The sequence below is a fragment of the Rhopalosiphum padi genome, chromosome 4, assembly GCF_020882245.1.
Source record: "Rhopalosiphum padi isolate XX-2018 chromosome 4, ASM2088224v1, whole genome shotgun sequence".
NCBI lineage: Eukaryota > Metazoa > Arthropoda > Insecta > Hemiptera > Aphididae > Rhopalosiphum > Rhopalosiphum padi.
Genome location: NC_083600.1, coordinates 44789933 through 44929314, shown reverse-complemented (window position 1 = coordinate 44929314; position 139382 = coordinate 44789933). Strand labels below are relative to the sequence as shown.

General features: G+C 27.9%; 1 protein-coding gene across 1 annotated transcript; it reads right to left on the bottom strand.

Moving 5' to 3' along the window:
- Positions 1 to 47926: 47926 nt before the first annotated feature.
- LOC132930089 (lachesin-like) lies at positions 47927 to 133350 on the bottom strand. The gene is made up of 9 exons (XM_060995758.1): positions 133220 to 133350; positions 111297 to 111395; positions 89110 to 89219; positions 81818 to 82003; positions 80708 to 80900; positions 68169 to 68297; positions 57800 to 57919; positions 51985 to 52155; positions 47927 to 49689 (listed from the first exon to the last, which is right to left on the bottom strand). The coding sequence occupies exons 2-9, from the start codon at positions 111334 to 111336 to the stop codon at positions 49421 to 49423; spliced, it is 1218 nt and encodes a 405-aa protein (XP_060851741.1). The 5' UTR covers positions 111337 to 111395; positions 133220 to 133350; the 3' UTR covers positions 47927 to 49420.
- Between the last annotated feature and the right edge of the window lie 6032 nt (positions 133351 to 139382).

Below are 139382 nucleotides of genomic sequence, written 5' to 3'. Positions count from 1 at the left end.
TATATATATATATATATATATATATATATATTAAGGGGCTATTATAATATTATATGAAATTGTTTTGATTTATTAAATTGTATAGCTCGCGAAAGTCGAACCGTCCCGGCTGAGGGGTGTGAGTGGTCGGAGATGGCACACGCGCGTACCGTATAATAATATATATAGAGAGAGTTTTGAAGATGATGAATCGTGTGCGCGCAGTGGGCACGACTACGCTAATAACGGCGGCGGCGGTGGTGGCGGACAAAAACCCACGAAACTTTGACACCTTAAGACCGAAACCAGCAAGACGTTCCGACGTGGGGTCGACCGGCGGGATGTGAGTGTAAGTGTACGGCGGCAATAAAACACGACTACGCCAATAATTAATTATATATTTCGTATTATGTTATATAAATATTAATATAACTTCGGCGAACGGGAGTTTGACGGACGGATTATAAGCGCGGGAAAACAACTGGTCGCGGTGATATTATGGTCGCGCGAACAACCGCAGCTGCGCCATCGTTTCTCGTCGGATTACCAAATAATAATAATAATAATTACTATTATTTTTTTATTTAACGACTAATATTTGCGAATGCGTGTGGTGTGACACCACCATCACACATCATCCTACGCGGCGTGGATTCGGTCGTGTAAACGATAGGCGATGGCAGGTGAGGCGTATTCGTAGAAATCGTACACTGCTCGTTTTCGAGATGTTCGAAAAGGTAACACGAAAAGTGGGTACGTGTTCCGCGTGTGTACGAGCCGTGTGATTATTTTTGCGATAAATAATGGTAATAATTTATCATTATACAGCCGTACGAGTTAAACGCGTTAATCTAGTAAGTATACGCATAATATTATGTATATGCACGTCACGTTTACCATAAAAACATAGCATATAATAATAATAGTATGCACTTTTTGTCGACTATACCGGTCGATCTATTTATCTCCTAGAAACCGACATTTTAAATTGGTTATTATAGTTTTACTCGATATTTCTATTTATTATTATTTCTATTATATTATTAGTTTTTGATCATAAAAGTGAGTTGTTGTTATTTTTAATTATATATGCCATTACAATACAAGTTAGGGGATGTTCAACGCTAAGAGTTGACATCGGGTAAAATACATCAGAAAATAAGATCTGTTTGCAGGTAGTTTTTCAAATCTTATTAGTTTGGTCAGTATATACGATGAGTAGAAGATTGATATTTTTTGGTACAAGATACCTATAATGTCCGTTTAAACTCCTTTATTAGATGTTTTTTATACCCGCTGTACTGTTAATATGACTTGCGTACAATAATTGCGTGCTATATAGGCGTTCAAATACAGTATGAGTCGTAGTATGGCAATATATATTATTATACAATATATTCATATAAATGTTTGAAAACTTTTCTCCCTTCTCTTCAGCCGATATGAGAAAATTGTATTATGAACATTGTTGTACGCGAAGTCGAATTCAAAGACTCAATGTTTGATTATTGTTAATATGATTAATTACTTATATGTAATTATTGATTATAAGGGGACGTGTTAAAATGTATTTGTGAATAAAAAAGAATATTAAAACGACTCACCTGACAATATACTAAAATATAAATACATAGAAAATCTTAAGTTTAATAAAGGGTGAATGAAAACGTTAAATGGATTAGGTAATATTGTTAGTTAATAATTACAAATTGAATACGTATTTTGTATAATATGATCTTTCAATGTAGGTATCTCTATCGATGTTTCCATTTTTTTTTTGTTCGTAAATAAAGAAATTAGTAACAAAAGTCAAATACATTTTCGTACTATAGACACTATTATTATTTGTATTAGTGTACCTGGAAATGTGTCCTCATAAATCAGTATTCAAAAAAGCATATTGCTAATGATCGTTAATTTATGTGAAAAATGAAAATGACTTGTCTTTTAGGTAAACGTACGCAAAGTAGTTATAACCTCAATATATCATATTCGTAAACTATCCAAAGCTCTATGCTCTATAATATTTTATGTATGATGGTTAGCTAGCTTAAATTCCCAATAGAGTTTTATTGGAAACACCGACTGCAACAATTTAACAGACAGCACGCAATTATGTAATGGTATGGTTAATTCTATTATTGAAATAATTTGATTTAGTTAAACGTGCATAATATTATGTTATAGACAAAGTAGGTATGAAAACAACTGGAGAATCATATATTTACACTATCCGGTGGGAGTAGAAACACACTATATTTATTGTTTGTAAGGAACAGATTAGTTTAGTATTCGTGTCTTGTGAAAAAAAAAATAAGAAATATAAAAGAGTACCTAACTACTATTAAGCAGTAAGTCAACATTGCTTTATTCATTATATTTTATGAATTTTCGATATTCTATTATGTAAAAATATAATTAAATTTTCATCGCTTCGAGTTTATTTGTATAATATTTTTTAATTATGACTTATTTCAAATTATTCAGTTGACTTTTTATCTGCTATATTCTTATCGTTTTATTTTTGTCGTTTTTATTCGCGACGAATTCTCGGGTATTTATGTGGACGCTCTACTTTAGCGTTATTCGTCGATCGATCGATATTTCGCTATAAACACTACGGCAAAACAAATCGCACCATCGCCGCCACTGCTCACCACACAAGCAAACACTATATTTTCGATAAGACGTTTTCAAGCATAGGTTTGGTGGTGTATACTAGCTAATATCATTCCGTATGAAATATTTATTTAGCTTTAAGTGATTTATGTAACGTCTACTGGTATTTTTACAACTAAAACTATACAGTGTATCGCTTAATGCGTTCCTGCGAACATGTGGTACCTATGTCGTGGAACTGTCATAATTTATACAGTTTGAAAATATCGAGTGCGTGTAATTTTATATACAGTGGAACCTCGGTATCTCAAGGGGACAAAAAAAAAATTCGACGTATCGATACTTCGAGTTACCGAGGGAGTTAAAAACATAAATAAAATTTGAAATATAAATTTATATTTTTAGAGGAAATTTATATCTATAATACAAAATGTATTTATTGTACATTGTATAACGTATAGTGTATACATATTATTTGTGTTTGTCATTTATAATAGGCACGCATTGTTTTCTATGAAAGTAGAAAATCTGTCCTTTTTTTATTTATTGCTAGAAGTACCTATACTTTCAAGAATCCTACCTAAAAATAATAAGGAACAGAAAAAATTTAGTCAGAAACTCATGACTGTTGGGAGATGTATATTTTCGGAGTTCGTGAATATAATTTTCAGCTTGTGCACCGCGTATAAAAGGTTCAACTGCAGCAATTTATTCCTTGCCAGTTACTTATCGTCGGCAAAAGCTGTCTCTCGCCGATTGAGAATATTAGATTTGTTGAGGATTTAAGTTAAACTTTTTGATGTACTCGAATTAAAATCAATATCTAAAAATATAATATTCTCGTCCGGGCATTGTATACTGCATCTAATCTGTCATAAATTCGAGTTGGTGAATCGCAATATAGGCGGTGGGTAGGTATTACCGGATTATGACTTCGACTTGTAAAAAAATTTGACATATGGAAATTCGATATACCGAAATAAATTATTAACACGTAGGTCCAATACTGAATGAAAGAGACAGAAAAAAAAATCGAAATACCGGAGTTCGCGAGATAGCGCGGTGCCATTGTAGATAGAGTTTCAAAAAAAAAAAACAAAATAATGACGCGTCATAATGAATAATTGTGGTTTGAAACGAAAAATCAGTAAAGAATAAATTATATTTCTATACGTAACTCGTTTGTTGAAAAGTACGTGTTTTTTTCTACGTCGCAAATTACTTTCATACGATATAACTGACGCAAACGAATCTCAATCAGTTAACATTATAATTATCGAGAAACGTATAGGTATGTCTGACAGCTATTTGTTTTATGATTTTTCACGACCGACGATAATGACATTATATTCGATAAGTCTAATCCGATTATCTGCTTATGAATTAAATCGAACGGGTTTTCAATATGATCGAACGCGATTTTTTTTTTCAAACATATACTTTTAAACCGTCAACTCTCGCCGTAAAATCCGAGCGTTACAATATAGTTACATGGTATATTTTTGTGATTAACGAAATATGTAAATCTTAGCGAATGGCGTTCGCCCGAAATAATTATTATGAGTATTACGCGTCAATAATAATGAGAACGCAGGTGAAAACAAAGCAGAATGTGGACATAAAAATCGAATACGCGTGTATTTCAGCATATCATCGTATAATAATATGGTAATTTATTCGATGATAATAACCAGATGAGTGTATATAGAGTATCGAATTTATCGATTAATCATAAAAAAAGTGCGAGGCAATTTATTTTTGAACACCGCAAATTATTTTATTTTTTACGGGCAATCTTATACGATCTATATAATATTCCTAATGGGCTGCAAAATAAGACGTAGGTATATCGAGTAAAGGTTGTTTAATAACATATACCATTATACCATGTTATGGAAATGACTTAGTTTTTAGTCTAACAACCGTCCATTGGCGACACTCTCGGACGACGAATTCTTAAAATGTTTAAGCGGTGTTACTCGAGTCGTACATGCATAATATTTTTTGTTATTTAAATTAATATGATGAAGATTACTATTTACTGGGCCTCACTTTGATAGTTTGATATACTTACTATTGTTAAAACCAAATATATGTAAATCGAAATACCACTATCGGCACCTGCGTCATATGTCTATTATAAAATGACGTAATAATGTTTATCATAAATAAAAGGGAATTTTCTAGGCGATTTGTAGCTTTTGTTTTATACGTCATATAATTGTAATCATATATGTATATTTATTATGTATTTATGTTAAACAATCATTTTTCGTAAAAACAACTAAAATTCTTTTAAAAGAAAAAAATTTCAAATTCTTTGTTAATATACTATAGATCAGGGGCAACCAAACTTTTTTTAGCCGCGATCTACTAAAAATATATTTCACCTTTGAGGATCGACTTCCATAAAAAAGTTTTTATAGATAAAATTTATCAACAATGTTGTTAACTACCACCATGTTTAATTTTCGTGTGCGTAGCCTAAAAATAAATTCAAACACGATCGACTTTGAAATCGTTTGCGATCGACTGTTTGGCCGCCCCTGCTATAGATTTTGTTTTTTATTTGAGAATTCACATGTTTTGTTTAAAATAATATATAAATAAATATTCCCCTTAAAAGGTTGACATATCCACACACATTGTGTATCTAATTAGATTTAGACAAATTATTAGTACTCGTAATATTAGGGAAACAATTTTATGCTTGTTTTAGGGTAGAGGGGAGTTCAGTAAAAGATTCAAAATGAAAAAATAATAAAGTGTATACACTCTATTGCAATATTATTTATTCATAAAATTTAGTTTTGTAATTTCTGACTTTTCAAAATTACAAATCAAAAGTATTATTTTATTATTGGCATTTGTTCGATCAAATACAAAAAAGTGCTATACAGCATTTTTAAGTAGGTGCTCTAATATAACATTATACATAGGTATACGACTTAATGGATTATTAAGCAATTTTGAAATATTAATAATATTTTATATCATTCTTACTGAGATGTTCATATTTAATGAAAATTAAAGCAGCTTGGTGATTCTGGACAGTTTAACTAGCCATTGCCCATGGACTATCTTATTTAAGAACTTCAAGACATTAATATTTCTCTTAGAAGGCAGTCTACTCATATCTAATGCGTCTAATAGCGGCTTAAATGTTTGGATGAAGCCGACGTGGAATAACACATTTGTAGTACGATATAACCTCATAGATTTGTAAACGAATATTGTGACATAAGGCGACCATGGGCCATGAATAAATTATTTATTCATATTATTCTATTTAATTTCGTCGTATTTGAATTTTAATTTGAAATAACTACCGATTTTAAATTAAAACACCCAACTGGACTGACGAAAAAAAATAAAAATTGTACGTACGTCTGATAGATGGTTTACATAGGACTTCATGTTGCAATACTACTAATGAATGATAAACAATTTTCGGGCGTTTGGGATAGGCTACGAGCGAATGACATGTTTGATTGCCTACAATTCAGGCGAATAATTGACGGTCGAGCCAATTGAAAAAAAAACTGCAAAACACTAATAACATATTATTATACAGACGTTAGTTTGTTAAGTTTGTTTTAAATAAAGTTCGTTCAAACCGTTTTTAGTATGCGCTTTTTAATAAGTGTTGTGAAAATCAACTCTTACTAAAACCGCATGAAAATAATTATGTTGTTAAATAATATAATATTATCATTACAATACGAAATGCGTACAATAATATGTTATGTTTATGTATAATATAATATATTTTATACTAATGCGTTTTTATGTGTATGTTATACAAATAGCATTCATTCGCATTTCGAAGTTTTGAAAACTTTGTTTCAAACGATCTGAAAAATAAATAAATGGAATTATTTAAAATACATAAAGTCGAAGAGACGCATTAAGATATTTTTCGCTGATAGATTAATTTTTTTACGCTTTATAAAATGTAATCTCTTTTATTTAAGTTTTAATTTTTTGATATTGAACGCCAAGCTTAAGTCTTAACCGCGTAATAGAATTATTACTTATTTTTTTGCTTTCAAAGAAAATAATGGAATAAACCAAAGTCCATTCGTTGACAAATTGTTCAAAGTGACTTTTTTTTTTACATAAACTCGCCAAGTTTTCCCGTCATAATTTTGATCCGAATTATTAAACAGTTTTGAACTTGGAATTATTTTCATAAGATACTTAGACTAATTATTGGTATATTTTTTTTTACTCACTTGAATATAAGAACTGAAAAATGTATATTTGTTGATGGTATTTTATGTGCAATAATTAAATATTTTTCATATAATTTTATGACGTGGTAATGTACCTACAAATATTATATTATATACTAATATAGTAATGTCTAATGCATTTATAATCTACTTATGATCGGTAACAATTCTGAAACAAAAAAAATCAAAATAGGTACCATTAGGTACCAATCATAATATATATATTTTTTTTGTGTTTAGCAACAACATATTTTTTTCAACCAGCGAATTGCATAATATTGGTAAACATTATGCCTATTCCTTCATGAATTAAAAAAGATTAATCGTATTACTTGTATTGCCACAAACGTATACCAATGTATAAAATATTGATATTTACAGTAGTCGGTTAACGACGAGCTTGAACTCGGATCGTGACAGCTAGCGAGCGAACTGCAATGAATAAATGTATTTGTGTACATTTTATATTAATTAATAAAATTATTATTATTCAGCGAGTTACTGAATAAATCTGCTGTTTGTTTTTATGTTTACTCTATACCCTAATACATTCATATACACATTGAATAACATTTTAAATATTTTTTTGATGGCAATTGAATGTTTTTTAGTGGTAAAGTATATTATATGTTTTATGATCCGTTTGAAAATCTAATCTGTCGTCAACACACATTTCGTGTACCTATCTAAATGTCTACTAATTTTATTTCAGATAATGAGTTATTTTTTTTCCCTTGATTTTTTTGTTTATTGCTCATCTACTGTGAGAATAATCAAAATCGTCACCGATGAACGTCCCTGGAGTGCTATACAATATTCAAGTACAGCGTATAACCGCGGCCATTCTATTATATCGCAATTCCAGAAGGGCGAATGAACGCCCCTCCATTCCCCTGGACGATTATCCTAAACTCGAAACTACAAATTTGGTTTTGGACTAACTCAAAAACCATTATCATTACGATTGATCTATAATGTCCGCGTGATGACCGACCTAGGTTTAGACGGAATTTTAAATTTCGAATTCTGATATGTCGACGCAATAATCGGCTTCGAGTAGGGATTTTCACGGGATACTTTGAGAGCATGATGCGACGTAACCACTAACCGCGTAGATATATTTGGAATACTTTATTTCCAATTCTCTGATTTCCGTGTTGTTTTATTTCGTTGGTCGTGATTCATAATATTAATATAATAACATGTTGTTGTTGTCACAATACTGTGTGATATCGTAATAATTGATTTTGTTGTTGTTTTTGCTGTTGCGTTATTTTTATAATAAAATCTACGAATAAGATAGGTAACTATATATTTAAAAAACGAGTTTTATTAAAATATATCCAGTACGTCTTGAACATTCGTTGCACCGCACGGGTTGATGATCACATCGTGTTTAATCATGTTTTTAACAGCTATATTATGTTATTATACGCACTAACTCACTTCAAACCACTTCTTTTTTGGCACCTCCGTTTCTTCCACGACCTCGGTTGCTGTGATTATACAGCTGCTATTTTTCGCTCGTTTGCACTTTGCATACAAGGGTGTGAAGCCAAACGTCTGTCCTAAGACGTCGTACACGTTATACAGTACACCTGCTAAAACGTACCAGAGCTATTAAAAATAATAAAACAACTTATGGTGTTCAGCGCTCGAGTTCAACTCAATTCTAACATTTTACTAAATTTGACGTTAGTTATTATAGATCGTATACGACGCATGTACATCACCTCGTGGCTATAGCCTTAGGGGTTTTTTTTTTTACACAGGCCATCTCAACGCTAAAATAGCGGTTGTAAGCCGCCTCCGCGGCTGTCGACTCGACGTAATAATGTCGTCCCGTGTCGCTGTGATCGCCAAGTACGTATATAATTATCGCACATTTTAAAACAGCCGACGTCGTTCTGGAAATGCGGCATATATTATGATTATTATAATTGTCGAGTTTAATCGTAGAGATACGCAGGTAGACAATACACGACACGTATAATATTATATTAATAATTGGTGTGTGGACAATAATTATTATTATGAATTAAATTGTTTTCATTTCGTTGACACGGCCGCTGGCGGTGAAATAACAATGCGTACGGCTAGTGTCACGATACTTACAACGTGTTATAATTATTAATTATAATAATTAAGGAATTTGTTTGGTTATCTTGTTACGTCCCCACACGTCTACCCCATGCCGCGTCGCTGTGCAGGGCTTATACATGTACTCGAATAGTGACCCTACGTACACAGGGTCATCCTGTTGACGACTTTATGCAGTTATTTGAACGTGTGTGCGCCAACTTTGTGTGTCTTATGAAGATATATCGTTGTCGTAATTGGATAGCGTTTTAACGCGATATTGCATAATAATATAGTCGTGGTTGATTGTTTGAAAGCAGTTCGTACAGTTTCCATGGACTAATATTAAATCTACCTTGTTTGTACAAAATGCCGATTAGTAAATATTTCATATTATATTATTGTAATATATATATATAAACCGGTGGCTATATTGTTATCTGTCGCCGTTCGTAAGTATAATATTATGATTTTTACACGACGAACGCGAACTGCTGTCATATAATTCTCCAAACCAAGGAATGTTTGTGCTATATAAAATCCAATGCACATTTTGAGAAAAGAACATTGCAATTTATTCGATTTTAATTCGATTATGAAACTGTTCTAAACCGTTTTACGTTTACGTTGTCTCATAAATGTCTTAAAATACGATTGAAAGATTAAACGATTATTTGTCCAACATCGTATTAAGAATGATGAAATAATAAATAAAAATAAAACATGTTATGTAACTTTTACGAAAATCGTATCAAAAACTAATTTTCACGTTGGTTAATATGAAACTATTTTTTTACTACAACAATATTAACTTATCTACTAGGAATTAATGATTTATAACAATTATTCAAACATTGATGTTTTATTATGTTAAACCGGTCGTTCTGGTAAATAATAACGTTGGCTCTCTAATCGATATCTGTTTTCGTTCAATATTGAATTTTGCCACGACATCCGGATTTCCTCGAAAACACTAGATTTGTTAGCCTAGTTGTAAGAAACAAACACACTGTGACTTAAATGTTCTCTACCATTGAAAATGGAAGTGATTTTGACCACTCGAAGGATCATCTTCTAAACACAAATAATCGTTCTCAAGATGGATATATGTATATAGATTCTGTGCACCACTAATGCAATGTAATATATTATTTATGCCGCTCAACTGAAATAAGTAGGCACTTAATATTGTATTATACAATAAAGTACTTTCAACAATTGCTCATGAACATTATTATATTATACTAATATAATAGATATACAAATATACGTAGGTACTACGAAACGCATATAAGTATTAAGCCTTCCTACACTACAATACGTATAATGCAAAGGTACAGGAAAATAATAAAATAAATAATTATGCTATGAAATTCATACTTAAAAACCGAGAGAACCGCTCTGCTAAATAGAAGTGTAATAAATTTTGAGTGTAAGTGCACTCAAGATGGAAATATATGTTAACATTTTAAGGAAAGCTAATATTTTTAACATATATCTATAAAAAGTAACGTTATTTTGTATATATTGATATTTTAAATTATTATTTCGAAACAGATAATTATATAGTATAATTGTACGTATTAAATATAGTTACAGATAATTAATATTTATAAGCCTCATTAAATAAATATGTATTTATATGGACTTGGATTATATTTTTTATTTTTATTCTTGTACCGTGTAAAATGTCACAAAAAATGTGTTCACTATCAATATGTTTAACAATCATTTTTCAATATTTATGAAATATAAAAAGTTGTATGGATTTTCAACTATTAAGTTCTCATCTATAGTTGGTACGTATTATTAGTTAAGTAATAATTAACCATCAATATTCAATAGTTAATCAATAAGCATAAAAAAATGATATCAATGAATGATAATAAATTATTGAAAACGAAAAATAATTCCTAGTGGAGATATGAGTCAGATTCTATTCCCAAAGTTATTTTATACCTTATTAATTTAAATTAACTATTAAGTAGGCACCTCTTCTTGATTTACTTAATATTATGTTAGTAATTTATTTTTCTATACATATTAAGGTACTTATGTTAAACCAACTATGTATTACCAAAAATATTGCATTCATTATATTTTTCATCATTATGTACAATATTAAATCATACATTTTACGTTATTACTTATTAAATTAAGCTAATAATTGCATATAATGGTGTGAATTGATTTGAGATATAAACGTATAATTAGCTTCAAATTAGTTGTTGTGAATATAAAATAATAGTATATTAATTATATGTTACTGTAAACTATATTTGTTTTGTAATTATGACTTAATAAATATTATAATAATAATTATAATTATAATTTATCATACATAAATAATTATATTTTAGTGAAGTGTATGAACGTACTTACACCTATACTGAATTATGTTCATCGGAGGAGACTAGTGTACCTTTTAAAATACGATGTGACGAAATTCATATATTTAGGGAGGTAACTGATACGCACCGAAATATGCTGTCATAAAAATTTGGACTCACGAATAACATTTTTATTTACACAACTCTTAAAGTATATTATTTCTGTTGACATTATGTATAATATAATTATAATAATTAATACTTAATGATCGAAAATCTTAATATATAATATTCTGCCGTAAAATAAATAAAATAAAATGATGATAAATGTATGGTAATATTTAATATACCTAAGTATGCAGATTATTCAATATATTTACAAAAACATAATAATCATTGTTAAAATGAAATACATTTCATTTGTGGAACATACTCAATCATTAAAAGTTGATTAGTGCTATAATATTATATCCTGTTAATTGAATTATTTTGTTATTATTTTTATATTTATGCCAAACATATAAAATACTGAGAAACAAGATAAAAGTTTATCAAATTAGTCATAAAATTAAATATTGAATATGTAGAACTACGGATAAATAAATAACAAATAACAAAAAAAAAAATCTAAAATAAAATTGGCTTTTTATAGAAAGCAATGAAAAACGATTTGAAATTATATAAGTTGAGTAATGAAAAAGTTACCATAAAAATGTATAGGTACTCAATCAAATTTAAGCCTTTCTAACTGATTAATTTAATTTTTAATCAAATAAAAATATAATTGGTTATAGAATAAAAATGTATTAGTCATAAAAATATAGTGTGCTTTCTAACCAATATAATTCTCGAGGTGTGATCTCACTCATGTTTTATTTGTTTGCTCTGCTTTGCAGGCCTATCTCCTAACTCGTATACTATTACATTATATTTGTCAAGACGATCGTAGTTAGTATACTATACTGTACTAGTAGTTATTACAGACAAAAAAAATAATAAATAAAAATATTTTTGAGGCATATAAATAATATAATAATATAAAATGAACTTTTTTTTTCTTGATGATATTCATAAATAGTATAATTAAATAATATATTATAAAATATGTTATTAAATACTAAAATTATTTTTCAAAAATGTTTAGAGGAATTATAACACCTTTAGTGGACATTCTAAATCTTTGCAGTATAATCACTGAATACATTAAGTTAATACATTCTGTAGTATAATTATTAAAGGATAAGTACACAAAATAATCCATCAAAATTATAATAATTACGAAATCATTTTAAGCTATTTTTTACTGTGACTTTCGCGTTTAGTGTAGTCCATTGCACATTTATGTAGCGCCGTCGACGTTTACCTACAGTGTAATTAAACATAAAGCATCGTGTTTCTTACCAGAAATACAGAAAAATTCAATCTCCCAACTGTCTTGAAATATTCTGTGTTCATCTTCGATTTTACGTTCTGCCATGATAGAGAATTAACAGCTTACTCACAGAATCCTGTACTCACAATGTTAAAAGCACAGAATTAAATATTGTAAAAATACGTGATCAAATACAAACGGACAATAAGCGATAGTTTATCCGATAAACGATAAACTGTTCACACAAGACTACGCAGTGGAGATGAACAAACTCATAATCGTAGGTACCTACCTACTTATCTGTCTAACTGATAATTCAATACAAGTTTAAAATAGAAAGATAAGATAAATAAAAAAAATAATTAAATAAAATGAACGATTTTGTTCACTGTTTATAGAATTTTGGATTTTAAAATGTACAATTTTATTTTAGTGCGGGCCGCACTAAATTTGTTAAAGGGCCGCATGCGGCCCGCGGGCCGCGTAGTGAGGACCGCTGACCTACACGGTTTTACCGATATTATTCACCGACGCCATTGGCTCGTAATTATTAAGATTTTCTATATTATGTTACTTAACCATTTTTACGCTTGTCGCGTAGGAGTCGTTCAGAACCTAAACTTTAGATCCATCTGCTTGCACTCACTGCGCAGAAAACCAGCTAACACGTATATCCACAGTCAAAACTCCGTAAATTTAAAACGTTTGTATCGCTTCGGTGGAAATCAAATTAATCCGCGGCCTATGTATACGATTGTTTTCATACGGTCCTGATATTATTTATGAACGATTCAATTATGTATAAGTCATGACGTGCTGTCGACTCGCGAGAGGAATAACGAAATAACGTCAAAAAGTTCCAAAAGTCATTATACTTCACTGAGTTGTATTAAGCGCTGTGCAGATAATAATGTACGTGAAATACACGCCTTATACTGATTTTGCTTATCCAACGCGTAACATTATAATGAGTTCGCATTCAAAATTCCTAGAATTATAATTAACGTTATATAGTTTTAAACAAAAAACGCCAATAATTGTAAAAAAACAACAAACTAAATACATATCTGGTGGTGGAAGTTCAGCATTATTTTGTTGACGATTATACCCGTACAAAACACCTACACTTTAAATATATTTTTAATATTATTACCCACGAAACTTACATTGTTGTTATTATAAATATCCTATACACGTTGTAGGCATATAATATATCTACTGATTGATTAGTCATCTCCAAATTTATCGAAATATGAATTACTTTTGTAGGCGACCTTGATTCGACAGTAAATCGATTATTAGTTTTCAAGTCACATATTTTTATTTTATTTTTTAAATAAAACTTTGAACACTTTTCTTCTAGAACACGGGTCGTTCACGTTTACAGTCTTACAGTAAAACAGTGCGGGTACTTTGGTCTGCCTCCACAGGTCGGCGAAAAACATCGTCGTGTTTTAGGGTAGCTATAAAATAGTACATAATTGGTGGGTCATTTAAGACTACACGGAATAGGTGAAAACAATCGCCTCGTTTATCGCAGCGGAATAGGCGCGACGGGAAACGTTTGTCACATAATATTATTATTATGTTAATAATATTTCAACCCTCCCCTCCTCCGAACGACGGTCTGTATGTTTTTTTTCGACAAATATGAAGGCCCGTGGTTGACGACGGGTGCGTCGCAACCGCTACGCTACGCCGATTTACGCCTATATACAGTAAATTGTGAGTCCTACGCAGAATACTAGTATTACACAGGGTGATCCTTTTAACGCAAAACACTCGATGTTTTAAGATCTGTTTGAGTTTTAGAAAATATTGTCTTGTGTATGAATTTAAACAATTACAAAACAACATTAACAAAATATAATATTATATTTATTACCTTTTTTAAATTCTGAACGAAGTGAAGAATGCATTGATTTTACAATGATGTACGTTTTTTTTATTTATTCTTTTTTTGTGTGTGGGGGGTCAAGAGTAAAAAATGTTCAGTAGTTTTCAAAAGCGTCTGGAAAAACCCTAAAAAAGTAACGGAAAACGGGAATTTTTACGCATAATCTGTTTTTGACAAAATCGATTTTTTATTTTTGTGTAACTTAAAAACAAATCATTGTAAATACTTGACATTTGTACCAGATGTTTATACTTGCGTTATCTATTTACGATTAAATTTTCAAAATATTTTGACTTTTTTTTAAGCCATTTGCAGACAATTGAAATTTTCGATTTTTCTACATTTTTTTTCGTTATAATTTATATAGTTATATCGTTTCAGGGTTTTTTCAACACCAATAAACATAATATTTAATTTAATATTCCAAAGCCATAAAGGTATTTTCCCGAGAATTTAAATAATCAAACATCGGATTTCAAACTATTAGTTGTTAACTAGTCGTATAGCTTATAAGTTATAACTTATAAGTAGGTATAATTAAAGTTCCGATATAGTTGACCAACATGTTGCCCGGTCGTTCTCCGCCAATAAACTTCTACCGCGCATCAAAGCTTTAAATACTTGTGAATTTGTAACTATAATTAAATTGCTACTCGATTGAAATTCAATTTTTGTAAAATTACTAAAAAAAAAAAACCGTTCAGTATATTATGGTGCGATATGAAAATTAAAAATATATTTTGTCGTTCAAAAATGTAAATAAATCTTAAAAATTATGAATAGGCACATTATTTTTATTAAATATACTGTTCTTGATTTGCGATAACTACTTAAATCATGACAGTAATATTTTCAAGCCCGTCAATATACTCGGAAATAACTTGTCAAAAGTGCCTCAAGTCGAAGTTCACCCTGTACATTATCATCGTATAACGTATACGAGAAGCCAGATCCAACGATATTGGACGAACGCACGTGCGATATTAAAATGTAGGTATCTGAATGGCGGAGGTGATATTATTAATATTATATACATATGAATTGAAACGACGACGCGGTGAAATAATATTATAGTTCGCGCCGTTCCTGGCCGCATATATACGTATATACACACACACACACACACACACACCCCCTATAATACAAGTACACGTTGTATGTATAATATTAATATATCATACATATACCGCCGTAGTGCGTCGTTAATATTTCGAATTGCATACGCGTCTCTGCGATTTGACGTTTATTATTTATTATAACAGTTGTTTTGCATTCCGGATAAAGCGACGGATACGCCATAAATACTTACATCACAGGCCTCTCGGCGATTTGTTTTTCTCAATAATAATATGGTTTTCGACGGTGGCGATTTCCAGCGATCGCGGCCGTAATTTCATAACGATTTGCTGTTGTATAGTGCCGCAGTAGGTAAAACATTGATGATGATGTTATGATTTTTTCGGTTTACTGAATCCCCGTGACTTGGCGCGTATAATGCGCGTGCTGAGTAACCTCGTCCAGTGCGATTTCCTTTCGGGTTCACGACAATAACGATATAGTGATATTCGATACTATATGCGATATGTGTCGCGTCGAGGTTTATTGCGAATGGATTTCTCGACACATATTTCCCGTGTGAGACGAATAATTTATTTAAGCGTTAAATACTGCATAAAGTCGAAACGGTTTTTGTATTTTCTATTAAAAAATCAACGATTTCGGTTTCTGACATCGTATACGAATATGATCATAACACACATGTTTTATAATAGCAATACGTATAATAATCACTTAAAAATACAATTGCAATATTCAAACGATACTGCCTTATTACAATAGTCGTAATAACAATTTATCATGTAGTTTATGATCGTGAATTCGGATAATATTTGTTTTACTTTCCTCGTGCGGCCTTTGATAACTACCAGAACTCACGTGGACGTTTTCCAATACGGCATTATTTTTCCTTACGCATTTGGATTTTAATCGTACCATTTACGGACGCCGATTAAAAAGTGCGATCAAGTATATTTTTTTAAATTATGATCGGACCATTAAAAAATAAAAATACTAAGGTTAGGCCTCTGTGCGTTTTCGTGACGCGATAAACATATTTTTGAATATTTATTCGGTGAAAGATATTATATATCGTTAAAGGACATCAAACATGACGCTCTCGAAGAACAACAAAAGCCGGGCGTGGTTAATTAATTTTTTTTGTTGTTTCCCTACCACACACGTACACGCACGCACACTCAGATACACTCGTATATTATATATAATAATATGGTCATAAAACTTTATTATTATTATTATTATTTCAATTAACAAGTATTTTTTTATATATGGTTTACGATGTGGGGCGTTTATAGAGAGGCGAGTGTAAGTTGTCGGAATCGATAAAGTAGTATAATAATATACAGCGTCGCGCAAAGTCGTTTATTTATTATTGCGCCGCGTCGTCGATGGGGCAGAGGTTTTGATGTTGTTATTGTTTTTTTTTTTTATGAATAATCGCGTAATGCGTATACATACGTCGTACACGGCGGGTAATAAAAAAGTAAAAAAAAACCGAATAAAGCTGACAAAAAAATCCGAACTTTTTACTCGACACATTCATGTCACGTATTTTTATCAATCGCAGTGTTTCTCTGATTGGTCTCAAAACTAAAACGTTCTGCCACTATATCATCGCAACAACACACGAGATATCTCACTCGCCGAGTGTTTATATACGTTTACGGTTACTCTCGCACAGCCACAACAGCTAATACATAATATATTATATTACATTGAATTGTTTCTCGACCGGAAACAAACAAAATTATTACCCCGCGTGTTTGTTTCACGCACAGATAAACAGTTGAATCGCTAACTGCAGAAAGGTGACAAGTCCATTTTTATCAGTTTTGAATCTATTATCATTTCACATTAAGCACGCGTAAATACATCGATTATTGCAGAAAGAAGTCAAATCAGACACTAAATATAGTGTTTGGAAATTTCAGTTTACTACAGAAAGGGAACATGTATGTCAACATTTAGTTTTTTATCATTCCTGAAAAATTAGAAAAAGTGGACTTGTTGCCTTTCTGCAGTTAGCGATTCAGTTATCTTTACAGTACGGAGTTTACAAAGTTAATATGTACCATGTAGATAATAATCAATATATTTTTAAACCTAATTAACTGAAAATTAAAAAAAAAAAATAAAATATTAAGCATGTTTTTTTAAATGTGTAAATGATGCGAAAGACAATTGAACGTCCGATCTAGAGAAGTTTTAAATTTGAATAAAAACGTTTATACAAATACGCGGTTTTCATTTTAACCGATATAGAATTCTGTTTTCGTTCGAACCGAGTCGTTACAGTATTCGAATATATGCGCATTCCGAATCATCAGATAAATCTAAAACACACAAATGAGGCTCGGGATCAAAGCCGAAAATATTATTATTCGAATGGAGTAAATTAAAGCTGAAAACCGGAAAGACAATTATCGTATTCTCAGATCGTTTTTGGAATTATACCGCCCCCAAAGGCTGTCGGTGGTAAAACATTTGACCGTGTGCGTGTGTTGTGTGTATGGCTGTGCATGTATAATATCCGTATTATTAAGCGCGTTACGCTTTCAATAAACATTTCCCGTAATTTATTTATATTTGGTATAATATTATAATACTCGTAATATATGTTTTATTCTCAAGATTAAAGTCTTCATCGTAGCCGAAAAATAAATCGAAACAGCATATCATTATCATATACGCCGTTTAACAGTGATATGTTCGCCACAGTTCTAAAAACGTGTTATTTTATCGCGAATAAAAGTTTATAGACGTTAGTTTTCTGGCGAATCGAATGGAAAACATGTCGGCTAACGGTATATGATAATAATATACGTCACATGTACGCCCGTTCGGACCATTTACGGAAAACGGACGGACCCGTTCGACCGCCGCTGAAACAGACGTCGTAAACATTGGAAACTTTTCAGCTCGTAAACGCATTTGACCGGCGACGCTCGACGTTATTGCTATTCCGCTGTTATCGCTAAACGACCAAATGCTTATTAAATCGTAGCATAGAATCACGTGACGAAAACAATATTCTCCGGGTGATTTTTAGTATATAAATACATTTAGACATAAATAAAAGGAATCAAGTCTTAATCGATAGATACGATTTCACTGACACACATCGTCGATAGATAATTGAAATAGCGCAACGCAGTTTTGACGAGAATAAATATTATTATGAGCATTGTGTGATGATATTCCAAATACCCTAAAAGGCTAAAACCATAAATCTCAACAACAAATAATTTTCTATTTAAATTAAATTATTAAGTATTTTGAAAGTCGTGCAGAAAACCTTGACGTTAAGGATCCCTTTGATCGGAAAACCAAAGTATTATGTCATTGATGCGTTGACAATAATATTACGGGAAAACCTACAAAGGTTTACTCGCTGTGTAATCAATATTCGGAAATTGCTCGCAAGATCCTATAACTGTAGTATACCTTACCCTGTGCAACTACATCAATCTAGTTTCACACGACTACATCATTACTTTTTTCCTTATTCATCATACTTTTCACGATCTATTATAACTAATATAAGTTTACAATGAGTAAAATTAACGATAATATGGTAAAATTGAATTATTAAAATTAAAACTATAGTATGATTTTGTATAACTGTATGAATCATTTCAATGAAATTTAATTTTACAAATTATAATTTTAATGTCTATCGAGTATTTAGTAGTGAATATAAAAAAAAATTGCACGTTGTGATGGTTTTGTAAATATATATTATAACTCAATGAATATTATCAAAAAAGTTTTTTAAAAATTGTTATGTTATAGCTCTTTCTGTGAAGTGACGTCTGTATTTGATTAGGTATACAATATTATATAAAATGAGTACATAGATTCGAAAGAAAAAAAAAACCCGATCAAAATAAATGATTGTTTATTTTTTTTTTCAAACCATTCAAAACCATAATATTATACTTTATAGCGTTTCAAAAAAAAAAAAAATAATAATAATAATAATTATAATTATAAAAAAAGTTTCTATTTATTATTATTTTTTTTTTTATACGTAAAACAATTGAAAATTGTGATCTAGATTCGAGAGTATTGAATATTCTATTTGAAGGAAAAAACCATATCATACAATGCGTTAAAAACGCATAAAAGTATTTTTACGAAAATAAGTTACTAAGTTGCGATAAGTAAGTTTACGTTTGTTGAAATTTCATTTGAAAACTAAAGCGCTTATGATGATTTATGTTTGAAGATTTTTTTTGTTTTAACTATAATTTTTTCAATTTAGGTTTGCGAAATATCATAATGAAATATAATATTTGTTGAACAATTCTTATTGAGAAAATATATTAATGTTAAGTTCACGGTATTTTCATTTTATAACGATTTAAACTACTGTGACCAACCACAATATTTATAAAAACAAAAGTACACCTTTACAGGTTTACGCAAAACTTTTGTAGATATTGCGTATTATACAATACGAATATTATATAATAATAATATATTATACGTGTTTATTAACTAAAACATGTGTGCACAACACGTAATTATCATTATAGACACAAATCGTGCATGTTAATTACGGGGAAAGGGGCGTGAAGTGATAAAAAAATAACATTTTTAGAAAAATTATCAATGGCGATATGTTATGTAATGATAATAGATAAACATCGTCTGACAAAGGACGGATTGAACACTGAACTTTAGGTACATAATGTCATACCGGCCGCGCGACAAGTGGTGTTGTTTGTATTTACGCTGGTTTAACATAATATACTTACTTTTTACTGCTATACACAACTGTTTTAATATTCATAAGCCATCGAAGTCTGTGCTAGCCAACTTTTGAAATATGGACCATAAAACTCGTGGGTCAAGTCGGTCGCGAATAGAATTTTACTGACCATATCGGTGCGTTCTTAAAAGCAGTAATTGTGAAATATTAAACGAACAAATCCAAAAATACATTGTAATCGATCAATTTCGATAAAAAAAAAATATATAAATATTGTCTATTTTTGTTGTGGAAAGTATTTATTACCTATAGCAATTACACTGATCCGAAGTTGAAAGTTAGAAATCGGATTAATGAATAACATCTGCGAGTGTTAAAAGACTATTGCTGTAAAGAAAAAAATCAAAACACCGAATGTGTATGTACGAAAATTTTGAAATGTCGTGAATGGAACAGAATAATGTGAATTTATTTTACATTAATGAAAATATACGTGTTTTTTTTTTTATTGAAGATGATGAATTTTTTCCTGTGTTCACAATGCTCCAATTGCAAAAACTTTTTTCAAACATATAGCATTGTATACAAAAGTGAATGCATCGTGAAAGTTTATTTTTTTAGCCATCGTTCATTGTTGTGATCGAATCATACAGTTTGATAAAAATACTTATCAACGTTCAAATTCTAAAAACGAAATCAAGTAGATTAATGGATTAAAGGATTTATTTTAAATAAATTGTCTAAATGTTATCGATATTCTCAAAGTAGAATGCAATGATATGTACGAAAATCATATTTTGTCTACATGTATCTTACCTCATTTAATCTTTAGGTTATAGTAAATAATTAGTAAAAATTATATTTTTAGTTAATTTCGAGATGTTTATTACGAACATCGAAATAAACATTTTCAGTTTGTGTAATTAACAATATTTCATATTATTTACTGTTTAAATATATTATGTTATTTTACTTTATGACAGTGAAAAAATCAAAAATAAACTATAACTAATCATCAACAAAAAACACAACATTATCATTATTAATTTCATTTTACGTCAAAATAAAATATATTTTATAAAAGCCATTAACTAGTACCACGGCATTATGTATAGGCAAAATAAGTACAATACTATAAAAACATTTCAAAACGTTTAAATGACATATTTTTATAGACATATTGTTAGCAGCTCTTTTTGCATATTAATTTTTTTTTGTTTTACTTTGTGCTCTCGTAAAATCGTGCTCGGGAGATCAAAAGAATAAATTTCAGCAAATCGTTTAGATAATAATGTACGATTGACAATAATACACAACGTCGATGGAAATCGACTGGGGACGGTAACAGCACCGACCGAGGGAGCAGTCTTTGGGAGATGGTGGGGGGGGGTTCTGCTCTACGGGGAAATTGTTTGGGTGACGGCGGAGGCTGTAGAAAAGAACGACCGGGTTTCGCGAATCCCAGACGGCCCCCAACGACGTTGTGATCATAATATACTGATACCGGGAAATTCATATTCCGCTCGATTCATAATAAGTTTATGTGCGTCACACAAAGGTCGTTGGTTAGTGAAACCACCGAAGCCGAATTACACGTGTAATAATTCAATTAAACTGCCTCTGATCCTGTGCTCGTGCATATTTTGGCCTCGTACGGGGACGAGACTCAGCTGGCGCCGTTTGCATTACAATATGTCATATAATATTGTGCGTGTGTGAGCCACCGCCATTGAAGCCGCAGACGTTTAGGTCGACAATACGACAGCATAACCTGGTGAAACCATCGCGTATGTTTAATATTATTATACGTTTATATGATACATACACTTCGATTATGTATTCTGCAGTACGGATCGTTTGTACAAACGACCAGAGGACGATGTCGTGATAAACGATTATTGTGCGTTGAACGTGAATTGACGAAAAAAAAGTAAAAAAAAGTATTGAAGGCACGCGAAATTATCACCTAACAATGGTTTACATTCCAGTCCAGAATACTTGCGTAGATATTATTATATAAAATGGTATTTGATTGCAAAGAACCGTCGTTTGTACTTGGGCGTCTATGAGTAAGTATATCATACATAATAGTATACAATATATACAACAAAAACTACAATTACAATGATTACGTATAGTAAGTTGTATTTAATGAAAAATACAACAAAATATAAATATTTGTTTAAAAGAACATGCAAAATATTACTAGTGTCGTGAATAAATTGACTAAAGCTTTGGTCGATGAATATTTTTTTGTCGGTTGTTTATCTGATGTTTTAACATTATCTGTATCGATTGCAACGACGAGCGAATAAATTCAAATACAATCGATATTAAACTCAGGTTAAATGTTTTTTAACAAGTCAATAAGTGTATATAATACTAACGTAATAATATTATGTATCATTTTTTCAAGTTCATATTTTTGATAAGTGTATTTTTTTCAATTTTATCGTCATGGTAGTCTCATTATCCAAATCGTACGAGTATATATTATACTATAACAGCATAATAATAATATTATACCCTTTAGAATAAGGTCAGAACGGGTAAGCTGAAATATTTATATTTTTTTTTTTTAATCAGAGAGTACCTGGCACAGTCCAATCTTTCATCCCCTTCGCACAAGCCACCGGCGTTCCCATAAAACGTGGTTTCAATCCATTCATTCGGGTGCAGTTTAGGGCGGGCATGTGTACACGTATTATAATGCGCGACCGTAAGAAAAATCCGTACAGCGCGCACGTGTCTTTAGAATTTGACCGGACACCGTTTCCGCAACGCCGGACAGAAACGATCGGTACTCGATATGTGGTGATTGAAATAAAATGTAATGCGTTTATAACAATACAACATAATATCACGTCACACACACATATATATATATATATATATATATATATATACTATTTCGCCGTGTACGTATAGTGTGCAGTCGACCGGTGGTTGCGCCTCGGGAAACGAAGTTTACACGGGTGAAAAAGTACTTAGGCGCACATAATATATACGATAATATAAATATATTATATTTCACGCGTGAAATATCGAATGGTGCTTTTTTTTCCCTTCCGGTTTATTTTTTATTTTATTTCATTGACGACGCGCACCTACAACATACGCGGTCCGAAAAGGTTTGGCGATGCGATTTGTTTTTACCGCGTCGAGACGAAAACAATTATTTTTATTATAACGCGCGTCGGCTCACGTTTTCATATCACCACCGGAAATAATATTACGAATGGACTGTTGTCGATGTTATATACGCGACTGCCACCGCTGCTGCCGACATATCGTTCATATTATATAAATCGATTGACAACGATTTAATTACCATAAACAGCAGCAACCGTCGCCGTCATCGCCGGAACCGAACAAATAATGTTTTTATTGTGATATTATACATATTATAGTATACACTGTTATTATATAATATTATATAGGATGTCCGGTATTTGCACCAAATTATGTTTAGAAAATCCAATTAAATTCGTAAATTTTTTTAAAAATTAATGTTCTATTGTAATTGCAGTATTCAATACCTAATACGAATATTTGTGATTTAACTGTGAAAAATAATACTCGATCACCTATAAGGAGGCGCACCATCGTACGCATGCAATGATTGAATCGTTTTTTTTTGAAGATGGAGAGGGAGCTTTCTGAGCAATTATGTCCTATTTTGGAAGGTATGGATGTTGACGATTTTTTGGTTTCGTGATTCCAACGAAATGGGGGACAACTTAACCGTTAATCAGACGTTTGTGAGCGATGAGTGACCCTCATAGACCGTCGACTTCAACACCACGTCTAAGGAGCTGGCCATTTTATTGCGTTTTCTAATCCGGTACTACATATCGAACATCCTGTACAATACGATCGTCACACATAAAATGACACTATTTGCTACAGTTTCGAATTTATATTTCATACGTGTGTGCGTTATTGCAGCTAACACACACACACACACACATATACATATTAAACTCGAATGCGGCGGGCGAAGGTAGGTATGTTTCGCATAATATATAATATAATACGAGCTTTGATAATAATAATACGACACACAACATATATCGTACGGATATGCCAAAACGTAATAATAACGATGATTAAAATAAAACATCAACAAATAACACATTTATGTACATAATAATAATAATAATAATAATAATAATATATCGTACGTTCATGTACAACAGCTATACGGACGAACGGTGCAGTAATGGATATTACAAAATTACATCGAACCGCGTACCGCGAAAACGACGAGGGGCGACAAAATCAACTCGCCCGTTTCCACGCCGTATAGAGATACCTACAACGGTCGTAATAATATAGTCACGGTATATAATATCGTTATTATCTCCCTCGTCGCAATATCATAGTAACCTCTATCTGCGTCGGCAGTGTATTTTTTAGTGGTGCACCCAGAATTCTCTCCGGGACGTGCCGAGGAGTAGTTGTTCAAAAGTAGCTACGAATAAATCGTGTATTTTATGATGTGACTATGTAAATATGATAATGTATTATGGTACATCTGCGGGTATAGTATATATCGAACAATTTTAAATTGTGTTTTCAAAACGGCTGTTGTGCGATACTCCAAAAACTATAACACTTATCGATATAATACGACGTAGACTAACCTACAGCTATATAATACGTATATAAAAAAAATTTATAAGAATTTAACCGTCTTAAGAAAAAAAATTGAAATATGCAATTGAAATGGTATAATATTCTTTAATATAATATAATGTTTGATGTTTCGATAAAATAATGTTGATACGTACAACGAAAACCAAGTTGATAGGCTGAATGGAAATTCAACGAAGAAAAATAATATCACGACATAATATAATATATTTTATTGTTTTATTTTATGCGATGTAATTTTTATTATTGGCCGTATCGTTTTATTCCGCTTATTTTTTATACTGTTTGACTTAAATGATCATTTGGATTTTTTCTATTATACGACTCGGTGTCTTGCGCGTTTTACGTTCGAAAATATAATATTACGGTTTTCAAACGTTCTGGGAAATATTATATTAAACGTACAATTTTCTATTTAAAAATGTAAAAAAAAAACATCAAGTATAATACAATTATTTGTATACATTTTTCGGACCATTTGATGATGACTGAATAATAAAATTGAAATCTAATTTAATATTAAAACCTTCACAGAGAATCGATAATGGTTAAACGGACATTCAGCGTGTGGAATCACAATTATTGAACATTAAACACTATAATGTAGGCGGCTATTATTGATACATATTTTTTGTGTGTACAGATATTGTTTACGATATTTTAGAGCGGATTTTACCTTCACTTCCTCTCATCGCCAGTGTTCATTTTGCATACTGAAATATGGTCTGCTATTAAATCGGGTTTGTGTCCGCTAAGTGTATTCTTTGAAAATATTTTTCCGACAATTGCGTTAGAGCCGTTACGCTGTAGCGAACAGAAATACTCGTGGATGTAGACGCGTTGAATACGATTATAAAATGTGACACGGCTCGAATCATAAAATATACGTTATAAAACATGTCCGGTAGATTCCTTTTGTGAACCAAACCGTATCCGTTAAAAATAAAACACAATATTTGAAGATCAAAGTTCGTTTTCACTATATAATCGTGTTCGCTTAGTTAAACAAATATTTACACATCGAGTGCATGCAAATACGCGGTGGTCAAAGAGCGGCGCGATTTAGGTATAGATCTATACATACCAAGTACACCTATATTGGTACTGAACATCCGGACCATTTGACGTCTCGCTTCGTTTGGCTCTGTAGGAAATTATAATATATTCCCGCGAGAATCACGATTTGGGTACCGGATCAGCGTTGAATTTTTTTTTCAAATTCCAAAACGATTTATTGCTATATCGAAAAACACTCTCGACCGGAACTCAATATGTCACAAATTTTGATAGGACTTAACATTTTTTTTTCTCCACACAAAAAAGTAAAAATGTCCATTCACAGCTAGCGGTTTTGTTATTATTTATATAACGGTTGCGCGCATTGACTAATTTGTCTTCGTTCAGGTAAAACCACGATTTTAATTTAAATAAATTGTATTAATTATATATAGTTTATGCTGTAACAATAACATAAATATATTTTTACTATATTATTGAAGAATATAAATTATTATTAAATACAAATTAATTTACATGACGTGCATTACTATAATTACATCGATAAAATTACATAAAATTATAACTTATAACTTATATTAAGTATAAATCGAATAAATTGAATTGCATTTTATTCTAATACAACGAGTACCTAATAATTTTAAATTTTATTTTTATTTCTTGCTTAAAGTACAGCTTACTGGTAGTAAGCCCTTGGTCCTACACTCAAGTAATTAATTCCGAAATAACAACGAATCTACTGCAATAGAATTTACAGAATCACAATATACACAAACGCGCGATTATAATGCCCCAAAAAGACCATTTAACTTATATACTATATAGCATACATGCTGATAAGCATGTGAGTGTATTTTTCGATATTTTTATATAATATGTTCACGGCACGTGTGTTTTATTTAACTGATCATTGTTTTGTATAAATAATATATGAAGTATATAAATTGGAATTAAGACCTAACCTACCAATGCGAAGAGTTTATCACATTTTATATAAGTATTTTATTTTACGATAAATGTGACTGATTCCGTGGCAATACAATAAAATGCGTAATACCAATTTTGCGTTTAATAAATAATATTTGTATTAATTAATCGACAATAAAGGTATTGTAGCAATAATAATAATATATCTGATCAGTGACTTACCAGCTAACACCGACGCAATAAATAATTCGGGATAATAAACGAATTTACAATCTGATGATATTTTTTTTTTTATATTATATATCTGGATTTTTAAATTTATTAATAATTTTATGTTTTTTCACAAAAAAAAAAACAATTGATATAAATTTAATTGTAACTATTGCGGATTAATTGTAACAAACATGAATAGGCGTAAATGCCAGATTATAATATTATATTATAAATACTTTAAACGCGATAAATCGACATACATAAACATAAATATAACGTATACTGCCGATTCCCTCATATATTGAATTGGTGTAAAAGATGTGGAATTTTTTCGATTCCGTGTACGATTCCCGCGAAATTCGTAATATCATGGTCACAGATGTCAATCGTGTTTTTTCTTATGGTAAATACTTTTTTTTTAATATACAAAAAGAAAATAATAATAATTTAGATATAAATAAATAAACGTTTATATTACGTATATAATATATAACGTAAAATATGTACGATATGTCATAAAACTAAACTAATATAACAACAGGTTTTTGTTTTTAATTTTAATAAAAAAGAAAAATGCTGATTCGGCAGTAGTAATATAATATATATAATATCGGTGACGGATGAAAGTATTACGATGTACAAACGAAAGGTCGACGATGCTGCGTGCAGCGCATACGATTTCCTCCGACGTAGAGGCGGTGGTTACGAAAAAAAAAACGAAAAAAAAAATAGCACGAACAAAATCGAAAAAATAGTTGGAATTTGAATCGCATATTATAATATTGTCTTATAAATAACTTATGCTAAGCGAGTAGGTATATTTTCCGTATACGCGTGAATAAGATCGCGAAAATATATGACCTTATAATATTACGACGTGCGTAGTTTTGCGGAAAATCGTTCTCGTAGGTATTAATTTACAATACGCCAATACGTTTCGAATCGGAACAAGTTCGTTTAAAATATACGACAGAAGCGAACACGGTCGCGTTCGTCCACAATAATATTATAATCGAAACGTACGCAATAATAATAATAATAATAATAATAATAATAATATTAGTCGCAGAGGTGTATACTTTACAAATAAAATATATTTTACGATACCGTTATTGTGGCGGTGCAGTGTTGCATCGCTAAACGCAATAATGTTATTATTGTGTGTACGTTATAATACGAAATAGCAATGGGGCGAGACGTAGCTTTGCCACGGCCGTTTGGCGCGATGTCATGTCATTATTGCAATATCGATATCGTCATATTTCGCGTATATTACGACCGTAGTTATATTATATTTTGCGCGTTCCTATCGGATTTATACGTCAAACGCGGGCGGAGACACGGAAATACGTTCGGAAATTGCATTGGAAGCGCCTACATTTATTATATAGTTGTAATACACACACACGAGTGTATAATATGTATATAATATATGTGTAACGGCCGATGACCGTCGCGAACCGGCCAAAGCGCTCTGCGAACACACGACGACTCGCGCACGCACAGACGCGTCTGGCCCAGTGTGAATGCAAGCGCGTGACTTACGATCTGATAAACGGTTCACGTTTATACGGTACACGTCACGCGACTATAATATTACGTGTGCGCTTCGGTTCAGAATGAAATTACCGTCGATGAATTGCGCGATATGCTCGTTTGTGCTGCAGTCCAGAGAGATCTACGCGCGGAAAGAGAGAGAGAGATACGTGCACACATAAACTCGAACGACGAGAGACCCACACGAAGGTGTGTGTGTGTGTGGGAAGAATAGACTCACTCGTAAGGGCTGGGGATTTAGACGGAGATCGAGACTGATCGAAGAATGACAAAAAAAGAAACAAACCAAACCTACGCGAGTTATAATATTATAAATATAATGGATTTTATTCGGTCGGCGGATATCGTTAGACCGGTGGCCACCGGATTTTTAAATGACAGACTATATACGTATACTCTTTACTAAAACCTGTACATATATCGCTTGTTTAGTAAAATAATTAGACGTTTGTTTTGCGGAGTAAATGTCTTACATAAAATCTTTCAACACGTAGACTCTCCGAAATAATACTTTAATTGTATAATGACATTTTTACCATAATAGCTAAGGAAATTCGACCGCGAATATACTACCTATATAATAACAATAAACGTGTACTTATTCGTTTGATTTTATGGGAGAACAAATTACGTGGATGAAATAAAAATAAAAAAAGCGTTTACGGTTTTCAAGTTGAAGTCACAATCGCATAATACGAATGAATTAGGATTAAAATTAATTTCCGGTCTGAAAAATAAAAAGATAAGTCGAGCGCGCTTTTGAAATGTTTGGCGTAAAATATACCAGGCTAAGGGATAAGTGACTTTTAACTTTCGAGAGAGTGTTAAATTCGAATGCGAATATAGATGATTTAAGAACTCTAATGGCATCGCAAAATTATTATTCAGATCGAATAACTTTGATCGTTTTATCAAAACAACACCACGTCCACGTAGGTTACCATTCGGTTTCACTGCAGAGGATGACTGATCGAATCGGTAAGAGGTATCTATCACGAGTGACAGAGTAAAAAACTTAAGATCGATAATTAAATAAATTAAATTAAATAAAATAAAACGCCGTGATGGTGGCGAGAACCGGCTGGACGAGGACTCTTCTGTAAGGTCGCAGCGGAAACGTCACAGATCGACGTAAGTACGCGGTAGCCGTCGTGAAATATAATCTTTCGAAACCGTTTACCGGGTAAACTGTATACTCAGCCGCCGCCGTACGGTCGGTTTTGGACGATCTCCAGACGACAATTAACGCGCGCGTATTGTGTGCGACTCGCGAGACGACGTGTCCGGGACACCAGCGATCTTCAGTCCACTGCCGCCGAGTGTCGTCGATGATTTTGTTCCATCGTAGTTAATTTACGAGGCATAATGCGTACACCGTCATTGCTGCTGGTCGAAGAAGTTCGTGAGTATTTTCGAATTGCGGCACGGTCGATTAACGCGTCACGGCGAACGCGATGCTGATAATGATGATGATAATAATAAAATAATAAAACCAGGCGATGTGTGGAAACGGAGGACGGGGCCCGGCGGCGGTGTTGCAGTTATTCATCAATTTGGCTTTGGAACATTTAACGTCGCCGTTTCGCGAGAGACTTTGGCAATGCTGCACACCGTCCGTCCGCGGGGAGAGAGAACGATTCTATGTTCTCGCGGCGGCATTCGTGCGCTGCTTAACGCCTGGCACGGGCCCAAAGGAAATTGAATGAGTCTTGTGGTTTTCCGTACCCGATACAGTCGTTCGGTTGGCCTTTTTTGAATAATAATTCTCGGCCGAGAAAACAGATAAGGCGCACCGCCGCGGCTATATCGACGGGGGCGAACGTGAGTTATTGCGTCGTCCGCGCGACACACAATATGCCGCAGCGGCAGAGAGTTGGGGCGGCTGAGACACGTGGCCGGGCACGTTGGCCCAGCAGAATAAGTCGATTTCGGTTTTATTGTAATATACAGTGTGTATTGTGCTGCTGAAATAACTTCGTCGTCTCGTCGATATCGTACCAACGCGCGAGTGAGATCTGTAGTACGGCGACCTGTTATCTGATCACCGAACGCATTACGCACAACAATATTATGCTCGATAAAATGATTGGTATTAGAGCACAATTAAAATACTCGGGGGGCAGGGGGTATTAATTGATATACCATAACAATAATACTATTGTGATGGGTATGTATTGTAAACTCGTCGGTGAGTATTAAGCACACGGCGCGTCTCGTTTTATTTCGTGTCGGTTGTGTAACACCAACGCATTTGCCACTTTAGCCGTTTCTATAAGTCCCGACTTATTATATTGAATTGTTCGTTTTGCGGTACACAAAGGATCGCGCGTGTAGGTACTTCCAGAAAAAAAAATGAATAAATACCTGGAGATCCAACAGTCACCTCATCGTGTTTGACGTCGTATTATTATTATTATAATTATAATAATATTCGTTGTACGCGATATTGTCGTACCGCGATTTTTCACAATCTCACCGTTTCGATCATTTCATAAAAGCACAAATAGAAACGCGCGTGGGAAGTGTAAGTATGTCTTTATTAGAGTTAAATTCTCTCGGTATAATGATACGTTGTGGGTATTACCTTCGGCCGACATCGTTTCTGTTCGCCGGTTTTGTATTACGTGAAGAACATTTCAAACAGCGACTCGATTTTATTTTCAACTGTATTATTTGATCTGGTTTTGTCTATATCTCTTGTTCCGAGAAAATCTTCGGCTGTACTTTGTCTGAGACCTTTCAATACAATAATAATAATATACTTCGTATCCTCGAATAATTCAATATAATAATCATCCTATATTATTCAAATACCTACGTAAATAATTATTGAATAAACCAAGTTTAATGTAATACTCCTTATGGCTTATATAATCTTAAAACAGTCCATTGAGAATGGTGAAACTTTTTTTACGGCGACTTAGCTTGAATGAAATTTAAATATGTAAAGTAAAATCTATAAAAAAAAAAAATTTAAACAAATTAACCGTTTTGTTTAATACTATATAGATTTATAAATTCAATTTCGGAAATCAATAAATTTTAGATGAAATTAAATAGATCTGCGTCACATCGATAAGTCAAAAATATTTCATATCTACCTATAATACCTATATTGGCTATATGCCTATATTAAATTATAAAGTTTCAACCTCTAACAGTCTAACACAGTTAACATTAAATTACAATAATATATTATAGTTTATCATCCCGTTAGTTGTTAGATATATTAGTACCTATTCTTAAAAGGGTGATTCTTTAAGTATACTAATTTTTTATTAAATAACTCTTTCAAATTCTGATTTTTGGATTTTTTAAGTATTCTTAGATCATATTTTTAAATACCCAGTTTTTTTATACTACTTAAGGAGTGTCCTGTGGCGATAAAAACTTATTTTTTTTTTTCAAATGAAATTCACCCTTTGTCCTGTAAATTATAAAACAAATGACTTTTTTTTTAAAAAATGTTGATATATAAACAAGTCGAATGAATAGTTTCCAAGTTGTTCAATTTTAAGTATTAAAAATAAAGTATAAGATAACATGGTTGAAGATATGATGATTTTAAAATAATAGTAGCTACTCAGTTAGTATTAATTCTCACAATTCTATAATTGAATAAAATGTTCATATTATAATAATAGCTAAACTAAATAGTAATACATATATTTTATATTTTATGTAACATCGTGACCATTATCCTCAGACATTAGACCATAAAATTTAATAACTAACACTATTTATTTGAATTTAAATTTAGACGCCTTAACATTTAAAAAATATCATCCGTTTAAAAATACACAGTAAAAAAACGGAAAGTTTTCATTTAAAAATAAAGTTTTTATTACTACAGAATACTCTTTAAATGGTATAGAAATAATAAAAATATTCGAAAATATGGTTATAAATATAATTAAAAATTCCAAAAATCAAAATTTGAATTAATATATTATTAAATAATAAAAAGGGAGTGAGTATTACTTTAAAAATAATCCTATATATATAAAACCCAAACACAAAAATTAACTTTATTTTACCTAAACATAATAATATATATTATATTATAATAAAGAATGTTTCAATCATATTAAAATTATATTCTTTATTAAAAGTACATCTCGGCTTGTTTTTTTTATAGTTTAATTTTTTAACCCTTTGCTAACCAATGAGACTTTCAAGTCCGCCGTCATATTACACGTATTTAATAATGAATAAAATAAAATATGTTCTACATGACCAATGGGCCGTATAAGTCACGATATTTTCTTTCAATTTTATAGGAAGTGAATTTATGTTACACCAATAGATAACGCTGTATACATAATTTTATAAGAGGAAATATTATTTTTGTTCAAATAATATTTATAATTTTTCTAAAAATAACTACTGCATGAAAAACCATTATTTATCACTATAAGCCGGTATTGTTATTATCGTAAACATCTAATGAACCAATTCGTATCATTGAAACATGGTAAAGTGTACCTTTACTATTTAATTTCAATATATTATTTCAACGGACTTACGAGTCCCATTGGTCTGTTGTGACTTCAAATTAGTTTTTACTATCGTTGACGGGTAACGCGTTCCAACTAACGTCTCGTTACTCGTCGTACTCGTACGTTTTACCATGTATACATTTAAAAAGTAGAGTGATTTTGAAATAGAAACTTTTAGAAATTCCTGGTGACAATCGTGGACTTACGTATATTGAAAATGATAGTGATAATGAATATAATATCATTGATGTAATATGTATATAGCGAAATATTTCATATTGTACGATAAATGTACAATTTATAAGGACATAAAAAAAATCTACCATTTAAATTTTAGATTTGAAAATTTTAAATTAAAATAAAATATGATAACAATTCATTAAAATATTTATGGTTTAATTTGTTATGGTCATTCTTTTTAAATAAATTTAGAAAGTAAAAGAACTACAATTTCTTTACAATCTCCATTAAAAATAAAAAAAATAATTTACTGTAAAAGACCAATGGGACTTATTCGTCACGGTCCTTAAAAATATATAAAAAAACCACCAGTTTATAATTTCATAATTTTAAAATTCATCCAAAAAATAATAAATTGAAATGGTGCAAAAAAAAAAAATCAAATTTCTATCACCTTTTATGGTTGGTCTACTAAGGGTTTTACTTGGTATTATAAAATATGTAATTATTTTCTTATGGAAGTGGATATAAGAAACACGTATAGGTATATATATCTTTTAAAAAATTCGGAATTCTAAATATTTATTTTATATTATATCATCACAGATATATAACAATTAATAAAATAATGTTGTCTTACAATTTAACCTATAATCTAGCTGATTTGGAGGAAAAGGGTAGCTTTGTTATTCGATTGATTTTTATTATTACTGTCAGGTAGATAGAATATAATAATAAATATATTAAAATATAATATGATGATTGCGGAAAATGCACATTACACGTTTCTAAAGACACGAAAGTGTCTACCAAGTTTTTGCCATACCAGCTAGGACCTTGAAAAATAACGTAATTAATGTGGTAGGAGTAGCATATAGAAGTATGCACCTATTCATAAAAAGTCAGCTCAAATTGCGTAGACAAAAAATTAGATTCTGATGACTAGCTAATGATTCCTCTTTTCAATTAAACACCAGAATAATCAAACAAAATTTCAATTTTATTAATTTTTTTATTAGAAACTATAAGAATATTTATAATATACCAAAATATTATTGAAGCTTGCATTTTATATTTCCTTAATTGCGGATATAAAAAAGAAACGGTGGAATGACTACAGGATCTAGACTTTATATTGTAATAACTTAAATTATTAATGAATCATTATTTCTATTACCGTGCCAATCTTACGTCTACATTTATGTATTAGGTATTACTGTTTGTGTTTGTCGATTTTTCTTGTATTATATTTTTTTATATTTTTAGATACATAAACTATGTGTTGTTAAAACTCGTCGTCTGAAATAAAAAAAATATAAATCAGACATACAGAACATACAAGATATCGCTGCCGTTTCTTAAAAACTATCACGAGATATTGGTAAGCGGTAACATACACAAAAAATCAATTCCATAAAAACCGAGAAAATTATTTTTCCAAGAATATAAATATAATACTTTTTTAGTGTTTTCGCAATCGGTAAGCATAATATCATATTATAATATCGGATATACGTGTGTGAAACGGGTACACGTGCGTGGTTTTGTACAGAATTATAGTGTACTTTGTGTATACACAAGACATGCGAATCCAATTAACCACGACGCTTCTATGATATAATGCAAAGTAATATTGTGACGCGACCGTATTTGAGTATAATATACTGATCGGTTTCACCGAACAGCGACGGACATTGAAGTTAATCCGATTGCGGACACCTTCTGTCTTTGAAGACGAGGACGTCAGTCCAGTGCTGTATTTTGGCACCGTTATTAATTGTCCTTATTTTTTCGGACCGGGCAAATCTCGACATTATGGCCGCCTCCCGAACACACATCAAAGACAGAGCCGCACGACGTCGTGGACGCGACCGTTCAACGAACTCGGTTGAATATTCAATTGAACGGACTTCGCGACTTTCCAAAACGACGGCGCCCATTTGGATTATCTCCGTAAACTCTACCACCCAACCCACGGGTAACGAATTCACTTCGCGCGCCGAGAACGGTTCCTTCTCGTATGAAGTGAAACGCAGTGGTCTCGTATATAAGTACTCTCTCGGATGTATGTTAATTGTTTGTTTGTGCGTGTTGATGGAAAGCAATTTCACGTTTTTACCATTAACCTAAGATCGTCGATATAATATAATATATTATTTTTTATTGTTATTAAATTTCAAGTTAATACCGTATTACCGTATATAGCATGAATACTGAATGGGTTCGTGGTATAAAATATAAATCATTAATATTTTAATTAATCAAAACATTTTGAAAATTCCATTGTGTATAGTAAAATACATAAATGTCTTAAGTTCAGCGAACGTTATTCATCGTTTAAATATACAATTTCGCCCACATTTACACTTCAAATGTCTATAAAAATTAAAAATTGTGTTTATATAATTTTTAAGACATAAGACTCGTGTGTTAAATATATATATATATATATATTTGCATACAGGCTTATTAAAATAATTAAATTACAGATTTTTCGTTTAAAATAAAGTTAAAAATATACATAATATATAATATGATTTTCAAAGTTTTTAGTTATGAATTACTTTTGAGGAATCTCATATAAAACTTAAGATATAAAAATAAAATGTATATACATTTTGAACTACAATAACTACATAATAGTTTAGATATTTTTGTGATTTTGACGAATTCGTTTTATAAAAATTCTAACTTCATATGCAATTAAAAAACAAAATGTGTTTATGTTATTTCATTTTTTTTTTATACAGAATGATATAATATTTACTTGTATGGCATTTTATATTAAATTATTTATTTAATTTGACCGAGCGAAACTTATTTACTTTTAAATATTTAAAAATAATTGCTTTAATGTAAAAATATTTTTATTTACATATTTGATACAAAATTAAACTAATCATAAATCACTTTGTTAACTTTGTTTTACTCGTCAGGTTTTCCCTATACGGCATAGTACATAATATTATTTTTTTTTGTAAGTTCAGTGCATATACTATAAATTACAACTGAAAAATTAAAATTTCATAATAAAGTAATACGGGAATAATTTTAGAAAAATATTTTGGAATAGCTATACAATTGTAGTAAATACTTACGACGTATATTATACGCTCATACACTACCTACTGAAAACGTGAATTATCAAGTGTTTGGATACAAGTCTAAACATACTAAACGATATTCATATTTCATAGTACTTAAACACGAGCATTTGTTATTTTCTAAATTTTATTTTTATACATATTTTAATACAAATTATATACATATAACAAAAACTATCTTAGTTAATATATAGAAAGAAAAACTATTTGAATTATTAATCTGCATAATATTTTAAATACTATAAATACGCGTTAAAAACTTTATTTAGTGAATTGCACTGTTGTAGGTCATACACGATTACACGTAAATTACAGTGATCGTTATTATTCTAAAATACATTTAAATTTCTATTCGCCATTTGTCTTTATTTTTTTTTCGATCCTGGTGCCGTCCTGGTATAAAGGTTGACATCCCCTCACATAATTTATACGCCTGTGGTTTCAAGTAATTTTATTCGTCTAATGTTATATTCGCATTTGTACACAATGTATATACTATACATAATGTATATCAAGAGGATCCTATAACTTATATTATATATTATACATTTTGTTATATATTTATATATGATTGTCGTTTCGAAATGCTCATGTTCATAATATAAAAGTTACATATTTCTCACGGTATTTATTCTACCGCGAATATACAGATTTTGTTATATTTTTATTTTATTCTACAGCTTAGAGTTGAGATATTTATTTATATTATTAAAATGTAAAATATTGTCGTAGGCTGTGATTATTCATGCCAAACGGTGTATATCTATTGATCTTGTCGTTATGATAATATAATATCTCCCCGGGGTATAACAAAACTAATAATTGGAACCTGCTTAGATTGTCTGCGATCAATTCGTTCAAAACCATAAACAAAGCAATAATTTTTATGATTCCAACTATATGCCCGTTGACCGCATAACTAACCAAGCGCTTTGATATATTTTGATTATTCGATTTTAAGACTAGGATTCACTCTGCTTAAACGTTCAAAATATATATGTACATAATATATATTCTATACACAATTAAGATAACTAATGTTTTGCCAAAAGTTTTAAATTACAAAAATCTCGTATTAGCTTGTTAAAAAAATTGCACATAATGGACACAACCCCGATTTAATTTAATATGGCATTTTTTTTTTTTTTTTACTTTTTTGATTATTTTAATCGTCTTTAACTATAATTATAATTCGATAATATTGTATTCTAATGTGAGTAATATGCAATTATATTTATTATACATTAAATTATTAATATAAAAAATGAATATTTTTTAGAGAGTAGATGTATAATAGGCACAACTAGAGAATCTACAGGTATACAGTGGGGTATCCGATTTTTATGTTCTCAGAAAACCTTTTAAAACTCTTATAATAATGACTTTCCTAAAATCATAGATGTTCGTGAAAAGTTCATAGTTTCGTTAAGCTATATAATATTATTTCATACAATGTAACTCATTAAATATAGATTTCATTTTAGAAAATAATCATTTTAACTAGGTCTAAATTGATTATTTAATAAATATTATCTGCTATACATTCACGTATATTCTAAATTATAAGGATTTGGTTATTTATAAAATTTAAATAATTTAAAATCAAATATTTTTTTTTTTTTAATGACTAATTATTGTATATTATACTAAAACCACCAAAAATTACGACGTACCAGCGAGAACTGTATTCCCTAAAATTTATAATTTTGTGAATATACGTAATACAAAAAATATTTGTGATTAAAGTATTAAAAATATGATGCAAATAAGTCAGATAGATCACATTATGCAAATTAATCTGTTATAAAAATAAAAATAAAATTGTTACATAATATAAATAAAATCGCCGTAAATTAATAAACATATACATTTTCAATAGTTTATAATTTAAAATGTGATTAAAAATTTTAAAAAAAATATATCAAAATATTCAAAACATCATAAAATAAAACAAAAGTAAAAATAAAATTATCATGACAATTTAAATTTAAATTCAATAGAAATGTATATCACAAAATAATTTTAAGCTTACTCTTCTAGTCGCCTATGTTTTTCTAGAATTTAAAAAAAATATATGTAAATGCCATTAAAGTTGATTCCCTTGTAAGCTTTAATGAATAATACAATGATGTAAACCTTTCAATTCTCCAAATTACAGTAAAAATAGTAATTTTAATGCGTTTGTAATGTTCCTACTACATACCTATTAAGTTTCTGACAGTGATCTCATTGTTTTTGTATTTAATGTTTATTATGTGTGAATATTTAAATTTAAAAAATTGACATAATATGCTATTTTGTTTATGGCATTCGTATTTAAGTTAAAAATAAAATATTTTTTTTCAACAAATATTTTCATTATATCGTTATATAATATGAACAAATGTAATATTACCTATATATTTAAACAGATTAATTTTTATAGACGTGTTAAAAAAAAATGTTTATCTTATTTAAAAGAATTTACAAAAAGCATATAAAGCAAATAAGTATATTATACAAAAAATTCAAGTTTTAATTACTAGTATTATTTTTATTTTTACTTAAAAAATTAATTACTTTAAAGAATGATATTTTTTTACGGCGTACTTTTATTGTTACTGAGATTTTCATTTATTGCTTCATTTTGAAAAAAATCTAATAGCATCGCTGGTTATTTTTAAAATAACTTATCATTTTTACTAAAATTTTAACACTGGAGAAAGTATTTTCTATGTGTTTTTTATACGATTTTATAACCGTAGTTTAGGAATATATCCACGATACAAATTTTTTTCATTCATGTTTACTAAGAAACACCGTGTGATTCACGCATTTCAAAATATTAAAATATTGTATTATATTTATATTACATAAACAAAATACTTTCTTTCATAATATGCAAATAAAATAGTGTACCTATTTCACGATTTGCTTTGTAGAATTTCGGTTTTCTTTTAAAGATTTCTACGTTACAGTGATGTCGCAGGATTCCAAATTCTTGCTGAAATATTTAAATGCGTTTTATATAATATACGTGAGTTACTTATGATAAATAATTTATGTATTACATATTATTATTATTATATGTATTCATTTGCATCATACGTATAATGACGATACTATGCATGCGAACATTTTACAATTGCAATTTCACATGCATAGGTAATAAAACTAATAAACTATATTGTATATTTTTCTCTCTAGACGGGTCACTAGACAAATCAGCTCCAACTGGCTGCAGGTAACAACATTGAATTGTACTTACCTGCCTACGTGGCCCGGAACAGTTATGAAATAATTTCAAATATCAATATCGTATTGCATTTCCGATGTACAGCTTATACTATGTACATATACTTGAATACTTAACCTGCAAAATACGAACGTCACTTCGTACATTGAACGTGTCGACAAACTGAAATCACAAACTAGGTACACCACAATTGTTTTACGAATAACAAATTTGTGGAGGTATGTCGTGACCGGGCCACGATCAATGCTCTCGGTTTCTGAAATGTGCACGAGTGCATTAGTGGCGGCGATATCGCTGCATCGCAAAATATAATGCCGGTGGCGGTGAATATTAGCATACAAATGCGTTTCGTCACCACCGACGTCCGTTTACTTCGACTGTATCTACGTTTATTATTATTATTATTACTATTACACAGTCGGCTGGAGTGGAAGACGAGGGACCATACCTACTCGGACGAGGCCTACACCGTGTGTAAACACTCGTACTTACGCGGTTAAGTACGATCTCGAGTGGGCGGCCGATGGATACCGTGGCTGTATTATAATATTATGAAGGTATAGGATCGCGGTGCGCTCAGAGTCCGCGCGACGTTCGATGGTAATTCATTATTTCAAGTCGCGTTCGCGCAAGGTGGTCGGCTATATACAGAATTGTCGTCGTAGAAAACAAAATAATATTGCGAGTGACGAGACGGACGATTTTAAGACAAATGTACCTACGTTTATTTTTTTAATATTTCTTCATCATTTTCTTTTTTCACACTGAAATAATCGATTTTATCATTATATCATTATTATATGAATACGTAAATGTACAACGAAAAACCATCATATTCGTCCGTTGTTTGCAGTTATTATAATATAAACATAATCTATCATATACAGTAAAACATCTACTTGTATATCGGTCACCACAGCGGGATTAAAGTATGTTTGCCATTGCGCAATTCATTTGCAGTCAGAATTATTGAGAAGTGTCCGTTATTGAGAGGTATCTGTAAACAGTAGTTTTACCCGTATAGCTGGTACCTACATAATATGATGTCTCAATGTTTAATTTTTTTTTTTTATATATTGTTAAGGAGATCAGTAAAAATGTTTACTGTTGCGGATTAAAACTCCCATTCTTATGGTTGTCGTTATTTTCATGAGCTTTAAAATCTTTTTTGCCTTTTATGATACTGTTGAAAATAGTCTTACCTTATAAAATATTATATTGATCTTTCTTCGCAAATACTCGTATAATGTAATGAATAGAATAATAATAATAAAAAACTAAAAAAATGTTAAATAAAAATTATTACACATCATAATATGATAAATAATTTAGTAAACAAAATATAATTATAAATATGCTTATAATTAATATAAAAGGGAATAAAATAAATAAATGTGTTGACATTTTTAAACATACTAACAACTTTTCAAGGAAAACTTTTCTATAGTATTTGTATTGTATTAATAACGCTCTATCTTTTTAATAATTCATTGATTTTACAATTAATATTGTTTCAACAATGATATTCGATGCATAGTGACTCTCGGTGTCCATTTTCATAATACGAGTATATGCAATATTATGAAGTGTATGCGCATACAACCCTTGTAGTTTTGTGAATAGTAAATTATTATTAGTGTGCTTGCCTACTTACCAATTACCATAATGTGCAGTAACTACCACATGCACGTCTAAAATAAATTGATGATATGATCGCGCAGTCGCACTTTAAAACATATTATCTTTCGCTAAATATGTGTATTTAATGTATTTAATGTTTATTATGTCTGTTGATCTATTTATCGGATAAGACTTTTGAAAACAAATTAAAATCGTATTAACATCTTTACCTTACATTAGCTTTTTATTTTATTTTTTAAATGTATTACTTGATGGAGAAATATATTTTTTTAAATTATAATATGAGAAAAAGTGAAAAAAAATTAAAATAGTATTGATTTAAAAAGTATAGTTGATGACAAATTTAAATCCGATTTTAAAATTGGTATCTAACTTTGGATTAAGATGTATTATGTACAATTTTGAGTATTTTGACGTATAAATTTGTAATCGTCAATTAGAACCTCTTTAATCTACTATAAGAATGTAATCAGGAGTCGATATCACACTTTGATTAAACATATTATACAAACATAGTATAATACCTATTATATTTTATTATAATATAATATTATGGATAATTTTTAATTAATTTTATCAGAAAACTGCTTATAAGTTAATATCAAAAATAGCAAGAGCGTTTTTGATGTATATAAATTTAATGAAAACAGAAACATTTTTAAAAATGTGGAAGTTGTATTATTTTATAATCTATCTAAAACAATGTGTTGTTATTCAAAATAAAAGACCCTTTTGGTACATTCCATTTTTTTCTTTCAGTAAATATAAAAATATTTCATTATTATCGGATTTTTTATTAATAACCTCAAAAAAAAAAAAAAAAACTAAAACGATAATAATAATCATGGATTTCTTTTTTGTCGTATATATTAGCCTAACATTTAAACAATAAATTATGTTAATTTGTAATCATATAGTTAAATTAACAGTTGGTGGTATAAAACGTTGATTATTTTTAGTTTTTATAATGTATATGTTTCTTCTTACCCATAAATTAGAAGCAAGCAAACAAAATGCGTTGCCAAAAAATTAATTATCTTCAAAAATCATAATCAAAACAGTTCAACCATTTTCGCTGTATATTAAATATAAATGTAATCGTTGTGTAGAAATCTGTAATAGAAAATATAAAGTGATTTTTCTTTCCCGTAAGGAAAAAAAATATATACCTATATACGTGCATCTCCAAGAGCCGCATACGACTAAATGACTTAATAATATTATATAATATTTACAATAAATGTGTTAAACAATTATTTGTTTCATAATAGAGGATTATAGTACAGTTACGAATTATTATATCGGTTAGAATATGAAGTTAGATGAACACTCATTTATGACCTAACAGTGTACATTACACGTGGCTAAAAATATGGTGAAGTATTTAAATTGTAAAAATATGTTTCAAATAACTTTGATTTGTTGAAAAATTTAAATACATCAACAAGATTATTAAAACCGATATCAATAACAGGTATTCGAGTGCTGCAATTTCTCGTTAAAAACGAAACAGTGAAATACCTATTATAGTGGTTTGGGGGAACGCAAATAAATCACTCAAACGACCAAACATCGAAAATCGATTCTTATTGCCATAGTCTTAAATCAAAAAAAAATATATAAATAAATAATAAAAATTGAAAACGCTATAGATAAATCGTTGCAATAATAAATTGTCGTTTCATCTCGAAACTATATAATTTCTTGGATTTTTTGTTTTTTTTTTATGTATACGGCGTCTCGGCGTCTCCGATAACGTATAACACGCGATATATCACACGGACGCTCTTGTCGCGCGGGGGCTCGTAACGCACCCTGCACGACGTGACGCGCCAATGTATCGTATACCTAACGGATGTCTTATCCATCGTCGTGCGGTGTGAGACCGCGAGTGATGATCGACTCGCCCGAGATCATTTTTTATGTATTCGCGAGCGCGACGACCGTATCCGGTACGACGACAAAACGGTGTAGTTCCGGGAACGGTCGTCGTTAGTTCCTAAGGCAGTATTATGACGTTGCGCGTATACAATATATTGTTATTATATTATTAAGACGCGCCGCGGGTACGACGACGACTCGAACGCGCCGTCGCCGCCACCGCCGTAATATTGGATGACGAGTGGTCTTCGCATTCATTACGGCGCCGGGCGGCGGTTGACAATTATAATTGGATGGCAGACGGTCTAATTGAATTGTCGAATACACCTGTCATGGACGAATCGGCCGACGCATACGCGCGCGTTTCAATTATACACGGCCTACGGTCGGCGGGGGATTTATATTATGCGTTTTCACTGCGTACCGCCGTCTCGTCCGCAGCATCGCCGTTCGGCGGTTGTCCTCTCTGGCTGCATCCGCACGCGCACACTAATATTAATATTATGTATACATCGGTTCGAATAGTCATCATACGCGCAATAATCGATCGCGAAGTAGTCGTCAACAGTGGCGACAATATCTCGAAACACTCACGGGTGACGTATACGTAAACGTCTACAATAATCGTCGTATGCAAAACATTTTTTCTTCTTTTAAACGAGTTTGGTTATAGTTGATTAGAAATATTATATTGATTATACACAGACAATATATTGATAGTAAATATGCAAAATTATGCACTATACATTTTGTATATTTTTTTCGTAGTGTCTGGGAAAATATTTTTAGCTCACTAAGCAATAAATCAAATAGTCCAAAAAAAAAGTAAATGCAACAACTTCCGAGCCCCAGATTCGCTTGTATTATTAATTGGATCCTTATTGGTTATTATTATTATTATACATATTTTTTTTATTTCACATAATAAACCAACTTTTAAAAATGTCCACTTGCAAGTTGACGTGATTATACACTTTAAGATATAACAATTTATATTTATTTTTCATTAAAATTAAATATTTCATGATATTTTAAAACCCTTTATATATGTTTACAACGTGTATCTACACGAATCCCGAGTGACCAAAATACCACGAATTGTTTCGTTTCGATCGGGTTATCGAAGACCGATAGAACTATTAGACTTTTAATTATCAACGGTCACGAATTAACCGGTTAAATTCTAGACACTGAAGTGAGCAATCAACTTATAAATCGTATTTAGTTTTTAATTTGTAAGATAGTCTTTTAAAAATAAATTTAACTTATATTTCAATATTTACATATTTTGAATCATTTCGACATCTTAAAGTTTTAATGTATCGACTTTTGTTTTTTAGTTTCCTTTAAACATCGAAATACTGAAGTTTAACTATACTATGGATACAATATAATATATTATTTAGGTATACCTGATTTTATGTAATGATGCATCAGATAATAATATTATGAGGTGTAGGTACCTTTCTTAGTCGAGGTCGATGTGCGATATAACCGTCCGTATATACGCATTTTCGAGTAGTGCTTTCAGTGTGTGCTTACAACGGTATGGATGCTGGTGATTTGAGACGACGTTTCTTACAAAAAGTTCTTGTTATCATATAATATTCAACAATCAACAGATAATGAAAAACACCTGCAGTTTCGCGGAGTTCTAATGCGCGGCGTGTTGGCGAAATTACGTCGACGTTTACACACGTAGTGTTAACGATGGGTCGATAAAACTAAATGCAGTCCACGAGAGATGTGCGTATATTAAATTTAATAGTTTTCGACAACTTAAAGTTTTTTTGGAAATATCACTTAACGTGTTTGTTCTACTAGCACTGACGATGTTATGGTCAATTTCCATAATTTTATAACGACTTCAAAGACATCCTGGTTACGAGCATTTTGAAAGGAAAATGTGTTGTTACATAATGGAGCTGTAATAATATTAATTCTTATGCGAGCCTTTGATACTTTATAATGGCAGTCTAATTACGTAGCGCACCATTTTAAATATTCAATTAACACATTTTAACTCAACAACTCAGCAACATTCACTCTGCGAACTATTTTTACATCTATGTAAGACATCGGGCAATATGTCGAACACAGCATTTCTTAACGACTGCAGTCTAAGACGTCTTACGTCTAAATAGTATATGAACATGATTTATAAAATAAATGATCACGTTGTGATAATGGAATATTTTTGTACGGAGTATAATGTATAAAATTTATGATACGTTCAATGTACATATATGTATATGCACCATTATATATATATAAGGTGATATCACGATCTACTCGCGTAAATATAAATTGAATACTTTATATTTTAAGGGGTTTGAAGTGTATTTTTATAAAATAATATATAAGAAACAACAACAACCGTCTGCGTATTAGTGGATCGTGCACAGTTTGGCGGAGACGGGCAAAAGTTCGGAGATCAGTATTATTCATTTTAAGTGTGGTGTTTATATGAGAATCACGTTTGTATGTTTTAGAAGATAATATCCCGTACTTAGGCTTTGAATTGAATATGTACTCGCAATCGTATGTGGAAAGCTTTTTCAGACACAACCCAATTGAAAATTCCAATGCTTTCACTCAGTAATCGCTCATTTGGTTTTATGGAAATTCCGAAGTCGTACGTTTTGGAAAAGCTCATTTAACAGTAAGCTCAGATTGTGACTGAATTTACGAGGGTTAAGCGCATTTTATGGAATCCCGATATATTCTTTCATGCGTCGAATTCACACTGATAATAACAACAATAACAAAACAAATAACAATATATACGAACAATAACGAAGAGAACAGTTTTTTGCTATTGTCGTTATTATAAGTTGAATATAATCTAAATCTCCAACTGACGTGTGTTGAGTAGATGATTAAATCTTTCCAATGTAGAATACATGGATATCACGAAAGGTAAAAAAATTAAATTAACTAAAACATATTTCTGTTATTTTGTAAAAATTGAAAAAAATAATAATAAAAATGAAATTTGAATATTTAAAAATAATAATAGTAAACAAATTAACATATTATTTATTACTTACATTTTTTTGTGTTGTAATATTAAATATTATTAAAACGTGAGGCTTCGTGTTTTTTTTTTTTAAATTTAGCTACGATAATATTCATTAAAACAATAATTATCATGTTTCGTAAATTTAAATTTTTCATTTAAATTTTTTGATTTTTTTTATATTCGTTGAATACACTATGTAATTATTTTCATCACAATATCTAAAAAAAATAAAAATTTAAAAATTATACTAATATACCGCACTAATATAATATCTATTTATAACCAAGAGTACAGTACTTCTAAGAAACTAGAATATTTTAAAATTAAATAACGTGATATAATAATGGTCAAATATTAGTTTAAAAAGAGTACTTAATTTTGACAAAAAGTATCTTAAAAATTGCGAAACCCGTAGTGACTTTCATCTGGATACTAATACCCAATGTGATATTGTTATTTCCGTTGGTGAATGCTTGTGTAAATACAATTTATTGAAAAAAAGAATTATTTAAAACGAAAACAGGCGATGGGACGATTTAAAATAAATTGTGAACACAATTAAATCGAAACAAACAAGTCATATAATATGGTCTATAGTAAAGGAGGGGAAAAAAAAAATCAAGATTTCTCAAAGAGAATTACATTGGATGATTTCTATAGGTTCGAAATGGTCTTTTGGGAAAAATTGTTATCTGTAAAAGTCCAATTTAAAAGAAATGCGAAAATGTTAAATGTATCCTTACTACAGTAATGTATTTTTTTTATACAGAGTTAAATTGTACTGTAGATTTGACAGTGAGGGGAAAATAATATTTCTCGCCCTTTTCACTTGATGTATTATATTTTTAAATGAAAAATCAACAATTTATTATGCAACGTGTATTGTTAAGTAAATTTGAACTCCCTAACAATAAAAGAAATGAACCTAATATTATAGAATGAAACTAAGATATAAACATAGCATTATATTGCTTTAATACACTACTATGATAATTATTGAAATAAATAACTAATCAAATATGTATTAATTTTCATAAATGCAAAAATTAATGTCGTATTATACAGCTTAGCACTCGTCCACAGGTAATTATTTTCATGATTTTTATAAAAATAATTTTTTCAATTGTTTTAAATTTCAATTAAAAACCATAATTAATATACCATTTATATTTATGAACCGGAAATAGTATAATATAATATCTTAATTCAAAGTGGTGGATATTACCTGATACTTTTAATTTTAAATTTGGGGGAGGGGTTACGATTTTCAATATATTATTATATGATAAAAATATTTAAAAACCGATGAGGTTTTTTATCGTTCTTCCTGTAAAGTATAAAAAAACACGAGCAAAGTCATAAAACTGGAATATGGTCTTGAACACAGCTATCGTTCACATTTACGCGTTTTGGTATTAGTGGTTTTACAGACGGCTATTATATATAATACAATGAGTAACACTAGTTTTAATGAGTGCAACATTAATGCTTAATGAAAAGCAACCACCATTAGCTGAAATTTTTAATTTTACTATACATTTTATGGATGATCGGGTTGATGATCCGCTTCAAGACCTACTCGTATAATAGCTTTAACGACAGCAGAGTTATCTTGAATACCGGTGATTCGGATCTCATTTCTATACTGGTCAGCCGAAAAGACAAGCACTCCAAAATAATAATATTGTACAATTTATGGAAATGGTGTAATCTTATATTTTCTTTTCAAACAATCTTATATCAATTATTCTTCTTTAAGTATTAATATATTCTATAATGTTATAATATAATACATGTAATAATAATAATAAAAATAATAATAATAGTAGTAATTTTGTTATAATAATTATCGTAATAATGAGTAATCACAACAAATTGTTAAACTTATTACATAATTTTATGTTATGCATACCTGTGAAAGAGGAACACGAAGTCTGGAGACCGGGATAATTGCATTAAGACTCTCAATACATAGGCGCCTAAATTACATTATTGTTGTAGTATTAAAATAATAACACCGGGATGCAGCGCTACGTTTGTCGTTGTTGGATCGGCATATTTAGAGAGTTTCAGAGAATCGCATACAAATTAAAAACATTAAAACATTCTAAATCCACCAGATCGATGATCCCCGACATTGTATTACATACAAGGAGCGCTCAAAAATACCCAGGACAAATTATTATACATTGTTGTTGAAAATTATAATCAATTTGAATGAGTCATCTTCAAAATATTGTCTTTTAACTTTAAATCATTGTTTCTAACGGTCCTTGAATCCTTTGAAAATGCTTTTATGTTTTTGCCAAGTTATAAATTTAATCCATATTATTACATTACGAATTGCGTCATTAACTTTTTTAAATCCCTAGAATTTGAGGGTAGTTTCAGTCTCGGGAATAATAAAAAGTAACGGTGGTATAAGTCTAGCGAATATAGGGGGATTTTATAAAATTTGGGACATGAGAAACTTAAGCTAGGAAAAAGTTAAATATCAACTTAAAGAACTATCTTCAAAAGCTAACTTAATCAATTCAAAAGTTTCATAACATTTTTTTATTGATTTTCAAACAACAATTAATACACACGAGTCGTTCAGTTATTATATTAATTTATATTTCATAAAATAACTGCGAATACTTCTAAAGAATATTTTGAGATATAGATTTGAATTTTATTTCACTATACTGGAAATTATATCTTGTTTATGTTAATATAAATAAATTACTAACTGCGTTATAGGTGTACCAATATAAACAAATTTTATCTGGGTATTTCTTAACACATTGAGCGCATACATTTTCAAACAACCTAGCACATTGACGCATTTTTGTTGGTAATTCACTAGATTTTATACAATAGGAAGTCGGCATGTATTTATAGGTAGATATTATAGGTATAGGTAGTTTGGCGAAAGGTTTAACATGTATTCACGCGTTACGAGATTTGACAAAGGCAGAACATGGGTCTAAAATGATTATTGGTTTTTTAAGTTTGTATTGTTTGTTATTATATATTTTGTTATTATCGCGATTTCGTTAATCCTCGACGGTAACAGAACGCGGTGGTAGAGTGTACTTGTGGCTTAATCGTATCAGTGTCGACGAACGCCAATTAGGAAGAACCACGTGCGCCACGCTTGTCTGGCAGACGCTCATCGCGTGCTTACCAGACGGGAACCACGTGTCAGAGATACTCGATAGTCCGGTAGAAAGGCGGAATCAAACGGGTAGATGCGCTTGGACTGGGCGTGGGTGAATATGAGTCCGTGTGGTGCCTATGCTTGGTTCGATTTCTGTTGTCAGCTACTCCATTTCCACTAACTCCACTACCACCTACACTTCCACTTGCACCACTACCACCTGAAATGTGATGAGTCTCTGTGTACGATTCCGGATAAAGGTCCGACAGGTCACTGATGTCGTCATCTTCGTTGTCATCCAGACCCCGTATCTCTGCAAACGAAAACAATATATGGTGTTTGACGATTTATAACGTAATTAAATACTATCCAAATCGGTTACGCTAACCCAAATGATATTTAAAAGAAACCAATTACTATAAATTTCACAGCACAATGTTGGCTGATAACCGAAGTGTTTTCCCACTCATTTTATTCTCGACACGTAATTAGGTTTTTGAGAATTTCACTCAATAACATAATATAAAATACATCGGTTATGCTCGTACAATTGTATCTATTAACTATCAGAAAAAAATTCTATTTTTTATAATGTTTATATATTCTACACAGACAATCGACAAAGTATAACACCCTGGCTTACTGTTCAAGCTTAAGTTGTTTTGTACTCTTTTTAGTATATTTTCTTCAAATCCTATTTAAACGAACGATCCTTTGAACTTTGTTGTAATTTCAGGTTAAGAACTAGTACTCCGGTATCTTTTTAATATTAGCCGGTTATCCCTGAACTATGTATCTCCAACGCTCTCTAATATTTATTACAATGACCAACCCACGCATCCAAAAACGCATGTAACCAATTACACTGATAAAAAGTGATAGTTCTGCTCTCATGTCAATCTTGATGTTACCACGATCAATCTTAAAAATCATCTTAATATTATATATACATATATGGCACAACTATCGTTGTGTTTAAATTAACAAAAATGTATCTGTTCATAACCACTTAACAAAATTAATTATTCTCCTACTCTACCAGAAGGCTCAGATAATAATAATCTCAAGACTAAATTAATAATAATATAATTCAATTAACAGTTAAATGCTATCACTATATAGTCCTTCCCCCACGTCTTCAAATATTTTTTTAATATAAATGAATAAGTATAATCATTAACCCTATCACTCCCAGAATACATTTTTTTTTAAAAAAAAATTTTTTTTTTGTTTGAATATTATTAAGAAGTGTCTAAGTAATCCCTAAATTTAATTTAAAAATTGTATTATTTTTTTTTACCTAGAATTTGAATATGTCCTTCCACAAGTACAACATGAGTAAACAAAGTCAACATTTAAATTACTTATTTTTCATTATTAATACCAAATATGCAGTGATTGTAACATTTTCGAGATATAAATATAATAATAAATATATAAGTTTAATAGTTGAAAAACTGACTAATATAATTGACCAACATTAGTTATGCATTTAACTGCTATTTAATTATTATTAACAGTTTTTTTATTATATGGGCGTCTCCCTAGTACGTCCCTTTTTCAAAGCTGTAGCTTTTTAATTGTCCAAGTACGTCAGCAGTGTTATTGCTAATATGCTTGATGCGTTCGTCATTTAATTTACTTCCCAGGCTATATATCTATCATGAGAAATGTTAAAATAAATAGAAATTGTTACACAATTTCAATTTGATTATCTTATTAAATACCTAAAAAAATATAGATTGATGAACCAGAAAAAATCATATTTATCGAGGATAATAACAGAAAATTCGAACCAATCAAAAATAAATTGTTGATGTAATTATTAATAAAAAAAATCAAAATATTTTTGACTTTTAAATTAATACAACAATTGAAAATAATATAATATTTTAAAAATCTCCTAACTAGTTTTTAATACAATTCACTTTGCCAACGTTTTGATGCACCTTAGGAAATGCAATTCATTTAAACCTAAGTGCATGTGGATTATGTAATACAAAAATAATTCTTAGTTTGGGTCACATACGAGTCATATGATATGACTCATTCTTCTTTTTTTGGTGTTCCCCAATCATTATCCTAGTACTATTTTAGGCCAAATTCGGAAGATACTTTTTTCTATTACACCCTATATAATCTTGTAATCTAGTCCACTCCCTTAGGATTGCACCATAAGGTCGGATAGTCATGTCTGCAACGAAACGAATATAAATTTCAAAATATTATTAGTCATAGTAAAACTTTTAATAACACTCTGAACACGAAACGCGGCTATATTATAATATCACATCGTGTTATTTGTCTAAAAAACAACACAAAGGACACTTATAATAGATGGTAACTGATATGGTTTTTGATTAAATGGGGTGTCGGACCCAAAAGTTTTCATGCAACAGGACGTAGGTCGTTTATTCATATGGTAACGCAGAAAAATGATTTTTTCATCTCAATGCTAACGGATAAGTTTTCAAGAGTAAACGGTAATATAATATGCTCCTCCTTCAAATCACCTAACAGCTATTAACACGTCATTTATTCATCCTTTTATTTTCTACTATCATTTTTCCCGTGTCGGTGACAAATACTATGATTTTTGGACACTTACCGTATAATCTGATGCTGCTTTCTACTTCGCCAAGAGAATTCTTAGCTATGCACCTGTACGACCCCAAGTCGTACTTCTCTACCGACTTTATGGTCAACACCATTTGGTCCTCGAATATAGATTTGTGCGTGCTGTTTGTCTGATATTTGTCACTTGTTATTACCATATCACCTACAAAAATAAAAATAATCATTAATTTTTCAACGGTGAACTATAATATATAATTATATTTTAATTATTTTAATATATTTAATAACACTAAATATTTAACATTCGTCATTCGATATAGTAAGACAAAAGATAATGACACGATATAATCAATATTGATTTGGTATTATTGTTGATCACACAGATGATAAATTTAAATGTTTAAATAGACCTAGCCACAAATGTCTGACGCACGTAAGAACGATTTTATTTTTATTAATAAAAATTATAAGACAGAGCATCGTATAGGCAATAAATTGACACTACTGCATCAACGTTATAATAATATTATTAATAACAGCGGTATTTTTGTAAAAACGATATTTTTTATTAGAGAGCTCAAGTAAACTTTTATTTTAAAATATGAAAAAAAATATATCGTCATCATAATTCAATCGTTATTGGCTTTTTTAAGAGTGGAAATCTAAGTGGTTACATCAATATAACGACTCATTAATTCTCTTCCCCTCCCATCATCGTACGCGAGTGTTTGCATCAACGCTTTTAAGCGTTTGGTTTTCGAGCTTTTTTAAATAATACCATAATTATTATACCTATATATCGAGTCCGAGCTCGATTGTTACTTTTCTTTTCATTGCAACTAAGAAATTCTCAGTAAAATCGTGGCGGTAACGGCTATACAATGTATATAGTACTATACATGTATAGGTCCCAAGACGATGTATTACAGGAGATGTATACATAATATCACGAAAGCCATGTGGTACATTGTACGTTATTATAAACCGTAAGACTGCAATGAAACCAAACCAGATGCAAAAAGCAAACGCGAAAAACGTCCCGAGGGAGGTTTTATCGTCCGTCGTCGTTCGTCCGCAGTCTCGCTGCACTAAAACTATACCGCGCGTGACGGAGACCTCTATACACCCCCGACGCCACAACGTACACTCCACACTCGTTCGCGTGCACGCGAGATAAGAGTCACAAAATCTACGACCAAGGGTGAAAAACGTCTTTTGTTTTCCGGTCTATGGCGGGTATTGGTGAAAGCATCTCGTTTCGTCCTCCGCCGACGCCGACTCGCGGTAAACATAAAAATATGGTGTCGCACGCGCGTTATAAATTATGATTATAAATTATGCAGGTACGCGTCAAAACGGGAACGATACCTGCGTAGTACCGGGCTGTCTGTACAGATTATGAGTCTTAATCAAAACGAATCGCCTAAGAATTCGGCGTCCGCCTTTAAAACGTTATCGAATCAAATGCTTCCAGACACCCACTGTTGTAATATGCTGTTGTATTCATATAATACAAAACCTCGTGCGATACGCTTCGTTTGATTAAATTTCGTGGCAAACTGTAGAACGTGTTTCGATCGACTACTGCGATTATATCAAAATAAATTGGTACAAAGGTTTTTAAAAAGTACGTCAAATATGTTTGTGTGTGTGTGTGTGTGTGTGCCACGCAATTGTTTGTCATTTTTATTGTACAGATTCGTATTTATGTTTATATACATTTTATATTATTAATATCTGAATGAATGCACAAGAATTTGGAGTGCATTAAAAATATATATGGCTAGGCTACACATATTATATAATAATATAATATTCAGTACAGAATTCGTGAAAAAAAAAACTTTAAATTTTTAAAATTATTAAAATATTTACAATAACGGCGAACTATTTTTAAATATTGTCTGAATACAGAATGTAACTGAGTAAGTGACTATTTGAGACGTACTCGTATTAAAGTAATGGGAAGAAAAATCTAGAAAAACATCTTATAAGACATAATTGATTTTTATGATATGTTATAAATTGTAACATAATTTATTATAATTATAAACAGAGGAGTTACTTATTTATGTATTTTATTTTATTGATTGATAAATTGTATAATTGCAAGTACATTATAATAATAATAACAAATTAAAATAATAGTTACATTAATACAATAGATACATTAATATAATATGATTAATAATAAATAAATAGATTATATTATATAATAATTATTAGGTATTATCGTCAACCGATTGAATTTTTGATTTTTAGTATTGTGCAAAGTTAAATTTTTAGATTTTGATTGCAAACAGCTTTAAAATTTTAAATGACTAAATTGATTATTTATAGTATTTAAAAATTATAAACTAAACAATGCTTTGTTTGTTTTAAATGTTTATAAAATATATATGTTTAAATCTAAAACCTTATTAAATATAATAAATTCAAAATAAATCTGCAATGTTACGTTTATCGTTTATTTAGTTTATTATGATCATTATTTACATACCCACCTTAAATCAACACTGACTAAAAAAAAGTACAGTTACTTGTTAATTTCGTTGCATTGCATTATAGTGAAATAATATAATGTAATAGCTTCAGTTATATCGCGATAATCAACTAAAATTAAGTAATACTATTTTAATGGAAAAAGATCGTGTCACTAATTTATAAGAACAGTAAATGTTAACATATTTAGTACAAAATACAAATCCAAGGGTGAATACGAGTCAACACCTTCTTTTTAGTGTGTAGAATATAAATAATAATATGTTAGATAAGATAATAATATCGCATATAGGTGTACGAAAACGTATCTAAATGGCATACGTGTATTGTATATTGTCTATGGCCAAAAGCCAATTTCTAAAGGTTTCCAATATTGTTTGGGGCTTTATTTTGCACAAAGAATACGCTTGTGGTTCAGCTATTCACAGAAAGCAGGTATATATTCAAGATATAATAGCCAAGAAATAACCGGGTCTGAAATTCGTGCAAATTGTAAATTCCGCCATAATTCTAATAATAAAGTTTCAGCTATATTAAAAAATGCATTCGTATTAGGTACCATAAAAAAAAGAAATCATGAGAGATAATGTCACAGCATGACCATGACCTGAATGGAATCTTCAATAAAATCTAATGCTTGACGGCTACAATAATAAACTAAAATGTATTATCAGATTTCGTGATATCGATGTAATATTGATAATCAAAAAAATGAATAATTGGGTGAACAGTATCGCCAAATATAACATTCAACTTTAAGACTATCAATACCAGATAAAACATTATACTACCTATAATTATTCTCGTTAAGAATTGCAGATATCATACAGTTATAAGGTATAATAGTGTTACATAAAATATGTATAAATACGCACACAGTAGTAGACTGATGGAAAATTCGCAGTCAGATATAATATTGATTTGCCACCGAGGTAATTAGGGTAATACCGGACTTATGATACAATGTGTTGTATGCATAGAGTTGTACACAAATATGTCTATAGACTGAATTATGTATATTACAAATCGACAATCAAAGTGTACTCAGTGACAACAAACCACAGAACGTTTTTTATTAAAACATAATATTGACATTCTAGACTTTTAGAGTATTTTATATTTTTTTTTTTATTTTTACGGTATTGTTATGATGCTACCAAACGAGGGCGAAGACGTAGGGTGGCAAATAAAAAGAATAAACAATGGAGTCGTTGTAGTAACGACGTATTTCTCTCCCTCGCTCACTCTTACTCACGAACTTGACTGAATCTGAAGCGACGAAAATATTAATAAAATATTCTTGGCTTCAATAATTAAACAGGGACAGCCAGGCGGGCGTGAGCTTACTTAATATTCCTACGGTGGTGTGAGGTCGATTAAAAACATGACCGAGGGTATTTTGGCAAAGCCATAAATGATCCCAGGAAGGAGGACTGGTTTTTAGCCAAGAAGCTGTCATCGCCAGTCCCTTAACCACTTTCTCGGCCAAACAAATATATAATAAATATATAAATATAAATATTAAAACAAACTTTCTTTTATTTGCCCAATTTTTTCACGGGATTCACTCTCTTATAATCCACCTCGACCAAGTAAAAACAAATCTGCGAAAAACAGGTAAATCGATAAAAATATATTTACTTGAGTGGCTTATATAAATATATAAATATCAGCCTTTGGCAATGCCAACGGTACCAACAATATTCTGTGTTATTATAATATAGAGATTTTTATTCATTGTAAAACGCATTCATAATTTTAATACGGCAGTGAACTCCCAACGGACGATGTCACGAATTAAAACAATTCAAAATTCCATTTTATTAGCATAGCATTGGAATAAAAACTTTTTTTATGATGTTTAAATGCAGTTAAACTGTTATTAAAAAACACGAAAGAAAAAGTATAATTTATAACTTTTAATTCGTAGTTGAGAAATAAAATCATAACTTTTAATTATTATTCCCGTATTAAATATTTGTAATTTATTGCTTAACACTAATATCACCACAATTTATTATTCTACAATATTTTAGTATGTGATGTTTATTGAATAGGTGTTGTTTATATTTCAACGTAACGGTTTTGACACGATGTAGTTATTAACATTTACGTAAACATGTATTTGTCATTTACTCAAACCACTTAATTATACTTGGATTCTAAAATTCTGATATAATATCTGTATATTAATGTGAATTAAGTTTTCTATTCAAACTGCGAAGTTTAATGTGACAAGTTAGGTAGGTACATATTTGTCATTCAATCATTATTATTAACAGATTCTGGAAAGTTTCAAATGTAAACTGGTTTTATTTTTTGACATGACGTTGTTGTAAATAAATTATTAATTATAAATGTAATTTTAAGTATTAAAAAAAAACTAATATGTTATGGACTATCTACAAGTATGTTGTAAATATTTAACGAAGACTAAGGAAATCTGAGAAAAACTAGTCAATATTTCTAGAATGAAAATTAAATATTTTTTTTTCTTTAGAGCTCATTCGTTAAATACAAGAAATAATACAAAATGGAAACTGTTTACCCAACAAATCATAATGCGGTAATTTCATTAAAAAAACAAACTCTAAAAAGATATCATTTAAATAAAAAAAATCAGATGATTTATTTTACGATTTAAATAATTTTATTGAAAACCATATTTAAAATGAAATACTTACAGTGTTTATATTACAATGTGTATACGTATTTTTTGTAAAATCAATATAAAATAAATATGATTTTTAATGCACAATCATACTCTCATTGATTATACAATATAAATATAAAGCTAGTTAATTGTTTTTATTATTTTTGTAAAAAAAATAATAACATTTGTATTCAATATGCACATACCAAACATATATTTAATATAAATATTCACCAAGGTACAAGTACGCATAGACATTATTTGATATATTTATATGACTTATATGCATTAAATTTACGTTTAATTCAATGTCCATAAGGATTATTTTTAATTTTGAGAATGGAAACATTCACAAAGTTCTTTCGATTTATTTGAAAGCTATTCCCGTCGTTATAATACGAATGGGACAGCGTAGACCTTATAGCTAGAACGTTTTGCGAATCGTGGCCTTTTTGAACCCAGATTAAGACCCTAAGGATTATGCCAAAAACCAATGTAATCAATTAATTTGGCTTTTTCGAGCCGACTCACGAGATGCAATTTGTTTTTCGGTTTCAAATAGCATCGCGCAAAACATTATAGTTTAATGATGTACTATGTGTTCAATATAAACTGACATAACCGTATTAAGTATAATGGAAAAATAATAATAATAAATATCAATACGATTGATACGGTTAAAATTACTTACCACTTTCTCGGACCCAGTAATTTATAGACTTTGGGAATGCTTCGACATTACATTCTAACTTAACTTCAGTGCCCTTCGGAGCACCGACCAACTGACTAGGTGAAGAAATCACTGGATGGACTGCAAAATACAAAATACAATAGGTATTAGTAAGTTCTTTGTGTTCTTTATTTTGAAATTTATACCTAACGAGAAGTGCAATGCATATTAAAATATAATGTTAATTGATTTAGAAGTGAATGGATATAATTTTAAAATATTGATTAAACGATTCGTAAATATATTTCAGTAATTCCTATCAATTCCGGGTGTTAAAATTATGCAAATTAAAAATCATCGACACGTGACTAGAAACATTTTTTTTGCGAATATAATAGTAAAATTAATATTTATATTAATACGCTGCAATGTTTACCGTGAATATTGTTTTAAACCATAACTCCACAAGTACCAGTTATGCAGACACGGTCGTGTATGTATTGTACCGACCATATTATAATATTTTACACAATTTATTCGTAATAATAAATTCCGCGGGATCGAGTGATTCGGAAAAATTAATTATTTAGCCACGGGATAAGTTCCCGTTTAGCGGCGGTGGTGTAAAATAAATCCCATTGCCACCACCATCTCATTTTACCTGTTTCGCCAACGATTGTCAACCGGAAGCGTATAATACGAGTAATATACGCGTGTACACAGTGAAGCGCGAGCGTGTTGTTTGTGTATACGCAGCGATTTAATATAATAATAATATAATATACGACGTGTATACCTATAACAATGCGTAAGCACTCGCGCGTCGTCAACCGCGCCGGCAAAAGATTCATCTTGCTCGTACCCTCTCTAAACTACCCCCAGAGTCGAGCGAGATTACGGGGCGATAAAGTTTTAACGCGCGCGCGGAGCAAATCGCCGCGGTATACGAAACTTTTTGGATTTTCGATTGACTTACTCCCTACCCACACTGTATATTAACCCCGCGAGCGAAACTTTGTTCGGCGGTACCGATTAAACAGTAATGAAGGTCGTCGTCGTCGTCGACGTCGTATCGGTGGCAGAGAATAAATGAGAGCGAACCGGAGGGAGTGGTGATGAAACAACAAAAGCATACTCGTATACGTAAGTATGCACACTACACGTTAACTTAAAAGCAACGAATGAAAAAAAAAAAACATTTACATTATAATATTACCTGCTTTATAATATGCCGTACACCGCGAATTATACAAAGACGAAAAATAATCTCGGTCGTCCGCGAGTCTCGACGACGGGGTTGAGAAAATAAAAACAACACGAATAATTTGAGGATACCATCAGCGAGAAGAAGAATATTTAAATACAATGTATGGTAATGTGTGTGTTTATATATATACATATATATATACATTTTAGCGAAATATTATTTTCTCAAAATTAGTTTTGTGGGCACATGACGGCTGTATATTACCGGCGAAAACGGTGTTTAATTTGAAGTTTTTGTCGATCTAACGAAACTCCAAAAGTTTCCGACAAACAGCATTATAACTTTTATCTCTTTAAGGTTTTAATAGAGCTATTATGGTAAATTTAAAAAGATTTGACAAAGTTTTCCCTTGACGTTTATCCTTTTGTTGTCTACACGCGGTGTCAACTATTTAATCAAAATCAGTTTTACGAATTTTTAATAACTTTAATAATACGAATACAGCCATCTCAAAACGTGTAGGTAAGTTGCGACGGTCCCAGACATTGATATGAACGTTTTTCCCGTGTCTAAAAATACTTGTGCATACCCATTTTACCTCACGACGCTTTGTGGTGTTAATATTTTGTTTTACAATCAAAAACTAGAACGTATCCCATTAACCTTTTTAACAACGAGATTACCATGTTATATTAACATAATAGTATATTACAGAGTTATAAGTGGAATTCATTTTAGTTTCTGAGAATGTATATGTGTTTTTTATCAGAAAAAATAAAAATGATTCAATCTTTAACTTCATGCGTAGGTTTTAGTAGTAAATTATATTTTGTGTTGTACTTTGTTGAGTAAAAAATAATAATTATAACATTCAGGAAAAACTAAAAATAAAAATAACTATAAAACTAAATAAATTAGTATAATTACGCAAAATATTTTTAAAATTAATAATATTGTGGTGAATTGAAATTTGTATAAATATTTATGTTGAAAAATATGTCATTTCTCAAAATATTTTACCTATTTCTGTGTTTTTTTTTTTTTTTTGATAATTGAAACATTTTGAATTTTTCAATGTATGTGTAATACAATGAAAAAAACCTCAAAAACTGAATCCAAAATCGCCTAGCATTTTTCTTATTAAAATTAAAGATAAAAAATGTAAAAACATAGTCATAATTAATATTTATTTTTTTGAAGTAATTAAAATAAAAAATAATATTTCAAGACAATCGATGGGACTTTATGAAGAAGCAAAATCATTGTGCGCTCACTAAGAAGTGAAAGGCTAAAGACATTTAAAACATTATTATAAGAACTTTGGTGGTAAAGTTTATAGGTATTAAATGTATATGAAACAAAACTCAAAACATTATTTTAAACACATTTTACTCATTATAGTATAGTTAATAGTTACAAGTATGACATACATAGTATGTACATAATCTCTAAAAATGTTCAACCTTTACTAGAACTTTCTTTGAATTTATGAAAAAATATATGGATTTGATAAGTAAAGGTTATCATTTATATTGTAACTATATTTGCATTTTATACTGGTGTGGATAAATTTTTAATGGCACGATACGCGTATGTTCAGTTATACAATGGCTAGAATAATATTACACAAGAGACTATAATAATTTTGGCGATGAACACGTTTTGAATTAAATATTCTGGAATGATACGACCAATAAGACGGATGCAATTATTTTATTCACTGCGTATGGTTACAATTTTGACACGAGAAATATAAAAAATATGTTTATCGATATTTTAATAAAGTTATTTTTTCATAAAAAATATAAGAATTTGTATTTTACAAAAATATAAATATCTAAAATTTGTATGAAATATCAACGTTACATGATCATAAGAATATTAACTATTTTTACTTATTCCAACCAAAATGGAATAAATAAACATAGTTCATAATAATTAAATGTTACTGTCTGTTAATATATCTATTAATATTTTAAAAATGCGGATTTGTATGTAAGAAATTGTTTATTTTTTCTGCGCTAAGGAGTTACAGTTTATGACGTATACAACTGCAATGCACTTAGATCACTTTTTACTAGGGAAAATAAAAAGGGGCGTTGGTACTACATTGGGCTGTACTTATCGTTTATTCTACTTACGAAATGAAAATCCAAAAATCCTGTTGGTCATCGTTGACAACATTCTTTATAGTTAGAGTTTACGTTTAATCTTTAAGTAGTCGTACAAATATCGGATATCCCAAAGGACCGCGTGTCGACAAAGAATATTTTTCAATATACTTTTTTTTTTAAATTTAAGAAAAAAAAATTACTTCTATCATTAGTAACTTTTGTACAGCTGATACTTCAACGATAATAATTACTATGAGAACTCATTAAAAAAAAAAATTGTTTCCAAGCTTTTTCTGTTTTTCAATTTCATTGAAATTACAATTAATATTTTTGATAGTTTCACGGAGAAAAATGACATGCTGCAGTAATAAATAGAACGTAACGAGTTCATATCACTACTATCTAGTCATATTCATATTAAAGCGATAATGTTCTTTGAACAGGTCGATGGGTAAATAGAACAAAGCTAATTAAACTTATTATAGTGTATAATAATATGTCGACAACCCGATATGCTGTTATTGTATGATATAAATTACATATCGAAATTGTTTAGCGTAACGGTAAATAAACTGAATTGACAGTATCGGAATATTGTACGCTATAACGTTAACCAGTGTTTTAATATCGACACAGCAGACAGACAATACCGCTAAAACAACAGAGTCAGACCTATTATATTCGTAGCGTATTACATACACGGCTGGCTTACTATACTGTTTTCGATCGGTGAAAAGTTTATTGCTTATATTTTATTTTCGAGCAGTGACATCGATCAAGATTGTGGAGTTATCAATCGATTGGGTATCGGATAGTACTCTGATTACACTTTATCGGGGAAGACATTTTTCGAATTTCCCTCGAAGAGGACTCGCTCTCGGGTTTTTCAGCTTGTGGGGGGAGGGGGGTAAAAGTCATCGGGAAGCATAGACGACTCTATGGAAAACTCTTCCATCACCTCATCGAAGGGTAAACACACTTATTTTTTTATGTTATCTCAATGTGTATAGTATACTGTATACGTGTATATATGATATAATAGTTTTATATATTATTATCTATGCATGGCAGTGGCTTGTTTAATACAGTAATTTGACATAGCGCCGTTTAATTATTAATTTGGTGGTATGGCAATGGACGGGACGAGTCGCGGGGACAACTAAAGTCTTATTCGTCCTCTGTGCCCCTCGCAACCAGACCGAGACCGAAGTGAAAGTGCGCCACGTCTCTAGCGCGTCTCGCCGGCAATTTATCAATTTGCCCCGTTTACAAGACTTGTCCGGCTGCGGCTGTGTGCCGCCACCGCCACAAAGATAATACATATACATTATATACACCACAGTATTACACACACTGTGTACACTAACATTATATATGCGTATGACTGTGATAGTGTTTGCGTGAATAGGAAACATCCGAGTAAGGGGTGGATGAAATATCTGACGTGCGGGCGCCGGCGAAACCGAGACCATTCATAACGGACGTGACGCGTGACCCGCCCCTCACAGCCACCAAAAACGTAATAAAACGACGTCGGAGGTGGTAATAGTCCACCTGACTAGACGCCGCCGCCTCTTATATAATATGTACAAGCTCACTTATGCATACATAGTAATATATATATATATATTATATATATTTACTTGTTTTATGCAAAAACAACTTTATTATGATAATATGGTTAACGGTTTAGAAACGGAACACTAAAACGAAAAAGTATAAAAAACCTCACTAAGCATATCGCGAACAGTAAGCGTTTTTACCGTCACACACTTGTTGTCCGCAACAAAAACTGGCATTTATACATATGTATACAGTAATCGCACTTATCGGCTCGTTTTTGGGACCAGAGTATATTTTAATTTCATTATCTGAACGAGTCAATAAAGCGAAAGAACGTAGAATAAAAATATAAACATATTATGAAAAAAATGTAATTTGTCCGTATAAATATTCATTTTTATGTATTTATTTATATGTTTTAAATGTATATTGATACCAATTTATAAAATCAAAAAAAATATATGATGTTTTATAACGATGAAAATAATATGACCTTGACATAATAACATCGATCTCATTAATCAAGTGTAGCAAATCGAATAGACGATTTCTTTCCTGCTATGTATAAGTGTACAGAATGTAATAAGCAGCGGAATGTTTAAATCCTATTGGCGTGAGAGTACACATGAACCGCGGGTACATTAACACACTCGCACACCACCTGTACGTAAATCGACGTTTAACGAAGACGTCGTGCGGGATTGTGCTGCTTTTATTCGCGTAGGTACGCCAACAAAGTACCAAAGTCGTGCCGAAAAATCGTAACGCGTAATGATTCGGCTGTCCGAATCGAAATATCTATCGACTGGATCGACAAACGATAATAATCACAGTGGTAATATTAAAATGATATTATGTTGTAACTCGTACGGTTAAGTTTCGACGATGAAACGCGCGCTTCTAAACGATCTTCGGAGTTAGTATAGTGTAGATACACGGCATCGGCGGTATAGCATTGTAGGCAGACCGCCCGTGGTCTCCGGGGACGCGTGTGACGGGGGTGAGATTCGCGTTTTGACGACAGAACGGCGGGGGCTAGAGCAGCGGACGAACAGGTTACAGCCGGGAAGAGGTGAGGTGAGCTAATCATATCCACAGCACCACCGTGCCTAGATATACGTCGTACATATACGGGCTATAACAATTAAACAGCGAGCGCCGAACACGGAAATCTTTTTAACGTGCACGACGCGTAAGTGGAATACAGTACCCGGATTTGTGGGGGTATACACATAGTCCGTGAGCGGGCGCAGAGAGTATTCGTCGTCGTCGTCGTCGTCGCACGTGCGCCCGCTTCTCCCCCCGCCGGAGGCGCAACATTTAACGGCATGAAAAAGTTTTCCACTCTGCCGAAGGAACGCCATCAATTGACCCGACTGCGAACGCCCCGCAGGACTAACGTGATTAAGAATTACGATGCACACCCCCGCAAGCACGTATCATTCAAGATCCACACGTGAACCTGATTTAAAAGAGCGAATATCAGTGGCTGTCTGCGTTGTTATGAAAATTATACCCATCTACTCCAAATCTGTGCATGAAAGAATTAGTTTTAAAACATATTATACATTTAGCAAATCATTATAGTTAATTTTGTGAAATAAAGTAATTTATAGTATATTATCACAATTTTTAATTTTTTTTCAAAAATATTTCATTTGTTTTTTTACCACGACTAAGTCCCATACCCTTTAAATTATACTCCTAAATTATCATTCGTAATGAACACATACTTTTTTCTTTTTTTTTAAAAAATGTAATGAAAATATATTTTCATATATTTTCCAATAACAGCATGGATTACTAAGCCGACGGTGCAACCTATTCTCCGGTGTACTGAAATTAACTATATAATGCGCCGTCTAATGAATATAGATATTATGCATCTTAAACATATTTTTCGTATAGGACAAATAAATATAAATTTAATCGTATTACGAATTAAAAATAGTAAATCGCTAAAAACTAATTTAATTTAAATTGACCAATAACCCACATGCATTTTTTTCGAAATTTAAATGGATTGTACAATATTATAGTTTACAGTGTATACTATGTTTATTGTTTATATTTAATTATAAAATCAATTTTATAGAAACAATTATAGTAAATCTTTGATTTATTCATCATTTTTCTCTCGATAATGTGTTACTTACTCCACAATTAAGATATTTTTCTAAATAAACCGAAATTACTACTCTTACTCCATAGCTATGTCTGTAGTAGTCAATCGTTAAGATTTAATTATTAGTTTCATAATATTTCAAATGAAAAAAAGTTCGAAAATAAAGTTATAAAAATTTAACTTATATAAAAGCAAAAATTATTATAAATTGTGATTAAATTACTTATAAGACTAGAATAATTTTTAGAATACGGGTAGAATGGGTAGATATGTATTTAAATTATTAAAAGTGAATTTAAATTTATTTTTAAAACCATAAACAGTTTTTGTAATAATATCAATAACCAAATTCTGGATCATTTAATTGTGATTAAAATTTATAAGTTTTTATAAACATGTTAAAAAAACTTGTAAAATATACGAGTACATATTTAATGTATACATTAAAGATAATGAGTGAATTTCACAGTATTAATACTTATTGACAGTCCTAAGCCTGTACAATTGTAAAGGAATGTTTTATTTTATTGTCTTGCATAAAAAATATTATTTAAAAGTATCATCGTTAACATATTATATAGGCGTAGGCTTGTGTTGTAAAATCAGTGTATAGGACAAGTATAAAAGAAAAATGAAAGATTATAAATACCACCAAAAAATACCTTCAACCAAAACAAAAAAGTTAAGGAAAATATCAACTACCTCAGTCCATTCGTGAATATATATTATGATTATTATGTTTATGTAATCCAATCGATTATTGTCAAAATTTTCGTATTTATGACTTACAAGTAGTAAGACAAATAAAACGTATTGTGGTACATAAAATATTTCAAATTAATATGTGCTGCAAAACGTTTTAATTCTAAGAGAAATTACTATAGTTATAATTTTGTTGTTTATATTTTTAAAGTTCAACCCTAATTTTCAGTACGTTTCTATATGTTCTTTACTCCACTAAAGAATTTTTGTTTCAGATCTGAAAGTTTCTCATGTATCAGCTATATTTTAACATAACTAACTTTGAACAGTCTTGAATTATTGCGTGAATATTATAAATTATTTTAATTATATAAAGCATTGTACGACATTCGTGGAATATTTTTCTTCCGCTTCATAGTCTTATGAGTAGGTAGTTGAAGTGAATATTTATAACTAACGTTTTCAAGCTATTATAACAGTTGTTATATTTAAAAATAGCACAGGGATTTTTATTTGAAAAATAAATTATGTGAACAATTCATAAATTGTTTATAAGAATTGTGCAATTGAGAAATAAATCAAAATTTGGTTCAATACAATTTTAGATTATAATGGCTATTACAACTACTAACCAAAAATTATCATAATATACAAAATTTAAATGAAAAATATAATTGTTTATTTTGTAAATAATGACTAATGTATTACGTATTTACGTATATACTGGTGTGCACGAATTCAATGTATACATACATTAAGTACTTAAAAAGTAACTACATGTAATTTAATTTATTTGCACATTATTTGCACATTATTTTTTATTTTTTGAAGAAAAATTTACAATCTGTATTTTTTTAACAATACACGAATAAAAAGGGATGATAATACAATAACAATAATATATATAACAAAAGTACACGGTGAAGAGTATTCTTCAGTGATAAAGCTCTTCAGATAATTGGTTTATTAATCAATTAATTTAAGAATACATTTTATAAATAATACATAATAATTTAAATCCTGTTTATTGTAATCAAAAATAATATCGATTATGATTGAATGAAAGTCAATTGAAAATATTCTAGAAACCAAATATGTGGCGTCTCTATACACATACTAATTTAATTATAATTTAATAATATTAAGACGTAATTTTATATTTTTCCATTCTTAGCAATTCTTGATTTTTTTTTTTTAACTAATAGATGCAGTTGATTAACATTATGCGTTTAATTAAAATGCACTTTCAGTATTTACTATTTTGTATACATAATTTATTTTAAATCAAATCGTGAGATTTTGAAAACTTTATTAACTTGACACAATCACATTCGACAACCACAAAATAACGTTCAACAGACAACTGACTGTCAGCCTTCGTGTAGAACCACCTCAAGTACAATTGTAATTGGGTACATAATATAAATAAATCAGTAAACAATAATGTCATGTATGATTTACTTACAAAACGTCTCTGATAGCAGCATAATATTTAAGTATTGAAATTAATTCCTTGGGGATTTTAGTACTAAACAACGATTTACAATAATTAATTTTATTAATTCATTAAGTAATTTAGTATTTAAGCGTGACCTAAACCGGCTAAACCCGAAATATACGATAAGCATTTGGAAATACGCGAAAAGATAATAATTTAATTGCAACGTATGTTAATATATTATATTTTGTATTTACTCTCATAATCTATGTCCTCACCACCCTACAGAACCTAGAGCCGTTTATTTTCAGCGACATTACACCAACTACGACGAAGGGTAAAAACCCCAAAACCCATCCGTAACGTGACGAGATGCGCACGCGCGCTATAAGTCTATTTTTCGTAAGTCGTTGACGACGAGGAAATAATAAATCGTCCGAATCCCTCTCGACGGATATTCGTTTTAATTTTGTCCCGCGCTATTATCCGGGCGGCGGTGCGGGTCCATATTATACTTAACGAGATCTCGTATAAACTTCCTAATTGTACCACACAACATCCGACTTCTTATTCTCGATCACTGTTGGGAGGGGAACGGTTTCTTATAATATACGCATTGTACGCGCATCGAAGACTGTGGGCGGGTTGCGTGTGTATGTATACAATAAATAGTGCTTATATATATATAGCGACTTGCGGTAGCCGGTCCGCGTCATTAATTCAACGTCCCCGCGTGGTCTCGCCCACCCATGCCGCCCGCCGCGGACGAAAAGTGCATCGAAAGCCGTACGCCCGCAGCACTTGTATACAACGTCCCGCGAACGGATGTTTATTTTTTTTTCTATTCGCTTTACCCAATTCAATCGTACCATAATATACGCCCGTTTGGTAGTTGGACGGAGCTGAGATCGGTCGTTGTAGTTATTACATAGTTTCCCGCGTTGTCGCCCTTCGAGTAAGGAATGCTTTGAATTATTATAGAGTAATGGAACAACGCGACACCCACTGAACGAACGAGTCGTCGCCGTCGATATCTATTTTCAATCATTTTTATCGCATATAGCCATATTTTAATATAATACCTTATCACAGAATCATAATGTGTTGGTCCTCAACATGAAGACATCACACTTATCCAGCAGACGATATATTTTAATTTCCAGATAATTGATTTACGAAAGTACGTCCAGAGAGCAATGAATAACTTAACAACAACTACCCAGTACCCATATTATACTTACAGTGAACGCTGACTGTGATGCGTTTGCTAACAGACGGTGGCACTCCGTTTGACCCAATGCACAGGTAAGCTCCCATCTCGGATCTACTGACCTTGGTCAACCGCAACATTTCACCCTGGTACGTGGTAACTGAAACGCATTTAAATAATGTACTAGCGGCTACTACTACTGTATACTGTTTAAATATTATATATGTATAGGTACACCGTACATTTATCATGGTTTAAGTAGATAAACCAATAAATTAAACATGCCATAATGGAGGAATGAAAATATTTTGATCCAAGTGGGTAAAAATAGTATTTTTTTTTCAAGTCTTTAAAATAAATGTTTGAAAAAAAAAATTACTGCGTTATTTTACATATTCAAAAACACCATATCTAGTAATTATTTATATACCTAGTACTTAAATAAAACTATTGAAAAAAATCCAAATGTAATCTGAAAAGATAAATTTTATATAATATTGTAGGTCATGTGCACTCGTGGTGATCAACTCGACAAAATTCAAATCAAATTTTCTTAAAATGATTCTAATATTTCTTGTACAATTTGAAAAGGTTTCGTTCAACATCAAAGATTTAACAGTTATAGTTTGGACAAAATTCTAAGTCCACAATTCATTTTCGATAAAAAACCGGTATTGCGTGATAATAGATGAATAAAATCCATTATATTTTCTTTTGATGCGTCAAGTTAAAAAAAAATCCATTTTCTTTAGTTCTATAGTTTTCAGTTTGCCTAAATAAATACGATTTTACTTTCTCTCTTTCTCTCTCAATTTTTATGTGCACTTTGAAGACAAAGGGAATCCGACACCCAACAAGGTAAATTCTTTTTTATTTTTTTCCAAGAAATATCCCAAAAAATGAATCTGCTTTTCGAGAGTGGAAAAACCTGTTACAAAACTGTTAAGCTGCTTACAAATGTTTACAGTAAATCAAATTCAATGGTATTATCAGGTTTGGTCTTTGATTACAAACTGAACAGACCGATATTGATACTCGATTGCCGTAAAAAATAATAACATTATTCTATGTCATCATCTTTTTTGTATCAGTGTGTTTTATTTCTCCAAATTATTACCATACATAGAACAAATCGGTTTTACAAATATTTCCAAATAAATTATTTGGCGCACACTATGAAAATATTGTGAAAATTATATTTAATGTTTGTGACGATTCATTATGAATCATTTGACATTAAATAAATTGATTTTAATTTAATAATAGGCATTATTTGTTTTACAAAGAATTATCAGGAATAAAAATGATTAATTTTGTATGCAACAATGATTTCTCATCCAATAAAATTTAAAACAATAACTATAAGTTTAGGAATAGTTTTTAAACTTTAAATTAATATCATGTATTACAATAATACTAACATTATTTATTATTTTCTAAGTCAATATCAAGGTACATTTTATTATTACAAATACCCACAGTATGTCTTTATTAAAATAATTATTTATGTACGCCATTATCTTGTTTTTCAGTACCTAAAGTATTTTATAAATATTCATTTAGATAATACATTATTTACTTAATATTATCGTTTTGTTGTTATGTTTTAGTATCAGTAAATTTAACTATGAATCTAACACTATTTATACTGTTATAAAGATATATTTGTTAAATAATGATATAAAATTGGATCTATAAAAAATCGTATAGATTTTTACTGTATTTGTCTTAGCGGGGCCTTTCTATTATGAATTATTAACTTATAATAATATGATTTATTCAATTTACATATATTATAGGTGAAATACAGTAGTATACAATTTAAAATAATTTTATCCAAAGTTCAAAAAACAAGATTTATGCAAGATTTTAAAAATGCATGATTAATATTGTTTTGAGATTTTTGATATATTTTGATCAGACTTTAAAGAGGATTTCAAAACAATAATAAATAACGATTGCTTTCTTCGGAAACGGTTTACTTGATATGCATTCGAATGGAAAACATCAAACACAGACGTATATCTTTTTCATTGTATTTCAAATCTAAATCCGTTGTTACATCGAGTTCTATATCAATGACAAAAAGTATTTTATAAAGAGCTAAACAAAAAAGTGCCATAATAACAAGGTAAAAAAAGAACACAGTTCTAGTTTTTACTCGATTTATGCATTATTAACCTATAATATTTATTTATTTGTATGTATGTATGTATGTATGTATGTATGTATGTATTGTATATGTATATGTTTATGTTTATTTTATTATCATCAATCAATTTCAAACAATCTAATATTTTTGTTTAAAATCGATACAAAGTTGAAAACAAATAGACCGCTTAGAAATTATAGTTATACTACTCATACCATTGTTTAGTATAGATTGTTTGTATTGTATTATTTAGGCGTTTTTGGTTATATTGATTAAACACTTTAATTATAAATAACAGACAGTGAAATGTATGAAAACTAATTACTTATTTCAAAAATAATTAATAGTTATGATGTCGACGACAGATACTTAAATTAGTTACTCCAACACATAGATTTTATTCACATGAATGTATGTCAAATTCGACGACGACGATTTAAAGATAATACAATTGAAATTTTCGTGCGACCTATCAAGAATTATAATTCTTTATAGTTCGTACAAATTTACAATAATATAATTGCGAGATATTACCCTCACAAAGCGTCTCATAAACCGGATAACAATATTAAATTATTGGGTTCGATCGAAACGAGTCGTCGACAGAGTTAGGCATGAATAATATATGTACCTACATACAAGCTTATGTATACATATATGTGTGCGTATGTTTGTATGTATTTGCAAGAGAGACTATGGATAACTTTTTGAAAGGAGTTTGGTTAAGATTATTGAACCGTGAAACCCATTAAAATTACCTATACCGCGTCCATAGTTTTTGTTATTTCTCGGGTAGTAGTTTTAATTAAGCTGCTTACATTCCCAAGATACCCGTTCGTTTGCGAATCAACGGCTCTCCTAGCTCCTCTAGTTTCCTTTGCAAGATTTCCAGTTTTCCACTATATTATCTACACCGATGCATATTAATAGTAGTTATTTAGGAGTCTAGTCCTATTCCTAATAATCGACAACATTATAGTAGTTGTAATAGAAGTAGTAATAGCAGTAGTAGTAATAGTTGGAGTAAAAATATATTAGTGATCTTCTGAGGCCATCAAATGTATTTTCATAAAGATTGTATTAAAGTATAAATAGTCTTTTGGTCCCAAAGCTTATAAGTTATACATTAGGTCTTACCAATACCGAACGTTCCTTATATTATACCTATAATTGTCTGTTTTCCTTAACATCTTATCTTGAGTCGTTTATACTATATAGTATATACTCTCAGTAAGTACGTATATGAGAATACGGTATTAAAACGTGCTCCTTGAAATAACTTAATTATAACTCCATCAATTAAAATCTACAAACCTTTAAAAGATGCAAATGGTTCACAATACTTACTAATTTGGTTTCAATGTGGCGTTTACACAAAACGGTTTATTAATTGTTGAATATCGTTAATAAATAATTTTGAAAGATTTGTCTTTTATATCTTATGTTGGATTTTCGAAATCATATTACTACTTAAACCGAATGGTCACTTTATTAAAACGCATTAGAATATTATGCAAAGTTCTTTAAAAAAGAGAAAAGATACATTATGGTCAGAATCTAAAAAATAAATATTTAATAATGTTAATTTATATTTTAATTAACTCGTCGCATAATTATAGAATATTCTTTATCTATAAACGTTATTAGCCATTACAGATATGAAGTCAGATGATACATGATAAAATATTTATAATTAAAAATAGATTAAACAGTTATGAATATGAAAATTGATAAAGATAAAAATAAAATTATATTTTTATAAAGTAGAAAAATAAAAACAAAACAAATTTGTAATAATTAATAAATATTTACCAATTATATAAGTAATATTATATAATATTTATGTTTCAAAAAAAAAATAAAAATATAATTTATAAACTTAAAAGTGCAACTGCACTTAATTGAATCACAGAAACAACTGTCAACTTAGACAACTATATTTTTTAATGTTGTATAATACAATAATTTATGAATTTCAATCAAGTTCATATTTAATATTGATTTTAAACTAACTTTAAAATGAAAGCGGTTAAATTCATTTCCGTTATTTTTATTAATGCAACAAAGCATTTCAACAGATAAAAACTCGTAAGTGTGTTTTATTTTAGTTTTAGTGGTGCAACCCGTGAGAATGTGAGAATCGTGTGGAATTATTAAAATAATCGAACCCGCTTTGTTAAAGTATTTGATCGTAAAATTTATTGTGTATTTGTATTAAAGCCTTTTTCTCAATGGCATAAAAACTATTAACAGATATAAATAATAATTTTATACTGCGCATATATAATTTATGTAAACATACATATATATATATATATATGAATTATAGAAAAATATTTACATATATTAATATAAGTACAAGATTTTTTTCTCTAGTATACATTTTAAAAGTATTTTTCCATTATTAAATAAAATATTGATTATATATTTAGATTCTAAGCACATAATATTATAATACTTTATTTTTACAACAGTCATAATCAAAACAATGTATTGTTTAAAAATCAAAGTTGATTTTACTTGTACAATATATAAATGTTTATAATATTATAAAAATAAAAATTATTGCATGCACTAACATAAACGTTGTAAGTATACTAAAAATAATCTATCCAATTAAAGTTTTATTATGATATGATATTTATGAAATAATCCTATAAACTAATAGTTTAAGCACAAACCGTATCCTTAAACTTTTGGTATAGCTACTGTGTGTGTGTGTGTGTGTATATAAATATATATAGTGAATATAAATATATTATAATTGAATTGACAACCAAAACAAAACTATAAATAATAATTAAAAAAAATACATATATAGTACCTAGTGATTAGCATTAAAAGATTTAATAAATATTAATATTTCAGAAATAAGTATTTTAAACAAAATCTTGGGATGCTGGCAAACAGAGTAAGCAAATGCAAATTCTCCTAGTGTAATATATATTAACTAAATTTAATTACACTTGGTAATAAATACCAAATGCACATTATGTTTCAAGTAAAGTTTTGATATCAAAATAATTATTTAATTAATTACACGAAACATCTTATAAATTACATTAGGATACTGTTATATTATGCACATGATTAGGAAATAGATCGATTGAATTTCATTTGCCATGTTCAATTTAAAAAAAAATGATGGGAATAAAGTAATATTTTCTTATGAAAAGGCAAAGTTTTTCAATGAAAACTTTTTACTAGCCTATACGTCAAATTTTGAAATTTTCATACATAATATAACTTTACGTTAATGCTCCAGTGATATAATATAATGCAGTGAACATCTTAGATCTAAGAAATATGAACGAAATGATGTCTTATGTATTGGCGAACAGTATTTTCTTTTATTTTTGCATAAAAACCTGACTGGAGAATGCAAACAAAGTTATATTGGTAATAATTTTACTTGTTTTCATTCAGTCATTCACCATTGTAAAATACTAAGATAAATGACACCAACTTTTAAACATTAAAGAGCTAACTTCAACCATTAAAGGGGGTTGAAGAATGTTCATTAGGAGTAAAACAATAATTGTAAACCCTGAATAAATTGTTTTTGGTTTCATTACAATTAATTGTAAATAATACCGTTGTTTAACCAACAACCTATTTTCAGATAACACAAAAGCATTGAAATAGTAATGTATACCTACAGTCGAAAATTGAAAATTGAAGTTTTTTAATTGAAAAATAATTGTTACACAAAAAATATTTGTATTTAAGTTGGCTATTCAATGTGTTGAAATATTTATTCGAGCATATTATTTAGTCATATGAGTATTGTACTTAGAGTTAATTCGACATTTAGTTATAATAATAATTGAAGTTCATATTGTTTATTTATAAAATAACGCAAAGAGTCCGAACACTGTTAATTTGTGAATAGATTGCTTTTATATTATCTCCGTTAGAATAACCTACAAATTATAATTATAGTAAAAGGATACCTACAGTACACTTAAATTGTGTTTACGTATTAAGTGTTGACATTAAAGTCTTATAAAAATAATAATAATATCAATTACCACGATCTGTATTAGAAAAATTTAAAACCAAATTTATAACAGCAACCGACTACTGTAGTAGTTCATGAAAACGGATAGAAATAAAAATCGAACACAACAGGTTCTCTTGTATATAACTATAATTTATTTATTTGAACTAACTCAACTTTCATGCATGACATCTAATAAAATATTTACAAAGATCAATATCGTAATATGTAATTATTATCGCGAAAAAATGTTTTAAGTGAATATAAATAGGTAGATTTAAATTAAACAGCCGACTGGATTAATTGTATATTCGATTTTCCTATTCAGATAATAGGATTAGAGTCAACTCGACCAAGTATAAAAATAAACTCATGCCCCCCCCCCTCCCTATTGATATTTATAACAACTAATTAGTAGATAACATAGCACATTTATTTATTTATAAATATTACGGTCAACGTGAATAATTTAGACATAGTAATATATTGCTCGGGTATTGTGTACAATGCCTATTATATTTGGTCAAAGTTGAATATTTTTTTCAATTTAATTACATAGTTCGGACATTACAATACAATAACCGGGTATTTTTTTCAGTACCCACCTATCTGTAGATAATTTAAATTTTAGTTTTTCTTACAAAGTATTAATTGTTAACCGACTACTATTAAGTGATCTTATATTATTATTATTAATATATGTACGGATAATAACGATTATCGATTAAATTAACTACTCTCAGACATCTAAGTATTAATTGTATGGTAATAGCCAATACGGGCTTGATTTCGATATCTATAATATTGTAATGCAAAATAATGTAATAACTTATCACCGCATGACAATTTTATCAAAGGGTATGCCAACCAATATCTAAAACCGAGATATAATACAGAGTTTTAAATCAGTATAATTTATGCCATTTATTTAACAGATTAGTCCATTTTCTAGACGTATTATTATTTTGAATTTTATCGAAATAATAATTTTACATATTATTTGAAATTGGCAATGAATTTTATGAAAAATTTGATATTCTTTTGAGAGAAAAAATACAACGAAATATTACAAAAAGTCAAGCGGTTAAAAAGTGAAGTGGAGCAAAATTAAAACCAAATTATTATAAATTATTAAAGCGATATGATATAATATACTTATAAGTCATTTTGAAAAATTAATTGTACTGGTAACTGAACAAAATACTATTAAATATTATGTTTATGATGAAAAATTAAATAAAATAATTCATGGCGTGCATTTACAAACTGGTCACGGAGATAGAAACCGAATGGAACATGGACTGAATACAAAATATAATTATCAATGAGTTTTATTTTATGAAGATCACTTAACGAAGTATATTTTAGTTAAACCATTAAAACACAAACATGTAAAAAAATTTGCTATATATTACTTAATATTTTTACTAAATTTAACGGTCCGTGTATCTTACAAAGTTGAGAGTAATAACGGTAGAGGATTTGATAACAAGTTTATTGTGTAATACCTATGTGAGATGAACTGAAAATCGCATATGGCAATCCACAATATTCACAAAATCACGGCTCTATGGAGAGGACGACTGACCAAAATGTTGAAAATATACTCTTTAGCTAGTTAATAATTAATAATAATAATAAATGGAGCAAAGGCCTCAAATTTATCTAATATTTATAATAAAACAGAACTTGATATCACGGAGTTGTTCCTATGAGATTAAGTGTGACATACTGACACACGAGCAAAAATAGGTCTCAAAACTACTTCTCTATGAGAAGTATTATACATAAAATTAAATCTGATGTAGATTTAGAAACTACGATGAATTATATACAGATCATCACTATTGAAAAAAATATTGAAAAACAAAAAAAAAATAAAAACTCTTAATACATTTTTTGAAGAAAATAGCGATTGAAACTAAGAATCAGCTGATGTTATACAATCAAGGCTGGAAATAAAAAATTAAAAAATAAATGAATCGGTACATAATATAAAAGTCCAAGCTTCAAAAATAAAAAAAACAATCTGAAAATTGACTGTATAAAAATAAAATTGGGAAAGTGTTAAAATTGAATACCTGGTGATGTTGATAAAGCCAAAAGTGATCTACGATTCATTTTATCAATTATTATGTCTGGTAACAATAATAATGAGTTATATATTTATCAATATAATAAATAAAACCTAATTTTAAGATTTTATTCTGAAAAAAACAATTATTATTAAAATGGTACCACTGAAAGTAAACTTCAAAAACTTCACACTAGAAATCAATTTGAAATATGCAAAGATTTAAACACTACAGAAGCGGCTATAAAATAATAGAAAGATTAACACATCTTGGTGGTCAAGGATGTGTAACTGTATAAGTTATAATATAATACAAATAAATGCTAATGTATGGTTACAGAAAAACTATACATAACTAAATGCCATGATAACGTTAATTACAAAAATAAGTAAAACAATTAGAAACAACTTTTATTTCTATTATTTTAGTGCTACACAAACACAATAGTTTAATTAAAATTTCAATATGTACATTATTATGTTTTAAAATTAATATTAAATTAAATTATTCATTATAAACAAAAACTATTTTATAGGTTTTTTTGTTATAATAATTGTCCACTGTGTTTTAGTCATTCAATGTCCGGAGGCAAAGTGTATAATTTTTCACATTGTTCAATGAAATTAGACGTTGTGCTACAACGCCTGATTATACACTTATACGTAACATAAACATTGTCAAGCAACTTAATCGTGATATGAGAATAGCAAGTAATATTATAATAATATATATTAATTTATAATATAAATTGCAGAAATTGTGAATTAATAAAATACAATGTAACTGCATTAATAATATAATTTATTGTGATACGTAAACCAAATTTTTATATTTTATAGTAATATCACCAGTCGGAATTATATGCCATTAGCGTAACTGGTGTGTTTGTAAAATTGCGCTTATCTATACATAGAAATTATGTACCTAAACAAATCCTTAAAATGTTATTTATGCGTAACTGATTTATATTTATACAGCTCGGGTCCATTATCAGAAGGAATACTTGAACAAGAAAACAATGTTCTATTTGTTTTGTGCAAAACTGCATACATAAAAATGTATTCTATATTCAAATGCAAAAGTTGAAAATAATAATAATGCTACTCATTGTTTATTTTCAAAAAAAACTTTACCATAAATAATACATTATATACGATTAAAAATAAAAATTCATTATTATTGAAACTAATCCACTTAGCGTTACACGGGTGCAATAAAACATAAATTGTATACACACAAAAAATATAAGTTAAATATAATATATATATATTATGTAAATTTGACAAAATGTATGACAATATATATAGGTCCTCGTAATTTATTTTTATCATCGTTCTATTGATAATATTTTAACATCTTATCTTAAGAAAGCATCTTTTTCATTTTAAATACCGCCCAAGAATATGAAATTTGGTGGTTTTTAAAGTGCCTAGTATTATTCCGTCGCGTGTTCTATAAAGATTCTGGATAACAATAGGACGTTGTGTGTTCGATTAAGATCGAGAGGAAGAAAAAAACAAAACAATACATATATATATAATCACAAGAAATGTTAATGATGACATTGAGTTATTTTTTGTTTTTATTTTTCCCACTCCCAGACTCTGGCGAGGGTTGAAAGCGCCATCCGAACCGTCTGATCCATACTTTTACCCTATCTCGGTTGCATCGGACTCCATTGTTTTTGCCAACTGGCGATATATTTTTTTGTTTCTGTGCATTTCAATAAGCCTTTGGAGTGTAAAACGAGGGATGGAAGAAACTTTTATCTGAAGTTTAAAACTGGGATTAAGAGGGATCGATTATTTTCTTCTTATTATTATTTTTTTCGTTCATATTCATTTTCAAACTAGAGTTTCAAAACATAGTTTTTTTTATTATTATTATTTTCTTTTTATTTTAGATGTTCGGAGGAGAGCGAAGCATGTCTGGTGTCTACGAAGTATAATGACAATAGAACTATTGTGGCCGCGTCAAGGAGCAACTGCCATTCGCAAAAACGTACGTTTTTGACAGGAACAACAGAGACGGCTGTGTGGCAGCAGGTAACAACTAGCTTATTAGTCGAAGAGTTTGACATAACAGATTCGACGGAACGCAAAGTTCGTCCATTAGAGCTTAACGAAAAAATCACTATCATAATTAATTTTTGCTCTTAAAAATTATTTCGTATTAAACACATATTTCCGATTATTGAAATTCAAATAGAACAGACGAGACCGCTGAACTCGGAGTATTATGTTCAGTTCACTGGTTGAAATATAATTGACAAACTATAAAACCCATTAATTGAGTTTCATGCGAATCGTATTCATAATCAATAACCTATAATTAATATATGCACGGAAAGTATTAAAAATATTAAATTTTAAAAATAAATTCATGTGAAATAAAATAATGTTAACAAAAATGTTTGCATGTATGGAAAATGCATTTCGTTGACAAGTGATATATACTTAATTCATTAAATTCACCAAACAGCTTTTTTGTTTAAATCAATGACGGTTGTTTGTGAAATGTTAATATAGTTTTCGATTTTCACATACTAACACGATTAACATTATAAATTAAAAATATGATTTGAATTTAAGTACCAGTAACGTTATGAAGTATGTATTGCTTTTTTCTAAATCTAAAATTAAAGATACCTATTACATACGTATACATTTCTTAATATAAATCACGTTATACGTATAAGATTCAAAACAGTGCAAGATATTTAAATTTAAATAATGTAATGCATTAATTGTCAACTTTAAAAATAAAAGTTTTACACAAGCTTAGAAAATACCAGATTATAGAGAGGGTGTAATATTTTAAACATATTATATTACTATACATTCATTTTCATTCGTAATAACTTAAATAATCCATGTCGATATTATGTATTGTACGATTTAACATGAGTTCTTAATGGAATTCAGTAATTCTTTATGGTGACGAGAATATTTATAAAAAATGTTCCGATGATTTGTTTTTAGTAGAAATAGTTTGAAAACAATGAAAGTTGTCTTTGTCATTTAACTTATTATTTCTATTAAGTTTATTTTTAACGATGGGACAACATTACTTGACAAATTTTATTGTAGCGTCAATATAATGACTGTGGATCGGCAATATTGTTATCTTTTAATCGATGATGGTTAATATGGACAGAGAATAAGGTAACGATTCACAGTCGTAAAAATATATGTACTAACTCTTTCAAATTTTTAGTGTTTAAGTGATCCGAAGAGAACTCAACATCTAAGAGTTGTAAAAATATATGCATGAATAGGTAGTAATTTACTGTATATCTTGTTATTCGTTTCTACGGACAAAATGAGTATGGCAGGCTAATAGAAAATGAGCGATAACGGAATTGTGTATACACAATATGCGCACATAACAACTGTTAGCCGAAAATATCGTTTTCTATAATATTTTAATTTTTAATACTTGGCGTATAGATTTATTATGAACACGAAAATCCATTGAATTAAATTATAATATTTAATGATATTGATGGGATTGCATGTATTGCATGAGTCAATTAATTTCCAGCGATAACGCAGAATTTCTAAATTAAATCAACTTCTAGTTTGAAATTGATAAAACTGTCAACAAAATAGGTAAGTACTGCAGTCAAAGAAATAAATTTACAATGGTAATATATAAGTTCATCCCATACATAAACTTAAAAGTGGTTTTGGGAGATTTCACAATGATCAAGAGGGTTTGAATGACAATACACACATAAATTATAATCCTTATAAAGTTTGAATGTCTTCTTATTCACTTCTCTTATACTCTATATGACTATATTTCGGTCTGTTTGCCTCTCTCTCTCTCTCTCTCTCTCTAGAAGCATATAATATACGATTATATATTCTTTAATTAAACGTCGTAATTGTTTTAACCAATATTATTTACTGTTTCTTTACTTTACTTTCCTGAACGTTATAATTCAATTTGAAAGATAAATTGTTTACAAATTTTTAAGAAAAATAAATCTTGGTTACTGTACCTATGTCATTATAGACTAATATAAAAAAAATCGTACCAACGAATACTATTCAATATATATCCACAAAAAAGATTGTATAATACATATGGGTTAACTTTATTTGAAATAATATATTTTAAACTTTTATTTATCAAATGTTTGAGTTTTAAAAAATTTGTTTTTTTTTTCTTATAAAGATATGATTCCATAATATAAATATTGAACAAGTGGTGTTAGTTTGTCACTTATCTAATTCTTTTTACGAACAAAATAAGGGAATGTATAAAGTTATCTTGATAATTTTAAAAAATGTATAGACAATATACTTTTAAAAAACAAAACAAACATATTGACTAACCTTTAGTTTTAGTGCTACTGGCGTCTTTAATAACTATTTCTCGACCGTCTTCTCTTCTCCACAAAACGTGTGGTTTTGGGTAACCTTTGGCTCTGCATGTTAACTTCACAGTTCCTCCTTCGGGTACCATTACATCTCCTGAAGTGTCTTCGTAAATAATATCGGGTGGTATCACTACATCCAAATATCCCATCTAATAAACAAAAATAAATGTTAACGATTTTTATATTATGTTTTTTAATTTTGGAAGAAAAATTGTACTGTCAATCGTGTTAATGGAATCCTATGCATCATAACGTTCCTGTTCATTGGTCTGTAGGGAAATATTTTTCTGGAGCTCTACTTTCATCGAAAATTACATTTTATTTCACAATTTATGATATATTAGTAACTAAGAATGAAAAAAAATAAACCTATCAGAACAGCTAATAATAATATTCTTTTTACCAAATCGTTTTCTCCGTTGGCTATAGTAGTGAATAAACCAAGTGTAAAGATTAGCAGTTTTAATGAAATATTTCAACGCAACAAGAAAATATTATTGTGGAGGTCGAAAATAAGTAAAAATAATGTTAATTTAGTTTGTTTCTATCACCCTACATTGAACTTAAATTATAATAGAATTCAGAAGTTATTATATTTCTTTTATTCAGAAACAAATTATAATCAAAACATTTAAAACTGCTGGAATTAAAAAAATATATACAATCGTATATGTATAAAATTAACCTTAGTCATGTACGACTTACTACATTGAAAAGACGTAATTAAAAATTAAATGTACCACTAGGTATTCATAAAAATATCTAAACCATATTAAAATACTACAATGCCATTGTCCATTATCTATATATTCAAATTAAACTTGTCTTAATTTCGTAATATTTAATTGTTATTAGCATTAAAATAAGCAAATTAGATTAAATGAAACTTAAATATTAAATTATTTAATATGAACATGAAATAAATAAACCTACTTTTTTAATATATTATAAACATGTAGCTAATGAAATCCACGATATTAAATAAGTATGATATATGATAAGATCTTTTAAAATTCTTTATTATAAATTTGTACAAATACTAACTATTACTACTGAAATAGATTACCTGACTTATCATTGGATCAGTATTAATTTGACACATATATTGACCACGGTCTTCTTCTTGTACGTTTTTTATGTGTAAATTCCATGTCGAATCATCTGTATGAGAAACGGACACTCTAGCATTATGCGTAATGACATGGTCATGTATAGCTTGAATGGCTTTTGTATCGGCTTTCACCCAACCAACCTAAAATAATTAAATATACATCTAATAAGTGTATTTTATTATTAATATATAATATATAATATATAATAAAATACTATACAAATCAATAAAAGATAAATCCGTCTATAGAACTACAATATTAGTTTACAGCAATTATAATAATTATGTTAAAAATTAGAAAACCAGACGATTTGACAATATTATATTTTAAATTTCGGGAAAAGTAATCAATTATACACAAGATGTATAGACAAAAACCTAACCAAACCTATCGTATAATGCGTATATATAAATTGAAAAGTGTACCTTGCATCGAGTAGATCACTGTAATGGACATGTTAAATTTAAATTTAAGGATTTGATTTAAATATTGAAATATATATTAATATATTTATATATATTTATAACTATTATTTGGCATAAAAACGAATCATAACTTTGTATAATGTAAATACCTATTTTACTGTTTGATTTAGTTCATAACAAAGTACTGTAGAAAGGTGTGAATCAGTTTGTTGTATAAATAACTTAAAATTAGTTTAAATGTTCTGAAAAAATCATTACGTATGTTAAATTATAATTTAGGTAATAGTGGAATATTTAAAGTTTATAGGATTAATATTTTTGAAATAACGACCAAATTACAAAAATACTTTGAAGAGAGATCATTATTTTGTGTGGGAATACTCAATGTTAACAAAATTTTAACTTCAATCGTTCATACTAAATGCTTATGGCTTTACAATAGACTTTTCTTTTAATTTCCAATGAAAAAATGTCACTGTAATGGATGTGTTAAATTTAAATTCAACGATATATAAAAAAAAATGATTCTGAATTTAGTGGTCTGTTAACCTATTTAACTAAGTAAATTTCATGATTTGTTTTGTGATATTGAAATCAAAGTAATTTATTCTACATTTAGTATAACAGTAGATTGATTTAATATTCACCGAAAATGTATTTAATATATTATTAATATATAATTATTATAATTTATAATAATAAATATAATGTATACCATATAAAATATTTGCTATTAACATTTGAATTAATATCACCTAACCGTAAAACAGTAAAAATAGGTTTATGGTATTTTGTGAATTAGTTCATTCATTTTAATGTCTTAAAAGTCGAAATTAATCTGAATATTTTTTAAATGCCATTTCCTAAAGTAAAATGCATAATATACGTAACATTTAAATCATCATGAATAATATTTTTTAATTATAATAAAAAAACGAACATTGTTATTCATTGTTTAAATATCGTCCAAAATTGAACTTAAAATGTATATAAAAAATATATTGTTTAATTTTTTAATATCAATATGAACTAGGTAGTTATGAAAAATATTGTTCATTTATTTTAATTTTAGGTATACAAAATTAAGAGTAACTTGTAAATATTCATAATTGTTATAATTTTACTTTAAATTTATTTTAAAATCAATAAATATACAAATTAAAAAATTAACCAATTTTCAATTTCAACAGTTTTTTAAATTATTTTAATCTTGATGCATTTCATCAAGTTTAAAATGCTCAAAAGCTTAAATAAAATTATGGTTGTTAATTTGTTAATTAATAGTATTTTTAATTGATATAAGCCTATAAGAAACCTTGTATTAAATTGTGAAGTTTTTTTATGCGCTAACAAAAATGTATCATTCATCAATTGGGAAAAACTTAAAATATTAACATTTTAAAGTTAATTTATAAATAGTGACGACAAAAAAATCAGCAAAAAAAACTAAATAGTAACATAAATATTTTGTAAAAAATTTAAGTCTACATTTGTTTATTTTTGAGTTTCAGTGTAAAAAAAAATTGAGACCATAGAAATCTTTAGTTGCGTAAAAATTCCCATTGTTCTAAATAAAATATTTATAATTTTTGTTTTTCCTAAATATTAAAAAAATAAAAAGTATCTAGAATTTAGTATTAAAATGTTTAGTAGTAAATGATTCGAATCGCTACCAAAAAAAACCTTCAAGTTTAAATATCTACAAATATTTACTAGTTCAAAAATGCATAAACAAAAATAAAATTTTTTTTTTTAAAAACTCATTTATCTATAAAACTAATAAAAGTGCTCAAAATCTAAAACGAATAATATTTACAATTGAAAAGTTTACAATAAAAATAACTAATACAAGGGTCTATATAAAATCTGAAAATACAGAAATACTTTGTCTAGTTACAAAAAAATAAAACAAATTATGATAAATGAATTTATTATTTTAATATCAAATTAAATTTATAACAAATATCAAGCACTGAAATATAGAAACAAAAATCTAAAACATCAGGTTTCAGTCAAACTTATGAAAGTTCCGTAGCTAAAGGTGAAGCCTTTGGTTTTGCCTAACTTTGAGAACAATCGGCACGTCTTTTGTCAAACAGAGCTTTGAACAATCCTTAAAGTTTACCGAATGGTTGACAAAGTAGGAAGGACATTTAAGCAGACTTACACTATCATTTGGATAATGGTTGAAACTGATATGTAATATGCCATAGTAAACATTTGTGGTTGTATTGACCAGTGTCTGTATTTATGTTGACTATTAGCAATTAAATCTGAAATATGTATTTATTGATATTTTTTACTATACGTTTAAAAACTATTTAACTGTGATACGTGACGGAGTGATTGAAAAATATCAATTTAATAATAAAGTAATGTCGTGTTTATTTATTATTGTCTTAAAAAACAATTTTAATGCCAATTTTTATAAATATAATATTCATATTCATGTTTTATATTATTTTATAACATTGATATAGTAATAAGTTTATTATGAGCTTATGAAGTAATCATTCATGAATTAATTCGATTTTGGCTTTTATAAAATTCTAATACATTTTAAAGAAATTCAAATTAAATGCTAAAATTTAAAAATTGTATTGTTCTAGAGGTATAAAATTATTAGAAAAGAATAAAACTATATAAAAAAAAAAAAAACAGGGAATTCGCTTTTTCGTAACAATCTTTTATATAATTACTTGTATTAAATTCTAATTCTTTAATAAATCATTGTTCTAAATCAATTCTAAACAAGATAGATTCTAGATGAGCGTCTATTTCTTAGGGTATTATCTGAAATAAATATTATATTTATTTTTTAAATAAACATTTTAATCTGTATATAACATACCTATATATATATATATTGCGTAATACAAAAAGGTTCATGTCTATATAGTTAATATTTTTTGTACAACAAAATAAAAAAAATCATTTGAAAAATGTTTGTGTGTGTGTTTGAAATATCTATGTTGTTTTTACTTTAACACAAATTTCAAAAGGACTATAACAAAATGTGTGGCTATGTACATTTAATATATTCAAATTGCTTTAAAAATATTTAATGAAAAAATAGTATTTGATTTCAAACTTTAAGAATTGAAATCGAAAATTTTAAACATATTAATAGCAAAATATAATTTGAACATTTTTAACTTAAAAAGAAAATGTTTTCAAAATTTAAATTTTCAAACGCTAGTTAAACATGGAAATATATTCTGGATCTTTTTGCTCTACTATAAAAGTAAAATTATGAGAATCTAAATATGAATCATTATATTCATGTTTTTTGACTGAAATAGAAAAAAAAATCGATTTTGTGTAAAACAGTTATTGCGTAAATATTCTCATTCTCCTCATTTCTCCTCTGTTTTTGATAGTTTTTCCCAATTGTTAAGAATCTTAGGAATTTTTTTAAATTTGATTTCCCAAAGGACCAATAAAAAATAATTGTCTACTAGAAAGTACTTTCAAAATTGAATAGATTAAAACAAATTTTCCACACCAAACTCTAATAATTGACTCGTAAAATTAATACTGTGACCAATTAGAATCTATAATACGCTGTTAGGTTTTAAATGTTTTTAACAACTTACGTAATGTCAAATGTGTATATATTATAATTTATTATATATAATATATTATGTTTGAAACAATGTTTTTTTAAAAAATGTATTTAATTATTTTGACATTTGTAAATAGCATAATAAATGGAAATTTATGCTTTATAATTATTTTTAAATAGTCAGGTTACTGATGTATACACGACAAACACGCAATACGACATAGTTTGGTTACTACTTAGTATATTATCCACTATCAACGGTATCGAAAGAATGAAAAAACTTTTTTCTTGTAAAACCTTTTTTTTTTTGGTAATCTGATCAATCCTTAAATTTAACAAATAGGAAATTAATACTAAAAACTATTTTTTTAATAAGAATATAGCATAAAAACAAAAAAAACTGAATCTAACTTAAGCTTAATAAATAAAAATAAAAATCTATGATGATTAAAATTACAAAATTCAACTTTTACATACAGCAAGTGGATTTGTTTGAGCTTTTAAGGTAACTAAATATATAACTAACAAATAACTAATAGGCCATTTATATTAGTATATATAAACTATTTTTAATACATTTTATTAAATGGTTATGATATTCTATGTATAGCATTTAAATAAATATTCTACGTACAGAGTTCAAATAAGTTTATTATTATATACACACAGATCAATATTCAATACATTCGCATTAATGTAGGATATAGAGGTCAATTTATTATGTTAAATTAAATCAATAAAATGTATAAATTATTGCATTTTAAAAGCGATATTGATCAAAACTAAACTGATATAAATATGCCATCAATATTTTTACGGTAGTAAAAGGGATTGATTTTTTTTTTACCTAGATAAACAATTTTAAACAATACGCCGAAGCTTGAAAAATTACAATTTCAAGTTTATACATAATTTGTTTACTAAACTGTACAACATGAAACTTTTTGAGGATTATTTTTTTACACGAAAACGCATTTTGTAAAAATAGGATACTTTAAATTAAAATAACATTGTAAGACTAGTACAATCCTTCACTCAAAATCTAAAGTAAATTATTTAATTAAATTATAAACCATATACATTATACATGCATTTTCTAAACTTATTCATAGTTAATATAGGTAGTTGGGATTTTTTATTTTGTTAGTCATTCAATTTAAAAAATACTAATTAAATATTACAATATCACTCATAAAATGTATCCAATTTATTATCAAGATAAATTCATTAACTAAAACAAAAAATGCATAATCTATAATCGAGGGTCGATTTAGTTGTCTATTTTGAAGAAAAAAAATAGAATTTTTTTGACGAACAAAAAATATTAAACATGATTTATCAATACGACAAACACATTATTATTTTTTTTTTTTTATTATTATTATTAATTTACTACCGATCAACTCTGGTATTTTTTAATTTAGCGATATCCTCCGAATTATAAAGAGATAATGTACTGTCGATGAACTCACTAGTACTAGACGTCGAGACACGCGATAGTCATAGTGGTACACTACACCACTGTAGACTCTATATCTAATAGTTAATTGGCTTTGCCCCCAGAGCGTTAATCCAATTAAAATTATCTCATTTTAGAGTCAGAACCCTAAAGACATATTGTATTGTCGTGTATATATCTATGATTAAAATCAATAATAATATGCGTTTTGCCGAAGGACTGTAGCTAGCTTATCGATGTTAAAAACAATAAGAGTAATTTTGCGACGGTCTCAAATGTACAACATAGCTAAAAGGTACTCTTGGAAAAGAGTCCCTATTTATTTGAAGACGCCCGAATCTGGCTGTCAACAAACCTTTGAAAAACTTATCCGTTTTATCCGAATCGAGCGCGTCATTTTATATCAATTTAACAAACGTTTGTACAGTCGTTGCCATAAAAGTGTCATAAATCACTCGCGGGTTGCATCCGAATTGCTTTTCCGGTCGTATCCTCGCAATGGGTGTGTACGTTCGAATACACTACCGGCCACCCACCGTCTCCACCACGAACGCACATGTGAGGCTATTTTGGTATTCAAGGAAGCTAGCAGTATACGGAATTTCGTCTCCGGATATTCCAATCGTTTGCCATGCAAAACAGGCCCACCATGAAATAATAATAACTACCTGGTCTCTGCAATAATATCTCCGACCCACCGTTATATTACACGTGTTACTTGTCCCGCTTTATTATTGGTTTAACGTCTCTTTTACCCTCTCCGCTTTTTCTCTTTCTGACTAGCTCGCCGTATTTTCGTCGCACGCGAAATCACTTTTCCACCAATTGTTACCCTACTAAGAGAAAAACTCGGGAAAACATTCTCATACACGCAGCTTGTAATGTACGATAACATTTTCTTTTATAGTATAAATATTTACTCTATCTATGTTCATATTATTATTATATTTACCTTCGCCTTTATTTTGCACGTATCAGGATCGAAAATCGTTCTTATAAATACATTTCAGTCGTGTTTCTATACCGGTAATTTAATGTCAATTCAAGTCAATAATAACATTTCACTATTATTCGACGTAGTTAATTGTTAGATTCTTATCCTCAACAATAAACTAATAAAGTATTGCTAATCATTTTTTATGCGTATATGCTTACATTAAAAACTTGCAAGTTATATATTAAATTATACAATTCAACTTCTAATATTCCCTCAATGATAATCATTTAAATTTTAAAATTGTACAATAATAGTTTAAAACCTATTTATTTGACATTACCACAGGTCGGGTACAGTTAAAAAATATGTTTTAAGTTTTTACAAAAAATAAATTCACCAGTCGTAGACAATCACAATAATCACCAGAAATGATTTGCATATTTTATCATGACAATTATAATTTCAAGCTGTAGAACTAAATAAAGTTCCAGATGATGTTATATTATATAATAAAATTCACTTAATTCATAACACCTAAGAAATAAATATTTTTAGTTAATTCTCAAGGGATTTTGAGAAATAAATGGTCATGTACATTGTACGCTATATAGAAATTTATCGCATAGTATTTTATGGAATTCATTAATTGTGCTTTGAATAACTTGAGAACATTAAAGGAGTATCTAACTAGACGTTTTAATGAATCTAAGAGATAGCTAAGAGTTAGCAACCATATAATATAACGTTATTTGCAGCATTATAATTAATCACGAAAACCTAAAGAATTCTCTAATCTAATAGTATCTAAATATACCTTATGTGATAATATAATATCATATAAATAAAAAAATAATACTCACCCTATAACCACCTAATCCATGCACATAACACGTAAACATAGCTTCTCGACCAACCGGTACAGTAATGTTGCCAATGGGTTCAGTGAACTTGGGTTGATATCCATTACACCCTGTAAAAATTATTTTTTTTTCATTAAAATATGTATCGTTAAAATATAATATTATAAATTTAATAGCCTATAAATTATAAAAAAATAACTATTCATTATAACCATCCAAACGTAAGTGATTAATCTACAAATGTCTTAATTTTATTTATATTAAATAAATACTGATTTGCATAATAAAGTAGTAAAACATTTTTATCACATATTTAAGTATTTAATTATATACAGTATAACGGTCAACAGAATTAACTATTTTAATGTTTTTTATATTTCGTTATTTGTGATTAATTTATATATATATATATATATATATATTTTTAATAAAAATACTTTGAACATATAATTTGTGTCAAATAACTCAAAGCTTTCCAATTCTATTGAACAATTTATTGAACAAAATAAAGACTTTGAAGTTATCTTAAATATTTGTTCTAAGTTTGAAACTTAATTAACATCAGTACATCACTATAAGTCTATAATATTCGATGGTTCAACTATTTAAATAATTTTAAACATGCTATATATCTTAACTACTAAATTACTGTACATAATAACACAGTATTTTTGACAAAATGACACTTTTGTAATCATAGCATTTTGTTGGTTTTATTCTACTCGCTACAATAATGTGATACCTACGCTAGATATTTATTTTATATTATGTAAGAATTAATCGATAAAATTAAATAACGCATAATATTATAAACTTGGGAGCAAATAAATATAAACCTAATTTAATAAAAACTCGGCAAATCTAAACATTTTGTATTACCAATAATTATTTTTCATAAATCAATAAATTATAAAATATAAAATATTACATTAATGTATTATAATTTATAATATTATGATATTATAATATTCACTATTTTCAGCTTAATACAAATTTATATATTTTATACATAAAGTACATATATATATATATTCTCATGGCGATTTCCATGACAAAATCGTATTCAGCTTTTTGAAAAATATTGGCAATGTTTCGAACAATATTACACTTTTGATAACGTTTGATTTATTTTATGACGTTAGATACCATATGATAAAGTTATATAAAAATGCAATTCATTATTTTATAAAATAAGGTAAAAAAAAATATTACTAAAAAAGTACAGTTTGTGGAATGTAATATAATAACAATACTAAAATGCTCCACGGTTAGTTTTTTTTGTCAATATTGATTTAAATTTGCGATTGTTGAAGGAGACAAATTAACACATTTGTGTTTAGTTTAATGGCCCAAATAACTGTATGAATATAACTATTAGATAATTGTACTTATTATTGAAACAATAATTCGCGGTATAATTCTGTCTGTTTATAAGGTGACTGACATTTGAGTTTTAAAAAAAGGTAGGTAAGAGATTACCGTTCTACTGTGCATTAGGTGTCGAGTGGGTCACTATTATGGTTGTGTTAAATTTGAATTAAATGATATTAATGGTATATCATTGTACACAAAAAACAATTCTAAGTGGAGACGGTCAATTATAAAAAAAACTAAAATAATTGAAAATATACCATACATTACATGTAGTAAACAAAAAAATAAAAACAAAATAAGATATATAATAGAGAGTTCAAGTTTTTAAAATTCATTGTAATTAAAAATTGATAATGTAAACATTTGGTGACTATTTCAAGTAATTACGGTTATTTTTTTTTAAGTTACACAATAAAAAACAAAACCACACATTATTATAAAATCAATACATTCATCATTCTACTCAGAATCTAAAAATGTATTATTAAACATACTAAATAACGGATTAAATATTTTCAGGATCCATATCAAAGAAATTAGCCACCCGTATTTTACCGACTAGAGTATTTTGAAATAAAAATAAGGGTATTGCACAACTCTCTTAATTGCTGTTTAAACAAAAGATAAAAGTAAACAAACTAATAGCTTAGATGACATTTTTTATGATCTTCAATTACCTACTTATATGCATTTTATTCGAGTTTTTTTGAGTATAGAGAACTCCTGTTGTTATATAATTTTTTTTGTTTAGTACATATTATCATGATTGGCTTGATTAATAATATACTAAAAAGTAATATAAAATATAAATTAGTATTAATAAGAAAAAACTATATATTTTCAATCAACGGGAAGACGTTTTTATAAGCTATTGGAATAAACAAATAACTATTGAATTATTTTAAACTATTCGATATTTAATATAACGATAGCATTTATATGTTCAGTTAAAACTTTATTTTCAGTTTTTTTTTTTACGTGACCGTCGATTTTGATTGTATTAAAAAAAAAAAACCAAAAACATAATAAGGAACTATTCAAATACAATTAAACATCGAACCCATCCAGGAGTGACATTATCGGTTATAATTCGTTGCTGATGAATAATCTTATACTAATGTTCAATGTCTTAAGAGAATAAACAGTTGTTTGGCTGCTTTTATTTAATCGAAAGTCAAACATACATTTTTCCGGCAGGTGCCTACGCGATTAATATCAACGACGTGAAATCGATCTTACAAAAATGTCTGACAATGGACTGTCGTAAAAGTGGTTATTTCTATTATTTTCGAAAATGATATTGTGATGAATTGGTTTTGAACGAGACGCACAAACGAGAGGATATAGGTATAATATATAACTTGTTTCCGATTGTTGTCGTCGACGGGACAACCGTCGTTGAAATAATTACAAACGGACTTTCCTCAACCCTCGATGTTATTAATGGTGAATTAATGTCATCGGTTTTTTTCCTCAAATATTAATTTCAAAAAAAATGATATAACAAAGGGTTGTTTCATCAATCCTTTATATTATTGCTGTACACCTAAAAAGTAAATATACAGTTTGTGGACCACTTATGTATTCTTCGTTCAATTATGCAAAACAGGCTGTTTTCCACTGACAATACATTTTAATATAACCAATGCGAAGGTCTCCCATTCAAATCGACACTTTTTTTTTATCATCTATAATGGAATTTCTTTTGATTATATATATAAATATATATATAAAGAAATAAAAAAAGTGGTAACAGATTGGCAATTGCTTGCGATTGAATTTCGAAAACTTTTCTCTCTTTGTTATGATAATTTCGTCAAACTGAAGGTTCTCCGTTGACACTGTTGTAGCGTAGCGTAACGGCAGTTAACGAGTCGACCGCAATGCACATCCGGTTTATTTACCATCAAGAATAGTATTTAATTTTTATAATTCATTTCAAAAACTTTCGTTCTTCGAGATTCCTGTTATGGAGGTACAATATAGTTAAACAGCTGTTGTCCGGAAGTGAGCATGGCTATCAAATACGTATGTGCCGTATGCTTAGCCAGCACCTACACACACAACAGCGATATTTTAATACCATATATAGCTGTCTCACGTCTCCTATCGATTTAGCTGAGGAACACAATAAGCTAACATTATGGTTTTTGTCTTGGCGAGATTTATTTGTTCAGGACATTTCCTGCTGAGCTTAAATTAATGGACTTCACCGGACCTTGACCATATAAGAGTGCCGTTTGGACACGGTGCGACGACTTTTGGCCGGAAAATGATGGGCGGAAAGTGGAAGAGGACGAATAGCAACTAATTTCCCGGTTTAAATGGAACCATGTCAACTTGCCCATAACAACATAACAAAATAATCGAACTTTGGTTCTTTATTTATTTCTATTTGAAAAAAAAAAAATATATATATATATATAATATGCCGTATCTTAACATGGTCATTAAACTTATCGCCTGCTTAGGAAAACCGTATTTAATGATGCGCAAGTCTTTTGAAAAAGCTCGAAGTCGATGTTTATAAAAATACTGATCTGTTATTACTTTTGAAAACACATACGTCTTATATAAATTGATCAATTAACGGTTATTATATTTTTTTTTTTGTGTGCGAATTTATGATACAAATTTTAATATATAATATATAAACCTCTAGTCTTAGATGAATTTTTTATTTCGAAATGTTCAATGTGCTATTTATATATTTATGATCATAAGCTACTTATACTGATATTCTCAGTACTATATATTTATGGTACAAAGTAATTCAATGTTCTACCTTGGTTTCGCTTAAATATCAGCCTTCTTTATAAAATAATATACTTTAAGTCTATAACCATACAAAAAAATATCAAACCAACATTTACAAAAAGATTATTTGTCTAAGTAAACATAATATAATACGATGTTTCAATCAGTATATAAATAAATAATTATTTTTTTCCCAAAAAACAAATAATTTAATAATCATGATTAAAAAAACGTTATAATAAATAAATATATAGAAGTGTATACATATTATATCCAACAAAAATTCTTAAATTTACTTTAGTTTGAATACATTATTATTATATTATGCTTGTGCATATGAAAACTCAATTAGATCTATAAATATATATATATATATATATATATTTAATTAATTGAGACCCGTCTTATGTTATTATAATAATTAATAATAAAAAGTTTATATTCTAAGACTAGTATAAAGCTCACATTCGTATGCCACAAATCAAAAATATTGTTTCACCATTACAAACACGAACATTTCAATAATTCTGATAGTTATATTTGCTGTAAATATGTGGTTTTAGTTATAAGAGAATATTTATTTTTATGATAAATATACAAGCATTATATAGTTAAAGATCAAATTTAATTTTAAATTTTTAAGAATTTTCTATTCAGAATTAATTTTAATTAAATAACTTGTAATAAATAAAATGTATTTTAGATTCCCAAATGATTTTTTTTTTACATCGACAATAGAAATTAATAATTACTTCTGAAGTTTTAATACCAAAACTTAAAGTGAAAGCTAATAATTTTTAAAACTATTTTTATGTTCCAAACACATAAATTATTAAAAATTGACATTATAATTTTCGTTAGAGTACATACTTTTGAAAATAAAATGAGTCGTCTTATTTTATAGCACCCTGTGGGTAAAAGGTAGGTAAGTATTACATAATGCTCGTAAATAATGTTTGTTTTAAATAGTAGCAACATTTTGTGAATAACTAAAGGGACTTCAAGAAGAAAATAAATAACTTTTATCTCAGTAAAAATGTGAGTTTGTTTTTATATAAAACCAAAAAAGTTAGGCTACATAAAAATGTCTTTATTTTAAACATAACTTGTTACTAACCTATATTTAAATAAAACATATTAATCATTAACCATTTTTATATTTAATAACAAATTAGTTATAAAATAGTTATATCATTTCATTAAGATATTAAGATTCAAAGCTATTACAATGTGTTACTAAATTTATTTAATAATTAAAATTGTGAATTGTGTAAAAATAGTATACAGAATAACTTTTGAAAAAAATAGTTATTTTCAAATTGCACCAATCGTGGAAATGTTAATTTTTAAATAAAAACAAAAATGAAGAGAATGCCGTGTATTTGGAACTATAAACTAAATTATTTTTTTCTTTTAGTAGTTTATATAGCAAATCCAACACAGTTGTCCGCCTTCTAATCTTCAGCCTTTGCCTCCTAAAGTGCTTTCGAATTATTTATGACACAACAATATCAGTAAACCACACAATTTGTTTTATACGTTAGCTTTACAATTCTTTTTAGTGAGTTAATATCGTTTCATATAAAATAAATCATTTTTAAACTTGTTGTGCTCTATACAAAACAATGATTCCTAAACCAAAAATGTTTTTGGAATAATATTTATTCTTCAATATGTACGAAATTATTACCAGAATTAAATTAAATATTATAGTATTTCAATCAATTTGTAAGTGAAGTAGAAATGACAGAAAAGCAAAAACATGTAATTAAAATACAACATTTTAAAATGGTAACAAGTTATTAAACTGCAATAGGTATAAAAATCGTTTATTATACCTATAGTTTAATAACTGATAATCCTATAAAATTAAAAATAAAACAATTTAATTTAAATATAAATAATATATAATATCTGTATACATTATTTAATCAAATACTGAAATAACTATTATCTAAATAAAAAAAATTTATATATCTTATATAATTTATGTAAGATGTAGGTAATAACCTAATATATTTGTTTAAAATAAGTTAACAGTCAGTACACTTTTAATTTTATATTAAAGGATATAATCTAAAATATACTGAAATTACAAATAGTTCCTTATTATCTTTGTAATAAATCAGAAGAATTTTTTTTTTTTTTGTTATTTCATTTTATTATTATACGACACAATTTCTTGGAAAAAAAATTAAAACTATAAATTTTTTTAGTTGAAAATTATGTGGAAATCAGTTTATAAAGAAAATATTATAAAGTAACCTTATAACTAAAGGTATTTTTTTCTTATCAATAGATATAATTTTAGAATGGTACATTCTAAAAATGTAACCTGCATATAGATCATAATCTTAATAAAATATAAATTATGACATAACTCAATTTTTATAAATATCATTAGTTTTTTATGAAACTATATAAATTATATGAATATTTTAATAAAAATAAATAGAAAAAAGGTAGGTACGTTATTGAGTTACACTGATTTAAGCAATACAAAATAAAAATTGCAAGTAAAAATAAAATACTGCTATTATGTGTATAATTCATATTATTTTACAGTACATTCGTGTTGTGTATACAGTACACACACGCACACACACACACATATACGTATATACATACATACATACATACATACATACATACATACATACATACATATATACATACATACATTCATACATACATACATACATACATACATACATACATACATACATACATACATACATACATACATACATACATTCATACATACATACATACATACATACATACATACATACATACATACATACGAAATAAAATAAATTGTATCGCACTAGTGCATGGCTTACAAAAAAAAGAAAATATTCTTTGTAGATTTTCCTGCACCGGAAAATCATCACTTTTTCCACGAGATGCAGTACTGTTAATTGATAACAAATATATATATCATTACCGTGAAATTATCATGAACAAAAACTATATAAAATTTAAATTCGCAGACCACAAAAATAAGTTACCATCACCTATCTTCGAAACGATATCGGTCACCTGACTAATTAAAAAAATATCTAGTGTTAACTAAAACTATATTATATTATGTATAGTTTAACCCGTTTCAACCTAGCCCAGTTCGTGGACGTACGCTGCAGTGAATATAACAGTAGTTATTCATTTTATGAGGATCTACCCATTTTTGGGGCGACGGCAGTAAAGAGTCAGTTCCAGAATTTTGCACCTGCGCCGCCGCCAGTAATATCCTGACACTCGTGACTGGAATGCACATTTTACACAACGTTCGCGCAACACTGTGACTATGCCACTGCAACCGTCACCGACAGCACAACAGAAATGCGCGTTTTGACGAAAACATAATATATTATTATTATTATTATTACACACAAATAAAGTCACGCCATATCAATGTCACAACCGTTTTATCGAGCGTGCACTATACACGGCATGAGCCCATTAATCACCACTACCACCAAATATTTACGAGGTGGTTCTAAAGCTATTTAATATGAGTACAAAAAGTGACTTCTCAACAGACATTTATACGATATTATTTAGTATCAACTATCATTTTCTAACTTTTGATGACCGCCTAGGTCAAAGTTTACACAACGAAAGGGAAGGTCAATTAAAAAACGATGTTCTAAAACTTAAAACCTAAATAATAATATTTTCTATGAGTCTTATAAGCTAAAAATATGAATTTTAATCACTAAATGGCTTTGGCTCGCAATGAACTACAATTAATTTAATATACTAGGCACAAATAATATTACAAAAACTACGAAACTTTCGCTTAACGTATTGAAACTGTATGGTCATTGGTCAGATTGGGCTTGGTCATAATACATTATTTATATATCAAATAAATAAATTCCACTAGAAATGATTTTTTTTTTTTTTTTAATAAACCATTAAAATAAAAATCTACTAAATAGAACATATTATGATATAATTTAGCCGAAAAGAATTTTTCTATAAATGACAACTTACTGATAATAATAAATAAGTCGTAAAAAAGCAATAATACGAATTCCGAATGAAATGTCGTCACTATACCCCAAGTTTGACACCATAGTGACATAGTGAACATTTCAATTTTTGAGTGTAACGCACTTGTTGTAAAAAACAAAAGAATGTTATAAAAAATCGATAGCAAATAATAAAATACTAAAATACTAAAAAAAAAATTTTAAATGAAAAATGCAATTACGTCGTTAGCTACAAGTGAAGTATAAAAAAAGCCAATTTACTCGTAAATAAAAAATGAAATAAAAATAGTTTTTAAGTCATAATAAAACGAAATAAAATTATATCTGTGCCAAACGCATCAACGAAATCGTTTTTAACTTTTTTTGTTTATATGCATATGCTTATTGTAACCTATAATAACGTTGAACAGATTTCTATACTAATTTAAACAGTTCAAATACAATAAATATATGATATTCTGTCGTAAAATAAGATATGGACGTTTCTACTCCACGCGAGAAGCTTTGACTAATAAGTATAATATACATCTGGGGTCTTATTCGCTGAAAATGTAGGCCGACGCCTAACAACATACTTGTGCGTAATTATAAAATGTATATCTCAAAGTCTTCTGTGATAAATTTTATTTAAAATAAACCGGTATTATAAATTAATTATTTAACTTTATTACTTTTTTAAAATCCATCAGTCACTTGCATTCAATTATCAGCACACGTGGTCAAGTTCAACCAGACGAAATGTGACTGGTAAAGAACGAAACAAATTATAGTCTCAAGAAAACCACTGAAATATTACACGGAATGTTAGAAAAGTCACAATAAATGCAATATAAAATAGCAGACATCAAATCTTACACACAGCTGATACTAAACAAATGCATTTAGTTATTATTTTTTTAATGTTGAAATATATTGCACGGTATAAACTCACACCATGATAAAATAATAATAATAAAGGTTCTCCGTTCGTTGCCGAGTCCATAACAAGGCGTAGTATCTGTTATGCAGACGGACCTTTAACGAGAACGTTATCGTTGGAACAGCGGTTTCCTTCCGAAACACATCGGTAAGAAATGTGTTTTTTTTTTTTTACTTAATGCTCTACGACCAAATTCACAGATAAGATAGTTACATTTTGCACCATATCCCAATCTCCATCTAATTTCAAACGAAACGTACACAATTGTTGTTTTCGTTGGTCGTGAAGGTGAAGTATGAGAAATATATCACGGAATGTAATAACGCACAACACCACACATACGGCACCCAGTTGTTTCTACACTTCTAATTGGACGTATGAGAAACAAGAAAAACTTTCTTTATCATTTTTTTTCCTTGTCGCCGTTCCCCGCAAAACTTCTTTCTATTTCATTTAATCGAACCTCGCACCAAGGTGTGGTATAAAATTTTGCCAGCCGGCGCTGCTCGAGGAATTTCAAAGATGACATACCGGACTTGAAAACGATTTTTTTAAATTGAGAAATTCTCGAGAATCCTTCGGGTGTAGAAATCTTTTGTTTTGGTAAAACGCAAGAAAAGAGGAAGAGGAAAACTTTTGATATAATAATATAATGACCGACTTTTCTTCGAAGACCCGTTGTCGCTCGAAAAAGTTCATTATATAGATTAAAATAGTTGTTTGGCCTAAAAATAAAAAATCAGTCGTAAACATTCAATAAAGAATGTCATCTGGAGTAAACGAAAAATCCTTTCTCGTCGTTAATATTTAAAACAAAACTTGCAATCAGTTTGCCACGTCCGTCAACTTCAAATCGTGTAGAAATTTGTACTGAGAACTCGAGTATTCTCTATCGAGTATTAACATTTCAAGTTACTAAATAATTTCACATTGTCATGAATGACTTCATGACAAGTCCATTCATTCATTTTTAAACTAAAACAAGACGACAGATAATCAAAAACTGTACGTACCTAACTAAATTTATTTTATTAATAATTCTGTATTACTGTAATCATTGTTTACTTATATCAATAAAAAACAGTTTTAATAAGTATTACACTATTACACCCTCAGTCTATTATACACAAATAACTATATTATTATTAAATGGTATTTCTTTACATACTTGTGGTGTGTTCAAACATTCTGAAAAATAATGTAAGTACCCGAGTGGTTTTGGTGAACAGAGAAACGTAACCATGATTTAATTGGAAAAGTTGAACATGTTAAAAACGATACATTTTGATAGAAAACTAAAATGATAAAATAATATACGAGTAACAGCTATTTTTGAATAATTTTAAAAGCTATATTACGTATTATATAAACTTTAATACCGATTATACATATAAATGCAATATTTGTAAAATATAAACCAACGTGAATATAATCTACCTATAATTTACCGTGTAGTTAATAATTGAAAAAAGGTATGTCCATTTATGCACAATTATTAAAATGATAAAACTATTGAATACCTTCAGATCTCAAACTTTACAATCTTTAAAACCATGAATATATTAAAATAAATGGATTATAATTAACTTAAATTAATAAAACAGACGATATTTAATAATATATACATTTTGAAATTAAGCACTGTAATACGAATAAATAAATGATTAATTTCACTGAAAAATGTTTTAATATTTGTCTTATACTAAGTATGTATTATAATATAATTTGAATAATTATTTTTAGGATTTTTAATTCATATTTTACAACCAAGTGAAGTAAAAATAAAATGGCAAAAATTATCAACTAAAAAAAAAAAAAACTGAATTTACTCATATTTGATTTCTATTATAGAATATTGTAAAAATATGAAAACATTTGCCATTTTATACAACAGTATAATAATACTATAGATGAATTGATTATTATCGACCATTTATGAACACACTAAAGTTGACATACATGCCATAAACATGCACACAGACTTCACTGAAAAATCATAATTTATCATGTATATACATAGATATTTGTGATATATAAAAACAAAAAAAAAACTGACATCACTTTACAAAGCGAAGGAGAGGAAGAACGTTTTAATTAATGAACATAAACAACAATATGAGCAACAACAAAAACACCCGAGTTAACCCTACAGGACCCCATAACAGATAGTGAACGGTTTCTGTAAAGTTTTTCCTAGAGCTTCATTATAATTTTCACACGAGTTTTGGTTAACTTACCAAACCAATTACCAGTTAACTGAAAAATCTAATTAGTTTAAAAATTAACATTAATTTAAAATATTATCCAGACGAGTTATAACTAAATAATATTATAATATATTATGACCGTTATCTAAACGAATTAATATAACATTACACGTGAATTTTAACACGAATAAAATTACCAAAATATTACACAAGTCATAAGTTATTATATAAATTACAATATCATTACAAAGACGATAAAATAATCATATGACATCTATTGCTTATTTATGTCAAAAGTATTACTAACTACAGTAAAAAATAAAAATTTGTTAATAATGAATATTTCTACTCCAATAAATGAAATAAGATATTCTATAATACGCAATATACGAATAGAAACAACTTGGGAACTCGCCCTGCTATATATTGGGATTCGGGTATTTTGTCATTGAATAGTTCACTATAATTGAAGTATTAAATCTTAATTCAATGATATATCATTATGTAAGAAAAACGATTTTGACCGGTCAACTGGAGACAAAATACCAGACTCTATTCCTAAATTATTTAATAATCATATTTATTACCATATTACCTAATAATATGGTAGATTTGACTAATTTTTATTCAATACAAATCGCATATATTATATAATAAATATATATTTTCATATCATAATATATTTTACTGTATTACCTCATAAGTCAGTACTGATGTACCATAAAACAGTATGGATAGTTTCGTAGTAAAAAATTAGTTTTAATATTTATTTTAAATTTTTAAATGTTCATTGTGCATAGAAAATAAGAATTTACGTAATAGTGAACATTTTTATAAATTTATAGTAATTAGTTTTTTTAATTATAACGATGAAATAAATAAACACTTTACCAATTTAAATTGAAAAAACATCAACTGAATATGTGGTTTTGATATTCTAAAATTTCTATAAGAAACTTAATATGTTGTATGAGATACCTTACATTACACTTTCAAGCCTTGAGTAATAAAATTAAAAATTGACTGCGACTTAACCATACGTGAGTGCACGTGTGCAACGAATTGTGTTTTTGCTAAAATTTAAATTTTGTTAAGATAGGGCAATAAATATATATTTAAAACACTAACTTGGAATGAATAATTTTGTTTAATATTGATAGAATAAAAAATAATAAAATTATTATCAATACAAAATTATCTAAAATTAGATATATTTAATTAGATCATATTATACACAGCTATAAATTTAACAACTATATAATTGGCTAATTTCAATGATTTTAACAAAATTTATGCTTCAAACATCTATCAAAAAAAAAATTATTGAATACGTCATATATTTTTAATATTTATTAATTAGAATAAACATAATTTTAAGGATTCTTGTGTTATATTTTCAAGCTTGTTGACCGGAATAAAGTGTTATCAATATAGAAAAATAAGGGGAAACTATAAAAGAGATTTTTCTAAAAATATCTTGGTTTTAAATTATCCATAAACCCATTTAAAAGAAAATTAATAAACTGTTTTTTCGGATTTAATGACGCTGTCAGGTGGATGAGATTTTGGAATTATAGAATGACATGGATAAGTAACTAGTCATATTTTAGCATATACTAAAAAAAAAAAAAATATTTAAAACATTGAAACACGTTCAAGGCGAAATTGCTCTTTCGTAAAGAATTATTATTATAATATTATATTAATATTTCATTATTTTTAAAACTGATTCTACTGCATCGTACACTTTTAGGATTCAATATGAATTAATCTATATATCTTTGCAATTATTCAAATAATATTAAAGTATACTATATAGTAAGTAATTTATACTTCTCAATTTAGAATAAAAAAATTGTTAATAATTAATAAATAATACTTTAGTATACCTATAATACCGTGAACATTTAAAATATAAATTTAAAACATGTCTTAAACATTTTGATATATTCATAAAAGTATTTATAATCTATCAATAGCTAATCGATTTATTAAATAATAAATGATCGGTTATAGAACTCAGGGAACAAATTAGTTTTAAGAAAAATAACTTCCGTTTCCTCGAGAAGTAATACGTATTATTAACTAAATTAAGTTGGTTAAAAATAAAAAATAAAACCAATATTAATCTATAGAGATAATTATTGGTTATTAAATAAAACTAGTTAATTTACAAAATAGTAAATTACACTATTGTCTATAAATTAAATGTATTATGATCTACAAAGCATATAATAAAATTAATTTTTAATAACTTATCACCAATAAAAATGTTTTTAAATTCAATAAATAAAATATTTCCCTTTTAATGTTATGTAATATGTACGAAATTTGTTCATAATATAATTCAATATATTCAAGTTTAATAGTAATTTTAACTCAGTTTTTAAAAATATAAAATATAATATATTCTCGAACAATTATTGTACTACTATTATACTATTTAAGAAATGTTTTGTACAACTTGTGATGATATCAACTTCTTTTGTTAAATGAAATCCATAAAATAAGCAATTCCTGAGTTATTTAAATTAAATTACTATAAGAATAATAGTTCAAAGATTATATTTAAAAATTATAGAAATTAATATTCATTTATTATAATTTTATAATTTAAAAACATTTTCTGAGTATAAATAATACTAAACTAAATACTACATCTATTTTAAATTAATTTTGATTAAACTATGATTGAAAACTTTTGACCAATTTCACAAAAATTAAGTAAACTTTAAACTATTTTTTTATATTTTAATTTAGATACACCAATACTTTCAAATGAGTTATTCACTTAACAACCTACATGCATTTTTGGTGAATTTCATTTGAAAAAAAATCAATTATTATCACAGAATCCTTCTCAAATTGAGTAAACACCTTAGTATTTAAAAATATTATCATTCAGTTTATTTAAAACTTCTACAAACTAGAGATAATAAATTCATTATTAAAATATAAAAGGAAAGTGAGCATATTAATATGACTTGAAGTAACGACCGTTTTACGATCAACCTCTTTTTTTTAGTCTATTTATGCGTCAAGGTAATTTATAACGTTTTGATTTTTAATATTCAAAAAAGAGGTATTTACCATCTCCCAATCGTATTTTTTACAAATACATTTTGCATTTAAAAGTCGTTAAGCTAAGCAAGTTTAATAAGTAAGTAAAGAAAACAATATTGTACGTCATCTGAAGAAAAACAAAAAAACGTTTTTATTTCTTTCATAGAAGTTTCATTAATTTATTTTATTTGATGATTTTTATTTAGAAACTTAAAAAAAATGTAGAAATTAAATGAGCCATGATAATCCAAAGTCATTGATTATATACAATAAATTCCTTACAAAAAATAAAGGTTGAGTGATTAGGACAGCATTTTTAATTTAAATTCTGTTTGAAGTTGTGAAAGTTGAATTTATTGTGTCAAAAGGATTTTTGAATCAATTTCCTTCTAATAACGAGTTAATAATAATAGAATAAAATGCAATTTGAATAATTAAAATAGCCAACCAATATATGTACATTAATAATATTAACTATAATAGTATAATACAGAGTTTTTATTTTATTCTATTAACATATTTTTTTACACAATAAATATTCTTATTAAAATTGTAATTATATTTATTTTTAATGCATTACACACTTATTGTATCAGAAATATTTATGAGATACATTTTATAATATAATTAAAATATGAAATTATTAATTTCCATTAAAAAAATAATCAATGTGGAATTTTATGTAGCATTTTAACTTGTTGTTGTTTTGCATTACTTTTTTGTACCTACAAGTTATTTTTTTTTAAGTTTTTTTTAAATAATTTATAGTATCAATAATTTTATAAATGTACGTATCATTCATATTTTAACAAAACAACACACATTTTGAGAAATTTATCTATTGAGGATTGAATAATATAAACCAAGGAAATAAAATAGGTCACCACATTGATATAATACATACCCATTAATACAACTAAAAAAATCGATAGGGAATACTATTCTTACATACAACGAATGAGTTTGAAACGAATTCTAACTCACAAGCCGTTCATCAAAATCTATACGAAGTAGAAGTATCATTACGATTTGTTTTCTGGTGTGTTTAGATTTGTATTTGTCTTTATAAACGAAACGTTCCAACCCATAGGAAAAAGATCGAATAAAAACAAAAAAATATTACATCCCCAACACGCGTCGCTTGGTATAACAAACGGTTAAAAGTTGCAGAGATTTTACCCTTTGGTGAAGAACATCCTTTAGTGTTATCGGACGTCTTATCTCGTTGTCAACTATACCCTCTCACCAGGTCCCTTAACATATCAATTTCTAACGTCACCAAATACCCATGTTTTATTTACTACGTGAACAGATGACAGAATACAGAGAAAAACAGCATGGAACAGTTTTTTTTTTTTTTTTTTAACAGCCCTGTCACATTAAAACCATTATTAATCTTCGTTTTTATTAACTTTTTTCTCGCTGCAAATCAAATGGTTTAAAGGGTATAGATAAATGATATGATTCGCATGTCTAGTTAATAAATAAAAAAACATATAACAAAATATTTAATAACGGATCGGCCCGAGGAGTATTAAGGATCAGATCTCATTCTCAAGAAACTTTACGTATAGTGTCAGCCACCTAGTTCTAAACGACAAAAATACTCCCAAGTTTAATACACGTTTTTTGTTTCGTTTTAACACATTACAATATTACTAAAAACTTTTACTCCTCATATAAGTCGATCCAAAAAGTTACGATGGACAGGCGGATTCCATATGATTTTTTTCCCGCCAAACGGCGACACGTACATTGAAAAAAAGCGGAATAGAAACTGGAGCAAAAATGAAAAAAAATACGGAAAAAAATGACGGAAATACTTCTTAAAATAAAAATAAAATAACACATTGAGAAAGGTCGTTTGAGAGTTGAGAAATTGAATTATCCGTGCGGTCTAGAGCACGTGATTTCACAGTGTAACTCGCTTATAATATAACATTATGCAGTCTAGTGTGTTGTTCTACATTGTTATACATATGGACAAAAAAGCCTTGAGTAAAGAAAAATAACGGACGGAGAGCCCAACAACACATTCATTACAAAACAAAAAAAGGCATAATTGAATGTTCGTTTCTATCATTCAAGACGACTGCATAAACTATTGCACAAAATTTACTTATCCATTTAGACCAAAACAAATATGAATAATAAACTATAGTCAAAGGTTGAATTGAGAGCGCTCTAAATTATGTAGGTTCTTCTCAAGAATTCATTGTATGAATCAATGTCTAATGTATCATTATAAGAATCAGACCGTCCGTGTGACGAGTATTCGGTAAAATGAATAAGCAAATGCATAGCCACATAGGTTAGGATATATCTATTTCGTTTGCAACGATTACATCTTTATAAATAAAAACGCACCAAAATTGCTTTTTTCCGAGCGTTCAAAATGTATGCAGAATACAAACGCAATATAACATGAATTCCGATTAAATAAACACAATCAGACAAACATGTTCATATTATACATCATATTAACAAACCACATTATTATATCTAGTGTTTATTAACAACTTGTTGTTAAATATAAATTTATTATACTTGTAAAATGAAAATTTATTGATTTTAAATACATAGAATACTCTATGATACCGTTCATATTTTATATTAATTCAACACAAATCAAATTAAAATAAGTCCATTTAGTTTAAAAAATCAATAATAAATGCACGTAATAAACTGCAGCGTATAATGGATAATTTATCTAGACAAATTACATTTTATCTAAATAAAAAATAATCTAATAATCGTCAGTATTGTAAATTATAATACCCAAGTAAAAAACAATATACGAAAAAAAACAAAATAATAGTTAATACAAATTAATTAATAATTTCATCAAATTAAATTAAATTTATAATAGCGCGTAAAAAAATATTGTAAAATAAAAATTCATCTAATTTTACACAATGTTACATACATTTAGTTAAAATAATAAAATCTGTATTGTATCTTTTACATTATTGTCTTATAAATAATAAATAATAAATAATAAGACAATGATGTTAAAATCAATACGACGAAATCGCACTCCATTAATGTTCGAGTTATACTGTGATAGTGGACGGGTAAAAGAATACATCGACTTTAAAATAACGTGTGCATGTGTGTACCTATTTACTTTTATTTAAAAGCACATCTTATAGAACAAAAAATGTTTCGATTTCAACTTCAATATCTTTTCTAGTACGTATAAAAGTGAATCTAATTGATAATTTTAAGAGTCAGAAGTAAAAATGTCCAGTACTTACTTAAAAATTGGGAATTGATTTTCTTATTTTGTTGTAGTTCAAAAATAAATAATTTTAGCTACCTACTTGAAATGTTTACTAGATGTTTGTATTAGCATTTTCTAAAAAAAGTATAACAAAATACTTTTACTCATTTTTAACTATTGACAAAAGTATTATCATATTTAATTTTTGATATTTATCACCATGTCACCTAACCTTTTCCCTACTTCTCTCTTTTTGTTTATTAAAATAGGTATCTTAAATTATTTATGAAGAATTAAAAATATATTACTTAGAGAATATGACGTTTTTTGTTTTATAAAAACTAGTGATGTTTACTTATTATTTTTTAACCGTACACCCCACGTGCTGTATTTATTAATAAGAATAAATGTTTTCTTTCGAACTCACAAAATATATCGTTATTTATGTGATTTTTTCATTTATAAAATCATATTATCGTAAATTTCTGAAATGGCTAACGTTTACTTAGTATTTTAAACTTTACATCACTGACATAACGTGTAAAACAATTTAGACGAAACGGTTTAAAGAAGGTTCTTGAACACTGTCTCATGAATGATGACACTTTTAAAAAATATATGCGATAGATACTGCAGCATGACACAGCGATCTTCGCCACCGAAACAATAATTTAGGCCCGGTACATTTTCACGTACTTTCTGCGGCAGCGCGTGCTTCAATAATTAAAACGGAATCAAATGGTCGTTTGGAAGGATTTTAACGGCTTTTTTCCTAGGTCTTGTGAATATCGCGTCTTCCTCGTCGTCGACTCTTTCGTCAATCCCCTCTATTCATCGCTTTACCGTAAAACAAAAAAAAAAACACAAAACGAGCTGCGGCGTCTCACTAACTCTCATCCACTGCACGGCGGCCCAACATCTGTTGCGGCGCCGCCGGCGGTGGTTGGAAATTAATAATAAAACTCGAGACCGTTGCCACGTTAAGTGGCCTTCACCGCCTCCTCCTCCCTGACGTCATCTCTCAATCCGAATAATTTAATTGCCACAGCGGTCCCCATAATTCTCCGTTCGTCCGTCCGTCCGTCCATCTCTTCCTGATTCCCACCCCTATTCGCAAGATATCTTTACGCGTCGCACTCCGTCGTCGACGTTTTCTCCTCATTCGGGTTTGACGGTGGTGGGTAATATTTTGCCACCACCGCCACCACCACCAACCACCGTCTCGTATGCTATACCTACTATACGACCACATCTGTCAGTAATATCTCTCTTCTTTTTACCGAAAAGACGTCGAGCGACGGGTTTTAATTGCCACCTCCCGGCGCGGCTGCCCCGTCCCAAAAATATTACTCGAAACGTTTTTAATGATTACACAAGTACACAACCCGCGCTCGCTCAGCGGCGAAATCGTTCACACACACACACACTGATGGTGTTCCGGGTAAATTATAAAAACGTCTTGGGCACAAGCCGTGTATGAGTGTGTATGGTGAGAAGGGAAGGAAAGAGAAATCGGCTTTTCGAAACTTTCGACGGAATTTTCCCGCAAAATCGCTTTAATCTCGTTATACGCGCCGTGCACTGCACGCGAACTATATAGACGATGAACATCGACGAGACGAAGAACCGAGCCCGTGTGACGTATATACATACATGGATACCCGTTTAACAAAATGCGGACCGACCGGGTGGTATTAAAACATAATATTACACACGCATAAGAAACGCGATACAGGATTACGGTGTGTGGAAGGCACGAGAAAATTGTCGATGACATCAAATGACTTGTGTGCGGTTGTCGTCGCCGCGCAGTCTATCGATACGGTTGTGAGAGCCGATTTTTGCATACACTCGAAAATAATATTTTATTAAAAATAAAAAAATAATCTTTGGTCTACGAAGATCGTGAAGGCGATGATCGAACGATGGGGAGTGGTGTAAATACCACTGATAACGTGACTGCGGATGACTTTTTTTTTGCCATAACTGTTCGAGTATATTGCACACGTGATTTCCAAGCGGGGCGTGTTATCTCATCGTCACCGTCGTTTGGGTGCATTCCGTTAGTATAGGACCCACACGAATGCACGATTGCTCGCGATTCGAGTTATCATAATATTATATTATACACGCGTTTTATATAAAAAAAAATAATAAAAAGTTACGTCGTATTGTATTATTAATACGTAACAACAACAAGGCATTCAGTTATTTTTTGGATCGATAAGCATTCCTCCTGTCTGCAATCAGGAAGGAGAAGAGTAGCATCACAATACGTTCGAATATCATCTCGGTTGAAAATATTTGGTTCTTTTCATTTTTTATCTCGATTCGGTGAGCACAAAACCACATGATCAACTTTTATAAAACGTACTTAATGACCTGGCTGTGCTTAGATAGGAACATGTCTTCTACGTATCGGTATTTTTTGATTTTATTTATCAACTTTTGTACGATTCAATTTTAAATTGACGCTCTATAAAATTATAGGTAGATACATCCAATAAACTAGCAATAAACATCAAAAGCGATTCACCGGAGCGACTAATTCGTATTTATCCGGCATTTTTAGGAAAACCAAAATAAATGATTCCAAAATACTAAATATATAGAGAAAAACAAGACATCATCGAAAATAATACATCCAACCGAATTTAAGGGAAAGAAAACAACACAGTTATGGACAACACGCACAAGCGTGGGAACTTTATATTTTCCCAATAACAGCACTCATTGGCATTTTCAACTCCCACACTTTTACCTTTTATCCACGACTTATATACTACTTATCGTAAAAAACTCCTGAGCAACGAAAAGCGAATAAAATTGAAAATATATAATAAATATAAATAAATAATAATAATAAACGTGTACATTATACTATTATATAAATATATAATATGTATTTTAATATTTATATGTTTGCGAAACATAAGTTACACACCTAAAACATATATAATTATTTTATATAAATATATAGTATTAAATTATATTTTACAACACAAAAATCTATTCTATTTCGAATTTTTTTTACTCATAAATAATAATATATCCATAGTAATTAATTTCGACGAACTTCGTGCTCGTACGTGCGATAGTCTATATATTAGTGTCCATAAGTCATAATAAGCCATATAAAGTAACTTTAAAAACATTTGTTTTGCATACAAAAAATATGATTATATAATATAATCATATTTTATGGATTTATTCAATAAATATTTTCAAAATATTTTTTTAGAAAATTAGGCATATTTTATTGTATTTATTGGAGCGCTTTTAGCCGAATATTTACGTTAGTATTCAAACTTTAGTCGGTCACAATTCATCAAATGATTTTTAAAAGAGGATTTACTATCTCCAAAACACTCGTTCAAACAACTTTAACGACTTTAAGGCGGTTTAACGATTGTCGAACATTTTATTATCTTCATAACGCACATAAGCTTGGCTCAATTTTACTACCCCCTCGACAAATTATATAAGTCGGCCCTACCCCATTAAAACATGTTATTTCATCACATTATTTCTGTTTACTATTGGAATTTAACGAATCACAACGACTCCATAAAAGTTGTTGCTTTAATATATAAAAATATATCATGATTGTAACACGTAAGCATGTAACTGTGAGATTTAGTCATTTAGCCCATAATCTAAGTATATTTAATATGACAGTGGAAAATTAAATATAAAGACCTGAATCAATAACATATCACTAAAAAAAAATATGTAAAATAAATTACTATTTTATATAATATATTAAACCTTATAACTGTATATTTTACTATTATTAATATTATTTATTTAAGAATATTATTTTATTACCATTAGTTTGAAAATGTTTACCTAATAAATAATTGTTAAATGATTTAATATTACGAGTTTTATATCATATTTTTGTAAATAGCTGCACTTAAATTAAATATTTCATTTTTTTCGATTAACTTGAACTAAAATTATTATATTTAAAAACTATAGATTCTTGTATAACGTTATAACTTATTTTAATGGTTTTCATTCTGAATAATTTATCACAATGACAACCTATGCCCAGAAACAATTTTGACATTAATTTAAATTAATGATATTGTTTGGAAATTTTTACAACTTTTATAAAGAAGACAAAAGTCAAACATCTAAGTTTTCACTCGAGCAAAATAAACATAACCAAACATTTGTCAGTTTACTTATATAATGTCATATGTTATATTACGTATAATTCACGCTACGTAAGGACCTATATAAAACATTAACTTTGAAGTAAAAATGAATAATTTTTGTTAACATATGATAAGAATTAAATTAAATAACTTTTAGATTAACTGAATAATTTTATATATTTTTTAGGTATAAATAAATCATTATAACTAATTATAAAATAATATAAACAAAAAATAAAAATAATTCGTTTAGTATTAAAATTAAAATGTTGACTTGAGAAAAACTGTTTTATTTGGATTTGGAAAATCATTAAGTATTATTATAATTTAATATCTCCAAGGATGCCATGCACAATTCAATACATATTATAATTATAAAACTTATTTTAAATGATATATAATTTAAAATATTACAAATGTTGTTTCAACCGTTATTGTGAATGTGGATAAGTAAAATAAATAGATTCATAAATAATGACTTACCGTTTAAAACAAACAATAGAATAACTGAGATCCAAAACATTTTTTTTTTTTTTGAACTCCAAATCCACTTGTTAGATTGTATGAATCAGGTAAATCATTCTGTAATAATAATATAATATATATGAAAGAAATATAGTAAACAAATAGGAACTGATAAAGTATAAAAACAAAAACTTATTAAAATATTATTGTACTATTAGTTAAAGTAATTAAATAAATACGAATTTTCATTTATAAACACTATAATTAATTTTATATATTGTACCATGTTATTTTGGTTAATTGATTTATAAATATAAATTAAATAAATATATCATTTTGTGCATTATTCGATATTAATTATATTTAAAATTATAAAACTTTTAAATAATAAAAGCTTCGTACTATGCACTTAATTGTGCATAATTGTGATTAATTTCTGATTAAGCTTAACAGTTGAAATATAATTATTTATATTGATTTTTAAATTTGTGTACTTATCGCCACTAAGGATAATTGAGTCGTAATAATACGTGTAAAAGATATGGAATAGTAAATGATTTAAAAATTATAGTAATTAATTAATATGAATATATTAAATAACATATTTTTGAGGTTGGTTTAAAGCATTTTAAGAACTTACGTAAGATAATACGTATTTAAATTTGTTTATGAAATGTTAAAATTAAACACAATGGTCTTACTTTACATATTTTGTCATAGTTTACAAAAAAGTGCATATTAATTGAAAATTTGTTTAAATATTAGTGCATTTTTCATATTATTCCAATTATAATATTTTTACATATATATTTATTAATTTTTCAACGTCGTATTTGAATAATAATTAATATTTTCTAATATAAATTATTTATATGTTTAAATACAATTTTATGAGTTTATTTTTTTTATTATTAATCGACTTTTCTATTGACAACTGTAAGATTAGAATTTTAATTACATCCAGATTTTATATTGTATAAAGAAATAAAAATTAGTACGTGTTTCGGAGTTTGTTTATCACAACGAGATCATTATTATTTCGTATCAGAATGCATCGTCGACCATTGTGTGTACCTATTTACATACACAATTTACTGGAGTTTTTTAATCACGTAATTCCTAGTTTGCTTGTTTAAAAATGCTTAAAATATCAAATAATTATCGTATGAACACAAAAAATATATTTTCTACTAATAAAATTATTTTATATTATTCAACCTATAAGTAACCAGAGTAGGTATTGATTTATTATCATACACTAATTAAAAACTTTTAATATTTGTGTCATTTTACTGAGTACTTTACACAATCATTTATATTTATTTTATTTTATTTATTTAACATTTTTAAATTCATTGAAAATTAACTCAGGTTTTTTTTTTAAATAAAAAAATTTTAACTGCATATTTATTAAACATTTGGTTAGTACCTAATCTCATTTTAATTTCAAATTTAAAAAACACTAATTATAGTATAGTTTATGATATTCTATGTTTTATAAGATGCATATGTATAATATGGTAGGTTCATAATTATGTCTACCGATATCGAGACCTACGTCATGATTGTATAACACTATAACCATTAAATCACTTTTTCAGTATCCTTAATTTGACAGTTTCTTTCTTTAACTCCTCAAAAAATCGTCTAACTTTTTACCTTTAAAAGCATATTATAACTCTTTTTTCTACTTTACATTTATCAATAAGTATATTATTGACTTCATCTGATAGCACTCACACTGTTGAATTGTTTTATTTGTCTTTTTTCGAAATTCGTAATCGAATTCTAACTTATTAATCCGTTATACTGTTTTAGTTCTATATCATCATTATTGTATCTTGTATAAAAAAAATTATTATTATACCTCACACTTTTCTATTTTATGGATTTTATCATTTTATGATTTATATTGATTTTATAACCTATTATAATATGTTTTATTTTTTTATTAATTGTTTTACTGTATTTTATGGCTTTCGATTGCTTATTAAATAAATATCATTATTATTATTATTATTAGTAGTAGTAGTAGTAGTAGTAGTAGTAGTAGTAGTAGTAGTAGTAGTAGTAGTAGTAGTAGTAGTAGTAGTAGTAGTAGTAGTAGTAGTAGTAGTAGTAGTTTCATTTTTACAAAGTTTGATTGTTTAAAAATATTTTTAATCAACACAAGAAACAAGTAAACTAAATATTTAAAGTACAAATTTATCTGATATATAATATAATTTAATAATTATAATTACCTAAATCATAACAAAATATTCCATTCTAAGACCCTAAGAGATACATATGTAAATTGTATCATTATAATAAATTAATATTATTTCCAAAGCATATGGGTTATAATATTATAATATAATATTGTAAATGTAATATATTATGTGGGGTTATAAGCGAATACTGAATGGCTAAGCTCCAATCATAAACTCCTTATTACATCGATGGTAATAGATTGATGTTAATTGAATCAAACATATAATTCTTAAAATACATTATTCTTCAATCAATTTTTTTTTTAATTGAAATGATTAACTTTACGACTAGAAACATTTAATTATTATCCCTATAGTAAATATAATATTGTAAACTATTCATTTATTATTGTGCGATTCAAATTTTAAATTAAATACTCAATTTAACTTGTGATATAAAAGTACATATAATAATATGATAAATAAACCGCCAGATTATACACTTTAAGTACACATTATCAAAAAATTATAAATAAAATCCACTTCAGAAAAGTTTAAAACTGCATTTTGCAATGATATTATGGCTAATTAGTAAAATTTCAGAACTTTTAAGACCACTGAGACCTTTACATATATTATCTTAACGACATACTTAATTCAATTATAATTATCCAATTATTTTTAACAAGTTCGTTTTTCATACCGTTCTTGTATTAATCGACAATATCCGATTTCCTACTCTCTTAATCTGCAATATGTATATTAAGAAATATTAAATGTATATATTAAATCATTAAATAAAAACAATGTAACCAATCTAACACACATAAGTATACGCAATTGTAAGTTTCTTTTAATTAAGTTTTTATAACAAATTAATAAGTACGTGTGTATAATATGTATCAATCAATTTTATGCTTGAACTAGTTAAAATATAAATTAAAACCAATATCTGTTATTGAAAAAATATGTAATATAACACCTTTGTCATTTCGGAAGTATCGTGAAGATGTTTTATTTCTACATAAATCACTAAACAGTAAAATAGTGTGTCCTTAATCATGAAGTGAATTTATTTCTCTTGTTTCACAAATTAATACAAGAATACTAATAATACTTAACTATATACAATTAAAAATATATATATTTCTCATTATTGTAATCAACATTTATTTAGCATTGATTTTTTTTTCTAGTTATGCTAAATTTTTAAGACCCAATATTTGTAGGTAATAACTACTAAGCTTATAATAATATAATTTAACGTTATATATTAAAATCGTGATCTTTGCCCTTAGAGCGTTAATATTTAAATAAATAAAAAACAATTACCAAAATAGCTGTGGACTATGCATTTTAAGATCTATAATTTTTAAATACAGCTAAAAAGTAATGAAAATATTGATCAATAAATAATTATTTATAAAATAAATAATATATATGTATATATATATATGTAATTGAGAAATTTTATATCCATCAATTTTTTTTAGATAGATTTTTATTAAAGGTTCTTATAATTTGGATAAAACAAAAAATTATTACATCATCAAAATGCTACTATAAAATATATTTTTACATATTTTAATACTATTAAATATTATTTAGGTACACAATACCTAAATAATTTTTTTTATGCTATTTTGTAACATATTCTTTAATTTTAAAACTTTTTTTTTATGTTATTTTTATCAATGATACTGTGCTTTTTTATTTATATTGTTAAATAAATACTTTAGTATTGATATTCCAATAAAATTAAACTGTATTTCCTTTTATCAGCCAATCAGTTATAATGAATACAGTTATAGATGTATTATACAAATACAAAAACAAAGAAATGACACAATTTTATTAAATTCCAATAATATAGTAATGTAATAACACCATTGCTAAAGGATTATAATATTTAAACTTAAATAAGTTTGGTAATATTTTGAATTGATTAGACTAATTTTATTTTATTTTGATAACATCTTACAGACCTAATTTTTTTTATTGATATTTTATATGCAAGTAACGAAAGAAAAAATACGTTTTTTTTCTTAAAATCGAAAACACGTATTGGTAGCTACGTCGATTTCAAATTCGTGATCAGAATACCGTAATTGTGACATTTCAAGAAAGAAAAAAAATCTTCTTTACATACGAGTATACGCTAGTCTTCAAAGATGCATGTATGTAAAGAAATTCTTAGTGGAACAGGAGAGAGAGGATTGAGTAAAAACACGTTGCTGAACTCGTCTAAAAATTGAAAAACGTATTAAATCGATTTCAATTCAATGTTAGAGGGTAGCTGCCCTTATAGCAAATATTCTAATGCGAAATAAAAGATACCCGAAGAAAATGTCAAATGCGTGGAGCACAAATCACAAAAAAAGTGTATATCTATATAATATATAGGTACATAATAGTTGGTAAAGTAAAGGATATAAAAATGTCATCTAAGAATTTATACGAACGATCAACAAATCATTAAGTATGGAAATAATGATGGGTGAAAAATCACAAAGCCGTCGTTTTATAGTTAATATTATAATTAGGTACATAACAATTTCATAATTAAATATGATATTTGCACAACCACAATAAAATATATTATTTTATATTAGTTATTTTTGAAAAAACGCATCTTTAGTTTGCAGAAATTATATCGATGAAATTCATAGTAATAATTATATTTCTATATATTATAGACTTTTTCAAGGGTAAGAAGCTATTATTCGAAATTCTCAAAATAAAATAAAACTTTTCTTTTAGATATTTAATTTTACTAATATTCATAAACAAAAATACCTAATGGTAATAATTCTTATTGAGTTATAAATTGTTCACATTAAAAAATAAACGCAAATTTAATATATATTACAAAATATGGATAAATTTTAGTTTATATTAATATACTGATTCTTTATCAAAATATTGTACAAGAGACGATTACAGTAAAATAAAAGCAAGGCGAGTATACGTGACTTGCGAATAAAAAATTATAACTTCTATGTTCATCATCAAAGAAACTTTCATCCCATAGTCAATAAATGTAATAGAATATAATTGATTTTACGAAAGATCGTATACATGTATGATATCATTTAAGTCCAGGATATGTTATTCCAATCACAATTAAAATATCCGAAATAATATTATTATCAACCCACATTTTTCCCCTGTGAAAAATAATTTTTTTTTATGACAAAATAACTAATAAATTAATTATTTTTTGTAATACATTTTATGAATATCCAATTCCATCAAAATTTGCATTTTCAATTTTTTTTACAAAAAAATGTTATACATATATTTTTAAGATTTGTAGGTTACTATAAGAACAACTAAAACTTTAAAGAGACATATAGTTAAATTCTTTTTTTCGTGACTTCGTGAGTAACCATTATATTGCATTAAAATTATATTTATTAAAATATACATATTATTATCGATTATTAAATTATTAATTAATAATTATTAAATTATTATTGAATCCATTGTCAATAGTAATAAAATGTTAACTGTATCAAAAATCTCGACAAACTATTTTTATTATGATCCCGTAACATTTAAGAACATTATAAAACAAACTGTTGAAAGATTAAATTACAAGGTCAGTGAAAATTTTCAAATGCAGTATTTTATCCTTGATTTCAAACATTAATTTAAAAAAATCAAAATTAAAAAATAAATTCCATAATCAACGTATGTGTATCGACCCATATAGTACAAGGTTAAGTCATTATACAATATTAGACAATATTTTGAAAAATAAATAAATTACAAGTATAAAATTATTATTTAATTATATTAGTAAATAATTAAAAATAAACTAGTATTTTTCAATTATTTTTGGCTGTCAAATTAAAGAAAAAATAATTATTACTCTTTATAAAAAGTTGATGTTTGCATTAGTGATCATAAATAATACCCAAAACCTAAGATTTTTTTTACACTTTATTTTTTTTTAACCTACATACAAACATATAAAATACACAAAATATTAATTTGATATTACTGATTTATAAAGTACTAATACTAATAAAAATATATTTATTACAAAAACGTTAATAACTAGGTATGTTGGCATTTTAATTTACAATGTTTCTTTAAGATAATTAAATTATAGGCATTTAAAATAGTAATATTATTACTTTGATAAAAGCAGACGTGGAAAACTTTTAAGTTGCTCATACTATTTATTATTTTAAAATAAATATGAATTATTTGGCTTGGGACGAAATTATTATTATTGTAGAAGAGGGTATAGTGTTGTGGGGTATCCCGTTTGTTTTGGCCGTGAAATATTATTTATTACTGCCCAGTGTCTGTGGCCACGTAATAACCCGTAGACGAATCCAATGGTTGCGAAAAAATTCTGTTCGGTTGCCAAAAAAAAAAAAAAACTAGGGGTAGAACAGGGTAGGTGAGCAAGGCGGGGTAAACAAAAACTCGGAATCAAAAACTTATATCTTTATAACCAAATTAAACTCTGGGCGCGCCCTGATTAAATTTTTTTTCTCAAAGCTCGGGACGTAATAAATATTGCACACAGCGCCGCCAAAACTAATGATAAGTAATAATAAAGAAATATATTAATAAATATATACATTTATAGTTCACACAAAAAGTTTAAAAAATGTGAACGGAGTTTTTCTTTGACAGGATTTTTCGCAAGCTTAAAGTATTCTACTGGAGCTATGCGATATTCCTCGCCAGCCTCGATCCAACTGTATTATATTAAGTTGTTATCGTTTTTTCATTTAACAAAGTTAAGCAACTTTTTTCTTTTGCGAAAAGGATGGCAAACACTATTGTCATGAACTTTTTCCTTTAAAATAGTTATCATAGGTCTTTATGAAGTCGTTGAATAAGATGATATCCGTTCAATACGATTATTTGAAGAGCGGCCAGAGACAAATGTAAATTTGTTGCAATGATAACCTCTATGAATATTATATCATTTATACCTAACAATATACCACTATGATGAATATACCGTAGTTTAGATTTATTAAACTCGATTGCACACTGGTGGTTTATGAAATGTTCGTGTTTTTTTAAATCTTATTAATTATTAGTTTAAACGATTTTTTTTGTGGATTCTCGCTCGTGTAACTCGTGTATAAATAAACTCGTCTCAAATTTACTTAATAAATACTGTGTCGCGGTCGTCGTAAAAGTGAATCGTAATCGAATTATTCTCATACCACGGAGTCATCGACACATTTTATTTTATATAATATTACCTATATATATATATCATTATACGTATCGAACTTAAAAAAAAAAACAATAAATAAAAACGTCTCTACTACGTTCTCACGCGCGCGTTCCAGGAATGATCTGCGACGGGCGAACTCCCGACGGACGCGATATGGCTGCGGGTAGTACCTATATATGTATAAAACACAAAACAACAAAATAGGTATAAACGAAGTTATACTTGTTAATTGAACATTGTTCGGCGACAATATATCAACGGCAAGCGTGACGGGGGCCTCTGCGGTGACGGCGGCGGCGGCATCGGTATTACAACGGTGGCGGCGTTCGATTCTTTTATATGCGCGTCGTGGAAGCAAGCCGCGAATTTTACGCACAGACCCTCGACAAATTGGAGGCGTATATCAAGTGCTCACCCGCGGGACTCGTCCATGAGGGCCACCAAAGATACGCCGCCGCCACACATCACGCGCGACGTCGAATGTGCAGCGTCGTCGGTGGATTTATTTTCCAAACCGGAGTCGATGTCCGAATGATATATTTACGAACGGTAATTGGACGGGAAAACGCCGAAATGTACGTAGCTGCTGTAGGTAATGCGTAAAAACCACGAGCCCGGGAAAACGACGGTCCGTCGGGACAATAAAAAGAAGAAAATTTACCGTCGTGTTTCTTCGCGTCGGCCTTATCCGGAGGTTATGTTATAACTACGTCAAGTTGATCTCGAATAACATTAAACAAAACAATATATTATATATTATAAACACTTATCCACGAAATATTTTCACTGTGATACTATCTGTATAACCCAACTTCACCCTGGAAATTGAATAAATATAAAACTCAACGCTGTATTATAATACGTGTATGTCGGTCTTAGTGTATATATCTACAGTTTACAAGAAAATTGTTGTTAGTGTATCCATACAATCTCTTAAGATTTTTTTGAAAATCGATAAAGTAAATGTTGAATATATATAAACTATAAACATATATGTATAATATGCATATTTCACATTATATAAGTCTTTTTAATTTCTATAACCAATAGCAACTCAATATATAAAAAAAAAAACTATTAAATTTTCTTGATCTAAAAATAAATTCCTGTGTGGACCACCCTATATATAGTTATCTATTTAGGTTGAGAAACAAAAAATTATAATCATTCTCTGATTTCCAAAAAATACGTATGCAAAATGTAATGTCCATTAGATAAAGTGGTTCCAAAAATTAGCGAGTATTAACAAACGCAAAACCTATTATATAATATAAAAAAGAAAGACTATTATCGTATATTTTAAGTGTGCATAGTAAAAACTGTATTTATGGACAGAAAATGGTGCCTTTGTATATTATAGATATTAATATAATTTTGATGATACCGAACTTTATAAATTTATAAATATTGCCAATACATATTTTCAAAGACTTAATAAAAATAACACAATTTTCTAGTAACAAATCAAAATCATCGCAAATACCTAATATTCCATTATTCGTCAGTTTTATTTTTAATACTTCGCAATAACTGTTATTTTCAACTAATTTTAAAAATTAAATATACAACATTTTTGAGTATATTTCGCACATAAAAAATGAAAATATCTTATAAGTAATACACAACTAGCATGTTAGTCAGAAGTAACCACGTATTAAGTATTCAAAAACCTTTTATTTTTGTAACTAGCTTTTTTTCGTTTGGGAGCTTATACTTTAGAAACGAATGATATTATTTTACATTAAAAATGTAAAATACTGAAATGAACCCATAACCAAAAGTAAAGTAAATTCTTATTTCAAAGGTGTATTTAAACTAAATATCTTATAAGGGGTGTTATACTAACATGATATGATATAATATCTAATAAATTCTTATTTAATTTGTATACATACCATATTTTATACAAACAAAAATAAAACTCAAAAACTCATTTTTTAAATTAACTAATATTTTCTACAATTGTATGATATCGCCGTTCCAAGCACATTTGAATTTGTATAATACAATTTAACAAAACAATATTATTCTACAGGATTTTTTTATCTTAGTAAAAAAAAAAAAAAAAGTAAGCTTTATAGAATATAGATACTTACATTTATTTTATGACAATGAATTGTTATTTTTTTTTATTATTATTATTATTATTGTTAACAGTTGAAATTATTCAACTTGCTTTGATTTACAATCATTGCTAATAAAAATCAAAACAGAATAGGAGATTTTTTTTATTTTTCATAGGAGGGGGCTAAACTTATCAGCTGAATAGAATAATTATTATTGACAATATCTTTGAATAATGAATATTTTTTTAATTTTGAATATCAATGAAGATTTTCTTTATGCGTTTAAAAATAATTCATGTTACCATTTATTTATGAGACGAAAAATAAAATTCTAGTCTCCAGAATAATAATACAAAATACCTTTGATAATATTGTCCAAAATATTATAAAATTAATATAAGTACTCATAATGCAATGTTATTTTGTATTAGGACCATACCTTATAGGAAAGTTAAGCTAAGTGATAATTAAATTTAAATAAGACTCGTTAAAATTTAACACGTATTAACAAACATGTAATTCTTATAATTTCCAAGCTACTTTGTATCTGCGAATTATAAATATGTAAATATATAATATATATTGATATATTATTTATAGATATGTATCAATTATTAAATACAGCTGTACTAATATTTATGTAAAACACATCAATAATACTTAATCATATATCATTATCTACTTAAAATTTGTTAAAACATTAAGTTATTTTAGTGAAATCTAATATTCATGTATAGTGATATTATGATATTTTATAACTATGAAAACAATGTATTAAGTAAATAATATCTGTTGTTCTTATACGTCATATACTTTTCATTATTTATTCTAAAAATTAAATTTATGTGCTACAATCATTATTTTTTCTAATAATACTGTTATTTTGGTCAGTAAAAATAGGATTGCTGTCTGTTGATTTATATAATTCTGCTAATTATACATTAAAATTCATACCAAATTAGTATGATACTTAATAATTTCTTAGAACTAAATTCTAGTAAAGCTGATTATATTTTTTTTCAAATACAAATATAAACATTTTAAATATGTAGAGCCATTAACTATACATACTATAAGCTGTAATAAAGTTATTTGTATTTGAGATAAAATGATAAATGTAAGCTCGACCAAATATCTATGAATCATTTTTTATCAGCATTTGAGATGGGATTTTATCTTCAAATCGAATATGTAATTAATACTGTTAAAAAAAACTTTTACCAATTTAAAACATTAAGAGAAATTCTCAATAATAATTAATTTAAGAGTAATGTATATAGCTTTCGTACATATTAAGTTATGGTTTAGTAATATGGAGTAACTCCATAGACCTATTATATGCATAAGCTTAATGTCACATTAAATCCATTATAGAGATTTATATTGAGAAAACAATATTATAGTTATCTTAATGCAAATTTATATGATAATTTTAATATTAAAAATATAATTAGTCTTTACAATTTCTATAATACTGAGTCGGTGGGAATATTGATGTTTATTAACCTAAATATCAGTATAACACATGACACATGATTGAAACATGGACTAAACCTTAAGGCATTTGTTCATAAACAAATGTTTAATGGAAAAATTATATTTTTAGTACTTATATATTAGTCTCCTAAGATGATTAAATATTGTTGTATCTACTTTTCAATGTAAAAGTTCATTTTTTAATTATGTAAATTATCTAGATTTAAGTAATTAAAAATTTAGTTTATTTTTCACGTTGCACAGAAATTGGTAATTTATCTAATTTTCTATTTTTATATTATTTGGTATTATTTTGAATTAAATATAATTTATCATAATATATAACTGTACTATTAACGTTTTGTTCTCTAATTCCAATCACAATCTTGCTATTTAAGACAGCTTCATAAAAATACGCATAATATATTTTCAATTAATATGCTTTTTACTTATTACTATTGTAACTGATGATGATTCAATAAATAATAAATATATGAATATAATAAACATAATTTTTATACATGTATTTATAATTTCAACGGAACTTCTTTAAATAACAATACAATTATTTAAAATGCTTGAAATGTGTTTACAACAGCTTATAAAGTAAATCAATACAAATATTATAATGTATTATATTTTTATTTTCGATATTTATAGCATTTGTATATATTATGTTCCAATTTGGAACTTAATACTGTTTTAACGATTCTAGATATAAATATTAAATAGACTAGTTATAGGAAAATATTGCCATAACAATGAATGACGGATAAAAAGTAGAAGTGAGATCAAAGAAACTCTGTGTAGAATGTCATGTCATTTGCAGAACAACGATAATATACAATAACAAAACTGGTACCTATACCTACGCATTTTAAAATGCAACGGTGAAAGCTTAGTGCAGTGTGCTAAGTAAGTAATTATAAATTGTAATAATCGACAACAATAATAATATATTTACAATACGAAGAAAGGAAGTACCATATACCGACCAATTAAATGTAATCGTTGAGACGTAAAAGTTACCAGACAATAAAATAACACATTAATTTCTAAAATAATAATAGAATCGTATAGATTATATTTAGATGAATGGTTTTTTTTATTTTGAATAGGTAAACAATTGTAAAAAACTAATAAGCTACAATTGAAAAATAATTATTATGTAAATGTTGTAAGTAGTTAGATATATAATTATCTATAATGTGTAAATTAATTATTGTTGTTATCTAATATAGATAATAAAAAACGGATTAATCGAGGGAATAATCAAGGAATTGTTTTAGTTTTCAACGCAACAAATTGAGTCACAAAGAACATAATAATAAATAATATAATATTTATATTGCAAACATAGGTGCATAATACACATAAAAATTTGGACAAATAAACAATATGCAACACTCCTTATAAGCATAGCTTGTATTGGGAGAGTAGAGTTTAGTTTATGAATTAGGTGTACATGGTATTATGTCACAGGAAGTTAAAAACAATATAATATTATTTAGTAACAGAATTACAAATAAGTAATAAAAATAATTCAAACAAATATAACATTTGTTCTGATATTACCAAAGTCTACTTTATACAAGAAAAATTTAAATTCCTTAGCACTTTTGAAGTTAAATAAATTAATATTCAATTTTTCACATACATTTGATCCTATCATTAGTGTACATTGCGAACCAAAAGTAGTATTACTACTTGAAACAATATTTATGTTGCATTTATATCTAGTATTATAATTATGTTTCACATTGGTCAATAAATGCCTATATTTATATACTAGTAGTAATACGATACATTAGTAAAAAATATTTTATCGAACTATTGTAAACCCAATTCATTAAAAATAAGCTTAGTACTAGAGGACTTTGGTGTGCTCAATAAAAATGGAATAATACTATTATTTGTGATTTTTAGTTTTTCAAGGTGTGTATTGTTTAAAACCATATATGATATATGTATTAAATAACATCAATCAGTTATAAAATTATTATAACTATTATAATAAAATGGGATACCATTTATAATATTTTTTTATTAATTAAACTATCTTCGTGACGACTGGAATCCCATTAACAGTACCATAAAATTGAAAATAATTTATGAAATATATATAGATATTCTAAATAAAATTTTGAAAGTCTATCTCATTTTTTGATGCACGTATGTTAGTATATCTGTTGAATATTCTAAGAATTAATCAATGGTCATGAACGCTTTAAAAAGGTTTGACAGATAATACGTCACAACCATTTACTGTCACTTAAATCGGAAAATTGTATACATTTTTTATTTCATAACGCACCTAGGAAAAAAATTCTTATGAGAAAATTTACGGAGAATTAATAATTAACAAAATCAAAACCATTAGCACTAAAAATGCAAATAAAATATAAATTGAACCCTTCTCTGATTTCCTAAGACTTAATATTATATAAATAAACAGTTTGTTATTGAATTTTATTTAATATAAAAACAAATTATTTTATAATTATTTAAAACACATTTTACGATATTTTATTTTACTTTTAGAAAATCAAATGAGAAACTGTTTTATACAAAAAGATTTGTCTCAATAAAGGAGAGTACAATTTCATCCTGTAATTATCTTACATATATTTAGAACCTATGTTCAGCTCTGTAATCTTACTCGTGTTTCCATTTTCACAGTCAACACCTAATAATTAGCTGACCACTAGACTGATAAAACAAACCATAAAACAACAGTCACCCTCTTTAATGATACAATTTTTGAAATATAAAACCTATATTTGGTTTAAGGTAAATTAGAAAATTATTATACATGTATATAAAAAAACAACAATGTAACTTTAAAACAAAATACCTCACGCATCATGTCGATTATCTGTTGAAAACTTTTTATGAAACTGTGCTACTTCTTTAGTCATGTTTTGAAGTTTGTTATTATTCTACAACAGAGTTCATAATATAGTTTAGCCATAATCCACAGTAAATCCCCATTTGAGGTAAACGATAATCTTGACCAAGCTAAAGACTTAGTTTGACAAAATGTCCGTTAAGTTTATTTTGAGGTTTAAACAGTGAAAATCATATACCTAACTACTTCAAACTTATAAAACTATGGATAGATAGTATAAAATATATAACGAGTTTGGCCACAGTAAAAATGAATACAATATTATAATAATATATAATGCACACAAACATTTTAATTATTTAAAATTCTGATTTTTCTAAATGCAGTTTAAAACCCTATATACATTATTTCATTTCAATTTATTATGAACTCTTAAAAATATATAAATTCTAAAATATTGTTATAAAATAATTTTACAAAAAAAAAATCCTTTTAATCAAAATTATTATGTGCATACAAAATAACTTCAAACACCAAAATATTCGAATAAGTAAAAAATAATTAATAAAATAAATAAATAAATAAAATATCATATTTAACAATTCACTCTGTAGTTTTTGATATATGGTGGTTCATTGGAAAAATAAAAATCATTGTGAAGATAGCTATTTGAAGAAATACTAAAAAATCAATTGCTTATGTTGAAAAAAAAAACGATTGGCAAAACAAAATCGAAAAAAACTGAATTTCAGATGATGTGTAACAATGGTTGAAAGGTAAAATGAAAATATCATTAGACAGTGGTTATTATTTCAACAAGTTTAGTGTACAATTCTAAAATAAAAAAAAACATAACAAGACAGGTTAAGGGTTTTTTTGTTTAGCTTTACCACCTCAAAATGACAAAAATTGACTTGTTTCCATTTTTTTCTTTTACTTATAGGCTATATCTAAAGTCTACCAATTACCAAACGTATCGGAAAATACCAGACAACAACTCGTTACTTCAAAACAAAATCATCTAATACAATTATTATAATGATATATTTTTTTTTACTGTCAATTTTTAGCTCAAGTCAAAGATAAATACAAAAAGTAATATATAAAATTGTGTAGACTTGTATTTAATTCCAATAATTGGCGTTGAGGCTCAAGTAATAACAATAATAAATTGCGTATATCACTTATAGTTGTGATGATAATTATATCAATAAATATCAATAGATTTTTTGAACATAATATACGTATAATTTATTAAACACTGAATACATCAAATAAATAATTATACTAATGTAAGAATATGTATGTAAAATATAAGGTGTATAGGAAATTATGTGATTATAATTTAAATCCACGCATTGAGCTAATTATTTAATGAAAACAGAATATATGCAAATAATCGGTACAAAGATATATGCATAAGTCGGTATATTAAAATAGTCTATCGTATTTTTGTATAATAATATTAGGATGCAATTTATATTAGTTTTAAGACAGTGTTAACTATTGATTAAATTAAGACTTACCAAAATAATCATAAATCAAATTATTATTAAAACACGAGAACTTTGATAGTTAGAATTTTAGATAATACCAAATTATCTGATAACTTTACATCAATTATTTGTATACGATTGAGGATATAAAACCTACTAGTCTTCTGATATGATATCTATTATTTCTACTTGTAATTAATGTTACCATAAAATAACCATAAGCAAATTTATTATGTCTTTCAAAGTTATGTGTACATAAATACTGAATACTATTCATTGTTTTTAGTTTATTGATCACAATTCTGTCAAGAAATAAAAATTATTTAATACACGCCGGTATAATACGTTCACAAATCAAAACTTTTATATCTATTTCATTCATACCATCGGATCTTCGAAACAAGAATTTACTCATTGTGAACAATGATAATCTCTTCAGATATTATTGTACTTAAGTAAAATTGTTCGTGAAAAACAAATCGTATAATACATTATTAAAAAATAACATCAAATTAACCAATCAGTGTTTATTATATTATATTAAAAAATTAAATCTCGTTTAAAAATATGCTGTATTATACAATGATATTTATTAAAAATTAAATTTACATAATTATATATTTGTAATTCATATTATATTATGTGCACTTTATCTATAAAGCCTATAGTATACTATTATAAAACTAATAGTTGATGCACAAATACACAACACAACTAGCTACTACATTTATGTTTAACTCAGATGTCTAAGATGATGGTCTTGCATTCCTTTGACAATATATAAATTTACATTATACATATTTATACCTAGTGATAAACTATAAAAAATATTATACTATACTTATTTGCAACAGCTGAAAATTAACAAATCGAAAATTTAAAGTTAAGTTCCTTTTAATTAAGTTAAATAACGAAATACTTTTTTAAAGATAAATGTTTACTTACATAATTTAACTTAGTTAAATGTTTGTCCATAATATGCAGTTTTTGATCAATTAAAATTAAGTAACTTTAATGTAACATTAAGTTAATTTTTTTTCTAATATAAACGCTTGCATTAAAATATATTTTGTTTTAAAAGTAGGCGCCAATAGTTGTTGTTAAATAATAAACAATAATAAAATAAACGAAAGTATTATTTTTAATTGTATATTATACATTTATTGTAAACAAATAACCGTTAGACTATCGAAGTGTTGAATGTACTATATTATTTTATTGATTTCAATAGCAATCAAATAAACATATATAAATATAAATCTATATGAATTGCCATAGAAAATTACAAACTCTTCAAAGCACATTAGTTTGAAATTTCTCAACAATAACATTACTAAATAGATCAGTTCAATATTTAAAGAAACGTTGGTGTTGTAATTTCTAAAAAAAAAATTAACCTAATTAAATCTGATAGTAGGGTTCTTCCGGAGGATAAGCTTTCTTTCAAATATATTTTCTGGTAATTACTCTAAAATGTTTAATTTTAAATAAAAATTGTTGTAGGTATACATATTTTTATTAAATTTGCTTAACATGCTTAATCGTGGATTTAAAAATAATAAGAAAAAATGTCACTATTATTTAATAAAGTAAAATTATTTCTTATTTTTTTTAACTTAAATTAACGAATTAAATAAATACATAATTAATTTGTCTAGCAATGTTTTTTTATAAGTATATGCTTATTTATGTATGTTTAAATTACGATTCAAAAATTATTAAAATAACACAATAGTAGCTCATACTCGTTAAAATATTATAAATTAAACTATAAGTCTTAGTAGTATAATGAATTACACTGGGCCAAACCACCTGATACTCGAAATTATACGTCTTCTCTCGAGGGGAGTCATCGAATGAAACGAACTGCACATTCACAACAAAAGCTCCGGAAAATATTATGTACATTTTTTCATAGTCCCAAACGTCTCGTAACATAGTGTTACCGGTGGTATTATATAGTAGGGATTTTCCTCTAGAATAGAACATAAATATATCGTATTCAGAGTTACTATCAACTAATCGACATACAATTTACAATTTTTTATCACAAATACAAATAAGAAACACGTCGAATAAATATTGACATAATAATAATAATACCTATGCATACAATATCGTAATATATTTTATAAGCTAACTGATAGATAAAGTGACTTTTTATAAATCGTGCAAAGGAAAAAACATAAATACAAAATACTCACACAAATATTATCAAAATACGCTTTGGATTATGAATAACAACTTAAACGATTTATTTTAATAATTTACTCGCATTTATAATTTAATATCGTACAACTAAAAAAATAATAAAATATCCCAAAAAATGCTGAAAAATCTTGGTAAAAATTGAATCAGTTCAGGCTTCAGGGCGAAAATCTAATTGTGTATAGTATACTCTAATAAAAACTTTTTTTTCAATTTTTTAAAAGAGTATACCAAAATTAGTTTTTTTATAAAATGGCACATATATTTAAAAGTATTAAATAAACAACAAATCGATAAAATGTATATGCTCGTTTTTTGAACAGCTATTTTTATTTCATTAAAAATTAATAATTCCAAATAAAAAAATAAAAAATTAGTATTTACTAATAAATTGCTAACAATATTTGATATATATTATTTTTCAGAAAACTGTTTTATATTAAAAATAGAAGTACGTTTAAAAAATACCATTATATCTAACTCTTAAAAATTAAAGACTTAGACATAGATCCTAGATTCCTATCCAACTATACCAAATAATTATTTAATAACAAAGATGAAATATGATTCTTGTTAAAAGATACATTATTATACTATCACACTAAATAGATATAAAGTGTTTTGATTTCATATGAGGTATATAATAATTAATAATATATATAAAAGTGTATTTTATTTTACTAAGAAAGTACCATTAACTCTTTATAACTCAAACTAATCTAATCATGATAACTTAAGTTTTTCCAGAAACTTTTAGTTTTATAATATATAAGATAAAACCTATACATAACCTATTAAACTATATCAAATAATTAAATAACTCAAAAAATACATAACGTGAATTTCTTTTTCTTGTTCCCCTTTAAATTCGAATTATTCGGGCAGACTTGTATTTATAACAAATATCAATAAGCACGATTTATATTCCAATTTCAAGTACTGAGATTAAGCGTAAAGAATAACCGTTGAACATAATACGCATGTGTTTTTTTCTTATTATTATGTAGTATTTTCAATGCATACAATAATAAATATGAATCACAATGGTCTGCCTTCAACATACAGTAAACGGTAGAATATTATGTTCAATGGCTACAATCGTGGAAATAATAAATATATACACATACAACATAGACTGATAGAATCAACGTATTCTCAGAAATGCAAATTTCACACACATATACACCCAACATCTCGTTTTAAACTAGGTAGATACAAAATGTATAAAGTGCTCAAATAATAATACGATCATTTACGAGATATTGAAATCAAAAATTATCAAATAACAACCAATCACTCCTCGTAAGTATACTATCCTTGATTAAACACGTATGACATAATATGACAGGTACTAAATATTCATAAAGATATAGTAATTAAATATTTCTGAAAATTATATCATTTTTGCACCGTTTTGATATCATATTATTAGGTCCATGTAGTGGTACGATCGTTACTAATTAAAACGTTTTAATATTTGAGTGCATCAAAATTAATATTTATACGACTAGTTTGTATCATAAATACAGAGTATAGTATGCGAATTAAATTAGAAAATCATGAACTGTAACAAACTAGGTAATTTAAAATTATAGGTATTAATGTACGTTTTTTTAATTTATGAGGTTAAATGTTTTAACGATTTATTTTTTTTATAATAATATAATAATACAATTATTTATTTATTAATGTTGATTCTTTTTTAGTCTTATATTCCTTAAAAATTATACTCGTACTCATTTTTTTATTTATTTTTTTAAACACTACATTTGCATTACTAAGTGTTATTTTCAAAATTTAACCGCTCAACCAAAATGTGTTAATATTTTTTCCACCCCAATGCTATTGAGTCTGTTTAAGGTACAAAAGAGCCGTAAACCAAGAATTTATCTTGTTATACCGTCGACATTGTATACACCCTCAGCCTTCTTATCATTGGTGCCGTATAATATTTTCACCAGACAGATAAGCCGTTCTATTGTCAAGCTCATTGCCCCAAATGACAAAAGGCAAGGAAAAGAAATAATATTAAAAAAAAGACACGTTACCCAACGTCAATGATGAGAAGCCTAAGTGGGTATATTTTTTTTCGTCTTTTATTGTTATTATTAGTTTACACATTTTTGTGGTTTCCAATGGTGACGTGAAAAACACAGACACAAAAGACACGCGGGGAAACACAAGTTTAACTCAAGGCTGGGAATTACTACAAAGACGGTGTCGACGGATTAAATTGAGTTTGTCCGTTGACACCACAACATCGGAAGAATGATGACATTTCAACATCGTTTTCTTCGGACGCCCCGAAAACGACGAGAATAATTCGGTAAGAAAAATCGCTTATCGCCGTTAGACCAGATGGGGTCCCCTACCCGCATAACAAATTATAATTGTTATTTGTCCCAGTTGAATGATTGTCTGTCCGATTTACCGGTTCAAACATTAAATTTAAAAAATCTCAACAAATATATCGATTATCGTCGACTATAGTGCTATAAAAACCTTTATAGTTCAAATTTAAATAAGCATTTTCCAAACGCTAAACCAAAATACAATTTACATTAATTTTCTATATAAGATAATATGTATGTTGACAATAATTAAATTGTAATTATAAAAAATAGTTTTACAAAATCCTATTAAAATTATGTTCATTTAATTAAAGAAAAAGAAAAAACTTCTTTCGTATTTAGATTTCTAATACTAATAGTTTATCCAGTTTATTAAAAAAAAGCTTACTCATATTATTTAAAACAAAAATATAAATATAGTACAAAAACATAATAAGATTAGAATTTATTAGCATAATGTGCATTTAAATGTAAAAATATAAATTGGTTATTTATATTATCTATATTTACAATATATAGACACAATAATAAATTATAATAGTTAACATTTATATGCTCATGCTCGAATCTGATAAATACAATATTATGAACGAACATTTAAAAATAAATTAATATAAATAATTATTTTTATAACATTTTGAGAATATTTACTTTAAAAAAGTAGTTACGATCTACATCTAGTTATCATTCAGCATATATATTACAAATAAGATTTCAGATTTTCGTCACTACCCTAAATAATAAAATTTGTTACTTACTGCAAAGTACAAAAAATAGAGAAACATTATTGCAATATCGCAGACCGCAGTACTCAGTATCTTTAATGAATCTTACTAAGAGATTTTTATTTTTTTTTTAAATATTAACTACAATTTAAATACATTATATATTTATATATATAATTTAATAAGGCCTAGTTCAAATTGTGTTTTTTTTAACTTTTAACGTATGAAAACAAGATATTTTTTTTATAAAATTTAGAATAAATATTTTACATGCTGAATATAATATTTATGTATATTATAAAACCATTTTAAGTTGTTCATAAATATTTTTGTACGTTAAAAAAAATTAATATTTTGTTGTTTTTATATAAACATTAAATAATTAAATGCTGGTGTTATGTTAAAATATTTTAATTGTATTGAATTTATCTTTTTAAATATAGATATATATATATATATTTTAAAACCTTGTACAAACAAACTTTCTGTAAATATTTATTAATGGATCTTGGGAATTCCATAACTAACTTAGATTTTACACAAAAATATATTATAATATAACGTTGTTATAAGTATACTATGAAGAATAATGAAATTATTTTGTTTATTATTTCTAGAACGTCACTTTATAATTTAAATAATAAGACATTTTTGTTATAACTATTCAACAAACGCTCATTTTTTTAATTTTCAATGCCAACAGAAAACAATTTACAACAATTGATAAATATTAATAGAGAATATAGTCATTTGAAATTTCGTATACGATCTACTGATGCTTTTTTATATTATATTATCTTGGATATAGGAAATGTATTTTATTTAAACAAGAAAAATTAAGAAAATGACTTTCCAAGCTATAAACTGAATATTACAGTAATTATTTTTATTTTTTATTATAGTAATAATATATTTTATATAATTTTTTTTTTTCTGAAATTATACTAAACATAACATAATATTACTTAACACAAACAACTGTTTTCTCAATTATATTGTTTGTTTCATATTTGAAAATGTTCATGATTGATGGTAGGTATAATATAATATTGTATACTATCTATCGGTCGATCTCTCTATAATTATCGCGATAAATTAGAGATAATTAAAAAACAAAATGACGCGGATTAATATTCGTACACATATTTTGATTAAGCCGCATAGATGACTGCATGGCTCCGTTAAAATAATGTTCTATGCGATATAACAATATGATATTATATTATTACTCGGTTTCGTAATCACTATATCGATACACGCAGTATAATAATATACCTATAATAAGAGTGTCGTCTATTTATTATCCACAACGCAAAGCCATCGTCGTATATGCGCATTGAAAAATACAATTCAAACGAGTACCATACCTCGAGATCTCCATGATTTGATATCCGCGCGACTTGGACCACGTGACGTGATAAAGATTCGGATAGCGGAGCGCATTACCGACTAGCACACTATTGCGACGGTCGGGCGTCACTGCGGGCGGTTATGTACAACTTGCCGCTGTGGCCATGTGACGACGGCGGAGCGAGCGCCGCCTACACGTAAACACGCCCTCGCGCCGCCAAAAACCCCCTCCTCCTGAGAACGAACGGAACAGTTGCATCCTGATGATACCTAAGATGAGACAAATTTAAAAATGTATTTATTTTATTTTTTTAATTTTTTTTTTTTAACATGTTTGATACAAAAAAAAAATTATGTATATATCATGTTAAGAATAAACTAATATAAAATTATGATCTATTACCATTTAAAAAAAAAAATTGCAGACCAAAATATATATTCTTTGCATAAACTTAACTCTTTATAATATTTGTGTTGTTAAAACTACGTATGCTGCTACCACCTTAACAAAATCTTTACTACATATAGATTATAGAGTTATCATTTTTACTGTAACGCATGGCACGTTATCGACTGTGATATGGACGTCAAACAAATTAAATTACTTAGTCACCCAGCATGGCATTACCAACAAGTTTACAAAATTATTATCAATAGTTGAATTACTTGCATCCCAAATCATAGGATGCAAACAACTTGTGAAAAATAAAATAATAACTTTGTTACCTGAGACGTAACTTAAGATAAAAATAAAAATAAAACATCCTTAAATGAAATATTTTTCAATTGTGTACATTGAACTTTAAAATGCAATGTTATGACATACGTAAAACCAACTTATTAATAAACTATAAATACTTAAATAAAGTCGCGAACATAGTAATACATCCCTAAGCAAACAAGTAATGTTGATTGTATGAATTAATTTTAAACGTATATATTTGTATATTTGTTTACATCAACAAAAATAATATGCTCATCATTTTATGTAATTTTCGACAAACAATATTATAAGAACTATAATAATTTTAAAATATCACACACGAATTTAAAAAGAAACCTTTATGCTGTAAAAATAACATCCCCTTCAAATTCCAAGATTTCTCCCTTAGTATAAGAAAATTGGACTTTTGGGTGTACTAGTCAAAGTTTTTCCTCTTATCATATAAATCGCCTAAGTTGATTCACCACAAAAAACATTCAGTATTAATTAGTATAAAAAATTTTTTAATAAAACCCAAAAACTGAAAACCAATTAATTAAACAATCTATTGTTAGAAATCTACTTACTATACTTACATATTTATTACTTACTCATACCACCCTCGCGTTTATAAATTTAATAAATATTTTTAACCTACTTAATTTATTTTTGTAAGTGTATTTGATATGTATCTATCATAGTTATTATAATCCATCGTTAAACGGATTAGTTTTTTAAGGTGTTATAGTTTTAAGAATTTGATTGATTAATAAGGTCCAAAAATATAAAAAAAAAAGTACAAGGAGCTTAAATATTACAAGCAAATTTTTTTTTTTCATAAAACTTTGACAGTTTAATTATAGGATATTATTTCATATTGCATTCCTTGACTTTGGGAAAAACATCGCTAAAATAATTAAAATACTCTCTTACTTAATAACTTTTTCCAATATATAAAAAATATACTTCAATGATAATGATTATAAACTTTTAAAATCCTCTTGGACAATTTAGTTATTTAAATGTTAATAATTCTTAGAAAATGTTATAAAAGGGTTTAAGTCATTTCAAAGAATAAAGCGATTATTTTTAGTTTATTTATTTAGTTTTGTTTTACTAAAGCTTTTAAGTATTTAGAATGTGTATTATGTACCACAACGATTTAACAGTTTCCAACATTATGTATCTATAGAATTTCTAATCATAATTCAAGATTTATCTATACCAACTTCATGAGTAATGCAAGTAAAGAATTTCTAACCTAAACAATTAAAATTTGAGTAAACACGTTTTAAATATTTGAATCAATAGTTTGTTGAAAATTTTAAAATAACATTCGATATAATCTTTAATTTATTTTTATTAAAAATGTATTTATAAAAATAGAATAATTTTAAATAAAATATATATATTATATTGATTTGAATAAAGCTAAGTTATTATTACGTGTCCAATTTGAAAATAAAGTTGCCATTTTGAATATATTTTTTTAGTAATAATATTTTAAATCTACGTTGGCCGGCGTGTTGTATAGGCAATTTATGTGCATCAATGTGTCGAGGTAGCTTTCGTATAAACAAAAATATCAATATGTCGTTGCGACGAAAATAACGTGCTAACATCTAGAGACTAGAAATGTATTTAATCATGCAACTGCAGTTTAATAGTGAGCAAATACCTATTGTAGAAGCTCGACGATAGCACAACGCACATTAGGAATATGTCATTGCTAATATCAATACTAATAAATAATAGCCATATGGGTCACTTTTTATAGATATAAAATTTCATTATAGCGACATTTTTACAAGACTAACTCGAAGTAATATAAAAAGTGAGGGCTTGATAAAACCACTAACCCAAAGAAAGAATGCACAATATTTGGAATAACATTAAGTAAGATCAATTATTTCATGATTATATTATTTTGATAGGTATACCATATGGCATATAGTATATAATTATTACGGATTTATACTTTGTTTGTCCTAGGTACTTATTTTAATAATTTATTAAGTCTAGCTACTAAGCGTATTATATACCTAGTTTATATATTCTCGGTAGTCGGTACTCAAGATACCAGATAGATTATCAAAGAAAATAATTTAAAAAATTGCAATTAGTCTTATCGGTAGTTGTAAGACCGAGTCGCCATAGAATAATTGATAATACAAATAAGGTACACCACAAATGTTAATATATTTTATACAAGAAATATGATAATCAGGTAATTTCACGATAAGAAATCCAAGATTTCTCCTTCCGGCTTTCACCAACTCTCTTAATAAACCCTAGTTGTATAATTCAAATTGTTCTGTATAATTACCATATTTACATGTCTATATGCATATTAGTCATTACCAAATTATTCACTTTGTTACAAATTACAAGTTGTATAATGACTAATGAATTCCTGACAATTTATTATAATTATCATCAAATATGTGAATATTATTTTAAGTACCCGAAGAGTTGTTTGGAATAGAATATTAATTAAATGCAATACAATTTAAAAAATTTTAAATTACTAATAGGAATAACTTACAGTTGATGTATAAAATAATCAAAAATAATAATTTTATTGGCAACTCAATAAGCCACAGTTGTGTGATTAGCATATTATGATTTATTCACACGTATGATTTATATTTATATAATATAAACGTACATTTGAGCCGAATTTTTTAAACTATTTTCATGTATAATATTATTTATTTATTAAATAAAAAACGTTTATAAATTTATATACCTACTCTATTTTATTAAATATTAAATTATATTTTTGTTTTGTAATTTATTCATGCCATGTTCATTCCAAAAACCATGGGTTACCAACCGGGAAAACTAATACACACTGGGTAAATAATACCAACATTTTGATAACTGTTGCGTACACACAGAAATTTATATCTATTTGATATTTATGTATAAATATAAATATAAAGAGTTGTGAGTGTGAGGGAAAATGGAGGAAAAGAGAAAAATAGATTGAGAGAGATGGTTTTGATAATATTTTCGTTATTCACAATTCACGACCCGTGGGTATCCACGCAACGTGGTCCATTAAATACGAGTATTTACAGTGCAAACATTTTATAACACACACACGCATCGTATCAAATATAAAGTTATAATTATATATTTATAATATATATACAAATATTGATTCAATACCATAAGGTTTAACATGGTATCGAAACCAGCCTAATACACGAATAGGTACCTATTATATTATACATAGAAAATTCTCTCGGTCAACGCATAAATTGTGTGAAAACAAAAGGCTGACAAACAAATGGCTTTCTATCCTTTCTACGTACTTATATATACATATATATGTATATATATATATATATATATATATATATATTTGTATGTGTATATCATTTGCATACCGGAACCGATGAAACAGTCACAGCGAAGCTTTCAACCACTTATACCACTTAACCGAGACCAGACACCCCTTTCCCCAATTGATTAGCGAACTCTAGCTGGGCAATACTCTCCATGAATACTCTTTAAATTTTTGATCACCATCCATGTGCTTGTTCGAACCCTGACAGATTCACCATTGCTCGACGAACCGACAGTCACAACTAGTGCTAGTCTGTGTAGTACGCGCTAGTTCAACCAAACGTATAAGAAAAGACTTGTCCTTCTATTTGAGTATTTACTTGGTCAACATTGCTCATCTACAATACGTACTATCATTTTATTACTATTTTTTGAGTTTTTTTTCGTTTATCTTTGAAAAAAAACTGATCGTACATATATATTATAATACAATCACAATAATAAATTACTGTAATGATGTGCGCCTAAGCCATCATATCCTTTTTAAATTTAAAATGTATAATAAAATAATTATAATAATTGTTAGCCATTAAGGATAAGAATAAGTTACAGATATTGAATAGGCCAAACGATAAGATATTACACACACATTACATACACATAATTGTAATAAATTAAAATACGTATATTAAATTGGGTTAAAAATTATTTTAAAATATAAATCGGTCACCTCATATTATATCTTGGATACGAACCACGGTTTCAACGAGCAAGTCGCTACAAGGATCGAAGAGATAATATGTATTACCAAATTATAATATAATCAGTAATTGATTAAAAGACATATAATCGTCCCCGATAATTTAGAGTCTTTACAATCATTACACTACTAATCCTATACTTAAATCATTGATTTGAACATATTAAAGTGTTTGTGGCGATTTAATTACTAGTTACCTAAACGAGTTCATAGAAGTATAGAACAATAGAATATTATACCTACCGCGTAATACGCATTCAATATATTTATCACAATACGACAGGAGATCAATACATAAATACTATATCTGCATGTTTATTGTTTTTAACCCCCTATACAGTTGATAATTTTTATTTTTTGAACCAAGTATGATTTTTGTCATAATTTATTCATACCATTAAACAAATCGTACTATATACTGAAAACAGTTAAAACACGGCTGTTATGAATGGATGCCACGTGTAAAAAGGGTCAATATGATGATCAAAATCAGCACTTTTGATAAAGTACAATCACAAAATTTACATATTGCAACAACTGCACCTTGATTAATTTTACTCAATTTAATTAACTTTCAGACTCAAACATTAAAAATTATAAAGTTCATAGACATATTTAATAAAGAAATTAATTTAAGTTTAATTTTTTTTTTTATCAACTAAAATCATTATTAATTATCCACATTAATATCTACTATTTCAAATGTACACAAGTTTTATTATATAGTAATAAAAAAATCAATTAATTTTCTTTCATGTTTTTTGTTGTTTTCAAAAGAACATAATGATAATTACAGAAAACTCAGTATCCTTATGCATATGCATCAGGCAAATAAGTTTTATTGAAGTACATTAATTATAATAAATATCATATGTATGTCTATTAGGTATAAGTTCTTAAAGTACTGTATTATGATTGTCCAAAATGATATGTAGGTAATTAGTAATAACTTATACAATGTATAAGCTTAAAATTGTAATCTATGTAATTTATATTCAACATCTCAAACATTTATGTAATACAACTAGTGATTAAGTTTAGGTTATATACTATAGATTTATTCTTAACTATACTCATTGAAAATTAAGATAGTTTAATAATTGTTTAAACGCTTTAATTATAAAAATGTGGATTTGTTGAAACTTGAAATGGTTTATATAAACTGTAAAGTATTTACTCGGTCAAATTTCCAATCTATAAACAAGTTTTATGAAACTTTTAGAAAACTTTAAGAGTTCTAAAAAGTGTATTACGAAAACATAACATCATATAAAAATTATCTGTTTGAAATTTTAAATTAAACTTGTATAATATAATCATCAATGTTCGTATAGGATACGTCAATAAATTATGAATAAAAAATATTTATTGTGAGTTGAAAATAATTTGAGAAGGTTAAAGTAATGCTTTATAGTTTATATAG

Excerpts from the sequence above, each read along its gene's own strand:
- LOC132930089 (XM_060995758.1), bottom strand. The coding sequence starts at position 111,336 with ATGTTTTGGATCTCAGTTATTCTATTGTTTGTTTTAAACG. Across the intron at positions 57,920-68,168 it reads CATCACAGTCAGCGTTCACT|TCCATCCAGTGATTTCTTCA; the intron begins GTAAGTATAATA and ends TGTATTTTGCAG. Across the intron at positions 49,690-51,984 it reads AAGCAGCATCAGATTATACG|AGATACGGGGTCTGGATGAC; the intron begins GTAAGTGTCCAA and ends TTTCGTTTGCAG.